The following is a 143,645-nucleotide window of genomic DNA, read 5'->3' as shown; positions in this document are numbered from 1 at the left end:
ATATTTCATCTAGGGCACTGCTATCCCCTAGTGGCAAGCTGGAAAAGTGACGTCTCCCTGCTGCTTTAAACCAGGAAATGATATAGAGAGGGGGCAGACTGAATGGCTAAGAGTTATTTACCCCTTATACATATATATATTTTCTGTCCCTCACGTGACTGCAGATGATCTTGGACATACAGAGCAGTCTGGATTATTGAAAAGAGAGGCAGATAGCTATGTAAAAAAGAATTTTTTAGTTTACCATCAGAGAGTCCCTGTAGCTTTTAGAATATGGGGTGGGTGGAGGCTGAATGCCTGGGTGGATATGATCTCCTCCTTGTCTATTAGAACCTGGATGTTATGCCATAAATCATCAGAATCAGATTTTCTCTAGGTCTACAAGAATTTCTCAGACTTGACCTTGATACACAGAGAACACTAGATAGGCAATTATTTTAGATAGAAATAAGGCCCGGCTTGACAAAGCCCTGGCTGGGATGATTTAATTGGTGTTGGTCCTGCTTTGAGCAGGGGGTTGGACTAGATGACCTCCTGAGGTCTCTTCCAATCCTGATATTCTATGATTTTATGATAAAGAGAATTAATGCTCTCTTTACAGTCAGAGATGAGATGACCACCATTTTTTTCTTTGTTGGAGAGTGGCGAGAATTTTATTAATTTGAATTTATCGGGATAGTGGGAAAAATTCTGAAAAGCACATAAGTGACTTGAGAGCCTAAAGCTCTTTGATTTTTTCAATGGTACATGGGCTCCTAAATCCCTAATGCGCATTTGAAAATTTTGTTCAATGACAATAATGTTATTTATCAAGCCTCCTGCCAAAGGGGTTGGCTGGTGTATATTAATTATTACTTTAATTTGTATTACAGTAGCACCCACAGGGCTCAAGTGAGATAATGGTCCCATTGTGCTAGGCACTGTACAAATGCATGAGAGAGTCAGTGACCCAGAGAGCTTACAATGTAATTAAATGCCCATTGAAATAAATAGACTCTTCCTATTGACTTCTGTTTTAATTGAATCTGGCCCTAAACAGACAAGACAATAAAGCGATTTTAAAATACAATTAAACACAGAGTACAAACAGAGATGTGACTGGCACAGGGCAAAAAGGGGAGGAGCCAAGTGTAGGCGATTATCCCTGTAGGGGGGCACCAGATGGGGCTCAGAGGTTGTTTGCACACTGCCTTTCAGAGGCACATGCTCCTGAGTAGCTCTGCAACTGGGTCTGATCAGACAAGAACCCCTCAGAACCATCACTCTGAGAGTCTGAACTGAGTTTTGATTAGTGGGCCCCCCACCTGCTCTAGTTTCTAGCTGGGTGGAGGCCACGTGAGAAAGCCTCTTCCCATGAGATCCCCAGGAAGGAGAGTTTTGAGAGGCTTGGGCTGAACATTCAACCAGTTGAGCACATACCAAAGCACTCATCCTCATGAGCTACACCCAGCCTGAGCGATGCTGTGGCTTTGGCTCTCTTTCCCCGCCAGGCCCTGACAGCTAATGTCCCAGCTGCCACTGCTTTCCCTGTCCTGAGGGAGAGATTCGAGGTCCACCAATGAAACGTAAAGCAAAAGCTGCTGGAGCGGCAGTTCCAGCCGACAAGCTGAACAGGGAGGGAAAGCGGGAGGCAGTCTGGCATCTGAGAGATTGCTTTTTTTAACTCTGAAGAGAAATTGGCCAAGCAGCACATGTGCCCTGAAGTGGTTTTGCTGCTTCAAGCTCATTTGCGGATGAAGGTTCCATTCTTTCAATCATCCATCTCCTGTTCCATACAAGTCCTGGTTTCCCTGGAAGTTTTGGTTCTGATGAGCACCTCAAACGCCCTCGTTTCTTCTTTTCCAATTGGCACCTTGGCTTTTTACTGTTAAAAACTGTGGGTTTTGAGCCTCTTCCCAGCCTCGTTTCAGAGTGGGGGGAGCAACTGGAAAAGTTGGGGCACTTATCTGCCTTACTGGGGAGCAAGAGCAGCCTGGAATTGGAACAGGAAGTTGATTCATTTCTGTATCGCCTGCACCTCTCCCTCTGAGTGATCCTGCCATACCCAGAGAGGAATTGTGTCCTACTGAACTCATACACCTACCTGCTCTGCACCATCTCTGACCCTGGACTGCCCAACAATGAATTGAGTCCTATTGCATCCTCTCTTTAACCTTGCCTGCCAAATAAATGTTCATGCCCTATTGCACTTTGGCACCAGCCTGGCACTGCTGTACCTCAGTATTTCTGGTCTGATGCCGCAGAGTTAGGTTCCACCTGGACACTTGGCAAGATGTAAGAGCAGCTTGCAGGAGACATCTGAATTTGATACCATCTCCTTTGCTCTGAACCCCAGTGAAGAACGAGAGGCTGAGCAGCTCAGTAATACAGAACAAGTGACAGTTTGATTTGTTCTGATGTTAGTGAGAAGCTTCTTGGACTGCGTAACAACACGTCCAGCAGCTCTCCAAACAGGCAGCATCCATACAAGCCTGGCATTAGGAGCTCCTGCGTTCTAATCCTGCCTCTGTCACTAACTCAATGTATAGCCTTGGCCACCTCACTTAATAGCTTTGTGCCTCAGTTTCCCATTTGTTAAATGGAATAATTATCCATATGGTCCTCATTGGTAGAGTCTGGATCCCTCTCAAAGTATAATGTGATTGGGACCCAGGCTTGGAAGAGGGAAGGATGGAAAGAGTTACATTGCTCTCTGATCACAATCTAATTTAAAGTTGCAGTAGTGCTATCTTCTTTAGAGTTAGCCAATGACCTATGAGGGAGGGAGGAAGGGAGGGAGGATCAGTGACTTGCCTGAAGTCACCCAGGAAATTTGTGGCTGAGTCAGGAACTGAACCACGTCTCCTGAGTCCAGGGCCTTAACCACAAGAGCGTCCTGCCTTATTCAGTGGGATGCTGAGATGGTATTTACTTCGCACTGATCAACCCACTGAGGGCCAGATCCTCAGCTGATGTAAATTGGCGCTGCTCTGCTGAAGTCAGTGGAGCTATGCTTATTTACAGCAGCTGAGGATCTGGCCCTGAAAGTTACAAAAGAAATAGCTGCCCCTGAACAGGTCTGAGCATATGTCCTGATGCCCCTGTGCTATGCATCTTGCAGAGAGGTGTCGCCTGTTAGGGATTATTCACATTCATTATTACCTGGCAGAGACAACAGTCAGGTACTGGAGCAGAGGCCGCCATGTGTTTGCTTAGAAATGCCCTAAGTTTTGGCTGCCTGCCGGTAAGAGATACCTCATGTTACACACAGACGCCTTAAGCAAACACAGAACACTCCACATACACACCCCACATGACAAACTCACAAAACGAACACACAGACAGGAATGAAAAATCGTGAACCCCAAGCAAAGGGAAACACTCAACATTTAAAATACACGAGACCAGATTTTCCCTTTACAATAAAAATGTGAGCAGGGCAAAAGAGGAGCAAAGCTAGAAAAAAGTAAATTGCATCCTGTCCTCCCATTAAGAATTTCAAATAGGGCAAGGCAGATGTTTCATAGAAGGAAAAGGCGACGTTTATTCAAATGCAGTAAAAGCAGCCTCATTTATGGCTCCTGGAGACTCAGCATGCAGCTGTTTGCCTATAACATAGCAATCATCTCAAACGGGAGCTCCCTCTTGCTGTGTCAAGGGAGCGGGCCTGGGAGCCAGCAGGAGCATTCACACAGGCAATATGAGAGTGGGACTGTGGTGCTGAATCCTGGCAGAGAGGATAACTTGTGACAAAGGCCAGTCTGAAGGGGATAAGAAGAGCGAGTGCTGTCACTGTACAGTAAGGGACTGATATTTGGACGTGCTGAGCAGCCACATCTCAAATGGAAGTCCCTGGGTGCTGAGGATATTTGTCCCCTCTGAAAATCAAGCCCTACGTGTAGAGAGAGTGCTGCATGCTTTATCTAATAGCGCTTCCCATCTCAATCCGGCCATAATCACACATACCTATTAGCTCCAGAACAGCGGTCTCGCAGATGCTGAAGTTGGAAAACAGTGAATTGTTTTGTACAATCAGTAGCGTCTGCCGCAGAGTTAAGCTAACAAGGCTTATCTCCATCATGAGCACCCAGCCCGTTCAAAGTCAGTCAGCTGGAAACCAGAGCTCCTCCATTCAATAACGTTAACCTGAACACCAAAGAGCTTACGGCCTAATGCGGAGGGGTTCAAGCAGGACCATATTGCCAACAGATGTTAAGCTTCATGGGGCAGAGGCTGTTTCTTCCTATGTGTTGAACAATGTCTAGCACAACAGGGTCTTGATCTGGATTAGAAATAAGTCAATATATATATTATCAATATGACATGCATATCTCTAGAATGGACTATTTTCAATTTGGCATCAGCCTATTCAGCAAATACATTGTCCCCCAAGGAGCAATAACCTCTCATTAGCGGCAGTATTAGACACAAAGAGGAGCAAAAGGAGAAATTTATATCCATTCTAGGCAAATACAGGGAACATGTCGAGTTCGGGATGTAGCCCTGGCTACACCTCCTGTTGGGAAAGCCACACACACTTTTCCATACCAAAAGTGAACTAGCCACTTGTAACTTTTGGTGTAACTTGCACCAATGGAATTCACAACACAGCCAGACAACACATGGAAATGTGCCACACCACATACCCACAAGTGCATACAGAGCACAGAGCCAAGCAAGGCCAGGTCTACACTGGAACCTTTTGCTGGTATAATCGCATCAGTTAGGGGTGGGCTTTTTTTAATGACATTTCAATACTTGCAAAAGCGCTAGTATAGATGCAGTTATACCGGCTAAAAAGTGCTTTTGCTGCTATAGCTTATTTCACTTGCCAAACCAGGATAAGCTATGCTGGCAAAAGCATTTTTTGCCAGTATACGTTGCATCTACACTAGGTGGTTCTGCAAAATAGCTATATGGGCAAATCGTCTCTAGTGCAGATTTGGACTGAGACATGTGGGAAGCACCATAGAGGGTTTGGTGCTGCTGGCGCAGAGATTGTGTTGTGTGGCTGGTGGTGGCCATCTCACCCCATACCCCAGAGACAGCAGGACCAGTGAGGGGAGAGAAAGCTTTGGTATTGGGGGCTGTGCCTTTAAGGGATGAGCTTCCTAGACAGAAACACCTGAGGTCACTCTCCCTCCATGAAAAACCTCTTTCAACCCAAATTGAGAGATCAAGCCCCCTCAACAGGAAAGACTCTCCTCTATTTTCAAGCCCCCCCCCCATCCGTACTTTAAGACGGTCATAGTAGTATGATGGATAAAGATGACCAGAAAAAAAATAGTTTTTTTTTAATTTCCTTTTTTTTCATCTCAGAAATATCAGGAACGTCAAGCCCCCTCTTCCTTAGTTTTGTGGGAGGACTTCTTGGGAGATTCACATGTGCTTACAAGCACTCAGCAGCTTAGCTTAGTGGTTACGTTAATTACGTGTACCACTCGGGCTAAGCAGGGTCTTCCAGGAAGTACATCAACTCATCTAGATATTTGCCTAGTTTTACAACAGGCTACAGAAAAAGTACTAGTTAAGTCAGTACAAACTAAAATGTCATACAGACAATGACTTGTTTATACTGCTCTACATATTATACACTGAAATGTAAGTACATTTATATTCCAGTTGATTTATTTTATAATTATATGGTAAAAGTTAGAAAGTAAGCAATTTTTCAGTGATAATGTGCTATGATACTTTTCTGTTTTTATGTATGATTTTGTAAGCAAGTAGTTTTTAAGTGATGTGAAACTTGGGGGTACGCAAGACAAATCAGACTCCAGTAATCTGGAAAGGCTGAGAGCCACTGGCTTAGCTGAAGGTGTTAACAAAGATGTACTTTCTCCAAAGTGTTCCTTGGGCATTGAAATTAGATTAATAAAACAGAACAGTCTGACGAAAAATCTTTCCCCATCCTAATTGCTCAGTCTCCTGTGATGTCATACTTTCACTAATTCTTCAGAAACTTCCAAGGTAGATAAGACCTGATTTTATAAAGTAAAAACGGATTTTTTTTTTTGATTTTTTTTTGTGAAAAATCTTTCAGAACGTCTAATCAAAAAAACAGAAGCCCAATCTTTGTTTCTTTTACAGGTTAAATTTAAGACGTGAAAGGGACAGGACTGGATCACCCAGTGGGTTTACTAACTCTCTAACAAGCTCAGATGTCACAGTGATGATCGTTGGACAGATAGATGGGTTAGATGTGCTCGCTCACCTGTCTAAGACAGAACCAGAGAGCTCTCCTCAGTTTTCCAGGCTGTAGGATCATTTCCCCCCAGTTTGGAGGCTGAGCCATACTGCTGTCAGGAATTATTTTTGTTTATGACAATAATGGGCCCAGTGCTGCTCTCATTTATAACAGTGTAAATCAGGAGTGAGCCCACGGCAGCCAATAGAATACACAGGTGTAAAGTCAGTGTGAGAGCAGAATCAGCTCCAGGGTAGTTAGTATGAATAAGAACAAAGGGCAAAGTTCTCTGCTGGTATAAATGGGTAAAACTCCATTGAAGTTAGGGGAGCTGCAACAATTAACAACAGCAGAGAACTTGGACCAAGATTTTGATGAGACACTCTCATAGACTCTCGGTTCTCTTCTCACACTGGTGTAAATAGTTCCTCTGGAAAAGTGTAAAAAAACACTGAGAGCAGAATCAGACCCTTTATAATCCTTGGTATTACTGTACGAGAGGCCCTGACCGAGACTCCATTGCAGTAGGTGCCATAGAAACACATAGCAAGAGACAGACAAAGGGTGGGAGGGGAAAATGAGGCACAGACAGGAGAAGTGACTTGCCCAAGGTCACATAGGTCAGTGGCAGAGCCAGGAACAGCAGCCAGGTCTCCAGAGCCTTAGCCTAGGGCCCCAGCCATTACATCACACTGCTTGGCTCAACCACAATTCCATCACATACAACCATAGCATTCGCCCACATTGGATCAGTGGGAGGGTTTGAACCATAGACTTCAGATCAGCCCTGTATTACTTAAGCCATCTTCCTTTCCTTCTTGCTCAAGGTGGAATCAGTACCTTCCTTGAACAGCTGAAAGATCTTCACAACGTAAAAATCATGATAATACGTAGCCCTTGTATACTAGCTTTTGTGTGAGGATCCCAAGAAAGGAATGCAGAGGATAGCCCAGCTTCAGCTACTTCAGAGCGGAGTCCAAAACCATACAGCACAAAATAAAACAATTACTGAAAAATACACACTAGAGAGGAAGAAGACACAGTGGTTTCAGATGCATCATTGCCCTGTGGCTCACAGCTTATGGAAAATGGAGAGCTTGGTACTCAATAAATGGTGAGAGGAGAAAACAACCCATCTGCTTGTTTGTGTGTTTTATTCAAAATGAATCACAGAGCCATGAGTTGCTGAGCCCTCCATTAATAACCCTGACAGCTCCTCTCCGTCTGTAATTGAAGCAGCTCCGATAATAAAGGTGTTACTCCAACAAGCTTCAAGCAAACCATCTTTCCTGATGTCTCATGGTGGATCTGACAACCCCCAGACACTGTGCATGGAGGAGTCGTGACTAGCAGCTTTTGTATTCCCTACAACACCCACTGCGGATGGTTTGATTCTTTCCTGTAGCGATAGGTGCAGAACCTCCATATAGTCCCACCTACAAAGCTCCCAACACTGGACTCTGAAGAACATTCCCTCCCAGGGCAGGAATTGTCTCCACATCCATGTTTTCCTGTGCTTCCTCACACTGCTCCTCACCTTCCCAGCTTGGGAGCCGTTTAGTCTCTAGAGCTGCCCAATGTTAGGTGTCCACAATGCTCTACCAATGGACTCCACCCCGGATATGGAAGGACCACATCTGCTGATGTTAGGGACCAATCTTGCAAGGTACCGAATGCCCTCAATTACTGTTCACTTCCCAGGGACAGGGAAGACCTGAGTTACATGTTTATTCATTACAGGTCTTTAGCCACAGTGCTCCAGAAATGGACCCAAAGCCTATAATGGAGAAACACCCCCTCAGCTCGGGTGAGAGAAGAGTCTGGTCTTCATATTAAGTCCCCGCAATTTCAGTTTCCTGTCTGGGCCACCACCTGGGACAACCTGCACATCTCAGTTGTGAGCTTTGTCACCAATTAGTCAGGCCACTGAGACTCAAACAAGTCATTCCACTTGTGGTTAGAAACAGACCAGTTACACCGATTTCCTTTCCTGAGGGTTTCCTTTGTCCCACTGACAAGAGCAATGGGTCTGTGACACACACATTCTCAATCATCTGAGACACATGAGCTCCCCAAGCCTGGAGTTCCTGTCTATGGATTGAGACACACCTTGTAGCTAAAGAAGAAACTGCTGCGTTCCACAGCAGCCGGACACTTATAAGCAATCACACTCAGAATCAACTAATGCTTCCCTACCTCCATCCTCTGTACTCCCGACAGGAATATAAACATCCACTGAAGGAACAGAGTGGGCCTTGTGTTATGAACAGTGTCTGATAAACACCATCTCAGTGTCACGGGAAGAGAGAATTGCTCACTTTATACACACATGGGAGGAGAAAGAAGCAGAACACTTTAGCAGAGGCAGGAACTCTCAGGGCTGGGTTGATTGCAGCCTTTCCAGCAAGAGGGTATTATTTAGCATGGAAGAGCTGGGCCGGGGAGGGGGAGGGGAAGAGATTGAGGAACGGTTTTAAAACCTCTCAAAATTCCTGCACACACAAAAGCACAGGTTTCAGAGTAGCAGATGTGTTAGTCTGTATCCGCAAAAAGAACAGGAGTACTTGTGGCACCTTAGAGACTAACACATTTATTTGAGCATAAGCTTTCGTGGGCTACAACCCACTTCTTCAGGAGATCCCAGCCTAGGTGAGGGAAGAAAAAGTTTTGGCACTGTGGATTTTCCTGGATCTTGAGCATTCCATACCCAATTCGAATGAGCAGTTATTGAAACGGAGAAGCCTTTGAGGGAGATTGCACGCTGTGCTACTGACAGTCAGTTAGAGCCTCAGAGCTCCCCCAGATCAAATTGCACCTATATGGCCTGTAGGGATATTAGATTAAAATTATTACATGTCCATTTCTCTGGAGAGGGATCAGGAAATGGTTGTACAGATGGATACACACACACAGCCTGAGGTCAGCAGCCCCAGCAGGACCCTTCTCTCACCTCAGCATCAGCTAATATGATCATTGGGCTTTAACCCTTTCTAGCCTCAGTGGCCACACACTGCCACACCCTGCAGCATACTCTGTCAGACCCTGCCTTCTCGTGCCTTTCAGTTTGCAAGTTTCTCTGGGCAGGGAAGATGTTCTTTACCTGGCACCCATAACCGTATGCAAAGCCTCGTGCCCACCCAGTTATGTGACAACCACCCCCATTTTTCCACACGCAAATGAGCTGCTCCTGGTGCGTTACTGCCCCTTCCACTGGACTGATCTCTCTAATCACGTTTTTTCTAATTAGCCAGCTCCCTGCAGCTTGAGAACAGGGCTGATCACTGCCCTCAGCCCTAAGAGCAGTAAAGGTTGAGGGGATGGGGAAGTGGAGGGGAGCAGCAGTGTCTACGAATCAGAGTCTTAGTGGGGAAAGCTACGCAACACGCGAGATCACCAGGACTCATGACCAAGCAAGGCACTGGCTTCATTGTCCCTTTATTGATTACAAAGCATCTAAAAATCTAGAGTGTCTTCAATATATAATCTCCTTTCTATGTACACTACGTATGGCTTAGGTTATTTCTCTGCGGGGTGGGGGTGAGTCAGTGATGATAGTCCAGCATGTAGTCCATAGTCCCCAAGCCCTTTTGACTCTCTGGTACCTGTACCTGCATTTTCTTGTTAGCCAGCTCCCCATGCGGAAGTGCCAAAGGTCTCTTCACCCCTTGTGGGGGTGAAATGAATCTATCGTCCTCTATTCCCCCATCTTCAGCCCACAGCCCATCCCTGGGCTCCGGGGGTTGGTAGCCCATCTCATTGGGATCCAGGGGGTCCTTGGATAATAGGATACAGATGGAGGGCACATTCTTGTGGACGGTCAGGTTCTCCACTTGGCCATTAGGCTGAGGGTCCTTGTTCTCCCAGACCTCCAGCAGGGTCTTGTAACGCACCTTGGTGACCTGGTGGAGGCCCCCCAGCTTCCTCTTCATGATCTCCACACAGGTGATGGTCTTGGTGACTGCCCGACCACAGCCACTGAAGACTATCTGCCGGGTGCCCTTCAGCTCCATCCTGGCCATAGCAAAGCCCATCAAATTCCTGATCTTGCTACCCTCCTTCACTTTCATCTCCACCACACCAGGGGGCAGGTCAGAGAAGGGCAGTGGGCTATCCTGCTCCGACGTCTTGACCTTCCTGAAGTTCTCCATCCTGGACTGGGCTACGGGGGGTATGGGTGTGGATTCCACCCCTTTGGCAGCCATTGCTTGCCCTTCCTGGAGGGAAAATGAGTCAGATCAGATGTCTAAATGCCAGCATCCATCCCAGAGACTATCCTTGGCTCCAAACTCCCTTTGCTCCAAGTCAGCAGAAAAAGGGGGCAAATTTAGTGCTGCTCTTCCATGATTCTGCCTCTTCTAACTGGCTACTCAGCGCTCTCCCTCCCCAGGTGAAGGACTTTCTGTCAAGCCCAGATAGTCCCCTCCTGGCTGTGCCGGAGAATCAGTCCCCAGAAGGATTAGAGCTGCAGAATTCTCCCCGGGTGGGAATTCCTGCCGGTGCCTCCTCTGCTCCCACTGCAGCACTCGCTTCTGCCGCTCTTTGCTTCATTCTGGACTTCAGCAGCCCCCAGAGCTGTTTTGTGTAATTAGCAGATCCTCCCCCTCCTCCCCCACGCTCTCCTCCTCCCTCTCTCCACACTCCTGATCAGCCTCCCAGTCCAGCCCGGAGCCCTCTGCTTCATCCCCCAGCTGCACTTCCCTCAGTCTCTGGCAAAAGGAGAGTCTGACTTTTCCCCAGTCCAGGAGCAGCTTGGGGAGGGAGAGGGAAAGCTACTCTTTCTCTTCATGATGCTTCCGGAGTCCTGCCCCCTTAAAGAGAAACTGGCCCCTTCTCATGGGCGATTTCTCCAGCTCAAGGACATTAACTGCTAACTGCAAATGTCAGCAAAGTACAGGCAGCTGCTGCGGCTCGTGCCTCTCCCTGCCTGGCTGGATCAGCTCCCACACTATGCATCCCCACAAGGGACACAGATCTCAGTGGCCCTTCCTTAAAATGTCCTGGTGACTGAGTTTTCCATTGACTTCTCAGATTCTCCATTGAAATGGGGTCGCCCTCAGCCAGTCCTTTTTAATGACCCATCCTGACTCAGACAACCAGGTGGCATTCATAACTATGCCTCTTACCATGCCCTGAGAGCAAACAGTTCTTTTGCACCCACAGGGTAACAGTGCAGCATATGGGGAAACTGAGGTACAACCAGGATTCAAAAAAATATTACAGGAAATTTCCAGTTTGTCACTGGGAGTCTCCTGTGAGGGGTGCAGGGAGCCCCATCCCTCAATCCCTGACCCCAGGTCAATGGGGAATCTCTTGAGAGATGTCCAGGAAGCCCCATCTGTTCCTCAGACCCTGCCCACGGATCAGCATAGGACATTTCATCCCTATGTAGGTTATAAAGCTTTTAGCACGATTCAATCTCCCTCTTCAGCCGCCAGAGCAGAGTATTTGGGGATAACTCAGCCCAGACCTCCTAGTCTCATTTATCCCTTTCCTAGAAACCTGGGGATGAATGCTAGGGCTGAGCTGGGCCCTGGCTGGAGCAACGTGGAGAGAAGATGAGCAAACATGGAAACAGTTCTCCTGCCATCGAAGGGAGTCTGAAAGGGGCTAGAGGGATGGGGTACCGAACAGGGCCGGTTCGAAAGAGCTGCCCCCGAAGACAGCAGCAGGACTTCGGCGGCAGCTCAATTGGCTGCCGGTGCCTTCGGTGGCACATCGGCGGAGAGTCCTTCTTCCGCGGCAGCGATTGAGCTGCCGTCGAAGACAGCGGCGGGACTTCAGCGACAGCTCTATTGGCTGCTGGTGCCTTCGGCGGCACGGTGGTGGAAGGTCCTTAGGGACGTTGTGGGACCCTCTTAGGGGCGCAGGGTCCGATTTGGGGGAATCGGGTGAATCGCTCTAAAGCCGGCCCTGATACTGAGGGTAGAGTTAGAACAGTGAGTGAATGCCCATAGTGCCCCGGAGTCCTGCTGAGGTCCAATGCTGCAGTCAAATGAACTCTGGACTGACTGAGCATGGAGTTCCAACCATGCCCCTCTAGAAGGAGATAGACTCATAGACTTTAAGGTCAGAAGGGACCATTATGATCATCTAGTTTGACCTCCTGCACAACGCAGGCCATAGAATCTCACCCACCCACTCCTGTAACAAACCCCTAACCTATGTCTGAGTTATTGAAGTCCTCAAATCATGGTTTAAAGACCTCAAGGTGCAGAGATAGGTCAGGATAAATGTCCCATTGGTGATTCAGAGCAGCATGGTGCATGAACACAGGGACTGAATCCTCTGCTCACTCCAGGAGATGTGTGGCCCATCCCCGCCTAGGGTCTCTTGGGAGGAAGTGAGCTCAGGTGAGCGGGCTGCCTAGGTCACTGTCTGAGTCCAGCAGTGGGGCAGTGTGTATGAGCCCTGAAATAAATGAGCATGAGGACCATATTACCCTCGATCTCTTCCCAGGAGGGAATGGCCCCTCTGTGCCAGGGCCCACTTTCCCTTTGACAGTAATGCTTTCCCACTGTAGCGATGACGGATGGGGAGCCTGCCATTTGGTGATGTTCTCATTCTGCTGCCTAACAGAGGGAGTGAATGAATGCAATAAAAGAGACATCAAGAAGGAGGAAAAGCAGCCTCGCCGGGAAGGCAAGGATCAATATCCAGTGGGAGGTGGCGTGAGGCTCCCAGCGCTCTGCAAGCAGAATTTGCATTGCTGCGCCCACTGGCACCCACATGCATGGGCGGTGGGTAAACCCCTGGCTTGAGGAGGCCCCACCCCTTCCGTGCCCACCAGATCTGAGCCCTCACTGTGGCCCCTGGCCCCTGCTCCAGGCTAGCGCCCCCAGTCCCTCCTGGCCCCAGAGCGCCGGGCAGCGTGGCCCCAGCCTCCCTGGGCTGCACCGCCCAGCCCAACTCCCGGCCAGCATGCCTCAGTCGCCCTGGGCTGCACCGCCTGGCCTGACCCCCAGTGGGACCCCTGGCCCCTGAAGGCGTCCGCCCCCTCCCCGGCCGAGCTGCCAGACCCAGCCTCAGCACCAGGTTTTTTGCCGCCCCAAGCAAAACAAAAAACAAAAACAAACAAACCAGAGTGCCGCCCCTTGAAAAGAGCTGCCCCAAGCACATGCTTGGAACGCTGGTGCTAGAGCCGGCCCTGCTCAGCACTGGGATGGCGGCACGGCCAGAGCAGCCCCAGCCCCAGCGCTGGGCAGGTACCATGGCTGGAGTGCCCCCAGCTCCAGCACTGGGCAGGCGGAACAGCCGGAGCATTCCCAGCCCCAACGCTGGGCAGGCATAAGTTAGAGAAGTTATGAGGTTGCTCTAACTTACATCTGAGGGATGGGGGGGACAACCCAGCCTGCTCTGGCACTATGGAGAGCACAAAGGTAGCTTTTGCCTACTTCCCTCTATCCCTGTGCTAAATGCAAGAGAGAACGGAGCTTCAGTCTTTGCTGACGGTGACAGAGGAGCCCAGATCTGCCTGGAAGTCATCAGGCTATTCCCCTCCTCCTGACCATGTGGTATGGAAGGGGAGGGACAATCCCCAAGGTGAATCTTCCCTGCCCTTTAGAGGAGAGAGGGAACGCCTCTGGTGGGGAGGACTCAGACACTTGGGTCCTCAGGAGAGAGAAGGAGGAAAGAGCCCCCATGGACTGCTAGTTCTTTTGCCCAGACATGGGGGAAGAGAGCAGCGAGCTCCCTGGCCCACTGGCTCCTTTCCCAACACTTCACAACAGAAAGGAGTGAAGATCCAGCAGGTGATCCCTGCTGACTCCCAGGGGATGTGGGATGGCTCCTGGAAGGTCAGTGCCAGGGATGAGGCAGGCAGTTATTTGGGATCATGTGCATTAAGGGCCCACAAATACCAGTGCCACCCTTGCCATGGGTACCCTACATGAAGAGTGAGGGCCTGATCCAGTGAGGGGCTGAGCTCTCATTGGAGCCAAGCAAGAAACAAGATGTAAACGAGCTCTCAAATAAATCACAATTATCTCCCTTTGCGAGCAGCACAAGTGGGCCTGGGCACCCAATTAAGCAAGTAATTACCCTGTCTGTGCAGCCAGGTGCTTAGCTAGCCAGCTATGCCACAGGACCTCCCAGCTGTCTCACTGTGCTCAGCCAAGGGCAGGCAGGCTCACCTCTATGCTGTGATTAACCCCCTCCCCACCCAGTGATGGAGGCTGCATGGCATGTGAGTGTCCCATGGCAAAGCCATTGGGTCATTTCCTATTCAAACACATGTGCTGCCCCAGTTCATTTGCTATTAGGAAATCCAGCCCACTGCCGGGGCTCAGTAAAGGGCCATCCTAAACCACCAAGTGGCACTGACTGCCTAGAAGGTAGGAGGCGATTCCCCTGCAGCTTACACCAGCTGATGTCACCTCTTAGCGGTCTGTGTGCAAAATCTCATGGACAGGTGCCCCCAGCACAGATCTAATGCTAAGGGACAAATATTCAGCTGGTTTCCTTACCTAGCTCAGCAATCTTTGCAAACACTTAGCCATGGATTTGCAAAAAAGCCATGGGAGTTCAGTTCCGAACTTCCATGGAATTTGAGTGGGAATTATGAACCTAACTCCGGTAGTTTTTTTTTGAAAGTCCCAGCTGTAGATTTTGCATGCACACTGGGTGACTAATTGCCTTGCTGCATGGGCACATGGATGAGAGCACGTGTTAGTCTCTCAGCAGGAACTCCAAGACCTGAATAGGCAATGGGGACTGGATTCCCCTCAGACCCTGTTCCAGCCTCTCCAGGTCTGTGCAGAAGCATGCACTGATGCTGCCTGTGCTGTACCATGCTATGGCTAAAGAGAGACTTCAGCCTCCAAAGCTGGCACCTTTCCCCACAGTAAATTCACTTCCACCTATGGAATAATCCCTAATGCATGTGCAGCCCTCTCCACTGCATCGCAGAGCTGAGACGCAGAGTTGTGAGTTGGAAAGACATCCTGAGTATTGACTTGCACTTGAGTTTGCTCTGCCTCTCGAGACCCATGGATTATTTTCATCTGGACTAAAAATCTACCTGATCTCATGTCAGCAAGGAGCCTGGATGAACCCAACTGTGCAGTTACAAGTGGTGTTCAGATCCAATCCATCCCAAAGACCAGTCCACATTCAGTGAGTGTCTGGGAAACCTGGACTGACAGTGTGCTTCAAACGAGATTCTGACAGTTGAGTCTTTGACCTGTTATAATATTATGGCCAAAGCCTGGAACCTGTGCCTGAGGACATGGGCTTCCCACAGTGCTGCAGAGGGAGGGAATTTTTCCCCACAAGAGTGTGGAGTGGGAACAGAATTGCTTGGTGGCTGCTCTCCATGGAGGTGGGAGAAGTGAGGGGCACCTTCCCAGTGAGGCTGTGTGATCTGGAGGACAGTGCACTGGTGTGGGAATCAGAGAGCTGTACTCCACTTTCCTACTGACCTGTTTTATGACTGTGGCTAATTCTCTGTCTCTCTAATTCCCCATCTGTAAAATGGAGTTAATGATACCTAGTAAATGGCTTTGAGATCTATAAGTGACATGTGCTAGCTAAGAGATGGCTGGTGGATCGGTACAGTTGTAAATGCACCACATCCTGTCGTGTTCTCTCCTGCCCAGTGAGTTCCATCCTGCTGAGTAGAATTGGGTTAGTCCCATTGTCTTAAAGATTGGCCCTTAATGATGTTATTTGTGTAAAGGTAGCACCTAGGCACCCCAGCTGAGATCAGAGCCCCATTGTGCTATGGGCTGCATATACACCCAGTATATGCATCTCAGTCTAAGTAGGCAAGACAGATAGAGCACAAATTGTCCCCATTGTACAGGTGGGGAATTGAGGCACAGAGAGACTAATTGACTTGGCCAAGGTCACGCAGGTAGTATGTAGCAGAGCTGAGAACGGAACCAGATCTCCTATGTCCCTGTCCAATGCCACGCTGTAGTGATCATGCACAGTAGCTACTTTTAAAACATGAATTCCTCATTCATATGATGAAAAACAATGTTGTTTTTCTCCCTTATATCTGATGAATGTTTGTGAAATTCTCAAGTAAGGCACAGAGCGGCTCTGCTCCTTTCTCAGTCAGGCTGGGATGAATTAAGCTTCTCACACAAATTGCTTCTTTTAAAAAGATGCATCTTCAGGCTAAAAGCCTAGGAAAACAAATGGGAAGGAATTTGGCAACTGTTCATGGAATGTATTGACACAGAATAAAGGGCCGGGAAGGCAGAGGCAGCTCTCATTAACTCAATGCATAAACTTTATGGCAGGCACAGAAGATGACAGATCTTGATAAGACATTAAACAGCTCCAGAAATGCATATTGCTTCAGCACAATGCTGTGCATCTCTCAAGAGCCTTGAGAATCAAGCTGTGCCCTGGTTGATACAGGATCAGGAGCAGAGAGACTGCCTGCTGTAGAGATTTTCTCATGGGTTTATATGTGCTGAAGTCAAGGGGACTCTACTCATTTACCCTAGCTGAGGATCTGGCCCCACATATATATTGGGACCAGATTATCTTTCTCTACCCATCCCACCGTTCCTGCACTTGAGCTGGGAACAATGGCAATTCATGGTGCTTGGGGGGAGGGCTGGACCGATACAAATAATAAACCCAACCCTTCTGAATCAGCCAGTGGAACTGGCTGAGTGCAGAGGGGAGTAGATGTTACCCCTTCTCCAAAGGTGGCGTGGCATGCATGTTCTGCCTGAGTTCTGAATGGCATCATGCACAATGCCTCAGAGTGGCATAGGGCTATCCAGTCCATGCCATATGGACCAGATCCCTAGGGATGCTATATGCTGACTCCCCACTTTTGAAATCAATGGCAGTAGTGGGTGCTCAGCATTTGTCTCCAAATTCATATTTATGCCTGCTAATGCCTGACATGATGCTAAGCAAAGCAGCCAGTCAAGGGCTTGATGGTCCAGTGCAGAATTCTGTACCTTTTCTCCAGTGGTTGGATGCATCCTGAAATCTCAGCGTGTTTCTATGGAGCCTGCCTCCACAGTGCTGCACTGATTGGGTATTTAAATCCAAGGCAGCATTTATTGTCTAATTGCCGCTTAACAAACTCTGCTTATTACAGCCTCCTAAATGGGGAAGATGAGGTGCAATCATGTTAAACAGTTTACGCATCACTAAAATTGATTGGTCGGGAGCTCCCCCCAAGGCAAGGGATGTCAGGGGGTGTTAATGACAGGGTCCTACTTCCTCTCTCTCTCTCTCTCTCTGCAGTGCTTAAAATGTAAATGAATTTCATTATTAGCAACTCCATCACTAATTACCATCCAAAGCCATTCATTACCCTGTCAGCTTATTTGTTGGAGGACAACAGAGTGGATCGTTTAGCCCATGTGAAGAAATAGCTGAAATTAGCTCATGCATAAAGAACAGAGAGTGGGAGATAGGATGTAGATGAGTTGGAGAAGAGGATGGGGGCTGCGGGTGGATGGGGAGGAGACAGGGAAAGACAGACTGACATTGGAGGGAAGAAAATCAGAGACAGATTAATTAGAAATACATTGGAAAAAGAGAGGTGAGATGAAAGGAGAGAGAATGGAGAAAGAGTAATAAATAATGGAGAAGTATGAGAGAGTGAGTGAATAAGAGAAGGTTGGAGGAAACAATGAGGCAGAGTAATTAAAAACAATAATACTTTGATCTGTCTGTCATAGGTTTTTCCCTAGTGCCCATCACTGTAGTATCTAAGCACCTTTTCTCCCCATGAAGATCTCAAAGCACCTTCTGAACTACCGTTGCTTATCATTACTGTTGAGTGGAGGTACTCAGCTCCACGCAGGTCATGGAAGAGCTTACCACTGAATAGAGAAGCAACAGACAACCATGCAGATACAGAAAGGTCTGGCTGAGCAGAAGGCGGATTCATTGCATAGCAAGGCAGTGGGATTTTTTAATACAGATATATAACATGACTCCCTGGGTAGTGGATTGACACTGATACTTTTTCCATGAAGCCTATGTTCAGAGGGGAGACTTGAAAGAGGGGAAGGAAGGATGCTGCAACACCAGGAGCCATGTTCTCCTGCCACAGGAGATAAGTGAGGGTCTGTGGGAGATCAGAGCCCATTAGTGGGAGGGAATTCCAACTGAAAAGGGCAGCGTGGAAGAAGGGACAGGAATGCAAAGGGGATGATTAGGTGAGAGATGTGGGCAGAGCGGGCAGGGGATTAGCAGGGGTGGGGAATTGAGATGTAGGTCACAGCCCAGTAGGATAGAACCTTGAAAGTGGTGAGGATCAGGAGTTTGAATTTGGTGTGGGCTGTGAGAGCGAGCTAGCAAAGGGGATCAAAGAGGGAGATGTAATGGGTGAGGGAGATGGTTTCCATACACCATCATAGTGGGGGGATTGGAGGGGAGGGTAGTGGGATTCAGGCAGGCTGCAGTAGTGATGTCAAGAGCTGACCCAGGGGAATCAGCTGTGTCAAAGATGAGGGGAAAAACAAGGAGGATGAGACTGGAAAAGAGGCTAAGTCCAGACCTGGTGGTTGGGGAGCGACCTTGGGAAGGGCAGTGTCAGTGAGGAAAGGAAGCCAATGGCAGGGGATCGGAGGCAAAATGAGAGAGACAATGGAGACAGTGAGAGCAGAGGCACATTCTAGAAGTCTGGAGGAAGGAAGGAAGAAGATGGTCCAGTAACTGGAGGGGTGGTTAGGGCTAAGGGGAAGTTTTTGAGGCTAAGGGGAGCCATAGTCTGTTGATGACTGAGGGCAAGGAACACTAGGTGAGGGAGGGAGCAGGGCCATCAGGGCCCACGAGATGTGGTCAAGGGGGCAGGGTGAAAGAAGGAGAGGCCCCTCAGAGTGGAGATTTGAGCACAGGAAGAGGGGTGCTGGGTGGGAGAGAGTGAAAGTTCCTGATAATGATGCTGATTTCCACTTCAAAACTGGTGATATTCTTGGGGAGAGGAGGATTTGCTGAGAGAGTCAAAGGTGGGGAAGAGATATTCAGAAATGTAGGCACAGGAATCAATTTGGGGGAGAAGCAGAGCTGCGTAGTGCAGAAGATGGATGAAGAGAATGAGGTGGGGATGGTGGAAATTGAGGTGGTGTCTGGATTTTCTCCAAAGTCTCAGCATTTCAGGAACAGGAGCAGAGGAAGCAGAGTGATAAAAGAGGGCTAGGGATTATTGGGATGGCCAGAATGGAGCAACCCGGGAAAGGAGGCAAGCCTGGACAAGAGGCTGGAGTTGACGGTGGAAGCAAAGGAGTGGAGGGATGTTACAGAGGGAGCTCTGTCAGGGATATAAATGGGTAGGAGGGGCGAGAAGGATTGTGGGCTCGGACCAGGGCAGGTGGGAGTGAATTTGGTAAACGAGGTGAGGTGGTGATTACAGGAAGGGAGCTCTGTGAGAGAGGGATGAGAAAGAATGGGAGAGCGAGAATGACCAGAGAAGTGAGTGGTGCCATCAAATCTAGAGCTATACCACAAATGAGGAGGTCAGGGAAGGGAAGTGAGAGGCAACAGAGTAGCAGGATGAAGTCATTGAGGATGAGGATGTGGGACTTGGATGAACAAAAGGGTAAAGGAGCTGAGGATGCAGTTGAAGCTGGACAAGGAATAAAGGGGACAGTCGATAAAACCCATTAAGTAAATCTCATGATACCTTGGTGAGGGGGCATCTCGTGGTGACTCCCCCACCCATAGCCAGGAAGGCAGCAGTTGCTTGACAGCACTCAGCACCATGAGCTTCAGGAGAGGAAGTGTATCCAGATGAAACTGTGGAATGCGAGCTCCTTAGAAAGCATTTGCTCAGGGCACTGAGGCTAACATCTCTACAACACACACACATATAATATATATAATAACTATACGTAAGCCTATACTCTTACAAACAGTGCCATGCCCTGCCTCATGATGACAAGAGGTCAGAACCTTGGGGAGTACATCCAAGCCAAGCCTGCCTGACAAAGTATCCCTTGACACCACATTGGTTCATTGGCTCAGAGGAGAGAGTGCCACCTGCTGATTCACTAACACCATTCCCTGCAGCCCCTGAATGCTCCTTATGCTCTGTCATCCAAATACTGATCTGGCCCAATTCTGCTTAGTCTCTGAGCACTGACAGTCCCACACAAGATGGCCTGGCTTGGAAAACACACTGGTTAAAGTAAGGAGGACCAGGAAGAGAGAGGGGACAGGGAAGAGGAACCATATTAATAACGGAGAGCTGGAGTGAGGAGAAAGTAAGGAGTGCAGAGTAACCTGAGATTTTGTCTGCCACATGCAGTCTATTTTCTTTCATCCGAGGTGACCTTGTTCTGGAGTAATTCGGAAAGTCAAAGCATACGATACAACAAGGTCACTCTCTCTGCCTCTCTCAATCTCTGTGTCACATCATCCCTTCTCGGGTCTCAGCCAGTCATCACATTGCAGTCTGGGCATGGGTTATCAAGCTGAACCATATGAGGCTTGATTCCTGCTGCATGAGCCACATGCTCCTTGTGTGAGGACATATTCCACATCCGATCCTGTTAGGTTGTATCTGTAATGTTCTGGGGAAATCTACTTCACAATCTTAACCAGGATTTTGTGCCACTATCTATGAAACCAGCCACCCCAAAATCCAAGCCAGGTCTTATACTGAGAGTTCAATGCGACAGGGAACAGGACTTTGAGAGTTTTGTCAGTGCTGGGTGGGTCCCCATGCAGGGTGGGCAAGATCAATAAAGCTGATTGGTTGTGTAGCTCAAAATAAGGCTCAGCGCTTTGATTCAAGGTGCTCCTAGTATTTCTCATGACATGCACTTCAGGTATAATTTCAAAGTATATAGAATCATGTCATTCACATGGACTCGGAAGAGGCTTTCTTTGGCCCTATGACATTTGTAATCAAATCTCATTCTCCAGAGCATCAGCTGATCAGAGGGCAGGAATGAATCCTTCCACCCATTTATAGTGCCACACAACTTGCTAGGTGCATTACTAGGGACATTTTGCCTTACTCAGAATCATCAGGCTTCGGCCAGTGCTGGGAACAGGATGCTGCAATGGATGGACATTGGTGTGATCCAGTGTGGTAAACCTTATGGGGCTGATCCTGAAAGGTGCACAGTGCCTCATGAGGTGCTAAATAAGTGTCCTTGACTCCTATTGACTCCAGCAGGAACTGACAACATGCTGATTTTTTCAAGTAGCACTCAGCACTTTGCTGGATCAGCCCTGTGCTCCTAAATGCATCTGCCCTGCTGGCAACAGAGAAGTGATGCTCAAGTGGCTGAATATTTGATAGTCCCATGTGTGGCACCGATCCAGTGTTTAGAGGTATCAGGGCTTGTCCAGACTAGTTGGAGTCCTCATCTGCTGGGAAGCACTTCAAGGCGAGTAAATAAACGTATGTGTTCTTCTCTCTGAGGAAAGAAACTCCATGTGATAATAATACACTCGTTAATCTTGCATGAAATTAAACTGCTTAATGCATGCAGAGGATATGAGCAGCGAAAGGGTTGTTAGGAAACCGTCTGAGACAAGGGAGTTGCCTCTGGGACCATACTGCTGTGGGGGCTCAGGAGCATTTCATTTCCAATTGGCTGCTATAAACCCAGGAAAAGAATCAATTTGTTTCAGGTTCAATTAAAACAGCCGCTTCCCTGACCTTGCTCTTCTGATCCCCTCTGGAAAAGCTATGGGGAGGCAGAAGGGATGAGAATACAGGGGCTCCCATGCAATCATCCTTCCAAATGGAAATGCCTAAGGAATGCCCTTCCCTGGTGCTTTACCATCAGTCTTCTTCACCCCCTTCCATTTCACACGGCATAATGGATACAGTCCATGCAGGAGGGGACACAGAGTGGCCATGGGGTCCCCAGGCAACAAATCCATCCAGAAGGGTTCAAGAGATTTTGGAAGAGTCCCCTTCGCCCTGCTAATAAAAAGAAAATTTAAACAGAGATGCCAGCAGTTCAAAGCTACTAACACACAGGCATCTAGGGCTCCATTCTGTAATCAGCAACACTAATGGCAATCTTGCTGTAATGACTGCTTCATCAGCGAGAAGTGATGCTACACGCAGGCCTAGGTATAGGAAAGAGTTCTTTATTAACTTGTGTGCTGAGTCTCAGAGTCTCTTTCAACCTGCAGAGTTGGCCTTAGGATAATTCTCAGTCCTTGGGCTCTCTAGCAAGCCTGACATCTCAACAGATTCATGTTCAGTACTTTTTGACTCTCCACTGAACCTGTCGGCTTGTAGTTGCCTCCTATGGTTTCATCAGAGAGCCAAAAAGCGGTGTCCCCAATTTTTTTTTTTACAGTGTTCCTACGCCCCCTCCCTGAGTGCGCGGTCACCGCTCCACTTCTCCTGTCTCCCAGGCTTGCGGTGCCAATCAGCTGTTTCGCGCCGCAAGCCTGGGTGGGGAGGAGAATTAGAGCGGGGGCAGCGTGCTCGGGGAGGAGGCGGAGCAGAGGTGAACTGGGGTGGGGAGCTGCCGCATGGCTCCCTGGGCCGTGGGGGTGGGGAGCTGCCACGGGAGTGCCTCAGGGCGGGGGGAGCTGCCGCAGGGCTCCCCGCCCCAGCTCACCTCTGCTACGCCCCCTCCCCAAGCACGCCGTCACTGCTCCACTTCTCCCGCCTCCCAGGCTTGCGGCATCAATCAGCTGTTTGGCGCCGCAAGCCTGGGAGGGGAGGAGAATTAGAGCGAGGGCAGCGTGCTTGGGGAGGAAGCGGAACAAAGGTGAACGGGGGTGGGGAGCTGCCGCATGGCTCCCCAGGGGGGGAGCTGCCATGGGGGGGTGCCTCAGGGCAGAATGTGGGGGGGAGCTGCCACGGGGGGGGTGCCTCAGGGCGGGGGGGGCAGGGAGCTGCCGCAGGGCTGGGGGGGGGGGGCCGCAAGGTGGAAGTTTCGCCTAGGGCACGAAACTTCCTTGCACCAGCCCTGGATGCAGCAGGCAGGCAGAGCTGTAGGAAAGTGATCTTGTGCTCCCTATCTGTCTGTCTGTCTCCACCTATTGTCTCTTAGATTGTAAGCTCTTTGGGACAGGGGCCTTTTTTTGTTCTGTATTTGTACACAACCTAGCAGAATGCAGTCCTAGGCCATGACTGTGGCTCCTAGGCCCTACTGCATTACAAACAAAACAATAATACTTAATAAATAATTAGTAATTAACAAGCATGTTGAGACACAGTTTGAGGCAGCAGCCTTGCTCTGGTTTGCATTCCTCAGCCCCAGGTGTTATGCCAAACCAGGACCCTCCTGAAATCTCACCCTCCTTCTTCAGTTCGACTCATTATACTGTAATGACTGCGACCTTCCCATCTGATCCTCCCTGCCTCTCCCCCTCACTTTTAAAGTAATCTTTCCTCAACCCTTCTCCTGCTGTAGTCACTGAGAGTTAAGCACGTGTTTAAAGTCAAGTATGTGCTTAAGTGCTTTGCTGAATGAGGGCCATGGAAAGTCCACTAGCCCATACTGATTTATACTACATTTGAAATATAAATTAATAATTGTTAATTATAAGCCACATAAAACAACTCAAGACTTCCTAATTCTCATTCCCATTCAGTAGATTACCCCTCTCTCTGCTCAATGATGAATACAGAACTAATAATTCTGGAGGGATTTTCAAAGGCACCAATGGGAGTTAGGCACCCAATTGCCATTGACTTTCAGTGGCATTTAGACCCCTAACTGCCTTTTGGTCTTCCTCCATTTTGAGTTTCTTTAATATCTTTCATCTGAAGGTCTCAGAGCACTTCACAGAAAGTAATAAATTAAGGCTTATGACCCTCCTGTGAGGTAGTCCCAATTTTTACATTGCAGGTTGGGAAACTGAGACACGCAGAAAGAGGAAGTAGCTCTGCCAAGTCCATGGCAAAGCCAGGAGTAGAACCAGTCCTGTACAATGTTTCTGCCTAAAGCACCCTGGAATCTTCACCAATAATTCTGACATGCACGGTTCACTACATTTGTATTTGTATCGCCCTTTTAAATGGGTCCTTGATTCCCAGTAGTCCAGTAACTGCAAGTAATACCACTGAGCATGACTGCTCATTGTGCAATGGAAGCAGGTTACTTCAGTTGTATGGGCTTATGTTTCAATTAGCCAGTTGATCTATGCCAGGCCATCTCCAGCATGAGCGGAAAATAGCAGAGCTCAAGCTAATCCTTATTTAGAGAGTATGTGTGTGACAGAGAGAATGAAAGCGAGCAAGAGAGAGGGCAATTCTTCTTTACACTATCCCCTTTACACTACTCCCACAGTGTGAAAGGGCTTGACAGTAGAGCTGGTCAGAACATTTTATCAAAACAGTTTTGCATCGGAAAATGCCGTGTAGTAAAAATTGACATTTTCCACAAAATTGTATCAATTTGGGCAAAAATATTTTTAAAAAATTGAAAAAAAGTTTTGAAAATGCTGAAACGGCCTTTTTGACATTTTAGGAATGAAGTTTCAATTTTTCATTTCGAAACAACTTTTCATTTCAAAAAGTATTTTATAATAAAATAAGTAAAAAGGGTTGAAACTGCAACGAAACATTTCAAATTCACGGAAGAGAAACATTTTGATTGGCCCAAAACTAATTTTTTTCAGATTTTTGTTTCACAAAATAATTCAAAATTTTGCCTTTTCATCCTGAATTAGGAGGAATGTCAATGGCCTCAACAAAGTTCTTCATCAGACCCAGCTTGATGTGTAAGGGTGGTAACAAAATCTTCCTTGATTCAACAAGTGGTGGATGCTGAACACTTTTCCTCCCAGGCTCCAATGACTGTCGGAGTGGCCAATCTTTCTTGATGTAGTGGGAATCTCTTGCACGACTATCCCATTCGCAGAGAAAACAGCAGTACTTTGTGTATCCAGTCTGCAGACCAAGCAAGAGAGCAACAACCTTCAAATCACCACAAAGCTGCCACTGATGTTGGTCATAGTTTATGCACCTCAAAATTGTTTCATGTTGTCATAGGTTTCCTTCATATGGACTGCATGACCAACTGGAATTGATGGCAAAACATTGCCATTATGCAGTAAAACAGCTTTAAGACTTGTCTTCGATGAATCAATGAACAGTTTCCACTCATCTGGATCGTGAACGATGTTGAGGGCTGCCATCACACCATCGATGTTGTTGCAGGCTACAAGATCACCTTCCATGAAGAAGAATGGGACAAGATCCTTTTGATGGTCACGGAACATGGAAACCCTAACATCACCTGTCAGGAGATTCCACTGTGGTAGTCTGGAGCCCAACAGCTCTGCCTTACTCTTGGGTAGTTCCAAATCCCTGACAAGGTCATTCAGTTCACCTTGTGTTATGAGGTGTGGTTCAGAGGAGGAGGATGGGAGAAAATGTGGGTCCTGTGACATTCATGGTTCAGGACCAGAAGTTTCATCCTCTTCCTCTTCCTCGTCTGACTCAAGTGAGAATGATTCTGGTGCATCAGGAACCGGCAGTCCTTCTCCGTGGGGTACTGGGCGTATAGCTGATGGAATGTTTGGATAATGCACAGTCCACTTTTTCTTCTTTGACACACCTTTCCCAACTGGAGGCACCATGCAGAAGTAACAATTGCTGGTATGATCTGTTGGCTCTCTCCAAATCATTGGAACTGCAAAAGGCATAGATTTCCTTTTCCTGTTCAACCACTGGTGAAGATTTGTTGCACAAGTGTTGCAGCATATGTGTGGGGCCCACCTCTTGTCCTGATCTCCAATTTTGCAGCCAAAATAAAGGTGATAGGCTTTCTTAACCATAGTGGTTATACTGCGCTTTTGTGATGCAAAAGTCACTTCACCACAAACATAGCAGAGGTTATCTGCACTGTTCACACAAGTACGAGGCATCTCTGCTCACTTTGGCTAAACAGAAATGTGTCCCTTTGTAAAATCAAACACTGACAAATAAGAGAGCACGACACTGTATGATTTCTAGAGCTGATATAGGGGCAATTTGTTCAGCAGAGTGATATATAATGTAAGCTTCGTTATGATTGCATCATCCATGACTTCTAGGAATAACATGATGCAATTCATAGCATGTATGATGCAATACCAGCTTCAGATTGCATCATTCATTGTTTTGCCTAAAAAGCAAGTACTGTCCAAACCCAGTCATAGATTTATTCATAGATCCAGTCAAAGATGTATTTTAGTCATTTCTGGTTTAAATTGAGATCCCTTCCCTTTATAACTCACTTATCCTCCGCCATTCCCAAGTCAAGGGTCGTATATACTGACCCAATAGCATATCTTGAAAACTAGAGCCAATCAACAATTTTAAGCATCATTTTCGTTCTCAGTGACCCAGAATTAGTAAAGTTTGACTACATTTATTTCAGAAGCATTTTGGCTGTAGAGCAGTGTTATCTGTGTTGTTTTGTTATCCAGCCAATCCCCAATGCTGCCATCTTCTTGGATATAGTTTTGTAGACATGATCATTTCTCGAACTGTTGCTAATGTCATATGTGTTGCTTGCCTTGCACCAGAGATTAACCAGAATTTGGCTGTGTTTCTCTGGCCAGTTAGAACATCATTGTACTGCTGTCCATGGCTAATACATGTCAGCATTGATTGTGTTTCCAGTTGAGCAGCCCACACGGAAATGAAGGGTTAAATGCTGAGCAGCTACATTTGAACCAGGAGGTTGCTTCTGATTCCTGGGAAGTGAGTGGCAAGTTTTGGAATTCAAGGGCTGGGAAGCACAGCCCCAGGGGCTTGTGGGAGACTTCTGGCAAACTCTTCAGATCTGATTTTGGAGACCTGGCCTTGAGCCGTGATCACACTGCAAAATGCCTGGGCTTTGAGTCATGTTACAGAGAGACTTGGGCTCTGACCTACCCCTAGCAGGGTCTGTGGTCCTGAGTACAGAGGCAACTGGCCTAAGTCAAACTAATTTCTGTCTGGACAGAAGGGAGGTTTAGGCTTAAACCTGAGTAGATCCCAGGGTTAGTGTGCTGTTTAGACATACCCTGAGAGGTTGGGCTGGATGTGACAGGCTTCCACAAAGGAAGGGATCCTCCCATCATTGGCTGTACAGCTGCTCCTGCACCCACTGCTGATGCTACAGCTCCTACATCATGGGAAACAATGATTTGTGGATCTGTGTAAGGGTGGATCCACCATTTCTTTTCTGATCCACCTTCTGTGTCTCCCTACCCCGTATCCTACTGCATGACAGCACAGAGAGAACCCAGGGGATGCTGCACACCCTGTACAGGATCTCCAAATCCTGCCTCTCACCCCAGTGTTATGTTTCCATTGGGCATACAGAAGGGAGTGGAATTGACCCCTTTATTAATCACTGCAAATATTACAAACTGATGGGAAAGTACCCAATGGGACAAAGAGCATTTCTAGAATTAGGGAAGCTGCCAGAGTTACAATGGGTAAGCCCCCTGTATCAAGTTGGGGTCCCAGATAGAGGGCACCCCCCTACACCATCCTGTGGTTACATACAGACAGGGCCGGCTCCAGGGTTTTTGCCGCCCCAAGTGGCGGGAAAAAAAAGAAGAAGCCGCAATCGCGATTGGCGGCAGCTCCACCGCGCTGCTTTCTTCTTCGGCGGCAGGTCCTTTTCTCCACCCCCGAAGAGCCCGACATGCTGCCCCTTCCTCTTGGCCGCTCCAAGCACTTGCTTGATGGGCTGGTGCCTGGAGCTGGCCCTGCATACAGAGTAGCACTGGGGAGAACCCAGGCTACAGCTTAAGACCCTACACTGATGGAAAGAGAGAGTGCTCAAGCACTTCCTTTTTACTATCCATCACTTTGCCTATATGCCAGACATCATCAGTCTACAATATATTTCTTCTAGACTAAGGATCCCACCAACGTATTGATTTGTCAGTGTGGATTCCATATTGTCAGCCTTTGATCAGACCTATGCCTTTGCTTCTCTGAGAGGGGATAGCATTTTAACAACTTTTCCAACACCCTGGTGGGCAACTTTTCCTTTGTGTGTGTGTGTGTGTGTGTGTGTTCTCCTGACCTGATCCTCCTTGCTTATTACTAGGGTGTGACAGGGTTCACTCACCTTGAGAGGTGCCTTCTTGTGGCCACCTCTGGGGATTAGCTCCACTCAGGTCTGACGCCCCCTTCCTTGCATCGTGATCCCACTCTCTCCAGGAATCAGGATGCTCATTCTTCATGACTCAGCCCTCTGGCCAGGTCACTATAGTCCTCCCCTTCCAAAGTAACAAGACCAGCTGTGTGGTTGGCATCTCCAGTGCTCCTGGGCCACTTCCCAGTGGCTGGTATGGGAACCCAGGTCCACCCTCTACTCTGGGTTGCCTATACAAGCAGCTAACGTCTGCACAGACCTATCCCTTACTGCTGTTTCCCTGGGCTTCTACCTACCTAGCCTTCTCAGAATTCCTTTCCCCACAATTTCTCTGGGGTTGATCCTTCTTCTAGGGCTAGAACTCCGGGCTCATTCTCCCTCCTGGGTTTTCACCTCCCGCTCCTCTCGGCTCCCAGAGAGTGACTGCAGACTCTTTCTATGCAAACTTCCTGGTTTTACAATCCAGCCTATTCCAGCCCATCAGACCTCTTATTCAGTTAAATCTGTCTCTCCCTCCAGTGCAGCCAGGTACCCTAATTGGTCCCACAGGCCCACATTAACCCTTTCAGGCCCTGTGTGGGGTACACACCTTATCTCATGTCTACATGCGTCTGACAAAGTGGGTATTCACCCACAAAAGCTTATGCTCCAATACGTCTGTTAGTCTATAAGGTGCTATAGGACTTTTTGTCACCTTATCACATAGGGCTTCTGTTTTGAGGGGTTTATTAATTTAATTGTTCAGGATTTATTTTGAACATTTTAAAAATTCTATATAGATGTCCAAAAATTGAGAGTTTAGGGGGCTTTCTCTTTGTATATACATGTAGTACTGTTTCAAACAGCACTGCATTAAAGCAAACTAGGGAACCTTTAGTGTGCACAAGGAGGGTCTACACAGACCAATTAATGCGCAACACATTAGTGCAGTTTAGAAATCACCCCCCCTATAATGCTCATTACTGCTCCATGTAAACATGCCCTTAGGTACAAATAGGGTGACCAGATGTCCTGATTTTATAGGGACAGTCCCGATTTTGGGGTGTTTTTCTTATATAGACTCCTATTGCCCCCCACCCCCTGTCCTGATTTTTCACACTTGCTGTCTGGTCACCCTAGGTACAAAGCAGGGAGCAGGGACATTACCTACGTAAACAAACTGCATTGGAAAGAGGTGACATTAACATGAATTGACTAAACATTTCTGGTGTTTATTGGATAAACACTGATTTCATTTTTCTGTATCTGGTGGGGGGTTAATTGGTGTTTGTTGGTTAAAACCTACAGTCAGAAGCCCTACTTATTATATATAAGCTTGGTAGGATTCTATATTATATTGTCCTTAAAAGTAAAATTCTCCATACACACAGAAATAAACTAAATAAAACATCCATCAATTGTAATCAAACAGGGCAAGGACACTGTGGGGATGGGAGTGGTCTCTGCTCTGCCCAGTTAGTGTGGCCTTCCCCTCACTTAGTACCCATAGGGATCTGGTATTCCAGGGCCCCTCTGATGTGTAGGGAGCCCCCTGCAGCCTCACTGTGAAACTGAAAATTTAAATAGATAAACATTTTTAAAAATGCTTAAAAGTCAACATTGATATTATCCATCAAAATTACAACAAAATAAAAATGTAATTCTGCCAAGCCTAATTATATACTAATACTAATAATAATTTACAGTAGTACCTCTCATCTGCTGGGAACTTTCTAAACACTCAGGAAAGAAAGTCCTGGAGACACTTACACAATTTAAGGACAAACAGACAGAAATTAGGGGAAATGGAACGGGAACAACAATAGGCAAATTATATACAATTTATATATATGTCAACTTGATTCACTATAGGCAGCATAGCAGAAGTGAGTCTTTAAAAGGTGTTTACGTGCAAACAGGGTACTGCCTTGAGGGTGAACTTGTGGGGAAGTTGAACTGTGCTTGGGGGACATATGGAGGAAGATGCAGAAGTAACTATGAGAAGCTGATAAATAGGCAGGCAAGGCTGAGGCACTGGCAAACAGAAGTGGTGAGGGCCAACTCTAAGGCCAGGTCTATACTACAGACCTTTATCGGTATAACTATGTCCCCCAGGGGTGTGAATAGTCCATACCCCTGAGCAACATAGTTATACTGACTTAACCCCTTGTGTAGACAGCGCAATGTCAATGGGAGAGCTTTTCCCACTGACATAGCTACCGCCTCTCGGGCAAGTGGATTAACTACGCCGATGGGAGAAGCTCTCCTGTCGGCATAGTAGCATCTTCACTAAAGCGCTGCAGTGGTGCAGCTGCAGCGCTGTATGTGTAGACAAGCCCTTAGGCCATGTCTACACTAGAGAGCTTATAGCAGCACAGCTGCACCGATGCAGCTGCACCACTGTAAGATTGCTTGTGTAGCCGGTCTATGCCGATGGGAGAGAACTCTCCTGTTGGCATAATAAAACCACCCCTATGAGCAGTGGTAGCTATGACTGCGGGAGAAGCTCATCAGTTCTTCTGTCGGTGTAACTTGTGTCACTCAGGGGTATGTTTTTTCACATCCCTGAACAACATAAGTTATACCGACAAAAGTGGTAATGTAGACATGGCCTTAGAGATTTGTCAATAGTGATGGCAGGAAAAGGAAAGGATGGATCTTGAAGATGCTAAGAAGCAAGAAGTGGCAGGATTGGGATATGGTCTGGCTGTGTGGGACAAGATAAAGCCGGGGAGTCAAAAACAACTCCAAGATTGAGTGTTTGAGTGATGGAGTGAATGATGGTGATGTCAACAGAGGAAGAGAAGGGGAAAAGAGGAGAAGGTTTGGGAGAAAAGAAAAAGATTTCCATTTAAGCCATGTTCAATTAAGATGATGACAAAGCATCCAAGAGGCACATAGGAATGGATGGAAGGAGACAGTTTAGTGGTGTAATGCAAGATTTTCAAATCATCAACATAGAGATGATTTTTAATATCACTCTGCTGTGAAGTGCTGGATTGAAACCCCAGGACAAGCTCTATGCACCACTAGCAGCATCAAGGCAAGCTTCCCAGGTGGCCATATCAATGTATCTCAACTTCCAACAGAGGCCAGTTTTGATGCATATTAATAAGGCAATATGAAAGAAGCATGCACTGCTGCTGCCCACAATGTAACAGAGCTGAAGTTTTCAAGGCTGCCAGTTCAGTGCCAGAACTAAATTCACTCGAGATAGATAAGGAAAGGAATTTACCTAAAATGGAAGGGAACATCATTCCTTGGCCCAGCTGTTGTGAGCTAATGTCCATCTGCTTTCAGAACATCTTTTTCTGTAAAACCCGTCAACAGATGGAAATTTGGGGGAAATAGCTTTGCAGAAATGGCTATATTAAAACTCTAGATGGAAGACCTGAGAAAAGATCAGTGTATCAGGCAGAAACAGATGGACAGATGAATGGAAGTGGGGAGAGAGAGGGATGGAGGCAGAGAGACAGGTAGAAAAAGAATAACTAGCAGAGAAAGACAGAGATAAAAACACAGATAGAGACAGGAAATGAAGAAGAGAGGGGGAAGGAGCTGTTTCCTAGGTATGTGAACTAACAAATGGATCTTTAAGATGATACTCTGTGTAATCAGGTAAAATCAACAGATAAGTTTGGTATATACTTATGATGGTTAACTCCCTTCCAGAAGATGGAAACATCCAGTCATTTGTATATGCCACAAGGCCTTACTCTATTGTGTGAGTCTTGTATCACTGTGTTTCATTTTACCAGGATGTCAAAGAATGTGAGGATCTTTCATGTTTGCAAATGCTTTTCATTTTCAACAGAGTATACTCTAACTTGTATTCACAGGAGAGAACATTGAGTATGGTGTGCAGAAAGTGTCAGAGCACCCTCTTGAGGTCTGAGTAAGACATTACATTAACTAGAGAGAGAAAAGTAAGTGAAGTAATATCTTTTATTGGACCAACTTCTGTTGTTTCTCTCACCACCAGAAGTTGGTCCAATAAAAGATATTACCTCACCCACCTTGTCTTTCTAATATCCTGGGACCAAAATGGCAATAACACTTCATAATGCATTAACTAGTCAGTAAGCTAGAGTCCTCATGCAAGGTATCATGGTTTTCAATAGATGATTTAAAATATGTTCTTGGGTTTTTAAAAAAATGTTTCTGTCTCTCTCTTTAATTATTCTGCATGTGGGACCTGATTCAAAATGATTAGACTTTCATTGACTTTAATGGGCGTTGGACCAGACCTTTAGAACTTGAGTTGTTAAAGCTAAAGGCAGTGTGTCTAGTGGTTAGATGACTGGGTCCTTTGCTTTGCCACTGAGTCACTATGTGACTTTGGGCAGTTCAGTTATCCTCTCTGTTCCTCAGCTTCCCCATCTGTGAAATGAAAATAATGATCTTTTACCCACCTTCACTAAAAATAATGACTTTTGTCCCAGGTTGGGATCCTTGGATGAAAGGAACTATGAAAATACAATATATTAATTAATTAATGTTTCTCAAACTGTGAATTGCAACCAGACTGATTATTGATTTTCCCATATTTTTAAATGGGAGGGGCTCTCAGGGCGTTCCCAATAGGAAAAGGGGGCTGTGGTATCGCAAAGGATGAGATGCATTGAAGTTAATTAACATCAAACAACAATATTAATAGTTATTATTACTTAGTGCTGTTTCCGTATTATCATTGACTGACATTTATGGGGAGCATTAAAACAGACATTTTGTTCCATTACACCCTTCCTTGTCTCTGTCTGCAATATTTTGAGAGGTGGATCCATCTGTCTCTCTCCTGATTATATTCTGGTCTTGGCAGACATACATTTCTGACTCTCTTGAGCAGTTACTTTTGATCTACTGAAAAACACTGTGTTTCTTTAGTGAACAGGGCTGGAGGCTGAAGGTCTCTGTTTAGATTGTCAGCTCTTTGAGGCAGGGAACATCTTTTTTGTTCTATGTTCACACAGAATCTGGCACAATAGGATCCTCATCCGTAACTGGGGCTTCTATGTGATGCCTCAATACAAATAATAAATAATAATAATACACCTCTATCCCGTGTGACAGATCCAGACCAGTGGGTACAGGAGTCTGGTAGAGGGCAAATATACTGGTCACTGGATGAGTAGTTTTCTCTTCCCTGAGTGACCAGAGCAGGGGCTGCACTAGAGTAATCAGGAACCTGCTAGAACCAGTTAAGGCAGGCTGGCTAATTAGGACACCTGGAGCCAATTAAGAAGAAGCTGCTAGAATCAATTAAGGCAGGCTAATCAGGGCACCTGGGTTTTAAAAGGAGCTCACTTCAGTTTGTGGTGTGAGTGTGAGGAGCTGGGAGCAAGAGGCGTAAGGAGCTGAGAGTGAGAGGGTGTGTGCTGCTGGAGGACTGAGGAGAACAAGCGTTATCAGACACCAGGAGGAAGGTCCTGTGGTGAGAATAAGGAAGGTGTTTGGAGGAGGCCATGGGGAAGTAGCCCAGGGAGTTGTAGCTGTCATGCAGCTGTTACAGGAGGCACTGTAGACAGCTGCAGTCCACAGGGCCCTGGGCTGGAACCCGGAGTAGAGAGCGGGCCCGGGTTCCCCCCAAACCTCCCAATTGACCTGGACTGTGGGTTCTTCCAGAGGGGAAGGTCTCTAGGCTGTTCCCCAACCCACATGGTGAATCTCTGAGGCAAGAAAATCTGCCAATAATCGCAGGCCCCACCAAGATAGAGGAGGAACTTTGTCACACCCAATATAATGTGACCTGATATAACACAAATTTGGATATAACGCGGTAAAGCAGTGCTCGGGGGGTGGGGGGGGAGGGGCGGCGGGGCTGCGCACTCTGGCGGATCAAAGCAAGTTTGATATAACGTGGTTTCACCTATAATGCAGTAAGATTTTTTGGCTCCTGAGGACAACGTTATATCAGGGTAGAGGTGTATGTACAGAATGGCTATACCATTGTTAGTGTCAGTGCAAGCTTCCTCCATTCATGTATGCACATACCCCTGAAGGGTTCATCTCCAGTGCTGAGAGGAGAGCTCAGCCGCCATGCCTCAGAGAATCCTTGGCTGCATTGCTGAGACTGCAAAAATGGACCCCAATCTGTACCAGTTGTGCTGGTGGTTTTGTGATGTGCCTACTTGTCCACTAGGAACTATGATGAGACTGCCAAACTAAAGTCACATTACAGAGCCTGTATTACTGAGGAGCTTTCACATATGACCTGCTGTGTGGGCATGGCTTGCCCTTTTGAGGCCATCTTGTAGCTGTTGCCCAAGAATCCCAGCACTTTTGGGAGACAGTCAGTGCACAAGCTGTCTGTCCTTTCTTTTCCATCTCTGCTGATAAAACCCTGGGCTTCTTTTGCATCAGCTACTGCAATCTTCTTCCTGGTCTCTCTGCATTTCACCTCTCCCAACTCCAATCAATCCAAAACACTGATGCTAAAGTTATCATTTTTCCTGCAGCTTCAATCAAGGCAAACTCTTCTCCCCTCCCCCTCAAATCCCTTCATTGGCTTTCCACTTTTTTCTGCATCACATTCAATTTCCTCCTCCTCACCATCAAGTCTGCAAAACTTGACTCCTATCTTGACTCACGAGTCTGTGGCCTGTTTGTATGATTTGATGATCTGGTAGCACTCATACCACAGACATTGGTGTATAATAAACACTAGATAGATTAGACAGATACATCTCTATTCTAATGCCATGCTATATCCCATTTATTTCTGAATTCACCTTTATGCTCTTTGCATCCTCTCCAATTCCTAGTTCATACCTCTGGAATGATCATAATTTGGCCCTAAGCATTTAAGAAAAATATACAGCACAAGATTAAAGGCACCAAAAGTAGGTAGACTACTGCAGTTAATCCTGACCCTAGTTTGCAGTATCATTCATGTCTATTACAACATACTTTTAAATGGATTGGATAGAATTCAAACTTTTACTTGGCTGCCCAAGTATCTTGAATCCCAGATTTGAACAAAGAGGAATCAATAACTGAAAAGATTCCTGCTAAATCTAGTTAAACAAGCTGTGAGAGCTAAGCAACTTGAAATTCAATAGAAGGAAAGCTCATGGGAAACTGATTGGGATTCTGTGCTAGCAGAACTACGTTCCAAAAGACAAAATGCCAAAACATTTGAAAAAAATCTCCAATGGCATGGTGGAGAGAGGCCACAATAGGGACTCACTACAGTGCCGCGTGAAAGTTAAGGAGCTCAGACAAGCCTACCAGAAAACCAAAGAAGCAAATGGAAGGTCCGGGGCAGAGCCGCAGACATGCCGCTTCTACGCTGAGGTGCATGCAATTCTCGGGGGGGGGGGGGGTCGCCACCACTACCCCACCTCTAACCGCGGATTCCGAGCAAGGGGTAATCTCAGCCATGCCTGAGGATTCTGCGGACGGGGAAGATGATGAGGAGGAGGATGACGACGAGCTTGCGGAGAGCACACAGCACTCCGTTCTCCCCAACAGCCAGGATCTTTTTCTCAGCCTGACTGAAGTACCCTCCCAACCCCCAGACAATGAGGCCATGGAAGGGATCTCCGCAGAGTGTACCTTTGTAAATACAAAACATGGTTTAAAAGCAAGCGTTTTTTAATGATTAATTTGCCCTGAGGACTTGGGATGCATTCGCGGCCAGTACAACTACTGGAAAAGTCTGTTAACATGTCTGGGGATGGAGCAGAAATCCTCCAGGGACATCTCCATGAAGCTCTCCTGGAGGTACTCCAAAAGCCTTTCCACAAGGTTTCTGAGCAGTGCAACCTTATTCCGTCCTCCATGGTAGGATACTTGACCGCGCCATGCTAGTACCAAGTAATCTGGTATCATTGCATGACAAAGCCTGGCAGCGTATGGTCCTGGTGTTTGCTGGCATTCAAGCAACATCCGTTCTTTATCTTGCTGTGTTATCCTCAGGAGAGTGATATCGTTCATGGTAACCTGGTTGAAATAAGGGAATTTAATTAAGGGGACAGAGGTGGCCGTTCCTACTGGGCTGTTTGCCTGTGGCTGAAAAGAAATCCTTCCCCGCAGTTAGCCAAGCAGGGGCGGGGGGGGGGGGGGGGGAGAGGATCATTGGCACTGAGCTTTTCGCATTTGGCTAGCAGGGATCTTCCCTGATACCAGCCATGCAGTGGGGGGAGGGGTAAAGTGATGGGGGGGGGGTTAGTTTGGTTTCTGCAGGGATCTTCCCTGATACCAGCCACGCGGTGGGGGGGAGGGATAAAGCAATCATCCCAGAGAATTGGATGGGGGGGGGTTAGTTTGGTTTCTGCTGCTGCACGTTAACAGGAAAACTGCAGCACTCAACAGGCTTCGCTTGGTATGTGGGAAAGCAGGGCACTGCTTTTCTGAAGGCTACAGAAGCCGAAAGACAATGGCTTACCATGGCTGCATGCAAGCCAAATTCTGTTGCCTGGTCCTGCATCTGTGATCTCTAACACCAAAGCTGCAGGCATTCAATATTAAGATGCAAAATGCGACCTTGTACCGAAATCACATGTGCTATATAATGGGAATAGTGTTGTTCACCGTGAAAGAGTATAAGCATTGTTCTGTAAAATGTATCTTTTAAAATACTTCTCTCCCTTTTTTTCCTTCCTCCCGCAGCTGCAAATTTTTCAAGCCTCCCTCCTCCATCCCGAAGGCTATCTCAGATAAGGCGGCGAAAAAAAAGGACACGATGCGAAATGTTCTATGAAATCATGGAATCCACCCGCAATGAAAGAGCTCATCTGAATAAGTGGAAGGACACGGTATCAAAGTACAGGAAAGATGCCAGTGAACGTGAAGCCATGAGGGGCGCTCGAGATGAGAGGTGGCAGGTTGCAATGCTGGGGCTGCTGCGTGATCAAACTGACATGCTCTGGAGTCTGGTGGAGCTTCAGGAATGGCAGCAGGATCACAGAATGCCGCTGCAGCCGCTGTATAACCTCCCTCCCCCCTAACCATGTTCCATAGCCTCCTTACCCAGACGTGTAAGAACACGGGGGGGGGGGAAGGGCTCCGTGCACCCTCCCACTCCACCCCAGTGGACAGCCCAAGCAAAAGGCTGTCATTACTTTGAACTTTTTTAGTGGCCTTTTCCTTCCCTCCTATCCTCCTCCCAAACCCCACCCGGGCTACCTTGTCAGTTCTCTCCCTATGTTTATAATCAATTAATAAAGAATACATGATTTTTAAATGATAGTGACTTACTTTCCTTTGAAAGCAAGCTGTGATCGAAGGGGGGGAGGGTGGTTTGCTTACAGGGAATAAGTCAATCAAGGGGGCAGCTTTTCAACAAACAGAACTTTCACACCGTAGTCTGGCCAGTCATGAAACTGGTTTTCAAAGCTTCTCTGATGCGCAGCACTTCCTGGTGTGCTCTTCTAATTGCCCTGGTGTCTGGCTGCACATAATCAGCGGCCAGGCGATTTGCCTCAGCCTCCCACCCTGCCATAAAGGTCTCCCCCTTACTCTCACAGAGATTGTGGAGCACACAGCAAGCAGCAATAACAATGGGAATATTGGTTTGACTGAGGTCTGAGCAAGTCAGTAACGTGCGCCAGCGACCCTTTAAACGTCCAAATGCACATTCTACCACCATTCTGCACTTGCTCAGCCTGTAGTTGAACAGCTCCTGACTACTGTCCAGGCTACCTGTGTATGGCTTCATGAGCCATGGCATTAAGGGATAGGCTGGGTCCCCAAGGATAACTATAGGCATTTCAACATCCCCAACGGTTATTTTCTGGTCTGGGAAGTAAATCCCTTGCTGCAGCTGTTTAAACAGATTAGTGTTCCTGAAGACGTGAGCGTCAAGAACCCTTCCCAGCCATCCCACGTTGATGTTGGTGAAACATCCCTTGTGATCCACCAGGGCTTGCAGCACCACTGAAAAGTACAACTTGTGGTTTATGTACTGGCTACCCTGGTGACCCGTGCAAAGATAGGGATATGGGTTCCATCTATCGCCCCACCACAGTTAGGGAATCCCATTGCAGCAAAGCCATCCACTATGACCTGCATATTTCCCAGAGTCACTACCTTTGGTAGCAGCAGCTCAGTGATTGCTTTGGCTACTTGCATCACAGCAGCCCCCACAGTAGATTTGCCCACTCCAAATTGATTCCCGACTGACCGGTAGCTGTCTGGCATTGCAAGCTTCCACAGGGCTATCGCCACTCGCTTCTCAACTGTGAGGGCTGCTCTCATCTTGGTATTCTGGCGCTTCAGGGCAGGGGAAAGCAACTCACAAAGTTCCATGAAAGTACCCTTACGCATGCGAAAGTTTCGCAGCCACTGGGAATTGTCCCAGACCTGCAACACTATGTGGTCCCACCAGTCTGTGCTTCCCGGGCCCAGAATCAGCATTTCACGGCTATAACCTGCCCCATTAACAGCATGATCTCCAAAGCGCCGGGGCCCGTAGTTTGATAGAATTCCATATCCATGTCCTCATCACTCTCATCACTTGGTTTTGCAGGCTCTGGTTCAGCATAAACTGCACGATAACGCGCAAGGTGTTTACAATGTTCATGACTGCTGTCTTGAGCTGAGCGGGCTCCATGCTTGCCGCGGTATGGCGTCTGCACTGTTCACCCAGGAAAGAAGCGCGAAAAGGTTGTCTGCCATTGCTTTCCCAGAGGGATGGTGAGGATGTACCCAGAACTACCAGCAACAATGTTTTTGGCCCTATCATGCATTGGGATCTCAACCCAGAATTCCAATGGGTAGAGGAGACTGCGGGAACTATGGGATAGCTATGGGATAGCTAACCACAGTGCAACGCTCTGGAAGTCGACGCTAGCCTCGGTACATGGACGCACACCGCCGAATTAATGTGCTTAGTGTGGCTGCATACACTCAACTTTATACAATTAGTTGCCAAAAACCGAATTCTGTAAATTTGGATTAATCCCGTAGTGTAGACATACCCTTGGCTATGGGTGGTGTTTTCTTCCAGGGAGCTCACAATGCAACTAGGCTGCTTCAGTATTTGGATATCAGTCAAGGATTCATTACTAGAATTGGTCTGATAATTGCTGAGCTGGGTGTGTGCAAACATAGGTTTATTAGCATCTGGAGCAGAGATTCCCATGATGCAGTGGTTCCCCGCTTTTTCTGGTCCTAGAGTTCATTGCGGTTCTCTGTTCTCCATTCTGTATGCAAATTGAGATGTCTTCCTTTCCCATCTTTCATGCAGATGAGGCTAGGGGAGTTGTCTCTGCTCCCCATTCTATACACTAATGGAGATGTCTTAATCTTGTCACCCTTGTCAGGAGGGGTCTAGGTGTGTCTCCCAACACCCTTCACTGCTCTCTGCAAGTTTTTTTTCCCCCCTCTGTTGGGTTTTGGTTTAAGCAGAGGCTGGTGGGGAGTGTCTTTCATGAGTCAGGCTGTATACTGCACCCTGGTTCCCCAAGAACACAGAGGTGTCTGCTATCATAACTCAACAACAGCTACTCTACACTTTCTGTAACAAACTCCCATTAACTTCAGTGGGAGCAGAAGTGGGCACCAACAGAGCTGCAAATGGCTTATCTTTTTCTACTAGGTAAAGCAAGAGCTTTCTCTGTTCCAGTAGTTCCCCTTAGGGAACTGATGGGCAGGATCCCCGGGAAGCTAATATGTGGGGGCAAGGAGTCCAGGAGAACTGGCTGTATTTTAAAGAAGCCTTATTGAGGGCGCAGGAACAAACCATCCCTGAAAGAATAGCAAATATGGCAGGCAACCAGCTTGGCTTAACAGTGAAATCTTCAGTGAGCTTAAACTCAAAAAGGAAGCTTACAAGAAGTGGAAGTTTGGACAGATGACTAGGGAGGAGTATAAAAATATTGCTAGGGCTTGCGGGGGTTTAATCAGCAAGGCCATGGCACAACTGGAGTTGCAGCTAGCAAGGGATGTGAAGGGTAACAAGAAGGGTTTCTACAGGTAGGTTAGCAACAAGAAGAAGATCAGGTAAAGTGTGTGACCCTTACTGAACGGGGGAGGCAACATAGAAACAGATGATGTGGAAAAAGATGAAGTACCCAATGCTTTTTTTGCCTCGGTCTTCACAGACAAGGTCAGCTCCCAGACTACTGCACTGGGCAACACAGTATGAGGAGGAGGTGAGCAGCCCTCAATAGTGAAAGAACAGGTTAAGGACTATTTGGAAAAGCTGGAGGTGCACAAGTCCATGGGTCCAGATCTAATGCATCCAAGGGTGCTGAGGGAGTTGGCTGATGTGATTGCAGAGCCATTGGCCATTATCTTTGAAAACTCGTGGCGATCCAGGGAGGTCCCGGACGATTGAAAAAAGGCAAATATAGTGCCCATATTTTAAAAAGGGAAGAAAGAGAACCCAGAGAACTACAGACTGGTCACCCTCACTTCAGTCCCCGGCAAAATCATGGAACAGGTACTCAAGGAATCCATTTTGAAGCACTTGGAGGAGAGGAAGGTGATCAGGAACAGTCAACATGGATTTACCAAGGGCAAGTCATGTCTGACCAACCTGATTGCCTTCTATGATGAGATAATTGGCTCTGTGGATATGGGGAAAGCTGTGGATGTGATATATCTTGACTTTAGCAAAGCTTTTGATATGGTCTTCCACAGTATGCTTGCCAGCAAGTTAAAAAAGTATGGAATGGATGAATGGACTACAAGGTGGATAGAAAGCTGGCTAGATTGTCGGGCTCAATGGGTAGAGATCAACGGCTCAATGTCTAGTTGGCAGCTGGTATCAAGCGGAGTGCCCAAGGGGTCAGTCCTGGGGCTGGTTTTGTTTAACATCTTTATTAATGATCTGGATGATGGGATTAATTGCACCTTCAGCAAGTTCGCAGATGACAATAAGCTGGGAGGAGTGGTAGATACGCTGGAGGGTAGGGATAGGGTCCAGAGTGACCTAGACAAATTGGAGGATTGGGCCAAAAGAAATCTGATGAGGTTCAAAAAGGACAAGTGCAGAGTCCTACACTTAGGAAGGAAGAGTCCCATGCACTGCTACAGGCTGGGGACCGACTGGCTAAGCAGCAGTTCTGCAGAAAAGGATCTGGGGATTACAGTGGACAAGAAGCTGGATATGAGTCAGCAGTGTGCCCTCTTTGCCAAGAAGGCCAACGGCATATTGGGCCCTATTAGTAGGAGCATTGCCAGCAGATCGAGGGAAGTGATTATTCCCCTCTATTCGACACTGGTGAGGCCACACCTGGAGTATTGCGTCCAGTTTTGGTCCCCTCCCTCCCCCACTACTGAAGGGATGTGGACAAATTAGAGAGAGTCCAGCGGAGGGCAACGAAAATGATTAGGGGGCTGGGGCACATGACTTACAAGGACAGGCTGAGGGAACTGGGGTTATTTAGTCTGCAGAAGAGAAGAGTGAGGGGGGATTTGATAGCAGCCTTCAACTACCTGAAGGGGGGTTCCAAAGAGGATGGAGGTAGGCTGTTCTCAGTGGTGGCAGATGACAGAACAAGAAGCAATGGTCTCAAGTTGCAGTGGGGGAGGTCTAGGTTGGATATTAGGAAACACTATTTCACTAGGAGGGTGGTAAAGCACTGGAATGGATTACCTAGGGAGGTGGTGGAATCTCCATCCTTAGAGGTTTTTAAGGCCCGGCTTTGACAAAGTCTTGGCTGGGATGATTTAGTTGGTGTTGGTTTTGCTTTGAGCAGGGGATTGGACTAGGTGACCTCCTGAGGTCTCTTCCAACCCTAATATTCTATGGTAACTGCACTGAAATTACTCCATATTAACATTAGTGTAACTGAGAACAACAGTGAATTGTAAAATGAACTGGAATCCTGTATTCAGCTGAAGAGGTCGCTGTTATCTTGTGCTCCTACCCCACTCCATCCCTCTGTTTGTTGTATCCACCTGTTGCCTCTTGTCACATAGTTAGACTGTAAATTCTTTAGGGCAGGGACCATGTTTTCATTATATATGTGTATAGCACCTTGAAAAATGGGACACCAATCCTGATTGGAACATCTAGAAATAATAATAACAACAACTACAGACCCAGGCTGGAATCTGGCCAGGATAGAGATTAACACTGGATTTGCAAAAAGTGCAATGGGATCTTTAATGATCACAAATGGTCAGATCTTCACTTCTATATTTCATGTGAAAGGAAGAAAAATCAACAACACTGTGGCTCATAACACCAGGGTAGGGTATTATTTTGGTACTGATTCAGAAGGAAGAGCACCATGTCCTGAATCACCAGCACAACTTCTTGTGGCATCCTGTTTTTTCTTTCACAGTTTCTCACTAAACTGATCTCACCTGACCTATCTTGAGCAAAATGGTAGGCAGTATGCACCATTGCCTGTATTGGTGGAGATGTGTCTCCCATGGTGTGCTATTATCCAACTGTAAAGTCCTTGTTGACTATGTCTATTTCTTCAGTAGGTTATCTTCACTGTGTCCTGCTAATAAAACAAGCAAAAAGAAGGCAGGAATGATCTGTGCAGATTGTCACAATGACTACTTTGTGTGTCATGCCTACTATTTTTATCTCTGCCTAGGAATTGCACTGCTGTCAGAAGAAGTGAGTTAAACTATTATGCTGCTGCATATGTCCAATGGAAGCACTCCATAAAGTCACTGAATATGTGTGTGTGTGTGTGTGTGGGTTGTCATAGTTCCTATTGTCTGAGCAGTTTCTCTCTGTTTGATTAAACACAATAACAACAACAACAAAAAAGCAACAGCAATTAACATGAATGGTGCAAACACTACATGTTACATTCGTGTTGCTGTAGTGTTTGAGGACTCTAAATACATATTGCAATAATTTTGATAGTTCTTGTATTATTAATAATAATACATTGATTTTCTATGGTACCTTTCATCTGAAAATCTTAAAAACCATTTATAAATGTGATGGAATTAAGCTTCACAATCCCCGTGAAGTATCAGGGGGTAGCCGTGTTAGTCTGTATCTACAAAAACAACAAGGAGTCTGGTGGCACCTTAAAGACTAACAGATTTATTTGGGCATAAGCTTTCGTGGGTAAAAACCTCACTTCTTCGGATGCATAGAGTGAAAGTTACAGATGCAGGCATTATATACTGACACATGGAGAGCAGGGAGTTACTTCGCAAGTGGAGAACCAGTGTTGACAGGGCCAATTCAATCAGGGTGGATGTAGTCCACTCCCAATAATGGATGAGGAGATGTCAATTCCAGGAGAGGAAAAGCTGCTTCTGTAATGAGCCAGCCACTCCCAGTCCCTATTCAAGCCCAGATTACTCAAGTAATCTCTCAGTCTTCTTTTTGATAAACTGAACAGACTGAAAGATACTGGAAAATCCTGTAGTAGTATAATTTTGGGGCCTTCAGCCTGCCCTGCCCATCTCAAAGTCTGCCACCTCCAGACCAGTGGGCCCTTCTGTGCTCCCTGCACCTCCTAGGGCCAGCCCCCCCCCCCCACCTCCCTCAGACTCTGGTCCCTCCTTCCCCTCTCAGAGTCCGGTACCCCTTCTCTCCTGGAGCCTGGTCCCCCCTCCCCCCGGAGCCTGGGGCACCCCACCCCCCTCAGAGACTGGTCACCCTTCCCCCTTGGAGCCTGGGGCACCCGACCCCCCTCAGAGCCTGGTCCCCCCTCCCCCCTGGAGCATCTGACCCCCCTCAGAGCCTGGTCCCCCCTCCCCCCTGGAGCCTGGGGCACCTGACCCCCCTCAGAGCCTGGTACCCCTCCCCCCTGGAGCCTGGGGCACCCGACCCCCCTCAGAGCCTGGTCCCCCCTCCCCCCTGGAGCCTGGGGCATCCGACCCCCCTCAGAGCCTGGTCCCCCCTCCCCCCTGGAGCCTGGGGCACCCGACCCCCCTCAGAGCCTGGTCCCCCCTCCCCCCTGGAGCCTGGGGCATCCGACCCCCCTCAGAGCCTGGTTCCCCTCCCCCCTGGAGCCTGGGGCACCCGACCCCCCTCAGAGCCTGGTACCCCTCCCCCCTGGAGCCTGGGGCACCCGACCCCCCTCAGAGCCTGGTACCCCTCCCCCCTGGAGCCTGGGGCACCCGACCCCCCTCAGAGCCTGGTCCCCCCTCCCCCCTGGAGCCTGGGGCATCCGACCCCCCTCAGAGCCTGGTCCCCCCCTCCCCCCTGGAGCCTGGGGCACCCGACCCCCCTCAGAGCCTGGTCCCCCCTCCCCCCCGGAGCCTGGGGCACCCGACCCCCCTCAGAGCCTGGTCCCCCCTCCCCCCTGGAGCCTGGGGCACCCCACCCCCCTCACAGACCGGTACCTCCTCCCCCTCAGAACTTGGTCCCTCCTGCCCCCGTCAGAGCCCGGTACCCCTCGTGTCCCTAGCGCCGGGGGACCCCTCCCGCCTCAGAGATTAGAGCCTGGTCCCCAGTGTCCCCTCCCCGTCGCGCTGGGCCCCGCCGGAACCAGCCCGGGCTGTGAGGAGCGGACCCCGCGCCGCCATCGGGCCCAGCACTTTGGACAGCGTCCGCTAGGCTGCTCCGGCTCTCGCGAGAGTTGCGGGCACCGCCCAGGGGGACAGCGAGGGGGCGGAGCCAGGCGCGAGCCGCGGTCGCTGCGGCAGGAGGCGGGGGCTGTGGGGCGCGGAACCGGAGCTGCCTGCCCGGGACGGGGAAGGGCTGCGGGGCCTGACGCTCTGCACTGCACGGGCGCTGCAGGGAGGTGAGTCCCGCGGGCTCTGTCAGCCTCGCAGTGACGGCAGCCGCGCCCGGCGAGCATTGCGGGGCTGGGGGCTGCCCGTGTCCCGCTGCCAGTGTGCGCCTGTGCCAAGGGCCCTGCACCCCCCCCCCCCGTGTGTGCGCCTGTGCCAAGGCGCCTTGCGCCCCACCCCACCCGTGGGTGCGCGGCCGTGCCCAGAAGGGGCCTTTCGCCCTCGTCCGTGGGTGCGCGGCCGTGCCAAGGCGTCTTGCGCCCCCCCACCCGTGGGTGTGTGCCCGTGCCCAGAAGGGGCCTTGCGTCCCTACCACCCGTGGGTGCGTGGCCGTGCCAAGGCGTCTTGCCCCCCCCCCCCCCGCCCGTAGGTGCGCTCCTGTGCCCAGAAGGGGCCTTGCGCCCGTGGGTGCACGCCCATGCCTAGAAGGGGCCTTGCGCCCCCCCCCCCATGGGTGCACGCCCGTGCCCAGAAGGGGCCTTGCACCCTCCCACCCGTAGGTATGCACGTGCCTTGAGGAGGCCTTGCACTCCCCAACCCGTGGGTGTGCACGTGCCAAAGGGCCTTTGCACCCCGCTCCTTCCTGAGTGTGCATGTGTGCCCAGAGGGGGCCCTGCCCCGCCAATTTGTGTGTGCGCTCGTGCCCAGAAGGGGCTTTGCACCCCCATAGCCCATGTGCATTCAGGCACTCAGAAGGGGCCGTGCAGCCCCCAGTTCGTGCGGGCGCATGCCTGCCCATGTGCCGCCCCTGTTCCCCTCCCCCCCGGTGTATGTATACACCAGCATGCATGCGAACGGGCCGTCCATCTCCCCTGTGTGCGCGCACATTCAACAGGGTCTCCCCCACCTTGTGTGTGTGTGCATGCAAAGGGGATCCCCACCACTTCTCTTGTGCATGTGTGCAAATGGTCTTTTCATTAACATTTTGTTCATTTGCACATTTGTGCAAATGAACAAAAATACCCTTGCAGGTGTGCGTATGCAAAGGAGCCTTCTGTCCCCCTCTGTGGGTGTGTTTGCGTTTGCAAAGGAGCCTTCCACCAGCTAATATCTCTCTCACTGAGTGTGCAGGGATTTTTTTTTGGAAGGCCTGATTGCCTTCTGCAAGGTGACATAATCAGTGGAATACACAACTGGCTTGTTTATTAACATGCAGTGAGTAACTGTCATGTGTATTGCAATGAAAGATGGGCCCAAGCAGAGAAAACCTACTTCCCTGATATTGTGGGGTGTTTTGAAATTGGAACTTGGATTTGAATTTTGTCCAGGGCCCCCATCTTTATAATGTGCTGAACCAAAATCCTAGATTTGAATGCCTTAGCATGCTGGGGCATTGGCTAACCAGATGCAAGTCTTGTGTCTTGATCCCAGCTCCAATTACAGTGCAAGAGAAAATTCCTTCCTAAAGTGGTAGGCGGGTGAATTAATGCTGCCCAGTTGAAATACACTGGGGCCTTGTGCCTACTGCGTGTGGGAGGTGGGTTAATAACCCAGTGACTTTCACCACAGACCTCCCTATTACAGGAGAGAGAGGAGTTGAGTATTCCAGTGAAATCCCCACCACAGTCCCCATCTGAAGATGAGTGGCAGGGTTGTGGGAGAAGATATTGTACCTGCTTATTTTTATGGTCCTTTTTCTCACTTGTATGTTTTTCTCTATCAAGGGGAAAGTGTGAATTAGTGTAAACCCTATTACCACCCAGTGTGTCACATTTTAGGGAGCTGGAGGTGTTAGTCATTTCAGATAAATGTTAAGGATAGATTCAGAGAGTGCTTTTCCATGTATAGCATTGGCTATACAGAAAAACCGGGCCCTGATGTTGGAAATGTGGAGCCCGCATGCAGCTGATTTGCAGGCAGTAGTGGAAATTTCACTGCATAAAGAGAAAATATCCATTACTTTTTTTATGAAGGCCAAATGGTGGTCCAATTAAAGTCAATGGCAAAATATCCATTGTCTCCAGTAGGGCTAGGATTTGGTCCGAAATATGTGTCGTGTATTTGTTTTACTTTTCATCACTCGTAGTTAACCTATTGGACCTTGTCTGTGCAAATGATTTTCTTACTGGAGGGCTAGATAGGCCCCGTTGGTAAAAGTGACCCTCTCTGGTCTGCACTTGCACTTCTACCACAAGTAATAACAGAGGAACTGGAACATTCAGCAAGCTGACTGTCTGAGCATGAACTTAATAGCTGTACTAGATGTGCAGGTGAGGGGGACAGTAGGCTGGGTTCAGACGGTTGTGTTGGGTGACTTTGTTTATGTGAAAGTGACTTTGCGTCAGTTTAAGCCCCATACGTGGGTTTGATCACTAAAGGGGCTTTACAGATTTATGTGCTAGGGTTTTTGTAAATGTGTTTGCTAATTTTCTGAGCATCCGTGATTGGGCACTTAACTTGAGCACCCTTAGGGCACAATCTTGGAGCTGATTCTTTGGAATTGCTGAGCAGCGCCAACTCCCATTGTCTGCAAGTGGAGCTATGTGTGCTCAACTATTTTAAAAATCAGGCCCAGTGTGTCTCCTGTTTGGGCACATGCTGTTAGAGGCCTCAGCTGCTCATCTTGGCAGAAATGCCAAGGCAGTGTGTGTTATCCCCAATGCCAGACCTTATTCTGCATCCTCCTGGGTGCCAAAAGCACCAGCTATCAGGACCTCACTTTCCCCTGGCACATTCTGTGATGCTCTTCTCTGTTTTCTATGCAAAAATCTCATCACTCTCATAACCGCATTGGTTATTGGGGCACCATCATTGATGAGCAATCAACCAGTTGTCTCCATCCCTGATGATTGTGTGTCAGTGCTTGAGTCTCCGTGAAGTCCATTCCTGTCCACTTTTTTATGTTGTCAATCCATTTCTTCTTCTGTCTACCTCTTTTTCTCTTCTTGTAGATGCAAAAATCGACAGCATGGTAAAAATTGAAAACATGGAGATGGTATCCAATTGAGCTTCTTATCCAAATACTATGGGAGCTGTGGTAGTGACTTGTTTATTTCCATACTTAATTCAATGAAACCAGCAACGAAGCTGCCTTGCTGCAAAATTTAGGTCCAGCTTGCCATTGGTACAGGGACTTAATAATAAGGTGCTATTTGTACATATCTATTTATGGTTTTTTTTATAGTATCTAAGCACTATCACTTTAAAGCTCACCAAGGAGATACACTGGGAGAGCTTCAGACAGAGACCTACAAGATGAACATATGCCCCTCATGGTTAGTAAAATCAAACAGGTACTAGGTCTGTTGAGAATAATGCCTCCCTGTGAGAGGGCATGGTGTCAGTTTAACTCGAGTGGTAGTTAGGCCTCTGCTACAATTAAGAATCTCGCTAGTGCAGCTTTGGTATCACCAGGAGTCCCTTAGATTTCCTTGATCCCTCTAAATCTTGCTTTTGGTTTGGGTAGTGTGATATGCAATTGACACTACTGTAGCCTAGTTGGTGAGCAAACTCTGCCTAGTGATGGACAAAGGGTAGGTGTTTATCTTGCTTCTTTTAGATCTGTCAGCAGCCTTTGGGACCATCATTTGAGGTTTGGTTTAGCCTGAAAGCCAGGATTGGGTGGATGGTACTACTCTTGAGTGCTTCCGGTTTTCCTCTCTGGAAGGATCCCAGAAGGTGTTTTGAAGCAATGGCTTACCTGTCTTGTGGGCTCGTGTGCAGGCTTAAGAGTATGTACGCACCCATTCAAGAGTATGTACGCACCCATTTCTTCTCGGTGTACATATGAGGATGTTGTGGGAGCTAGACCATTTGAGCTGTGATGCAGTTAGTTCAGAGCTCTACAGCTTCAGGAGTCACATGCTCCATGTGGCTACTGACCTATTTGGCAACCTTGGTGCATATATTAAACTGGAGTTCTGACAAATGTTCTTCCTTCTGGGTGCAATTCATGGTGCTGATACTGATTTCTAATACTCTATGTGTGCCCCTAGCCCTATCAATCTAAAAATCCCTGGAGCTTAATTTCCTGTGAGACTCTCTCCTTCCCTATGCACAGCAGTAGTAGCTGAGGTCACTATGGGTCCTTGAGCAGTCAGCCCATATCTTTAAATGCCTGGGGACATGGCTTTCTAAGTGGATGGCCCTTGACTCTAGAATTCTCATTCCTTCTCCTCCTTCCCCACCTACTCCTCCAGTTGATCTAACCAAACCCAAGTCTGCTGACCTTCAGGGCCTAGTGTAAGGCATTTGAGATTATTTATTCATTTATTTTGCAGTGTATTGTTTTTTAAACTCTGCATGTGCACAGAACTGATCTGTACTTGGTGCACTTTATAAATTAAAAACGTTCACAAGCACTTTAATTTCTGAATGCAAGTAAGTTGTAGATCAGGGGTCTCAAACACGCGGGCTGCATGTGGCCCGTGGAGTTATTTCCTGTGGCCCGCCATAGGCGCCGACTCCACCGGCAGCCAAGCTCTCCTCACCCCCCCCACCCCCCCCGAGCGCACTGCGTCCCTGCTCGTCCGCCTAACTCCCAGTGCTTCCCAATGCCAACCAGCTGTTTGGCGGCGCTTAGGACTTTCCAGAAGGGAGGTGGGAGGAGCGGGGACATCGACACAGTGCAGTGTAGCCACCGCGGTAAGTGGATCTAACTACATCGACTTCAGTTACATTATTCACGTGACTGAAGTTGCATAAGTTAGATCGATTTACCGCACAGTGGAAACCAGGCCTAAGCCTCTCCCTGCCCCACATTGCTGAATCTTCTTTTACTGTTCTGGCTGCAGCCAGCACTTTAGTTCGAACACGTGTTTTAGGCCTTTGTAGCCAGTGGGCTACTCTAATGGCTTTCCCAGGGGTGGACAATAGATCTGGATATATGTATAAATACTGTAGAGATGCGTGTCTAATATATATAAAAGCTCCTTCATTTTCAGTTTAACCCATTTTTTATCCCTAATAATCCTGGGTTTTACAAAAAGTATTATGATTTTTTCTGATTTTTCATCCTACTTTTGTATCATTCAAATATATAAAAAATAACTTGTTTTATTAGGAAAACATGAGATATATGTATTACGATAATGCATTAGTCTGTGTGTGTATGCAAAGCTGCCTGTTAAAGCAAGGCTATGTATTAGTCTAGAAGATAAACACAATAAACAAACAGGTATGCACACAAGCTCTGAATGCGTGCACATCTGAACATACTGATGAATCTCACGCCCACCACGTACACATTTCAGGCTGTTAGCAGATAATGGTTTAAAGATCTGACACACTAAAATGGGAAAAAAAACTAAAATCTGTATTAGAATACGTTTCAGATCACAAGGAAATATTCAAAAGTTTAAAAAAAAACAAAAACCGGAGAAAAGGATGCAGTTGAGTATGTGCACTGCAAATGGTGAGGCCCAGTTATTAAATGTAAATATTTATAGGCTAAGTCTGCAACAGTTAACTGTTTATTCAAGTGAAAAGTTTTATTTGGGGATTAGCGATATATTGTTTTCTTAAACTAAGAGGTGGCATTGTGTTTTGAATTCTGTTTTAGTTCTGCAGCAAACCACATTGAATTCTGTTAATCAAAGTATTGATCTACCGAATACTCCCCCCCCAGTTCTTCCATCGACCAAAATAAACCCCAGTATTTACCCAGAAAAATTAATATTTTTTGCACCAATTTCTGCCTGTTTTAATAATAAACACCGATAAATTCCCAGGAAAAATAAAATAAAATAAAAACTGAAAACGAAGGGATATATATAGCATAAACAATGGGAAATTCAACCATGCCTTATTATAGCATTGTCCTTGGGAGCCAGTTATTTCTGTAAAGGGGTGATTTGCCGTACCAGGGGTGATTTTCATGCTGATTGAAGGTAGCTGGGATCTTTCTGTCTGAGGATCATCCCATGGAATGTTGCAGTGAAGCCAGCTGTTTTTTTTTTTTTTTTTTTGGTTGGGTTTTTTTGGGGGTGTGTGCGGGGGGGGGGGGGGGGAAGAGGCAGGAAAGGATTCAATTTACTCCCTTAATTTGGGAAGGATATACATTGGAGAAATGCCAAGAGACTACATGGATTTCCCCAGGCTTGAATCAGTGGGGTGGTGGAGAGGGATTATGGTGTTAGGACATTTGCACTTCCGGTAACAGAGTAAATCCTGGGAAGTGGTTGAATGTAGAGGAAACATTATTCCCTGTTGTTCTCGGTGTCTGTTTCCTTAGTGTCATTACTGTCTCTTGATTTCTTCCAGTTTTGGCAGAGGTGCAAGCTGTTCTCTAATTTAGCTGCGGAGTAGAGACGGACAGACACCATGGCAGGTAAGGAAAAATCTCTGCTGGATCTTGTAGAACTGGATTTTCTATTAAAGGGCTCAGTGCTTTAATGAAGGTAACATATTGGTCTTTGCAACCAAGTTTACCTTCAGTGGGGTCATATGTGTCACAAAGGGTATAATTTGGCATGCACACTCTTTATTCCTGGTGATTGTGTGTGGAAAGAAAGAGCCCAGCTGGACTGTCGGCGCCCAAGCTGAGTTGCAAGGCTGGCAATAAGGGGAAATCATCTTTTTTTACTTATAAACTGAGCAAATCTTAGCTGGAAATCAGTGAGACACAAACGTGTAACCCCACTAGGCTACTTTCAGAGTCACTGCTCAGGTTAGATCAGTGCTTTAACCAATCAGCAACATCAGATCAGTTTGGAGGAACAGAGACTTGCGTTGGGCTCTGTTCAGTGATACATATTTTATCTCTTGTCACAGAAAAGGTGAACAATTTTCCTCCACTCCCAAGATTCATCCCCTTGAAGCCATGTTTCTACCAGGATTTTGATGATGACATTCCACCACAGCATCGAACCTTGGCCAAGCGCCTTTACTACCTCTGGATGTGTGAGTCATCCCTGGGGCAGGCAGCCTGTGTCTGCAGGAGAGGAAGGGATCAAATGGGTCGAGAGAAAAATGCTCATGCCTGCTTCTCTGAATGCTCTTCCCTAGAAGTGTTAGTGTAAAGAACAAAGTGGCACTAAGGGAAACATCATCCTGCCCCCAAGTCTAGGGACTTTTTGTCTCTTGCATATTTCTGAAGAGGTTTAAACTAGTGATGGGATCTGGATCCTGACATTCAGCTCCAAATCTCAGCTTCTCCATATTTGGGGAGTGGGGTTCTGGGTTGAGCCATTATAAAGAGGCCCCAGTCACAGAGTTTAGGTTCCAATTGGGATCTGATTTTCTGGAAGGCTTGAGCTCATCTCTAGCTTTAACTCTGCTGGAGCCAGCCCTAGAACTCATCTCAGGGTGTCCTCTCCCACCCTCTAGGTGATCACGTGCACTTCACAAACTAGAGACCGCTCATGAACTCTGCTCCCTCACAGAGCCTGCCCTAAGGTGGAACAGATTAGCCAATGAGTTTCTCTTTGCTGAAGGATTTACTGCTCTGATTTTCTCCCTGTCAGGCTCCCTCAGCCAGAGGGCTTGTCACTTGGGAAATGTAGGCCCCACCAGCACACTTCCAAGTATTTAATTGCAGCGATATCTGTGCTTGGGCTCTCCCTTCCCTGCCAAAAAACCCATGCAAGGTTTCTGCAAATCCTACCAGGGTCCTCCTGAATCAGGAATCTGAGCCAGATTGAGGTGGAAGACGTGGAGCTGTCCTCCAGCCCTGTGTTTTTAGGTCACTACTCCCCCGTTTCCCAGTTTGCAAATTCCACATCCAGCCCAAAGCCGCATGGCTGCCTCTGAAGCTGAAATGCCACTTTAAATTACTGAGTACAGGGCCTCTGATGTAGTGAGCGGTCGCTTTCGCCCAGCCCAAAAGTGTAATCTCTGCAGTACCCTGCTCCCCAGGGTGCAGGCGCTTGAGGCTTTCCTCAGAGCCAAACCTCACCTGCCCCTTCTGCAGCTGCTGAGTGATGTGCTCTCCCCCAAGCTGTGGTCCCTTGGGTAGTTCCTAATACCACTGATGCAACTAGCTGGCTGCTGGAATCGATTTCCCTTGCATAGGGACCATCTACTAGTTTGACCTGTGGGCAAGTAAAGCAGACAGAGTGGCAGGCTTCCCTGTGAGGGGAAGAGGATAGGTTTTACACCCCCTTTGGGCTGCTCTTCCTTCAGGTGTATTTTTCCCCCTTCTGAAGCCTGGTGTGGAGCTTGCCATCTCTTTGCTCCGGGTATCCTGACCCCAAGGGCATTCAGTGTAGCAAGAGTGCACAGTTCATGTAACTTTACTAAACAGAGTGCAGCTAAGTGAGTAAATTTCCCCAGGATATACACTTGCTTAGGAAATCCAGCCAGTGCTGAGAGTCAGTGTCACAACTGCCCGAGCAAATTGGGGTATGTGGGGAAAGTTTAATCAGAAATACACTTCTGAGAAATCACCACTGCATTTGGCATGATTTGGCCCCTTTACTGGCTAGCCCAGAGGAGAAGCCAAGGATTGAATGGCCCTTGGAAACTAAACTTGTTCCCAGAGGAGATCCCTCCAGGTTGAGGTTACAGCACTCCCGGTGGAGAAGCTTGCATGGCTACTCCACCTGACCTGTGCCTTAATCGAGGACTTCTGTGTAGCAGTGACAGTCCTAGTGACTGAAGTCACTACCCTTTTTTAAAATGAGATGGAAGATTGTTTCACCAGTGTCCAGGGCCGTCCCGACCCATACGCAAAGTACGCAGCTGCGTAGGGCACCAGAAAATTCGGGGCATCAAATTTCCTGGTGCCCTGTGCCGCTGTGTGCTGCTCCAACCCTTGCCCCACCTCTTCCCCATGGCCCCTGCCTCTTCCCACCCTTCTCTGCTCCACCCTCACTCCCCTGAGGACTGAAGCAGGGTCGGGCCTGCACTCACTGGCGGAGGGAAGTGCAGCAACCCAGCCCCAGCTGCGCCGCCAGTGACTGCTGGGGGGTGGTTCCCCATGTCCCCCCAAACCAGCCCCACCCACCCCCCACGGGGGGGGGGGGGGGCTGCGTAGGGCCCCAGAATATCTAGGGACGGCCCTGCCCATGTCCCTCCCCTCCCCACATTCTGTTTCTGAAGCTTTACTGGTGAGTTTGCTGCTATGTAAACCAGGACAGTGCAGATGTTTTTTTTAGGTAGAAGTTCTGAGATGGGGTAGGATGGAAGCAGGGAGAGGAGGAGCTGTTAATGAACATTTCCATCCTCCTCCTTGGCAGCGGGGGAGGGGGGGATGCTGCTGGGTGAATGGATGGCACATACAGGGTCTGTGGGAGCAGGCGCCGGGCACCCTCTGCCTTTAAGATGACCTCTGTTCCTTATCAGGTGTTCTCTCTGAACACTGAAAGCAAAATGGAGTGTTGCATTGAAGCAACCTTCCCTGGGGGGTGGTGTGTGCTCCAAGTGCAGGTTAGAAGGAGCTGAATCAGCACCAAAGGGACTGGGTGTTTATGCTTTTAACTCATGCATCTGTCTCCTCCAATGGACTTCCCACCCTGCTGACTTGCCCAGTTTTCAGCATTGGTTCTGTGTGCTGCTAGGAGTCTGGAGCTGCGCTAGCTTTCCCCTTCCTCATTCAGGGAGGCTGTTGTGGTGACACTGACAAATTATTCTGTTAAATGTATTTTGTTGGGTGCCAGGAGGGAGGTGTACAATCACTTTGACGCCCCATCCCTGATTTGGCTGCACTCATTACACTTGTATTTAATAGGCCCCTTTTTGTTCTTGAGCCTTGAAAAGCAAAAGCACAAACACCACATCTCTGTTGAACTTGCTGAGATTGTTTCTATTAACTTGCTGTCCAAGGAGACCCTTTAGGTAAGCCTGTCCCCTGGGGAGAAGACATGTCAGAAAGGAGTCCAAAACGTCCCCTGAAGGGGAAAAAGCGGGGGTGGGGGTGAGGTCAGGTCTCAAACAGTGATGGGACATCCTTGAGTGCTGCATGATGTAGTGCACATGTGGATGCCCTGCTCGTCAGATCGCTGGGTTGGCTGAACATTTTAATCTCGTACAGCGAAGCATCCCAGCTGGCTGCTCCATTACATTGCTTGGTGGACATTAATTCTGATTGGAACAAAGATTCATCCTGAAGTTCTGAGGCACAGAAGTGCAGATGACAGATTCTCCTCTGCATTGTCTAGTCTCTGGTAGGCTTCCCTTCATTGTAGTAGGCCTGTATCACTTAGTCTCCTAGTATCTTATTGGAGAAATATTTTTCCTGTTGAACTGATCTGGACATGCCATAGACCAGTCAGGAACTTGTGACTTCAGTTCTCAGAATCGGTCAGTTGGTGTCCAATGGCTCAAGCAGATTTGTCATGAGAAAGGCAGCTTGGCTACTTGGTCCAACTTGCCTGGGAGCGCACTCCCTTTAGTGAAGCCATTGCTGGTGGCAAGTGAGGAGCTTCCTTTAGTTTTCTCACTTCCATCCTTTGGTGGCAAGAGAGAAATTAATTGTGTTTCAGTTACTCTCACTCATAGATGATTGTACCTTTCCGCCGCCCCCAAACTCTCACCTCCTGTAATGGGTGACATATGCAGGGGAGCCACAATTGGGCCATGATTCGTTGATGCCAGCCTGCTCCGGCTAGCTTGGAACCATTGCCCCAGGGAGCCTGGTGGGCATGGAAAGACTAATTGTGAAAATTATAGAGGGGAGAAGGATGATAAAAACTGAAGATAAAACTCCACCCTTGGATTAAACCTGCCTGAACATTTCTGAACCCCATGGACGTAGCCACCTGAAGGGTCCCTTCGGTCACAGCTTACTTTCTTGCCGTGTGCTACTTTGCTCCCTCTGTGTGTCTGTGTGTATATATGTTTGCAGTGAACAGCATCACCTTGGCAGTGAATCTGATTGGCTGCCTCGCATGGCTGATTGGAGGCGGTGGAGCTGTTAATTTTGGACTGGCAATTCTCTGGCTCCTTCTCTTTACACCCTGCTCCTATGTCTGCTGGTTTAGACCTATTTACAAAGCCTTCAAGTAAGTGGTCAGAGCTGGGCACAGCTTCTCACTGTCTTTCCCCTTTCTTCTCATGACTAACCAATGCTTAGACTGGCTCACCTCTATTTGGGAATCCCTCCCTTCCCTTCCTACCTTTAACTTTACTTTCCTACCTTGAAATCTTGGATGTTCAGGATTAAGATCTCAGCTCCCCATAAAAACTAATATATCAAATATATATTTTCCCTCTGAGTGGGGTTCTTGACAGTGAGTCATGGGAGATTGGGAAGTGTATGTGAACAGAAAACTTTGAATGCTGTGATCTATCACATGGTAACTTGGACAAGAGTCCACAGGTACAGTGCATAATGAATGAATACATTCCAGCTGTTCCTGTCCAAGTTGACAGACTCTGTGCTTTTGCTGCAGAATGTGGAGGCTCCTGAAGAGAGATGCCTTGGGTATCAGAGAAACTCTGACAGCCCTTCTCTGATACTAGAACTGGAAATGGGAAAATAGGTCAATATTTAGATGAGTTGCAAGTGCTTCTTCCTAACATCACAGCCCCCTCGTTCCAGCTAAGAACTACAGGGTACCAGCAATTTTACAGCACGCTTCTCTGACTCTAGAATCCTCTACATTGAGTCAATAACCAAAGTGTTCTACAGTCCCAAGAGATAGAGGAGGGAGAGCAGCTAAACATCTCCTCCTCTGGCTCTGATTTAGCAATGTACTTAAGCGTCCGCTTAATTTTAAGCATATGATTTGTCTCAGTGAAGTCAACAGAATGTAGGAACGTGCTTGTGTATCTTGCTGAATCAGGGCCTTTAATTCTAAGGTTCATGCTTTGACTTTCAAGTCTCATTGGGCCATGACGCAAAAGCATGAGGGAAGAGGTATTAGAAGTTGAGGTTCTTACAAATTCCTTTTTCCTGACACTAGAAGCTCAGATTCATTCTCAGGAAACCCGAAGACAGATCCTCAGCTGGTGTAAAGCTGCAAAGGTCCATTGAAGTCAATAGAACGATGGCAGTTTACATTAGTTGTTGGGCATCCAACTATCCCATTACCTCAAGAAATGTGGCTCTGTGGACCTCTCTTTGTTCTAGACAACACACTAGCTCCAGAAACTCAGTTCTCTGCAGCCCCAGCTTGCGGGAGAGATCTGATTTTTATTTTGGGGGGTGAATATTTTCTTTCTACTAGAGACTCCTTTTACAAACCTTTTGGGGGTGGATAGCATGTATTTGTGTTGGTTATGTGTGCAAATTAGAGCAATCCATGCATCACCAAATGTAAAGTACACCATTCTACCAGTCCCCTGCCGTTTGCTGAATGCTTCATTAGTTCCCTACTTGAGAGCAGGGTGGACTGATTTAAATCAAGGCGATTTTAAATCACCAAGTGGAATGCCTTGAGTTAAATAATTGATTTTAATCAACTTTTCCATTTGCACTTCAGTCATTTTCTGAAGAGAGGTGCATTCTCATTGGTTAGTATAACCATTAAAGCATGTTCACTTACAACTAAATAGAGCCTTTACATTAGTTTCGGTACGTCTTTTTTGTTACCTAGAAGGGTATGCTATAACTATATACATGTATTTAAGCAGTTATATAGCTTAATATTTTCAGATTTATTCATTGTATATTTTAGTATCTTAGAAACTGGTGAACAGTATATTGTATATTTGTCAGATAATTTACTTTTTGTTTATGATTTGTGTCAAGCTGCATTGTGATGGTAACTGGAATTGAATGTAACACTCGGAACAGCATATAAAATTAATTTTTATTAAACAAAACAAGCCCTTAATACAGTACATGACCTTTGTGCCATATTTATAAAGCTTGACCTCAGAAGCTATATGTTTTCCCCCTGATTCTTTCTTAATACAGAAAAACAGCCTTTAGCTCAGTTTTTGATACAGGTTTATGGATTTAGCTTAGTTGTTTTTTATTTAAATGTTTTAAGAGCTTATAATAATTTTAGGCCTTAACCGATTTCTTTAAACAGGTTTATTTTTAATTTAAATAACAAAATAAAAACATTAAATTAAAAGAATTGATTTTTTTGTCCACCCTGCTTGCGAGGAGGAAGGATGGTCCAGTGGATAGGGCACTGCACATGGACTCAGGAGAGCTGGGTTCAATTCCCCAGTCAGACACAGATTGGTGTGACTTTGTCCATTTCCTAGCTGCAAATTGGGAATAATACTTCACTGCTTCACAGGGGTGTTGAGGATAAAATCTGCTAACTATGAGGTGCTCTAATAATATGGTAATTAGGACTATGTAAGTAGCTAAATAGGGTACGTCTACACAGGGATAAAAGACCTGCAGCAGGCCCAGGTCAACTGATTCAGGCTCATTGAGCTCAGGCTGTGGGGTTAAAAATCGCTGTGTGGATGTTAGGGCTCCAGCTGGAGCCCCAGCTCTGGGACCGTCCACTCCTTGCAGGATCCCAGAGCTCTGGCTCCAGCCTGAACCCAAATGCCTACACAGCAGATTTTTCAGCCCAGGAGCCCCACAAGTCCGAGTCAGGCCAGTCACAGATTTTTTTATCCCTGTGTAGACATAGCCATAGAGCCTTGGAGAAGCTCTGCTCTCTGACACCTGTTTGCCCAGCTTGAGCCCCTCATTTTCATTTCTCCTTCCTTATGCTGTGATGTCCCTATCCTGACTATTCTTTGAGGGCAGCTCTTGTTCACACTGGACCATCCGTTCCCATTCTCATCCACCGCATCATGGCAAAAAAAATCTCTGCTGGAATGAAAGGGATTGTTTAGCTGAGCTGGTGGCAGAGATATTGGGTGTTCAGGGGGACGAGAGCTTCCTTGCTGCCATTTGGAGTGCAGCTTGAGTACCGATTGAGACACGGGTAGCAGTGGGGAGGAGGAGGATGATAAATTGTTTCTCTTGTAGGACAGACAGTTCTTTCAGCTTCATGGCTTTCTTCTTCACCTTCATGGCCCAGCTGGTGATCAGCATTATCCAGGCGGTGGGGATCCCTGGCTGGGGAGTCTGGTAAGGAATTTGTCACGTTCAACCTTTCTTCTCTTCAGGTGCTAGGCACAGCTGACTCCTGTTAGGATGGAGGAAGAAAAAAATTCCAGAGTCCCCTGGCTCATCAAGTGGACATCAAGTGGGTGGAAGTGGGAGTATGGAAGGAGTGCATTAGTGGAGTGGGAGGAGAAGGGTGATGAAGGATGTGATGTGGTGGAGAAAGGAGGTAGAATATAAGAACGACCATACTGGATCAGACCAAAGGTCCATCTAGCCCAGTATCCTGTCTTCTGACAGTGGACAATGCCAGGTGCCCCAGAGGGAATGAACAGAACAGGTAACATCCAGTGATCTGTTTCTTGTCGCCCATTCCCAGCTTCTGACAAACAGAGGCTAGGGACACCATCCCTGCCCATCCTGGCTAATAGCCATTGATGGACCTATCCTCCATGAACTTATCTAGTTCTTTTAGGAGGCATTGGGGAGGCCCTTAGGGTGCTTGTTGGTTTCAGGAATGGCTTAGCATTATCTTTTGTCAGCCAGGGAAAGGGTCATCCAAGATACTGAAGGGTTTGGGAGAAGAATCATTTTAGAGTGAGGTTTGCCACTTGCAGCATACAAAGCCAATGGGGAAAAAAACCATAGCTACTGGATATGCATGGCTGCAACAATGCCGTTGTTTAACCAGAACCCTTTTCATCTCCCTGCAGTGGCTGGATTGCAGCAATATCCTTCTTTGGGACCAACGTGGGTGCAGCTGTGGTGATGCTTATCCCCACCATCATGTTTACAGTCGTGGCAATCTTCTCCTTCATTGCCCTCAGTATGGTATGATTGCTGGATTAGAGACCAGAAATTGTGACATTTTCTGGGTGGTCTTCTGGGGAGGAGATCCAAGCTGGGAGAGGGGGGGCGGGGAGCTGCCGCAGGGCTTGGGGGCGGGGGAGCAAGGTGGAAGTTTCGCCAAGGGCGCGAAACTTCCTTGCACCGGCCCTGGGTGTCTGATGAAATGCAACTTTCCGTCTATCCTGTTTCCTGCCTTAGGAATATGGATATAGAGGGGACTGAATCAGGGTTTTGGAGCTGTGCTCCGGCTCTGCTCCAGCTCCAGGCAAAATCCTGCAGCTCCACTGCTCTGGAGCTGCTCCATGCTCCAGCTCCGCTCCAAAGCCCTGGGCTGAATGACTCTGGGGAAGACTTGTAATAGGGTAGGTTGTCTGTACTAATCTATAGTGACCAATCAATGATTGATTGGTGGCATATGTGCGTTGAGTTGATGGTTCACTGGAAACAGTAGTGAGACAGTTGTCCACATCATGAACTACCATCCCAACAGGTCAATTTGCTTCTCTTGTTGGCAGTCTAGGTAGAGCACAAAAACTAAATGGAGATGGAGGATGAACTGCTTTCACCCATCAGAGCGGGTCCCATTAGGTCAGGGTTGAGCCTCTTTGGTCAGAATTGTTGCACTGCCACGGTTGTTGTATGGAGCATCCCAGTCTCCAGGGCTGTCATTCCAACATCTGTCGGTTTCGGTCCTGATTCTGAGGGGTTGAGCACCTGTAACTGCCCATGAAGTCAATGGGAGCTGCAAGTGCTCAGCACCTCTCGGGATCGGACACTTTGCCTTAGGTTCTGTCAGGCTAGCCAGATAATTAAAAAAATAGTTGGGGGCTCGCCTCTGTGAATCAGTGATCTCTTTTCTCTCTACCTCTGCCCCACACAGGTGCATAAATTTTACCGGGGCAGCGGAGGGAGTTTCAGCAAAGCGCAAGAAGAGTGGACCACGGGAGCTTGGAAGAACCCGCATGTACAACAGGCAGCGCACAATGCGGCAGTCGGTGCTGCACAAGGGGCCACGATGCAGCATGAAACACCGTATTCTGCCACCCCTAACTACACCTATTCCAATGAGATGTGAGCAGAAGACTCTGTCCTGAGGGGTGGGGGAGAGGGAGAATACTGCTGAGCCAAGTCTGTGTAAGCATTTCAACAAGGGAAGTGTAAGATACTTGATTTTTCCCTCTACTCTAGAACAGGGTATTTTTTTTTTTTTTTTCTGATTCTCTTTTCTCATTTTGAAGAAGCTGTGAGTTGACCTGCAGGACACTTGTGCTGTGCAGTAGTAACTGTGTGCTTGTGTTCCCCCGTGAAGTAATGTACGGTGGTGATTTTTAAATTACTGTGGTGATAGGTGTATGTTTATAACATCAGCCAAAAAAAAAACCCAACAAGCTCACTAAAATGTCAAGAGCAAAACTGAAGATCCCTGACAACTTGGGAGTTCCAGTGGCTAATACTTCCAGTTGCTAATGTGTGGTTAGTAGTGGCAGCCTCTAGCGAGGACTGGTACCAGTTTATCCAATCCCAGGAATTTTCCTTTTTCTTGTAGCAGGTTACTAGCTGATTTAGCGCTTAAATTCTCTGAAGCCAGTCCATATCCTCCCTCCTAGGTTCAGAGAAAACAGGTTCTCCTAACACATGGTGTTGTAATAATTTATTCTTTGATGTATTGTGAGGAAGACAGTATTGGTGTGTAACTGTACAGCAAGGGCCCCAAGGCAATGTTGGGAATTTGCCCTGTTGAATTGTAGCAGACCTTCCCATTAGTGTGAAACTTTGGTACATTCCAGAAGCTCCGGACTGAGTTCCATGCTCTGAGCCATATATTTTTAAGGTGTTCCGGTGGGGAAAAGTGATTGTAAAATTGGCACGGTGTTTTTCAACAGATCTACTCTTCGGCATAGTAAGGGCCAATCTTGTTACTAGACACATTGCTTCAATGGTATTGCTTATGTTGTAAATAGTGTGAACAGTATTTGGCCCTACAAATTATCTGCTGCTGGTTTTAGGCTCCTTTGAAAACCAGAGCCTAAGGGAATGAAGTGCCCAACTTCCCTTGAAATTCAGTGGGATCAGGCTTGCTTGCAAATCCCAACCTTAATGTCCAAGAAGTGTTTACTCCTGTTGGCCCTGAAAACCCCATACAGCTAGGGGAGAGCGAGTTGGATTTAGACGTCATGCACTTTGTCAGTGCAGTGGCCAACTAAATTTGCACTGCACATTTGCTGATACAAAATGCAGAAGAAAACAACAACTTCAATTTCAGATCCTGGTTGGAATTTACGGCCCTGGCGGTTAAAAGAAAATGGATGTTACTGGGAAGGAATAGGGGTGAAATATGCTTATTTTTAGAGAGAGACATTTTAGACTTTGAATGCACTTTAAGTAGGGAGGCCAGATTTTCTCCAAACCATAATCAGAAATTAGTTCAAATTTAATCTAATCTGGCCCCTTTGATCAAGTATCTCCTTTCTTCCCTGATCAATGCTCCCCAAAGTCTTAAACATGTAGCAGGCAAATGGTGGTCCTGTAATTTAGTAACCCAACATTCCACAGCTTATTAGTTTTCTAGTTGCCCTGCTTTTCAGGCCATCAAAACCCCATCTCTTAGCTGCCTAATAATGTCTGTATATGAAATATATATGCAAGAATTATGCCAATATGAATGATTTTTTTTCCAGCAAAGCCAACCAAGAATAAAGAAGTTTCCTTTTTAAGGATGCAACTTAAATAATTCTGCAGCAGCCAGTTGTCTTTTGACAAGGCTGTGAAATAAAGGTATGATAAAAATGTATATATCTTATGGAGGAAAGGAAGCCTTCACTGAGCCTATTATATACTTAATCAGATTTAAAATATTGTGCAATTAATTATAGCTAGTCTAAAATGTATTCTACCAAACCTTGTGGTCTGTTAGTCCCCTGGTTGAGAATGTACAAATTAACAGTGATTATTTCGCCTTCTGTATTTATTGTAAGAAAGACAAGCTATTAAAACAAGCAGTAACACAAACATACAGCTTTAGCCAACTCTCCTCTCTATTACATCCCCAAAATCTATGAATGTGACTGATTCTCAGTAAAATGACACTGAATGCATCAGCATGGCTGCCACTGATGACAGAACCTGTGCCGAATACGGTACCTTGATTTAATTATTTGTACTTAACCTGTGACTGCTGGCCGAGTGATGCCAAGAGTTTAGATACTGCTCTAACTCTGGAGTAATGCCAATGAAATCAAAGGATTTACAGCAGATTCTCACCAGTATGAGATAATAATCTGCTCTGGCCCAATGATGGTATGTGCATTGGTAGAGTCAGCATTTCCAATGGCAAATGGGATGCCAATGTAGCTTTTTGGCTGGCAGGTAGGGTGAGGGGGGGGTGTTGCTTCAAAACAGCAACAGCTCATTGGCCATAAAGTATTCACACAGTTAAATTCCACATAAATCTGCAACCCCCATTTTCTATCTTTTTGTCTGGAGTTTCCTCACTCTGTCTTGAGTTTTATGTTCTACATGTGTCCAGCCAATTCCGAACGGCAGGGCCATGAAGATATGATTATGTCACAGTGATCATCACTGGCACAGAACTGTGAATTTTGCCATTTATATGGACCTAGCTGCCTCGGATTAACGGTTCATTAGCTTTGATCTAGACCTGTTTCAAAGAGCACTATATCAAAGCAAACAGCAGCAGGGTCCACAAAGTTGCTATGACCATAGTGTGAAATGATCTGTTTTTACTGTGATTGTGCTGTGAATTGCGCATAATTTTACTGTGACAAAATCTTAAGCCATAGTGATGCATCATAGGCCCAACTTCCATTCTGAGAGGCACAGGCATTTTGTTATCTTGCAAACAGTGGCATTTAGATTCCTTGACCACACAATTGGGAGTGTTTCATGCTGATTAAAAATATGAATATTGTTAAGGAAATCACACAATGTTCTTTCCAACTGTATCTACTAAATGAAAAACAAAACATTAGAATGTTTGCACTGTCCATTTGTCTATGCCTCATGAGTGCGTTGTGTCCAACCTTATTGTGCACTAATTTATGTATGCTAAGATTTTAACTCTAGTATAAAGCCCCTAGTACTTAATATAGGTCTTTCCAGAGACCTATCATTGCTCTAAAGACTGTATTATATAGAAAATATTTCACTCTTTTGCTCTCCAACACTCGTCCCTCAGCTAATCTCCACCATCTGCTCATTGGCTACCTGTAGTAAACCTCTCGCCTCTTGTGTAGATCTAATAAAAACTGGTTAATCCTGCATGGATTAGACTGCAGTGTAGATTGGTGCTTTGAAAGCTCACTGATGCCTGGTGCTCTGCTCTTATCTTCTCACAGCTCTATTCCTTTCCCCTTTCTCTTATTTTCCCCCCCCCCCAGCAGCAAATTTCTTGCTGGCCTCAAAGTCATATTAAAACACAACAATAAATGGAATCCTTGTTAGAATAAATAGAATAATTTTCTGAGGACTTGAAAACCTACTTCAGCAAACTGCACAAGTTCTTTAAATGGTGAGGTGTGCTCATTAATATTTCTGGTCCTCTTCATCCTCGTGCCCTGGAAACAACTTTCAGAAGCCAACACTCTTAAGTGCACAGATATGCACTGTGGCACTATAAAAAAAATATTTCACTGAATTGAGACACTCACAAGCTAACTTATTATAGCTATTTCCTCACTTTGCTAAAATGGAGCTTTTTTCCTAATTCTGGCTGGAAAGAATTTGCTAAATTAGTTTGGAGTTTCAGCTGGTCAGAGTGAAGGACCTGCTGCTGTACTGAAGCAGATATTCTAAGATTAACGACACTAAAGCACCATGGTTATGCCATCCCCATTTACGGAACTGACTCAGGCCCACCTTTGTAACACAAAGATAAAATAATAAATCTCACAGCCTGGGAGTAAAGTGCCAGGCATAGAATGAGAAAAGGGACATGGGGCTCCATAACGGCATGACAAATCTCTTCAAATTCTAAGAGAGAGCCATTTGGGCTCTGGATAAGAATCTGGCTCAGTGTTCGAACTAGAGATGGGCTGAGAAGGGTCGGTGCTTGGTTCTGAGTCAGGTGAAGGTTGAAGACTGAAATCCAGCAATCTCCTCTCAGGAGAATTCCATCATCTTTGGATTACACCAAGCCAAACAAGATCCTGGAGAATAAAAGGTCCCTTTGCTCTTTGGATTCAACCCAGATCCAGAATTAGAGGGGTGGGTGTAGATCTGTGGATTCAAATCCAACCTAGCATCTCCCAAAACTCCTGGATGTATGATTCCAGCTCAGTCCTGTCTCTAGTTGGAACATTGCACACCACACGTAACTTTTAATTTGTTCGTGGAGGCAAAGGGTGGTTGTGAGCGTAGCCTACTCTGTGACATAAATAGTCCTAATGTGAAGTGGTCTGGGATCAAATAATGTGCTTTCTGAGAAGGAAAGAGAAGGTTCTGTGGGAAATTTGCACTGAATCATGGTGCGTTCCACTTCTGTAAAAAAAAACAGTAGAGAATGCTCCGCCGTGACAGGTTCTAGTCGGAGCTCAGCTGGACAGTAGAGAAGGGAAGAACCTTTGTGATCAGTGTGTGTTTCAGCATAGTTCAGGGTAGTGATGGTGCCATATTATCCTTTCAATGTATCAGAGGATTTTTTTAAAACGTAAAACAAATTGGATGGATGGTTTTATTAAATATTTGGACCACTTGTGACTATTCAGAAAGCTGCTGTTTCCTTGAGTCATTCCGTGTCTGTCCCTGATAAATCAGTGTCATTCTGGAGAATAACAATAAAAAATTCTCTAAAGCAAGGTGTGAAAATGTCGTTCGTTGCTCTTTATAAGTGAGTTCTGTGCGGGTAAAAGGTGTGGCTTGACGTTCCTTCAGACTGAAGTCTCCTCTTTATCCAGAGGACCGTTACAGCACAGGAAGCAGCAGTGCAAGCTTTCCTACACTTTAATTTGGAGAGGCCAACCCGATGATGTTCACTGTCTGTTAATAGCAGTCCAACAGCCTGCCAGATATGGGGTTGACATGTAAAGGGGGTACCTATACATTAGGAGCTGGAAGGAGACCACAAAGACCTTTCGCAATGACAAAAATGATCCATCTGCAGGTGATGACATTTGGTTACTGCCAGTGTCATTCCAGTTGAGACCAGTGACCAAGCACTCAAAGGCTCTATATCACATCACCACTGCCTCATGAACATTTTGCTTTTAAATTTGCAATGGAGATGCATAAAGTTGTGGAGTGGCAAGAGCTAAAGGGAGATTAAATCTCATGCTTAAAGCAATCTAACTGTTGGAGCTCGCCTGCTCCACATATGCCTACTAACAAATGGATATAAACTGGCTATCAACAAGTTTAGGCTTGAAACTAGATGAAGGTTTCTAACCATCAAAGGAGTGAAGTTCTGGAACAGCCTCCCAAGAGGAGCAGTGGGGGCAAAAAACCTAACTGGCTTCAAGACTGAACTTGATAGTTTATGGAACAGATGAGACTGCCTACAATGGTATGTAGCTGATCTGCTATGGCTAGCAGCAAATATGTCCAATGGCTGGGGATGGAACACTAGATGGGGATGGCTCTGAGTTACTACATAGAATTCTTTCCCAGGGGTCTGGCTGCTGGGTCTTGCACACATGCTCAGGGTGTAACCAGTTGCCATATTTGGGGTTGGGAAGAACTTTTCCCCCATGTCAGATTGGCAGAGACCCTGGGGGGGTTTCGCCTTCCTCTGCAGCATGGGACACTGGTCACCTGCAGGTTTAAACTAGTGTAAATGGTGGATTCTCAGTAACTTGAAAGTTTTCAAATCATGATTAGAGGACTTCAGTAACTCAGCCAGAGGTTAGGGGTCTATTTACAGGTGTGGGTGGGTGAGGTTCTGTGGCCTGCAATGTGCAAGAGGTCAGACTAGATGATCATGATGGTCCCTTCTGGCATTAAAGTCTATGATTCTTATGCCATCATCTGGCTCTGGCCAGTGTTGGAGATAGGATATCAGACCAGATGGACCACTGGTCTGATCCAGTATGGCAAGTCCTATGTTCCTGTTTTCAAATGGCTCACAATTTGAGCAACCCACTCATCTTGCTCCTGCTTTTTCCTGTGTAATATTGTCTCTGGGTTTTGAAGGCCAGCTGTATTTTCAATTAGCTGAGAGCTTTATACGTTGATTGTGGCATAGAGAATATATAATACATCAACTCGCTCTGAATTTTGCTGTCTTCCACTTGTACTGCTTGTACTTGTAGCCTCTGCTACTCGTGCAGTTAAAGCAGCGTTGGCTCCCTCACAACATCACTGGCAGCTAGGACAAAAAATTTCCTCCATTGGTTTCATGTTAGTGGCTGCTGCCCACCCAATACCATTCAGTTCCTCACAGCAATCCCACATCACTGTCCACTGGGCCTAGTGCTATCTCCTTTTCTACTAAATTTCTAATAAATTTGTTAGTCTCTAAGGTGCCACAAGTACTCCTGTTCTTTTTCTACTGAGTGCACAGCCTGTGCCTGCTACGACTGCAGAAGCATGAGATTTAGCCTCGCTGTGCCAAACTGGGTTCCTGCAATACTCAGGTAGGAGTTGTCTTGAGCTTTATGATTTTTTAGGGATGTCAGATACTGCAGCTCCCATTCTCAGTGCTCTCTAATGGATTCTGCTTCCAACTCTCTCATGCATCCAGCCCACAGTCAAACAAACAAACACTGGGAAAGAGACAGGATCTCCCTCCACCCCATGAGGCTCCAGTGTCTGTATGTAGGCGTCTGTGTTCTCATCACCATCTGCATAAAAACTGATCATCATAAAGCATCCACCTATAACAAATAATATGTCTGTGAAAAGCCATGCTGAGTCTGGAACAGTCAACAATGCCTGGCAATTGCCAGCACGTTAGAGGTGACTTCAGGAATGCATAGGCTTTTACCAGGATTTCTGCATCCCTCAGGATCTCCCACTTTACTCTCTAATGCTGATCACCATGGAGTACTCATTTTGTAGCTTCCATCTTTCTGGCTGAGAGGGACTGGATGGAGCTCCTTCTACTACTCTTCAATACCCATCCATTCTAGGGGGTCTCTTGACAGCCACTCCTTCTGCCTCCACCACTAGTTAAACATGCTGCCTTGTAGCTCTCCCAGTTCATACTGGCCTAAGCAATGGGATTAGGTCTTGCAGTGATAAGGGCTAACTTGCTTGCCTTGGACTAGTTTGAGTGTAACATTTTCACAATGTTCACTTACTAGCAGGGGCACCATTTAGGCAGGGCGGGGGGGCTCTAACCCCCTCTGAGTTTCATACCTGAGGTCTGCTCACAGCGCACACCCTAGCACTAGATGGAACTCTTCACTGCAACATAGCTTGCTTGTGATATGTGATGAGTTCTGTGCTGCTCCCAACTTCTGCCTTTGGGGCAGGGAATTTGTTTATAAACAGAGGGAGGGTGATTAAGATAACAAAAGGCTTGTTATTAAAGTAAATTAAGGATTGTTAGATGATTCTGAAAGCAGTGCCAGGCACTCAAGTTAAAAGATAGAAAACAAAGGGTAGGAATAAATGGTGTGAATGGAGAGGTAAATAGTGGTGTCCCCCAGCTGTCTGTACTAGGACCAATGCTGCTCAACATTCATAAATGATCTGGAAAAAGGGGTACACCGTGAGGTGGCAAAATTTGCAGAAGATACAAAATTACTCAACATAGTTAAGTCCAAAGCAAATTGCACAGAGTTACAAAGAGATTGCACAAAACTGGGTGACTGGGCAACAAAATGGCAGATGAAATTCAATGTTGATTGATAAATGCAAAGTAATGCATATGGCAAAATATAATCCCAACTATACATACAAAATGATGGGGTCTAAATTAGCTGTTACCCATCAAGAGAGAGAGAGTTAAAACTGGCCCTGCACAGAGCCTCTGGGGGCACCCTAGTCCCAAGGGCAGGGCAAGAGCCAGCTGGGAGGCAGTGGAGGGGCTGTGCCAGATCCACTGCTGTAGAATGGGATGGCCACCCCCAAAAGGAGCTGAGGCCTTGGGGGAGAAGTAGCTTACTTCTTGCCTGAACCCCATTGTGGAAGCAGGATTGGGGGGTGGGCCCAGCACAAACTCCTGAGGAGCACGGAGAGGAGCTGGCTGGTCCTTCCAGGATGGTGGAGGGGTGGTGACAGATGACTCACACTTACAGTCCTGGGAGAGGTGGAGTAAAGGCTCTCAGGCCTCCCTCCCTGAAATGGTCATCACAGGCTGGATCACTGGCCCCTCAGACTGGGATCCGGTTTCTAGCAGAGCCACACATGCCCAGGTGAGGTGGAACTCATGATGCACCTATGAGAAGTGAGGTGGATCACTTTAGACCCTAGTCATGATCAACTGATCCCCTTAAGAATACGGGACCATCTCTTCTTGAGGATCCAGTTTACAAAGGAGCCTGTTACTGGGGAGAGAGATTTTCCTGTCCCTTTGAAGCCAATGTGCAAACCCCTAAATGGGAGATGAGAGGTCCAGAGCCCCAGAAGATAGAGTCTTGATTTGGCTTTCTATCTTCCTCAGTCCTGCTAAGAGCCCCCTGCTGCCCATGTCCCCATCCCCACACAGGAACACAGAGCCTTGACACCTCCAGGACAGAGACTACCTGCAAGACTGCCCTGATTTCTATTAATAGTCCATCGGATTCAAGTCTGTGTTTTATTATTATTAGCATTCACTATGTATTTTTATTATGAGCATTAATATTAGAATTGACTATTTACTATTATCATTCAATATTCATCATTATTATTAGCATTTACCATAGATTGTAATTAGCATTTGCTCTTTATTCTTAGCCGTAACTGCTTATTAGTTATTTTTAATTATATTATTCCTTTCAGGGTATTCTGAGCCCTATTTTTTCTCTTTATTATAAATTATTTATTATACTTTACTACTTTTAGGGTGAGCTGGATGCAGTTGGGGTGATTGGGAAGCAGAGAATGAGGAGCTATTGTGTTATTACTAATGTTTTCTCTGAATTTTACCAACTTCAGAGCTGGTGGGTCATTTTTTCCGCTGTGTGTCTGTTCCAGGACAAAGGAACAGCTTCCTGGAGGAGCAGACACTGAGGACCATGTGTCTGTTGGTGTGAGAGATGAATGTCCAGCAATGACACAGTGAACCTAGGCGTGGGATTGCTGCTCACAGATGGGCCTCTCCTATGTGGTAGTTCACTGTGGGCTTGGGAGTGTGAACTGAACCTTTCAATATCGGTAACAGTTCCTGTATGTAGAGAAAGTGGGCATATTTCCATTATTTGAATTGTGTTCGTACCCACAGGTCTGTCAGGATCAGGCCCCAGGATTGCATTGGGGACTGCTCAAACGCAGATGATTACACAGTCCTTGTGAAGAAGAGGTGGCAAGAATCTGGCTGTGCCCATGTTACATCTGGGGAAGCTAATGACGCTTGTTTCTTGTGTCTAATCCTGAAAAGATGTCAGTAACAATGGAATAACTGTGGGCTGCTTTGTAGTATGGTGTGAAATGCACAGTTGGACCTCATTGTTGCCTTGTGCACTGGGGACTTCATAAGGACAATTACTGTGGTTGTGGCCAGGGTGATTTTCCCCCCATCCACTTGCAGGGGGAAGTGGAGATGTTTGGATCCAAATCCAAAGTTTAAGGGTGCTCAGGTCCAGGACTTTGGTTGGGGACCACTTCTACCCAACACCCCACCTCTTATGAGGAAGCGTCTTTCACCAAATATTCCTCTCGGCAAAGAGGGGTCAGACTGCCCTGCTCATCAACAGATTGGGTCTGGAGGAAGCACTGGTTTCCCAGTGGCCTCTGGTGAGTCACCTTGCCTACTGCCTCCCTGCCCAGTCCTCCTGGGCACTGCTAGCTAGCTCTCTACTTGTCACCCCTCAGCCACCTGTCCCCCTCTCCTCCAAGCCTGCTGGAGCAGAGGGAGCTCTTAGCAGCAGGGCTCTGCAGGGAAGAACTCTTGGAGGCCAAGCTCAGGTCTGTGACAGAAACTGAAGCTGCCATAGCATCAGAGCACCCAACACTGCTCCATTGGGTAACTCCCCCTTTAGGAGAAAGAGGGGCTTAAGCCCTACCATTTTCAGGTGGGATGAGACCCTGCAGGACTAATGGGGACCCTATGGTGCTTCCATGCGCCATGCTGCTGCAATCTGCCCCCACTGCCAGGTGCATCCCCAGGCCCAGGGTAGGGTCCTGCCCTGCTCTTTGTAGGGTTGTTAATTTCGGTTGGCCATATTCCTGGTGCTTTCATCACAGGAGAGAATCTTTAATTAAAGATTAATCTTTAATTCCTGAGCCTCCCGGACGATCCTGGAGCGTTGGCCACCCTAGTTCTCTGCCGCAGGGTTTGGAGCAGTGCTGAGCCCTCCTAGGGAGCATTTCGCGGCCACCGTCCGAGCTGGGGGAGCTGGCCCGGGACCTGGAGGCGCAGCAGGGAGCGGCCCAGGGCCCATCGGGTTGGGCTGCAACCGGCAGAGGAGCAGGGGTGCGGGCGGGGGAGAACGATCCAGGCATGGGACGGGCGGGCTCCATTACGTCACAGCCAGAGCGCGTGCACAGCGGGAGCCCAGAGCCGGACGCTCCTGCGCGTGGCCAGAGCGCGGGGCGGAGCTGGGTGCAGAGTGGAGGTACGGGGGCAAGAGCCACTATGGTTTCCTCAAAAAGCAACAGAGGGTCCTGTGGCACCTTTGAGACTAACAGAAGTATTGGGAGCATAAGCTTTCGTGGGTAAGAACCTCACTTCTTCAGATGCAAGTGAGTATGGTTTCCTCGTCGTGTCACCCCTGGTGATGTCAAGCGGGACCCCCGTGACGTCACTGCTTTGGGGGCGGAAAGGCCTCCCGCGTGGCATGCAGCCCCTCTCCTCGGTAGGACTCAGCTACCTGGGGGCTGGGGCTGTCAGGGGCTCAGGTAGGGAAGAGGAGGTGGGACGCTTCGGGCTGAGGAGAGAACTACATCTCCCACCATGCTCTGCTCGCGCGGCCGCTTCCGGTGCAGGCAGCACTTCCGGCAGTGCGGGGCCGAGCGCAACCGCCTGGGTGAGCGGATCGAGGTTCGGGGCGTGAGGGCTATCCGCGGCCCCAGCTATTTACCCCGCTCTCATGGGTCTGTCCGGCAGTGCCCCAGTAACTCGGGGGGCTGGCTGGTGTCGGGCTGCCGCGGGTACAGGAGGGTGTGGGGGAGGGGGCTCACGGGCATTCGGCGCCTCTGCCGTGTAAAAGCGGGAGCAGCGACGTGTCCGCCTCCACGCGCGCGCGGCACCCTGCGGGGTGACAGCCCTTCCCCCAACTTCTGCCACGATCTAGGTGATATCAAAACAACCTCCTCAGCGCCCGGGCCACATGCGCACCCCAACACACTCTTTGGAGAGGTGCTGGGTGCAGGGCTAAAAGCGGAGCCCTGTGCTTTACTGCTGCTGCCCACTGGCGTCTACCAGCAGCAGTAATCACCGATGTGCAGGACGCTGAATGTTCTGGCGTGATCTCCTGGTAAGAAGCTGTGTTTAAAGGGATGTAGTGTGAACGCTACAGGCGCCCATAAAACTTACAAAGCACCACTTGAAGCAGAATACTATTAGACTGCAAGTTCTTCAGGGTTCAGTCTATACTTTCCTGTGCTGTTTGAGGAGCACGTTGTGGACACTATCAGAATACAAGTAATATATAACTATAATACACACATGCTGCCCTTTTGCACACTCTGTTTTCTCCATTTTCTTTCTGTTCCACATGTGACTGTACTGTAATGTGTTTGCAGTGTACACACCACACGGATAAACAGATGAATGGACACATTTTAAGAGGGATGGGAAAGATTATTGGAAAAGGGCACAATTCTTTTCTGTTACACCAATGTAATTCCGTTGATGTGTATGGGGTGTCATTGATGGAAGTGAAAGCAGAATTTGGCCCAATGTTTTTACATTGCTAAACATGGATATAACGAGAGGTTGTTTTAAATTCTGCCGTGGCAAATTTTACTGCTGAATTCAGCCCTGTTGAGAAGAAAGGGTAGATGAAATCAGCAGTGGATTCATCAGTAACATGAACACTGTTGTTCTGTAACTGGTAGTTTAATAACATGGAGGGGGATACAAAGGAAAATTATTTATGCTTGTAATTTCTTAAACAGCTACTGACATCTAATAAAAATAACTTCGAAGAGCACTATGTTTAGACCCAGTTCTGCTTCGCTTTCATATTTTATTTCTCTACTTTGAAGATACTCCCATCTTTAAAAAATAAAAATGCTCTAGTATAATAACATTATGGTCCCTAACATTGCAGAAACTCCTATTACATGTTGTATTGTGGAAACTTACGTCCTGATCCTGCAATGAACTCTGCATAGGCCAACCTCTACACCCATGTAGAGTGCTATTAAAGTCACTGGATCACTGCATGGGTTCAGCCTTCCATGGAGCTCATTGCAGGATTAGGGCCTTCCTGTAGAATGTTGTTGTTTCTTTAATGCATTTTTCACATAGATATTTGTTTAGCAATTTCTGTTCCTGCTCTTGTTTCTTAGCATTTCCTAACCTTTGACTGATTGAATTTGTGATTTTAATATTCTTTAAGGTAGTTTTTTGAATCTATAATTTCCTAGGTATAACACCCTCCTTCCCCCAAAATTCCATTTTATGGAACCATATTGAATCCCCCACCTGCATAGGGCATCAGCACGGGTTAAACACAAGATTTTTAGACTCTACTGCTTGAACTAAAGGGTTACCAGATAGTGTTAGTAGATTGCTGTCCTCTATGTGAACCTACAGCTAGAGGGGAATATGACACATTTTCCAGTGTCTTGAACAGTTATTTGCTAAATAGCAGTGGAATGTTGGGATTCGATTGTCATCAGACGTCACCAGTGTGGTGCTCTGCTTTATCCAATGTTGATAACAGTTGGCTGCGTGCGTGTGTTCCCTCTGTGTGCTGCCCCGGCTCTGCAGATCGCTGACACAGCAGACCCCGAGAGAACCCCCAATGACCACAGACTCCGATAAGGTACGAAGGCACCTGACCAGGTTTATTGTCAAACGAAGCACCATAATAGTTTACCGCAGACTCTAGTCTATAGGACATACTACGAATATGTGCTCCTTGACAATGGACCAGCTCAGTCAGTGGTGGGACCCTCCACTGCCCCCTAGGCCAGACAAAGATATCCACTCAGAGGTGCATTCTTATTCACAGATATAAACAAGTTACACATTACTGCAGATGCATTGAGGTACAACCCCTCTATATGTTAGGGTACTGCCTCTCTCCTGGTACATGTTGGTACGAACAAACAAGTCTATCCATCATATTATCCTTTTGACCCTGTCTTTAGGATGGGTCAGCCTTTTCCCCATTATCTCTGTGGAATGTGTTCGTACCGGGATGTTCTGGTGCCATCCTGGCACATGTATGCATGCAATTAGCAGCCTTCTTCTTGCCAACTTCTGTCAGCAGGGCCTGCCTCTGACTCACAGCTTAACTTTGCTTTATGTTAGCAAAGTCTTGACCATTACTTTAGTTTAGACCTTAGGTCTCATACTGGGCCTCTGATACAAGGGTTTATGTTTCAGGGCCTCATCTTACTACGTTCCCACACTTTTTGTCTTTTTATGGGGAGGATGTTTGCCCATCGTCCCGGAAAAGCATAAAGTTTGGACTAAAGATAACTCAGTGGGCTAAACGCTTTTATGTGGTTACCTTATTTTACCATTCATACACTCATGCCCCACCTGTCTTTAGTCTGCACATTCCCTCGTACAACTGATGGACAGATTTTATTTTCCGATTGATTGTAGTCCCTTATGGTGGGCCTGGGAATGTTAGGCCTGGGACCATGACTGAGGAATGTAGTATTATGATTGAGCCTTAGAGGCACTCCCAAATAATTAATATATATGAATTATATGGATATGGCATATATATTTGTAGCGTATATGGGTATATATGTGTAGTATGTATATGTAGATTTCATAGATTCTAGGACTGGAAGGGACCTCGAGAGGTCATCAAGTCCAGTCCCCTGCCCGCATGGCAGGACCAAACACTGTCTAGACCATCCCTGATAGACATTTATCTAACCTACTCTTAAATATCTCCAGAGATGGAGATTCCGCAACCTCCCTAGGCAATTTATTCCAGTGTTTAACCACCCTGACAGTTAGGAACGTTTTCCTAATATCCAACCTAGACCTCCCTTGCTGCAGTTTAAACCCATTGCTTCTTGTTCTATCTTTAGAGGCTAAGATGAACAAGTTTTCTCCCTCCTCCTTATGACACCCTTTTAGATACCTGAAGACTGCTATCATGTCCCCTCTCAGTCTTCTCTTTTCCAAACTAAACAAACCCAATTCTTTCAGCCTTCCTTCGTAGGTCATGTTCTCAAGACCTTTAATCATTCTTGTTGCTCTTCTCTGGACCCTCTCCAATTTCTCCACATCTTTCTTGAAATGCGGTGTCCAGAACTGGACACAATACTCCAGCTGAGGCCTAACCAGAGCAGAGTAGAGCAGAGGGGAAGAATGACTTCTCGTATCTTGCTCACAACACACCTGTTAATACATCCCAGAATCATGTTTGCTTTTTTTGCAACAGCATCACACTGTTGACTCATATTTAGCTTGTGGTCCACTATAATCCCTAGATCCCTTTCTGCCGTACTCCTTCCTAGACAGTCTCTTCCCATTCTGTATGTGTGAAACTGATTTTTCCTTCCTAAGTGGAGCACTTCGCATTTGTCTTTGTTAAACTTCATCCTGTTTACCTCAGACCATTTCTCCAATTTGTCCAGATCATTTTGAATTATGACCCTGTCCTCCAAAGCAGTTGCAATGCCTCCCAGTTTGGTATCATCCGCAAACTTAATAAGCATACTTTCTATGCCAATATCTAAGTCGTTAATGAAGATATTGAACAGAGCCGGTCCCAAAACAGACCCACCTTATAGCCAAGCATAACCATGTTTTTCCAATCTGGTGTTGTACTCTAGCCCTTTTACTTTGGTGCCATAGATAGAAACACATTCCTATTAGGGCAATTGCAGTTATCACCTGTATCATCATTAGTAATAGGCTGAGTGTTTTGAAATACTTGGATAGGCATTGTTATAGTATATTCCACAGTATTATGTATATGAGAAGTAAAACAGAAATTTGGAGTAGTGAGACTACAAATGAGGCCGTTATATATAAATGTCTTGTAATTAGTTACTGGCCGGTACTGTGCATTCATGTTATGGGTTACCCTTAGTGCTGGTTGTCACTCTTTGGTAAGCTTTGCTGGGCAGGAAACAGGAATGGCTAGATGCTCTGTTCCATGGATTGCATTGCCCCATGATACACCAGTAGATGATGTAGATCCAGTTGTTTTTATGTAACCTACTGAATGGACAGTAACCAGTTTATCAAATAGTGCTGTGTCAGGATTTGGTATTGGTACCCAGACACTGAACAAAATTGTTTTGAATAACATGTGCCTCAGTTAGGATGCAGTGTTACTGATCCCAAATTGTGACCAGTACTAACGGGGAATTTATATACCTAATTTGTAATTTCTGTATAACAATTTTTTTTAACCAATTTGTTTCTCCTTGCCTTCATGTTGTTTGCTGTCATTAGTTTGTTGCTTTTTACCTGTGTGTTGGCTAAACAGTTTAGCAAGGTTATGCACATTGTAAATGTTGCACAGCAATAATACAATACAGCAATAATACAGTACAACGATAATACAGTAGTACAGCAACAATACAGTTGTTTTTACACAGTAACCAAGTTGAAATTAAATGACAGTTTATCCTGGTCCAGCTAGTTGTTTTTAGCTGATTGTTAACTTAATTGTCCATATATGGTAGATAGAGGTGTGTTTGACCAGTCTCTGATTTATAAAGCACTTCACTTTTCTTTTCTTGATCCTTGGGGGTTTCTTCACTGTGTACTGATATCTTCGGGTGTCTTCAGGGTGTCTTTGGTCTGTGGGATGCAACTTAAACTACTTTTGTTAGTTAACATAGTAAAGTTTTTTGTTTTGTTTTTGTTTTCAGTCACCCAAACTTAATACAAAGTTTAACTTAGTTTGTTTACAATGTAATAGGGACAATGTAATAGGGACCAAGTCTTTTATAACACAAGCTATGCTTTTGCAATTGTTGTATAAACATTCATTTTCATTTGAGGTGCATTACTAATATTTTATACTAATGTAATGCTTAACTGCTAAAATAAATGCTTACAATCTTCTGTGAAAAGGTGTATTGCTTTTTTCCCCTGAACATTCTGTGTTAGCAAAAGAGTTAATAACATAATTTTTACCAACCTTTTTAGAGTTAGTTTGCTTGTGATACCAATTTCACTCTTGTTAACTGTTTAGAACAGCGGTGGCCAACTTGTGGCTCCGGAGCCACATGCAGCTCTTCAGAAGCTAATATGCAGCTCCTTGTATAAGCACCGACTCCAGGGCTGGTGCTACAGGCGCCAACTTTCCAATGTGCGGGGGGGGGGGGGGGCTCACTGCTCAACCCCTGGCTCTGCCACAGGCCCTGCCCCCACTCCACCCCTTCCCACCCCCTCCCCTGAACCTGCAATGCCCTCGCTCCTCCCCCCCCCCCCCGCATGCCATGAAATAGCTGATCGGGAGAGAGGGGAGGTGCTGATCGGTGGGGCTGCTGGTGGGTGGGAGGCACCGGGAGTGGGGTGGGGGAGCTGATGGGGGGCTGCTGACATATTACTGTGGCTCTTTGGCAATGTACATTGGTAAATTCTGGCTCCTTCTCAGGCTGAGGTTGGCCACCCCTGGTTTAGAAGCACAAACTTTAACAACCACTGCTTCCCATTAACATAACATGACAAAAGAAAAGCATATAAAATTAAACCAAAATAAATTTTAAATACAGGTCCATGCAAATACTTTGAGGGTATTAAACATTCAGGATGCTTTGTTGTGTTTGAGAGCCAAAAGAGGAAACCTGTTGAAAACGTGGAAACCTGTTGAAATTGTTTGGTTAACTTTATGCATAAATTGTTATTTTTAAACATTTTTGCTATCACATTCTTATAACTATATTTAAAAGTGCAAACAAATTTATAAAAACCCAAACAAGAAATTGACATTTTGTTAATATTATCTTTACCTTAATGTTGGGGTTTCCTCTTACATTTTTTTCTTTGAATAACAAATTAAAAAAACTTAAAAAACAAAACAAAACTGTGATTAGTAAAAGAGAATTCTTTTTGTTTGCAATTGCATTATTTGTTGAGGCAGAAATATATGTACATATATTTGTAACTGAAACTTTTTTGAACTTTGCACACAAAAATTGGTGTTAATAATATTACGATTATACCCCAACCATGATCTTAAAATAGTGTGGTACCACATATACATATATTTTTAAAAGAGTATAAAATTGACTTTTGTTGCAACAAAATAAAAATAAAAAATAGTCATGCGACACACACAACTTACAACGCAGGACAACACACATGACATACAGGACAAACTTAAAATTAAAAACAAATAGTACCAAAATTCTATTCATAACTATACAAAATAAGACAAACAAAAATAAAAAATATAAAGGGTTAAACATTTGAATAAATAAGTTATTATCTTATTTAAAACTTTTAACAAAAATTGATAAAAATGTATTAATATTTGCCAAATTTATTGTATTAATTTGGTAACAAGGAATTTTGAGTTACTTATATTTAACATTATTTTAAATCTCTGCTATATGGAAATAAGAAAAGTCCATATGTCAAATATTAGTGAGTGGTTAGGATTAGAAGCAGGGTGTGCATTTCTGTTGCTTGGCAACAATATCTTCAAGAAAGTTAGGAAAAATTCTAGCTGTTGCATTCCTAAAGGGTTAAAATAATTAATTTACTGGATTTATTTAAAGTAAAGATTTTTATCTTGTTTTCTTTTTGTTTCTTGCTTTGTTCTGTTTTCAATTGCTTTATCTTTTGGAGGTTTCTGTAAAAACTATAACTTTTAACTTTTAACACAGAGAAAGAGTGGACGGGAGAAGAGGCAGGGAAAAAGGGGTGTGTGTGTCAAGAGCTACCTAGTAAGGTAGTGAGAATTGAGCCAAAAGAGATTAACTCTTAAGGTACAGGCAGCAGCAGCAGCAAGTTTAGCAAACTGATAAAGGATATAAAGAAAACATACTGGTATGTAAAAATATTTGAGAAAGAAGGTTATATTTTTAGCTGAGTGCGGAGTGTGGTTCCGTGGGTAAAAGCAGTTGGGAAACTGGGTTTTTATCCTGGCTCTGAGATGATAGTGGGGGTAATTATCTGCTCTTGTAAAACCTGAATTTATTCCCCCGGTGTCTGTTTTTGTCTGCATGCCAAACAGATTGCAGGAGTGACCTTTTTTTCCTGCAGTTAACTGTGTTTGGGCAACTCCATATGTTAATGCATCAATTTAGGTGTTAACCTGCTCAATTTTAGTTTTTGACTTTGAAATTCCTTTCTTTCACTCCCCTGTGATTGAGTCGCAGCTCCTGTCTTGTAGTGTGCTCTGTGAACCGTTCCATTTTTTCCTTCATTTGATTTACCAATTCAGTGAAAGTATTGTGTGCTACTTTTTCCATCTGTGCACTTACTTGTCCCATTTTGACAGGCACCAGTCTAGGTCCTGGTTTAGGTTGTACCAGAACCTGGCTTTTATCATAAGGTAGTGGCTGCACTGCAGTGGACCCCGTTTCATCTTTTAATTTTGCTAGGGCCACCTTTTTCCATTTCTGTCCCCATTCTGCAGGCACAGGGTAGCTACCTGAAGCCTGCTGTTTACCACCAATATTTATAACAGGACGGCACATGTATTTTTTTGTAGGTTCCTTGCAGCTGTTTCCAGTGTTTTATTCTGTTCCTGTGCTGGTTGTCTCTGGGCTGCTTGCCACCCTGCAAGGGGGGTGGGAGCATTCCAGGCTCTGCGTAGCTTCTTTTGATTCTTTTAACTCTTTAGTTGTTACTGTTTCTTGCCCCGCCAATTTCGTGGCATGCTGTTTTAACCATTTAATAGCCATGGTTATAGTTTGCAATATTTTACATTTTAAGGCTACAGTCTCTGCCCTAGCTTTAAAAATTACATTACATGTTTCTTCCCCATTATACTTTTTAAACTCTCTGGGGAATTGTAGGGAGGAGTTAAGGGGGTTCCGTAGCTCGTGGTTCTCTGTCATGTTAGATAGCAATTCCTACAGCGGACAGCTCGCTTACTCACCAGATCAGCTGTCGGGGTCACCAATGTCGTCAGATGCCACCGGTGTGGTGCTCTGCTCTGTTCAATGATGATAACAGTCGGCTGCGTGCATGTGTTCCCTTTGTGTGCTGCCCCGGCTCTGCAGATCGCTGACATAGCACGCCCAAGAGAACCCCCAATGACCACAGGCTCTGATAAGGTCTGAAGGCACCCGGCCAGGTTTATTGCCAAACAAAGGACAGTTATAGTTCCCACAGACTCTACCGGACATACTACGAATACGTGCCACCTGAATACTACATTCCTCAGTCATGGTCCCAGACCTAACATTCCCAGGCCCACTATAAGGGACTACAGTCAATTGGAAAATAAAATCTGTTCATCAGTCGTACGAGGGAATGTGCAGACTAAAGACAGATCAGGCATGAGTATATGGATGGCAAAATAAGGTAACCATATAACAGTGTTTAGCCTACTGGGTTATCTTTAGTCCATACATTATGCTTTTCCGGGACAATGGGTAAACATCCACCCCATAAAAAGACAAAAAGTGTGGGAGTGTAGTAAGATGAGGCCCTGAAACATAAACCCTTGTATCAGAGGCCTGGTATGAGGCCTGAGGCCTGAACTAAAGTAATGGTCAAGACTTTGCTAACATAAAGCAAAGTTAAGCTGTGAGTCAGAGGCAGGCCCTGCTGACAGAAGTTGGCAAGAAGAAGGCTGCTAATTGCATGCATACATGTGCCAGGATGGCACCAGAACATCCTGGTACGAACACATTCCACAGAGATAATGGGGAACAGGCTGACCCATCCTAAAGACAGGGTCAAAAGGATAATATGATGGATAGACTTGTTTGTTCGAACCAACATGTACCAGGAGAGAGGCAGCACCCTAACGCGTAGAGGGGTTGTACCTCAATGGGTCAGGAGTGATGTGTAACTTGTTTGTACCTGTGTATAAGAACGCATCCCTGAGTGGATATCTTTGTCTGGCCTAGGGGGCAGTGGAGAGTCCACCACTGACTGAGCTGGTCCATTATCAGGGGGCACATATTCGTAGTATGTCCTGTAGAGTCTGCAGGAAACTATTACTGTGCTTCGTTTGACAATAAACCTGGCCGGGTGTCTTCATACCTTATCAGAGTCTGTAGTCATTGTGGGTTCTCTCGGGGCCTGCTGTGTCAGCGATCTGCAGAGCCGGGGCAGCACACAGAGGGAACATATGCACGCAGCCGACTGTTATCATCATTGAACAGAGCAGAGCACCACACCGGTGGCATCTGACGACATCAATATTGTTGGATTGCATTCTTGTCTGTGGAGATGAGAGAGGTCTAATGGGTACAGAAAGCACAGCCAAGCACATAGATTGGCACATTTATTATGAAAGTAACATGGCTAACTGAACGAGGCGTACTTGTGGCACCTTAGAGACTAACAAATTTATTTGAGCATAAGCTTAGCCCACGAAAGCTTATGCTCAGATAAATTTGTTAGTCTCTAAGGTGCTACAAGGACTCCTCGTTCTTTTTGCTGATACAGACTAACACGGCTACCACTCTGAAACCTGTCACCATGGCTAACCGAGATGTTGGTCAGATGTTAGACACACATGGGACTGTAATGTGTCTCTAAAATGCACCTCCAAATGGGAGTTAGGTGCCTAAATAACTTTGAGGATCTGGACAAGGGTTTTATTCCCAGCTCTTCCTGAAGTGGCCTTGTGAAACCTCTCATTTTCCCCATCTGTAAAATGGGGGGAGTTATACTTATCTGCCTTCTAAATTAGGGGAATGAGGCCTTGCTCAATAATAAGGGCTGTGAGGAACGTGGAATTATCAACACCAATTAATGGAAGAGCTGAGACAAGAACTCATGGGCCCTTCTGGCTCTGTTTAGTATGCCTTCCCATAGGCCAAAGGGACAGCAGCTTTTGCTGTTGCAGTGTTCTGTTGGGAACTCAAGGTCTGTGAGGCTAGGGAGCATGCTAAATGCAGATGAAATCTTCAGAGATTTTAGCTGCAAGCCTCTCTAAACTGTGCTGAACATATGTAAAACTCTGACCTTATTCTGAAGAACAGGGTTTTTTTAAACAAAAATCAGCTTGAGGCAAAGACCAAGCATTCCAGCCCAAATGATTGAAGTCTGGCAAGGTTATAAAGACTTGAAAACAGTAGATTAAAGTGGAAGGGATATGGTAACCTTAACTACAGATGTCACTACTAACTCCACGTATAATAGGGGCTTAGCACTTTGAGCATTTGGAAAATAATATATAATTCAAACATTTGGATTAAATAAACCAAACGCATCCAGCAAATCTTGTATATAATTGTAACTAAAGTTTTGCAATCTGCTACATTTCCAAACCACATGCATAAAGGGCCTTATCTAAAGTCGATGGAAAGACTCCCATTGACTTCAGTTGATCTGGATCAGAACCAGAAATCCCTAGCATTTTACATTTAGTCTGGGAAGTTGTATATCACATTGTCCCCCAGCTTCCACCACTAGCTTTATATATTTATTTAAAAACATTACAAACATGGTGTTTAGTGTGGTATAAATACCTAGATCAGGGGTAGACAACCTATGGCACATGTGCCAAAGGCGGCACACGAGCTGATTTTCAGTGCCACTCACGCTGCCCGGGTCCTGGCCACCAGTCCGGGGGGGGGTGTCTGCATTTTAATTTAATTTTAAATTAAGCTTCTTAAACATTTTAAAAACCTTATTTACTTTACATACAACAATAGTTTAGTTATATTACTATATACTATATAGACTTATAGAAAGAGACCTTCTAAAAACGTTAAAATGTATTACTGACACGTGAAACCTTAAATTGAGTGAATAAATGAAGACTCGGCACACCACTTCTGAAAGGTTGCCGACCCCTGGTCTACAGTATAATGGCATTGCTATGGTGCTGTGGCTATGACATCATAACCCTGTAATGTAAATGCAATTTATGCTAACGGAAGGGTTTTTTTCATCGGACAAGGAATACCACTTCTCCAAGTGATGGTAGCTAGGTTGATGGAAGCATTCTTCTGTTGGCATAGCTGAACCCGTGTGGGGGTTAGGTTGGCATAGTTTCGCACCCCTCAGTAATGTGGCTATGTCAACCTAAAATTTTAAGTGTAGACCAAGCCAGACAAAGGGTGGGAGAAAGGAAATATTATTCTCCCCATTTTATAGATCAGAAGTACAGGGAGTCTAAGTGTCTTGCCCAGTGTCACACAGGTTGTCTGTTGCAGAACTGGGCATTGACTCAGACCTGAATCCCAGTCTTGTGCCTTAAACATAAGTTCATACATCAGTTATTTCAGGAAGTGTAATTGCTTGTGGTAACTCCAATCTGCTTCTGCTGTGATGCACAAGATATTAACACTCTTGACTGGCATTGGTTAGGCAAGTGGCAAGATGTGACTTCTGCTTTTCTGCTAAACTGTGTTCGCTTCATGGCTATCTCATCCTCTACTTTGCTGGTCTGTTTTGCCCACCTATTACATCAGGGGGCCTAATCTCTGACTGAGTTCTTGGTACTCCTATGAAGCAAATGATGATGATGATAACTCTTGTATGAGATCCAAGGTGCATACATGTGACTGATTTATTAAAAAACAACAACATGCATTCATTACTCCTATTAGACACTGAACGTATCCATCTCGACTGAGTCACATGCCTTTTCCATATTAAGTGAGAACAGCAGACTCTAAATCCTGTACCAATTTGGACAAATGAAGTAGCCTCTTTACATTTATTTCTGTTGACCTTCCAGAACAAAGCCTGACATGTCCTGAAGCATGAATCTAGGCTGTCTATTTTCAAGTCTTTTAGCTAAAAACTTATTGTTATTTAATGGTGAAGATTCTGCAAGGTACTGAGTATACTGACCCCAAGCCGTGGGGGCCAGAGACTACTCATGTACTTAAAGTTAAGCAAGTGGTTAAGGGTTTTTCTGGATCAGGGTCAGATTGCTCATCACCTCGCAGGATCGAGCCTAAAACTGGGTGACCTGATTTAGGATCTACTAGGATCCTTCCACTTTTCAGTAATGTTGATAATTTTGCTTCCCTTAATAACACTGGAAGGGATCCCTTCCATTGTGCCTCTCTGTTAATTGACAATAATATGGGATTCCTCTTAAGATTTTGAAATGTTACCTCAAGACCACCTGTTTTACCTCCTGGTATCCTGTAAGTACTTTTGCTAGCTCACTTTCACCAATTGGGCTATTCCGGATGTGGAAAGGATCCCATTTACTTCAATGAGAGTTCCTGACTCTGAGGATTTGCATGTTGCAAATGTACTCCACACTACAGAATCTGACTCTTTAGCTCATGCTGTAGCAACATATCCATTTAGCTCTGGATCAATTTCTGGAGTCATCCAAAATGGCAGCCATCATTCATATAACCTTGATCACAAGCAGTCACTTCTGGTGAATGCACGTTGAGTGCTTTGAGCCATAATACCTAATCTTTTTTAAACTGTTAAGTTAATTTCACAGTTAACCCTGATGTGGCCTTTAGAATAATAGGTAACTGCGGAGGAGCAGAATGTTATGGTGACCCTCCCACCTGATTACTGAAAGAAGTGTGACACTTCTTGGATCAGTTTATATTGTTCTGAACTGAAGAGTGTTTTGAGGCCACTTACTGATATTCTGTATAGGGAAGCAAATCAGCAATTTCTCTGCACGTCTATCATTAGGTAAATCCAGCTCAAAGTTTGAAGACTGTTTCTCCTTGTTTGTAGATTTGATTGTCGCCAAGGTGCATAATGGAGCCCTTAACCCTTTCAGAGCCACAGCCTTCCCCACAAAACAGCTTGCCCACACCACAAAAGTACCACCATGTCCTGGTGGGTGTTACTGGAAGTGTGGCTGCCCTGAAGTTGCCTATTCTTGTCTCGGAATTGCTGGAGATTCCTGGGGTGAGTAACGTATGCTCCAGTGAGTTAGAAGAGAAACTGTAAATATGATATCTTCCTGTTTCCTTTTTATCCTCTCTTAGTGGAGATCAGATTAGGTCAGTTAGAATTTTAAAGCTGATTCTAGATGCTGGTCCTGGGGTCTAAAAATTAGGCTGAGCATTTTTCTGTCTCTTTCACCATGATCAGTAATAAAGATTCTCACAATAAGAGTTTATCTGACCGTTTTGTTGATATCACACAATACATGATGGAAACCAGCTTTGTCTCTCATCATTATGTGGGCTTTACAGGGCTCACCGATGTAAAAATGTAGATGTCAGTAAAGTCAGCAAACCTGAATTTACGAGATACATATAGTAAAAAGTGCCATGTGCTCTTTGAAACTCCAAATTTGTAGTTCAGATTGTGCAATATAAGTAGTCTCAGTAGTTGAGACATAGAACTTAAAAGTTGGATGCTAGTGTAAAACGGAAGAGGACAAGCTATAAAAATATAAAAGCATCTGTATGCACATTTTAAAATTTTTATCATTGCCTAGAGTAACCAGTTTATCCAGCAGATGGCAGTATTAGCCAGGAGTGAATAGACTTACATTCCAAAAAAAAGGGAACTATAATAGCTTTTGCTTTAAAGTAAAAGGAAAATTCAGAATGCTCTCACATTTTGGAACCAACCCAATTATCGTGGTTCATTGAAAAAAAAAAAAAGAGAGAGAATTTGTGGCACCATCTTTCTTAAACATAGGCCAAATACATAATGCATTTATATTGCTTGTTGGGTTGCTAGATGGCCTGGTTTAATATCCTTTGGATGATTCATATGTTTGGGATTCCTTCACTCCAGAGCTCAAGGTACCCCATGAGATTTGGACATAGGAGACGATATTTTGGAAATTGTGAAACTGATTGGTGGTGGCAATAGCAAATCTGGAAAGGCTGTTGAAGGTACACAGAGTTGTCAGGGTAGCAGTGCTGTATCTTGTCAGCTGTTGGAAAGAAAGTTCAGCTGGCATGTTGGGGGGCCTTAGTTAAGCTTTTCAGTTCCAGTAACTGAAAGAGGTTTAAGGTTCCAGACCAGATTGGGAGGGGGATGGGGGTGGGAATGGACAGAAGAAAGTGATGCAGAGACAGGAAGAGGTCATGTCAGAACCTTAGGTTATGTGCTGCTACGTGTATGGAATGTAGGTTATGCAGGGATTGTCCATTCCCCCAGCCCTCATCCCCAGCTTTCTGGATTTCCATCTTAGCAACAGGAGATGCCTGAATCATAGATCCCGCAGCATACTTTCTCTCTCTCTCCTCACCCCCATCCTGTACTGGTATCTGAAGGATTTCCCTCCACTCTGTAGGTGACAGGAAGAGAGAAAACTACCCATTCTGTAGGAGTCTAGATCAAAGCACATCCCTTCTCTGTGAATATTTTGATCATAAACAAACTTTTCAGCAAGCTGGATCCAAATTTGATAGCAAGGCTCCTGGATTCTGTGATCCTCCTGTGCAGGAGTCTGCAGATTTTGTGGCAGCTTCATTTAAATTTAAAAATAGAGGTTTTTACTGAATGAAATATAAAGAATCCATTCAGTCTAGGAGCCCCGGTTATTTATTTTGGCAATAAATTCAATTTATCTTCTACTGTCTGGACAATTTCAGGGCCTGAGCCAAAGTCAAATAAAGTCAATGGGAGTCTTTCCAGTTACTCTAAAACAGGCCCTCAGTTTTAACTTGCTGCAGATTTTTGTGCTGACAACAGAGAACTGTCTTACGACAGTTGTCAGAGGAACTTGGGTAGAAAACAGCTGAAGTTTTTGGATCATTAGGAGATGTGCTGAGAGGTTTAGGGTTGTAGGATAAGCATGTTAGATAGAAGTTTGTGCTAAAACGATCAGCAGTGAAATAGTTGACAATTTAAATATCAATGTTGTAATCATTAGGTTTCAGATTCAACCATTCATTGAGATGAATGAGGTAGTTAATACATCTTATAGCCATCAGGTTAGGCTCTCTGCAGACTCAGGAAGTTAACAGTGCATCAGTTAAAATTTTAAAGGTTTTCTTCATAAACATGGCTGTTGAAGCAGAAAAAAAGTGCTGTTTTATCCAGGCCAGTGGAAAATTCTGATGGTCACTTATGTATTTGCTCAGGGTTACTAATACAAGTCAAATCACTGCTTTCTTGACTCTTTAAAATGGCACTCACATAAATGTGGGCAAAAATCAGGCTGGCAGAGCATTGGCTAGTGGTCTCTGTGTAGAGACAGCAAAGCAGGAGATCCAAGCTTAGCCCTAGATGAAGTCTTGCACTCCACTAGCCTCTGGGTATTTGCTGAGTCTCCTCATGTAAAACACACAACTTGTGACTCCAGCACGCTTCTTTTACCAGGTGACGTGTACATCAGCTTGTATCAGCAGTTAAACAGAGGAGTCACATGCTCATTTTCTATTTTAGCTATTATAGAGGCAAACAGAGGCTGTTACTGGTATATAGAAAGGAAAGAATACTGATCTCTTTCCAACTTAGGTGGAGGGACATGAAAGTCCCACTTAGGATGAGTAAGCAAGGAGCCCATCCCTGCAGAAAAGAATTTTACAGTGGGAATAATTAATCATTGGAATGTGTTAAATTCTCTATCACTTGGAGTTTTTAAATCATGACTGAATGTCTTTTGTAGCCCGCCTGCTTGCTTGCTTGATTATATCCTTTCTTATGGGTTTGTTGATAATAGCTTTATAGCTTTATAACTTTGTATTAGAGTATTTTTTTGCAGTAACGGAAGAAACCTATAGGCCACATCCTGTATGATGAGCTAAAGCAAGTTAGTGTACATATGTTTGTGACCTTTGGCATAGAGAAGTTGCCAAGCGATTGTGCTCTATAAATTTCACAGGTACACCACAAAGAACATGGAAATAACCACCAAGCTGATTCAGGCCAGAAATAACAGATGTGACAATGAACACCCCGATTTGATGTGGGTGAAGAAATTGGACATGGAAGGTTGGGCACATAAGAGGGCAAACCACCATAATTAGGGTTAGGTTAGTTTTTTCTTGGGTCTTTTTTGGCTTAGTTTTCTGGCTTTCTAGCTCTCTAGCTTCCCCTAAATTTTTCACCTTCCACTCAAGCATTGAGGAACCTGGACCATCGGACTCTTTTGGCATGCCAGAAATGAGGCTGGTCCTTTGTCTCTTACCACCAGGTTCTCAAGGAAGGATGAGAGTATGTTAATCTAGGAAGTTTTATAGTAAAGGATACCACATGTACCTCCAAAAGAGTACTATTTCCTTTTTAATTCTGGTTGATTACTTTCCATTTGATTACTTTTCCACTTACGTCAGTAAAAGTCTCTACGGCTGTATTGTGTTCTCAGCATAAATGTCCTTGTCATACATCCTGCGGGGTTCTTGCAAGACTCTATGTAACCTGATTTCGGGACAAGAACCATATCTTCTGATCAGATCAATTGGCAAGCCTTTTAACTTATATAAATAATAATATTAATCCCCTAAAATCAAGCAACACAACTGTTATGAAGGCAAACAGAGGCTGTTACAGATATATAGAAAGGAAAGAATACTGATTTCTTTCCAACTTAGGTAAAGGGACATGAAAGTCCCACTTAAGATGAGTAAGCAAGGAGTCCATCGCTACAGAAAAGAATTTAACAGTGGGAATAGTTAAACACTGGAACAGCTTACCCAGGAATGTGTTACATTCTCCATCACTTGGAGTTTTAAAATCATGATTGAATGTCTTTTGAAAAGATGCACCCTAGCTTAACCACAAAATATTGGGTTCAATGCACGAATCACTGGGTGCACTTCTCTGGCCTGTGCTATACAGGAGGTCAAACTAGATGATCAGAATGGTCACTTTTGGCCTTAAAATCTGTGAAAGAAATGGCAGAAAGAGAGTGGTTTTTAAGTGCCTTGGCTACAGTTATGTTTGTGTTTCGAAGGGCTTGTCTACACTATAAAAGTTTGCTGCCTTATCTGTACCGGTATAGTTAATGCAGCAAAAAACTCTGGTTGTGTACACAATTATATCAGTATGAAAATTCTTATATCACTATATAGCTTATTTTGGTTCAGGAACTGAAATAAACTATATTGCTATAAGGCACCTTTATATCGGTATAACTGCATATACACTAGAGCTCTTACTGGTATAACTAAATGGGCAATAATAATAATAATTAATATATCACACCCCTAACCAGTGTAGGCTTTGTGTACACTAGAAAGTTTAGTTATAGCTATACTGGCAAACCCTCTAAGGCTCTGTCTACACAGTGCACCTTAGAGTGACAGCTGTGCTGCAACAGCAGTGCCGCTGTAAGGTGTGCAGTGTAGCCACTCTTCATTAGCCAGAAAAAAAAGCTCTCCTGCCGACAAAATAAAACCACCTCCAATGAGGGGCGGTAGCTTTGTCGTTGGGAGAGCGTCTCCTGCTGATAAAGTGCTGTCTACACCAACGCTTTTTGTCAGTAAAATTTTTGTCGGTCAGGAGTGTTTTGTTTTTTTCCCCCCCACACCCCTGACTGACGAAAGTTTTACTGCTGAAAGTGCAGTGTAGACATAGCCTTAGTGTAGTTGCAGCTTATAGCAGCAAAACAGTGCTTTTGCTGGTATAGTCTATACCAGTTACTGAACAAGGAGAATTGCACCCAGTGATTCCTGCATTTAACCCAATATTTTGTGGTTAAGCTAGGGCTTTTATTAATATAGAAATGTCATCCAATATTAGTATTCTGGCTGAAGTCTATAGTATAGATCTGACCACAATTATGCTAGCACGCTCCAAAAGATTCCTAGTGCATGTTAACATTGGGACTACATCAACACACGCTAAGAACCTTTTAGAGTGTGTCAGCCAGGTCTACATGGGGCAGTTTCAGCACAACATTTTAGAATGCTCTACAATTTCCACCCCTTCGGTGCACATTGACACACCTTGTAGACAAACCTAAAGAATGCAATTGCTGTATAAAATCAGCATTTAAATAGGCTGTGTAGGCTCTGAGGTAAACACCTCATTGAGGCAAATAGGGTAGCAGATAGTGCAGTTAGCACCTTTGCTGCTGCTGTTTGGCTGGAAACAGTTTTGTGCAAAGTGAGGTTAATGGGGAAACTGTGGTTGTTGCTCTGAAAATGATTTTGACACTGGAAAGGGCCAGAAATGTGTGTGATTTCAAATGAAAGCTATGGCAAATGAGCAGACATTGCAGAAAGAGCATAATGTCCCAGAGTATGATGCAGAATAACTGGATAGTGCCCTGCTGTGAAGAACAAGCAACCACAGAACCCAGCCTGGAGGAGGAAGAGCTGAAAGACATGCACTCAGATAGTGCTGGCTGACTCCAGCTAGCCTCTTGCTTGTTAGATTGCAGTTCATAGGTACGTGCCCCAACTATGCTTTGACATTCCCGCTTTCAAAGCCACATAAACTAAACTGGAAAAAAGCACTTTTATTCCAGAATAAGACTGTCAATCCAGTATGATGTACTGCTACACCTGTATCAGTATAAATATACCCGCATAGTATATACATGTAAATTTCTATATGTAGACCAGCCCTCCTTAGATTCTGAAATAAACAGTAAAGTGATCAAAGACCCTGAAGTTTGGGGGCTGGAATTTTCCACTGCCCCAGGTCATCCTAGGTAACAAGGGTGGAGGAAGATGAGCCTAGAATTGTCATTGCTAGGAAGATAAAACAGACTGAAAAGATAAAACAGACTATAAAACAGTCACTGTTTGGGAGATACGTTAACCTGTTCCCAAGCCTCAACTGCTGCTGTTGGAAATGGTCAGCAGCTTTTGGTGACAACAGAAGCGTATAGCAGCTAGCATGATGAGCACACTTAGAAAGCCCATAATCAAGTCTATTACTATGGATGTGCCTACACAAAGGTTTTCTTCAAATTCTCCCATCACTGGTGGAAATAATGGCAGGAAGTGCTAGCATATACTGGCCATCATCAGTAAAGAACAAAGTCTTTTGTCCTCTTTAATGTTCCACTCTAGTCCATCTACTGTTGATGGGCCTTCCTTGTTGGCCACTTTCTGTTGGAGATAAGCACTTTACACTAGTTAATGTCTCTCTCCCGTCTGGTGATTTACACAGAGGGTTACAGTGAAAACACTCAAATATTACCTTGTGATATGGGATACAGATATGATAAATGAGATTAATACATGCAGCAACTTACAAGCATTCCATAAAATCTAAACACTAAATGCATTCTTATTCTAGTACCTATTTTAACAATACTAACACACAGGTGAGCCTGACTGATTTCAACCATATATTTGTAAGTATTCAGTTGAGGCATGGGGATCTTGGCATGAGCTGGTACCTGGTATGCCAGCATCACACTCCATAATAGGTAGTAAGTGTGCATCCTCATTGGTAGTAGGACAACAGCCAGAGAATTTGAGAAAAGCCTCCTTGTAGTTAAAACCATTGAGTTACACCCATAATCTCGCATGGTAGACAGACTGTTTGCATGGAGTTTAATTGCAAATGCAGCAGATGTAGTTATTCATAGATGGATGAACAAAAATCCTGCCAGACAGAAATAGCCCTGGGAAACAAAAGGTTTTCTTATGGTGTCTTCTTGTCCACGGCCATGAGGTGCTCTGGTTAATAGGGCCTTCCAGAGCCAGGCACTTTCACACCCTCTTTCCATACACATCTCATGATCAAACAAGGATCTTATATGGAGCTTTGTTTTTCCTGGCAGCCCTCTTTTCTAAACCACGCCTCTTTTTTGTCTGTTTTGGTCATCTTCACTGGCCCAACTGCTGGTTGGTTATTTGCATATGCTAGGAACCAAATGACTAAGGCCCAGCCTGTTCATGTGAAGAACAGAAATGAGTATCTGGCTTGCATTGCACCTGTTGGTGCCTGACCTTTCAGCAGTGACTGGAAGTGGTTATGCAAATATGAATAGTAGGGTGAAGTCTTGGTGTGAGGGCCTGATATAAAACTCTTTGCCACCCAAGTCCTCCTTCCCTTGCCTGGCTCGGGGCTTTTATGTTATATACTGTAATTGTTTGTCTCTCCTCCTCCTTTTCTCTCGTTAGCTGAAAGTGCGTGTGGTAACAACCGAGAGGGCAAAACATTTCTACAACCCCCAGGAGATTCCTGTAACCCTCTACAGTGATACTGAGGAATGGCAGGTCAGTATCCCTCTTCTACCCGATCTGATCCTTTCTCTATGGTTGTTGGGGACACCTAATTCCCATGCCAGCTTCACTTTTTATATAGGATTTGTTTGTTCATTCAGTTGACCTAGTCTTCCAGAAATGGCCAATAGCGGATACTTCAGAGCAAGGCAAAACCCTCTCCCTCCATAATGCACTTGGTCATTTGTGCAGATGCTGGATTTGGGGTAGTCAAAGAATTCCTTCCTGGTCCACTGCAAGTGATCAGTTTTTCAGCATGAGGCTGATGGACTGATTTCATTCACTTTTACAGAGCCTTTGAATCCAAGTACGAAGTATTAAAAACATGCCAATAATATGATGTTGCCCTCTCTGGATGGTGGTGAAGATGGTATTTATTATTATTACAGTGGTGTTTAGTGGTCCCAACCAATATCATAGCCTCATTGTGGTAGGCACTGTACAAACACATAATAGACAGGCACTGTCCTAGAGCTTACAGTCTAAATAAACAGGAAATACTAAGTGTGGAAGAAAGGAAAGATTGTTAATGGGTAGAGCCACAACCTGGCCCAGTTCCCCTCTCTGGACAGACACCAGTATGTTGTGAGAAGACCCAACCACTGGATCCCATGTGCTTCTAAGACTGCTGGGTCTAGGTAAGGACTGGTCACTTCCTGTATCTGGGTCTCTCAGACACACTCCCTCTACACTATAGGTCGAATTGTGCCAGTGCAATTTTCTGGCATGGTTAGGGAACATCTGTATGTTGTCACATTTTTTGTTTGTGATGACCTAGGACTGTAGCACAGTTCCCAAATTACATGGTCTCAACTACACTAGAAACCAAGTATTAAAACAAAGGTTGCCCTCACTATGCCAGAGAACCACGTGACACCCAGATGGACGAGGGAGGGAGTGTAGGGTAAGAGGTGGTCTCTGACCACTCAGGACTTAAGAGCTATCCCCATCTCCCTGAATAGCAGCCGGAAGTGAGTAGGAAGCCACTAAAGAGCTGTGGGTGAAGATGTTAGGCAATCATTATGCCTTGCCCAACTTAGAGGGCAGCAGCTTGATTACCCCTATCATTATCTTAGCTTGCAAATCTACAGACATTATTAATAGTCATAAAATTATCCAGCCCTGTTTAAAATCTACCTTCAGCATATGACTCAATAACCTCCAGCACCACTGAATTTCCCAGGCTTATTATACATCATATGGACTGTAATAGAAGTTCTAGATTCCCAGCCTCAGATCCGATGCCTGGGCACCAGGAGAAAAAGTTCATCTGTGCCCAGTTTCATTGCGGAGTTCTATCTCATTCACAACTTTAGTGTTTTGCTGTTTTGGATGGGTCCCTCCCATTCATTTTCCTCTTGTAATTTAATATTAGTTAGGATTCCTGATTGGAGACTTTGGCACTGAACAGCCTTTCTTCTTAATCCTGGATCATAACATGAAATCCAGCCAATCAAAACAGATGGCCTGTGTGGTGAAAAATAGTTCCAAATTATATTTCTGGCAGCTGGAGGCAGCAGTTTGTGCTGCATGAATGAGTTGCTCTGTCCTATTCTTTATCATCTTATGATTAGGGTTGCGAGACAGAGACCTGGGTTCTATTCCTGGCTCTGCCACTGACACATTCTTGTTACCTTGGGTGAGTCACTTTACCTCTCTGTGCCTGTGGTGGTTTAGCGGTGGGGGATCCTCCCCATCCGGGTCCGTGGGAGGGCACTCTGCCTCACCACGTGTCTGTTCGTCGCCTACCATGGGGCATTAGCGAAGTGACAACAGTCTACCACTCGAGTCTATAGCTCAGGCCTGTGGTAAGGGCCCAGCAACGAAACACAGGTAGGGAGGCCAGGCCCTTAGTCATAAGAACGGCCATACTGGGTCAGACCAAAGGTCCATCAAGCCCAGTATCCTGTCCTCTGACAATGGCCAATGGCAGGTGCCCCAAAGGGAATGAATAGACAAGTTATCATCAAGTGATCCATCCCCTGTCACCCAATCCCAGCTTCTGGCAAACAGAGGCTAGGGACACCATTTCTGCCCATCCTGGCTAATAGCCATTGATGGACCTATCTTCCATGAATCTATCTAGCTCCCTTTTGAACCTTGTTATGGTATTGGCCTTCATAACACCCTCTGGCAAGGAGTTCCAGAGGTTGACAGTACATTGCGTGAAAAAATACTTCCTTGTGTTTTGTTTTAAACCTGCTACCTATTAATTTAATTTGGTGGCCCCTTGTTCTTGTATTATGAGAAGGAATAAATAACACTTCCTTATTTACTTTCTCTATATCGCTCATGATTTTATAGACCCCATCATATCCCCCCTTAGTCGATTCTTTTCCAAGCTGAAAAGTCCCAGTCTCATTAATCTCTCTTCATACGGAAGCCGTTCTATACCCCTAATAATTTTTGTTGCCCTTTTCTGAACCTTTTCCAATTCCAGTATATCTTTTTTGAGATGGGGCGACCACATCTGCATGCAGTATTCAAGGTGTGGATGTAGCATGGATTTATATAGAGTGAATATGATATTTTCTGTTTTATTATCTATCCCTTTCTTGATGATTCCCAACATTCTGTTCGCTTTTTTGACTGCCGCTTCACATTGAGTGGATGATTTCAGAGAACTATCCACAATGACTCCAAGGTCTCTTTCTTGAGTGGTAACAGCTAATTTAGACCCCATCATTGTATATGTATAATTAGGATTATGTTTTCTAATTTGCATTACTTTGCATTTATCAACATTAAATTTCATCTGCCATTTTGTTGTCCAGTCACCCAGTTTTGTGAGATCCTTCTGTAGCTCTTCGCTGTCTGCCTGGGACTTAACTATCTTGAGTAGTTTTGTACCGTTTGCTAATTTTGCCACCTCACTGTTTGCCCCTTTTTCCAGATCGTTTATGAATATGTTAAATGGGACTGGGCCCAGTACGGATCCCTGGGGGACACCCCTATTTATCTCTCTCCATTCTGAAAACTGACCATTTATTCCTACCCTTTGTTTCCTATCTTTTAATCAGTTACCAATCCATGAGAGAACCTTCCCTCTTATCCCATGACTGCTTATTTTGCTTAAAAGCCTTTAGTAAGGCACCTTGTCAAAGGCTTTCTGAAAATGTAAATACACTATATCCACTGGATCTCCATTGTCCGCATACTTTTTGACCCCCTCAAAGAATTCTAATAGATTGGTGAGGCATGATTTCCTTTACAAAAAACATTTGACTATTTCCCAACAAATTATGTTCATCTATGTGTCTGACACTTTTGTTCTTTACGATAGTTTCAACCAGTTTGCCCGGTACTGAAGTGAGCCTTACTGGCCTGTAGTTTCCAGGGTCACCTCTGGAGCCCTTTTTAAAAATTGGCATCACATTAGCTATCCTCCAGTCATTTGGTACAGAAGCTGATTTAAATGATAGGTTACAGATGACAGTTAGTAGTCCTGCAATTTCACATTTGAGTTCCTTCAGAACTCTTGGATGAATACCATCAGGTCCTGGAGACTTATTACTGTTTAGTTTATCAATTTGTTCTAAAACTTCCTCTAATGACACCTCAATTTGGGACAGTTCCTCAGATCTGTCACCCAAAAAGAATGGCTCAGGTTTGGCTCAGTCAGGGCGGGGCAATGAGAGTCTATAGCTTAGGCTTCTGTTCAGGGTCAAGCAGTAAGGGGTTCAGGCATCCTAGCTCCGTCGGATTCCTGACAAGCACTGGCCTCTTAGCCTAGAGAGGGGGAGACTGCCACCCCAGGACGCAGGCCCACCCACCCCACTGCATCCCGGCCCAGGGCCCTAACAGTGGCAGAAGGGGCTGCCACTGGGTCAGCTGGGATCCTGACCGCAACACGCTGACTGGGTCTATGGCAACAACGAACCGGCTGTCCCAGGACCACTTCCTAACTGCTCCTCGGGGTGTACTTGGGTCTGTAGAGGATTGTCCAGATCGTCAGGGTAGAAGGCCTGTGGTAGTCCTGGCAACTCCTCTGTGGTGTGGTCTGGTCAGCATGCGGCTCTGGCCAGTCCTCAACTCCCCATGGGCCTGCAGCAGTCTCCCAGTTTGGGAGCAAGCAAGAGGCATCTTGCTCCTCTGGTGGCTGCAGCCCAACTGAGTGCCCAGACCCACCTTTTATACTTCCTGTCCTGCCCACTGACTTCTGGCGGGAGGGGTGAGCATGCTCTGGTTCCGCCCACTAGGGCTCAGTGAGGGGCTCCTCCCCCTCCGGGTCTGTGGGAGGCCACTCCACCTCACTACAGTACCCCAGTTTCTCCTTCTGTAAAATGCTTTCCTATATCCCACATGCAATTTTCTACACTGAGGTTGTTTGTACTATGTAGCCATACCAATGTAGTTGCACTGGTGCAAACCCTAGTGATGTAGGTGTCTTGCACCAATCTAAAATGTGGCTTGCACTAGCATAATCTGAACTGGTGCGTGTCACTTTTGACACCAGTGCCCTGTGTCTACATTAGGTGTTTGTTGTGACAACGGTGCAAAACTTTCCAGTATAGACAGGTCCTTAGTTCATTAATGTTTGCAAGGTGCTCTGAGACATCTTCAGATAGAAGCTGCTAGAGAAGGGTCAAGTCATATAATGAAGGATTCAGGGAAGGGTCAAGTTAGATAATGTGGACGGAAGTCCCATTTCAGGACCTCGACTCTTCTGAGGTGTCTACACTGCAGCTGGGAGTGAGCTTTCCAGCCCGGTTAGACAAACTCATGCTAGTGGGGCTTAAGGTAGCACGCTAATAATAGCTGTGTGGATGTGGCAGCTCCTGCAGAGGCTTGGGCTGGGTTTGAGCTGGAGCGTCTAGCCTGAGTCTCTGTCAGAGCCGCAACATCCACGCAGCTATTCTTAGCATGCTAGCTCAAGTCTCGCTAGTGTGAGTCTGTCTACCTTTGCTGGGAGGCTTGCACCCAGCTGCGGTGTAGAACTAACCGTAGTGAGTTAGTGCAGTAGTGTGAGAGAGGGGTGTTTTATCAAAAGTACAGTACTTTAGAGGAGATGTTAAACCAAGGCCTTGTCTACACTGGCAAGTTTCTGCGCAGTAAAGCAGCTTTCTGCGGTGTAACTCCCGAGGTGTACGCACTGCCAAGCCACTTAGTGCGCAGAAACTGCGCAGTTGCAGTGCTTTTAAAAAAACCCACCCCAACGAGAGGCATACAGCTTCCTGTGACGAGGCTACAACACCACGGTGCCAGTGTAGACACCCTGGCCGATTACAGTGCTGCGATTGGCCTCCGGGGGGTGTCCCACAATGCCTGTTCTTGCCTCTTTGGCCATCAGTTTGAGCTCTACTCCCCTGCCCTCAGGTGACCAACTGTGATCCCACCCCTTAAATTCCTTGGGAATTTTGGAAGTCCCCTTCCTGTTTGCTTGGTGATGTGCACAGTGGTCTCAGTGCATCTTTCCAGGTGACTATGCCTGCTCCAGGCACCAGGCGATCTTCCGCTTGGAGCAATGCTGAGCTGCTGGAACCCATCAACATTTGGGGAGAGGAGGCTGTCCAGTCCCAGCTGCGCTCCAGCTGTAGGAATTATGATACTTATGGACAGATTTCACGATGAACGATAGAAAGGGGCAATGACTGGGACACGTTGCAGTGCAGGGTCAAAGTGAAGGACTGCAGAATGCCTACCACAAGGCGCGGGAGGCAAACCACCACTCCGGTGCTGTGCCCATGAGCTGCTGGTTCTACAAAGAGCTGGACATGATACTCGGTGGCAACTCCACCTCCACTGTGAAGGCCACTGTGGATACTTCGGTGGCTTGTGTGCCAGTCGAGAGTGGACCGAGCCAGGAGGAGGAAATCTTGGATGAGGATGTGGAGTGGGGCGGGGGGACCCAGAGGCAGAGGATGACTCGGAGGTCAGAGATTCATGCAGCCAGGAGCTCTTCTCTACCCTGGAGGCGGCTAGCCAGTCACAGCTATTGGAGCTTGGTGGAGTGCAAACAGGAGAGGAGGCCCCTGGTAAGTGGCTTTGATTTTGGGAATCGCTGGAGCGAGTTGTGGGCAGGAGGGTTGCTGAAAGCAGGCTTGTGTCTGTATGATGCGTGTACCACCACATGCCTTGTCTGAGTGGCAGAATAGGGTGTTGATTGACTCCCGCACTTCACAGGAATCTCCCTCAGAGATCTCCAGGAAATTCTCATGGAGATACAGGGCAATCCTCTGCCACAGGTTCTTTGACAGAGCTGCTTTGTTTCTTGCCTCATTAAGGGTAACTTTTCCGCGCCGCTCTGCTGTCACTGGGGCGGGACCATTGCTGCACACTGGCGAGCCGCATAAGGGCAGGGTGGAAGCCACAGTCTTGGAGAAGACCCTCCCTTGATTCCCTGCTCACCCTCAGCAGCGAGATATCTTCCATAATGAACACAGCTTGTGGAAAATGTGGGGATAGGAATTGCCACACGCTTCTCCAATGACAGGGCAGTTCTCATTCTCATGTCCTTGCACCACAGGGCTGGGGCGAGCTCATCACACAGTCCCATGAATGTGGCTTTCCTCATCCGGAAGTTCTGCAGTCACTGTTTGTCATCCCAGACGTGCATCACAATGTGATCCCACCACTCAGTGCCTGTGGCATTCATGGATGTGCTGACCACAGTGGAACGCCGCTTTTGGGCTCAGGAAACAAGCAATCTCGTGTTGTAGCTACTACACGTGGCGAGATCAATGTCATCTTGCCTTTGTAGTTTAAGGAATAACTCCACTACCACTCGGGATGTGTTAGTGAGAGCGAGCAGCATATTGGTTAACAGTGCAGGATCCATTCCTGCAGACTGAAGAGGCAGAGCACGCAGTACACAGACCGTTGAAAGATGGTGCCAAATGCAGACAGAAGCCCAGGGATTGCTGGGATGCAAAGCAATGCATCCCGGGGCATTGGGAGAGGACCCAGGATGCCCCGGTACCCCCTCTGCCTTCCCATAACTCTTAGCGGCAGAAGAGGAAGAGATGATCTGTGGGATAGCTGCCCAGACTGCACCATTCTGAATACCGCTGCAAGTGCCACAAGTGTGAACACGCTATTGTGCAGGCAGCTGACAGTGTGAACACACAACAGCGCTTTCCCTTCAGCGAGGGATAGCTCAGTGGTTTGAGCATTGGCCTGCTAAACCCAGGGTTATGAGTTCAATCCTTAAGGGGGCCATTTAGGGATCTGGGGCAAAAATCTGTCAGGGATGGTACTTGGTCCTGCTGTGAAGGCAGGAGACTGGACTCGATGACCTTTCCAGTCCTACACTTTTATGATTCTATGAAATTGATTCCCGACTGACTGGTAGCTGTCTGGCGTTGCAAGCTTCCAGAGGGCTATTGCCACTCACTTGTGAACTGCGAGGGCTGCTCTCATCTTGGTATTCTTGCGCTTCAGGGCAGGGGAAAGCAAGTCACAAAGTTCCATGAAAGTGCCCTTATGCATGCGAAAGTTTCGCAGCCACTGGGAATCATCCCAGACCTGCAACACTATGCGGTCCCACCAGTCTGTGCTTGTTTCCCAGGCCCAGAATCCGCGTTCCATAGCATGAACTTGCCCCATTACCACCATGATGTCCAAATTGCCAGGGCCCGTGCTTTGAGAGAAGTCTGTGTCCATGTCCTCATCACTCTCGTCACCGCGCTGCCATCGTCTCCTCACCCACTTTTGCAGGTTCTGGTTCTGCACATACTGCATGATAATGCGCGAGGTGTTTACAGTGCTCATAATTGCCGCTGTGATCTGAGTGGGCTGCATGCTTGCTGTGGTATGGCGTCTGCAGGAGAGCAGAGTGGCAGCGGAAGCGTGACGATGGTTTGTGGCCCTACTACAACGTCTGCTGCCAGAGCAGGAGAGCAGAGTGGCAGCGGAAGCAGTTGTTCGATGACGATGGTTTGCAGCTCTGTTGTACTGTCTGCTGTCAGAGCAGGAGAGCAGAGTGGCAGCGGAAGCGTGACAATGGTTTGCAGCCCTACTGCACCGTCTGCTGCCAGCAGCCCCCAGGACATAACAGCGGCTGCTGAGCTGAGCGGGCTGCGTGCTTGCCGTGGTATGTCGTCTGCATGGAAAAAAGGTGCAAAACGATTGTCTGCCGTTGCTCTCACGGAGGGAGGGGCGACTGACGACATGTATCCAAAACCACCCGCGACAATGTTTTTGCCCCATCAGGCAGTGGGAGCTCAACTCAGAATTCCAATGGGTGGCGGAGACTGCGGGAACTGTGGGATAGCTACGCACAGTGCAATGCTCCGAAAGTCGACGCTAGCCTCGGTACTGTGGACGCACTCTGTCGACTTAATGCGCTTAGTGGGGACACACACAATCGACTGTATAAAATCGCTTCCTAAAAAATCGACTTCTATAAATTCGACCTAATTTCATAGTGTAGACATACCCTGAATGAGTACAAGAAGACCTGCTCATCGCCATGTGAGCAGTTCTCTGTTTTTGCACCCACGAGCATATGTTGCTTTCCTTCATAGAAAGGCATGTTAGTGGGAATGAACAGAAAGTTTTCCAGTCATTTCAGAGATCATTGTGGTGCATTGGCAGAGCTCTGTTGGGGACCAGGTCTGGAATAGCAGGGGGGCTGCTGGTCAGAATTGAGGTGCATTGGCTGTGCCGTATGGGCTTGCAGTACTGAAATACCAGGGAATGCTGCAGATCAGGATTAAGATACATTGGCAGAGCTGGGCAAGGGGTGTTGCAGGTCAGGATTGAGGTGCATTGACAGAGCTGTGTGAGGGTATGTCTACACTACGAAATTAGGTCGAATTTATAGAAGTTAATTGTTTAGAAATAGTTTTTATAAAGTCGATTGTGTGTGTCCCCACACAAAATGCTCTAAGTGTGCATTAAGTTGGCGGACTGCATCCACCGTACCGAGGCTAGCGTTGACTTCTGGAGCGTTGCGCTGTGGGTAGCTATCCCACAGTTCCTGCAGTCTCCGCCGCCCATTGGAATTCTGGGTTGAGATCCCAATGCCTAAAAACAGTGTCGCGGGTGATTCTGGATACATGTCGTCAGGCCCCCAGTCCCTCCCTCTGTGAAGGCAACGGCAGACAATCGTTTCGCGCCTTTTTTCAGCCCAGACGCCATAGCACTGGGATCATGGAGCCCACTCAGATCACCGTGGCAATTATGAGCACTATAACCAATAGGCGCATTATCCTGGAGTATATGCAGAACCAGAACCTGCCAAAGCAAAACCAGGTGAGGAGGCGACGGCAGCGCAGTGACGAGAGTGATGAGGAAATAGACATGGACATAGACTTCTCACAAACTACAGGCCCCTGCAATGTGCACATCATGGTGTTAATGGGGCAGGTTCATGCTGTGGAATGCCAATTCTGGGCCCGGGAAACAAACACAGACTGGTGGGACCGCATAGTGTTGAAGGTCTGGGATGATTCCCAGTGGCTGCAAAACTTTCACATGTGTACGGGCACTTTCATGGAACTTTGTGAGTTGCTTTCCCCTGCCCTGAAGTGCCAGAATACCAAGATGAGAGCAGCCCTCACAGTTGAGAAGCGAGTGGCGATAGCCCTGTGGAAGCTTGCAACGCCAGATAGCTACCGGTCAGTCGGGCATCAGTTTGGAGTGGGCAAATCTACTGTGGGGGCTGCTGTGAGCCAAGTAGCCAACGCAATCAAAGAGCTGCTGATATCAAGGGTAGTGACTCTGGGAAATGGGCAGGTCATAGTGGATGGCTTTGCTGCAATGGGATTCCCTAACTGTGGTGGGGCGATAGATGGAACCCCTATCCCTATCTTGTCACTGGAGCACCAAGCCAGCGAGTACATAAACCGAAAGGGGTACTTTTCAATGCTGCTGCAAGCACTGGTGGATAACAAGGGACGTTTGACCAACGTCAACGTGGGATTGCCGGGAAACGTACATGACGCTCGCGTCTTCAGGAACTCTGGTCTGTTTCAAAAGCTGCAGGAAGGGACTTTCTTCCCAGACCAGAAAATAACCGTTGGGGATATTGAAATGCCTATTGTTATCCTTGGGGACCCAGCCTACCCCTTAATGCCATGGCTCATGAAGCCGTACACAGGCAGCCTGGACAGTAGTCAGGACCTGTTCAACTATAGGCTGAGCAAGTGCAGAATGGTGGTAGAATGTGCGTTTGGACGTTTAAAAGTGCGCTGGCGCAGTTTACTGACTCAGATAGACCTCAGCGAAACTAATATTCCCATTGTTGTTATTGCTTGCTGTGCATGCCACAATATCTGTGAGAGTAAGGGGGAGACATTTATGGCGGGGTGAGAGGTTGAGGCAAATCGCCTGTCCGCTGAGTACACGCAGCCAGACACCAGGGCGGTTAGCAGAGCACAGCAGGGGGCGGTGCGCATCAGAGAAGCTTTGAAAACCAGTTTCATGACTGGCCAGGCTAGGGTGTGAAAGTTCTGTTTGTTTCTCCTTGATGAACCCCCTCCCCCCTGGTTCACTCTGTAAGCTAGACACCCTCCCCCCCCCCTTCGATCACCGCTTGTAGAGGCAATAAAGTCATTGTTACTTCACATTCATGCATTCTTTATTAATTCATCACACAAATAGGGGGATAACTGCCAAGGTAGCCCAGGAGGGGTGAGGGAGGAGGGAAGCGCCAGGTGGGGTGGGGGAGGACGGAAGGACTAGGACACACTGCACTTTAAAACTTATTGAAGGCCAGCCTTCTGTTGCTTGGGCAATCCTCTGGGGTGGAGTGACTGGGTGGCCGGAGGCCCCCCTTCCGCGTTCTTGGGCGTCTGGGTGAGGAGGCTATGGAACTTGGGGAGGAGGGCTGTTGGTTACACAGGGGCTGTAGTGGTGGTCTGTGCTCCTGCTGCCTTTCCTGCAGCTCAACCATATGCTGGAGCATATCAGTTTGATGCTCCAGCAGCCGGAGCATCGACTCTTGCCTTCTGTCACAAGCTGACGTCACTTACTCTCTTCAGCCCGCCATTCAGCCCGCCACCTCTCTTCACGTTCATATTGTGCTTTCCTGCTCTCTGACATTGTCTGCCTCCACGCATTCTGCTGTGCTCTGTCAGCATGGGAGGACATCTGGAGTTCCGAGAACATCTCATCCCGAGTGCGTTTTTTCGCCTTCTAATCTTTGCTAGCCTCTGTGAAGGAGAAGCATTTGCAGCTGGTGGGGGAAAAGGGAGATTGATAGTTAAAAAGATACATTTTAGATAACAATAGGATCACTCTTTCCCTTTAAACCTTGCTGTTCACATTACACAGCACATGTGCTTTTGTTACAAGGTCGCATTTTGCCTCTTATTTATATTGAGGGCCTGCCGGTTTGGTGTGAGAGATCACTCACGCAGTGCCAGGCAACAGAATTCGGCTTGCAGGCAGCCATGGTAAGCCACAGTCTTTTGGCTTTTTTAACCTTCTTAACATGTGGGAATGGTTTAAAACACCAGCGCCCTCATTTCCCATACCAAGCGTCCATTGGGTTGACCATTTAAAATTGGTTTTCAATTTAAAAGGAGAGACTGCGGTTTGCAGGTTAGCGTGCAGCACAAACCCAAATACCCCCCCCCCACACACACACACGCAATTCTCTGGGATGATCACTTCACCCCTCCCCCCACCGCGTGGCTAACAGCTGGGAACATTTCTGTTCTGTTACACAGCCAAACAGCCGAGCAGGAATGGGCACCTCTGAATGTCCCCTTAATAAAAGCACCCTATTTCAACCAGGTGACCGTGAATGATATCACTCTCCTGAGGATAACACAGAGATAAGGAACGTATGTTGTCTGAATGCCAGCAAACACCGGGACCATACGCTGCCATGCTTTGTTATGCAATGATTCCAGACTATGTGCTACTGGCCTGGCCTGGCGTGGTAAAGTGGCCTACCATGGCTGACGGAATAAGGCTGCACTGCCCAGAAACCTTTTGCAAAGGCTTTGGGAGTACATCCAGGAGAGCTTTATGGAGATGTCCCTGGAGGATTTCCGCTCCATCCCCAGACACGTTAACAGACTTTTCCAGTAGCTGTACTGGCCGCGAATGCCAGGGCAAATGAATCATTAAACACGCTTGCTTTTTAACCTTGTATAATATTTACAAAGGTACACTCACCAGAGGTCCCTTGTCTGCCTTCAGGGTCCGGGAGCACGCCTTGGGTGGGTTCGGGGGTTACTGGCTCCAGGTCCAGGGTGAAAAACGTATCCTGGCTGTTGGGGAAACCGGTTTCTCCGCTTCCTTGCTGTGAGTTATCTTCAAACTCTTCATCATCATCTTCCTCGTCCCCAAAACCCGCTTCCATGTTGCGTGATTCTCCATTGATGGAGTCAAAGCACGGGGTTGGAGTAGTGGTGGCTGCACCCCCTACCATGTCATGCAGCTTAGTGTAGAAGCAGCATGTCTGCGGCTCTGCTCCGGACCTTCCGTTTGCCTCTCTGGTTTTGTGGTAGGTTTGCCGTAGCTCCTTAATTTTCATGCGGCACTGCTGTGCGTCCCTGTTATGGCCTCTGTCCTTCATGCCCTTTGAGACTTTTTCTAATGTTTTGGCATTTCGTTTACTGCTACGGAGTTCAGCTAGCACGGATTCGTCTCCCCATATTGTGAGCAGATCCCCTACCTCCCGTTCGGTCCATACTGGAGCTCTTTTGCAATCCTGGGACTACATCATGGTCACCTCTGCTGATGAGATCTGCACTCACCTGCACCTTGCCATGCTGGCCAAACAGGAAATGAGGTTTAAAAGTTTGTGGGCCTTTTCCTGTCTACCTGGCCAGTGCATCTGAGTTGAGAGCGCTGTCCAGAGCGGTCACAATGGAGCACTCTGGGATAGCTCCTGGAGGCCAATACCGTTGAATTGCGTCCACACAACCCCAGAATTGACCCGGCAAGGCCAATTTCAGCGCTAATCCCCTCGTCGGAGGTGGAGTAAAGAAATCGATTTAAAGAGCCCCTTTAAGTCGAAAAAAAGGGCTTCGTCGTGTGGACGGGTCCAGGCTTAAATCGAGGTAACGTTGCTAAATTCGACCTACAATCGTAGTGTAGACCAGGGCTGAGAGGAGCCTGCGTAGCTCCTGCTTGCATTGTACCTGGCTCCAGAAGAGTTAAATACAAAAAGTTATTTTAAAAAGAAGGCGAGACTCTTTAATGTACTTAAAAACTAAAAAGAGAGTGAAGAGCCCTACTTTGGGAAGGGTGGGGAGCACTAGTTATTCCGGATGCTGCCTCTCTGTTGTGGTTGTGTGTGACTCATAGAGTGAGCAGTTTGTGGCCCTGATGCACACCTCTCAGTGGCCTGTGGTTGTGCCTGGCCTCTGGAGGTAAGACATCTCATCTCATTTGCTGCTTCTCTTGACATTTTACCAGCTCAGATGCTCCATCAAGGTCAGAGTGACAGACATAGCAATTTCCTGCAATATCCAGGACAAACCTGATTGGATTAAGTTAAACCTTTTTGAATTAAGTTTAAGTATGTTTACAGTCTATTGTATTTAAAATGTGAAGTTTGTGTTATTGTGGGTTTGTATGTAACGTCTTCTGGGGGAGACCTGGCTAGTGTAAACCTTGGGAAGTGTTATGAGCTTCAGAGGAATATTTTAAGCAATGTTCCAGACAAACAAATATAAGTGGGGTTCTAGAAAATACCTGCAGATTGGTAAATGCAAATGACCACTTCCAGCTATGTAGAGACCCAGCCTTTTGAAGCTTCATCCCGAGGAGGGGACCATTGTCTGGCTACTTAGGTATTCATGGTCTCTGCAGATCAAAGACCAAACTGTGTAAAGGGGTGACTCTCGGATTCAGGGTGAGCTTGTTCTGAGCTAACAGTTGATATGAACTTGTGTCACGGAGTGTGGGGAAGTCAGGGCCCTGCACCCCTCTTCCTGCGATTCACCATGACTGTCAGCCAGCCAGTAAAACAGAAGGTTTATTAGATGACAGGAACACAGTCCCAAGCAGAGCTTGTAGGTACAACCAGGACCCCTCAGTCAAGTCCTTCTGGGGGTGGGGTTTAGGGAGCTTAGACCCCAGCTTTGGGGTTCCCTGCGTTTCTCCTCCCAACCCAAAACTGAAAGCAAAAACCCCCTCTACCCGTCTCTCTCCCCCTTCCCCCAGCTCCTCCCCTCCCTTTGTCCAGTTTCCTGGGCAAAGGTGTCACATGGCAGCACCCCCCTCCTGGCTCAGGTTACAAGCTCAGGTAACCCTCAAGTAAAATCATCCCCTGCGATCCCATCCCTAATACAGACAGTCCCAGTTAAACTAGACCACATTCCTGAGTCAGTCCGCCCCGCTCTCTACTGTGTCACAACTTGTGACCACAGAAAACCCCCATGGTGGAGTTTGAAGGACCAATCACATGTCGGAGCCCTTGCTGGAATTGAGGTGATCTCCGGTAAGCTGATTAGTATGCCACACGTGTAGTTTCTTTTACTTTTTTAATATCTTTTCTCTGTAGTGCTTTCACCTTAAGAATAAATGTGCTTGCTTAGGACAAGCTGTTCTGTAATTTATACCTATCGGCAATTACACTGTTTATTGCCTCTGAGGCAAAGCAGGCTAGCTTAGGCAGTCTGACTTGCTGGGGAACTCACAGTGTAGGAAGAGAGCTGTGCAGTCTGGAAAAAACCCGGTTAGGAGGGAGAGAGACATGTGTCTCCATCCAAGAGAGGTGGTGGCTGGGGATCTGGAAGCCTGAGAGTGGGTTTCCTTTGCTCAATCATAGAGGGGGAATACAGGGGCAGTTGCACTGAACTGTGACCTATACACCTTCCCCCAGATACTTCCTAGGAACCCCACCTAACTTTGTTTGTTTAAAATAGTCCTTTGAAGTTCACAACACTTCCCAAGGTTTACAAGTCTTCACCCTAGTGAATCCCACAATAATACATACATTTTGTGTTTTTAATACAGTGGGCTCCAAAGATACTTAAACTTAATTCAATAAGGTTTAACTTAATTCAGCAAGGTTTGCCCAGGATATTGCAGGAAATCACCATGTCTGTCACAAAGGGAATTTCCAGGGCAGCATAAACCTTCTGGATAAACCAGAATGATCAGAGTTACAAAGGATGGAGCGAGAAAGGCCTAGCTGGCCTCATCTAGTCTATTCTATGGGGTTTTGACCGGGGTTGTTCAATGCAGCGTAGTCACCAGGGTAAAATTTTCAGGAAGCTTTTCTAACGGTTCCTGAGATTCACAGATGCCCTGTGGTGAATGGGATGGGGAAGCCTGTGCTGGCATGCAGGGTGATGTAGATATCTGACATGTAGATTGAGTGATCTCTGAAGCAGAGTCTATTTCCTTGATGTTTGTCTGTACAGTGCCTAGCACAATGGGGCTCTGATCTTTGATTGGAGTTTCTAGGTGCTACCACAATATAAATAGTAACTATAGGAAGAGTGAAGCAAGAGAAGGGTTAAATATGAAGCAGCAGCAGCACTGCTGTCTCAGAGCCCCATTATGATTGGGCTTTGCTCCGTGTGGATGTTACTCTTTCCCCGTGGTTTGACATGGCATTTATGCATGTGGGGTTGGTACAGTGCCAAGTGCTCTGTGTATGAGTTAGTGTCTCAGGAGGGTTCAGTGATCCAGCCTCTTCTGTTGTCTGCAGCTGTGGAAAGGGCGTACAGACCCAGTCCTCCACATCGACCTGAGGCGCTGGGCCGACCTGATGCTAGTGGCTCCTCTTGATGCAAATACACTGGCAAAAATAGCAAATGGCATCTGTGACAACTTACTGGTGAGTTACTGTCCGCATCTGGGCCATTAGTTGCCCTGAATACTGGCTGAGGACATCTTTCACGCTCTTTTTCCTCATCCCTCTATTTTTTCCACTGTGCCTCTATTCTGTTTTCCTTTTCATGCAAGCTCTTTGGGGCAGGCACTATGTTGTTCTGTGTTTGTATAGTGCCTAGTGAAATGGAGCCTGGATCCATGACTAAGGCTTCTAGGCATTAAAATATTACTACTACTACTACTACTAATAAATAATGCCTGCTCTTTCCCCCAGCTCCCTCCTTATACCTCTCTCTCTCTTCCTCTTCACATCCTTCTTCATCTCCCTGGCTCTTCTCTCATGGTGTTCACCCGCCATCCCTTTTCCTATATTTCCTCCTCCTCCTTTTCCTGATGCATGATTCTTCTTCCTCTCCTGCACCTTAGAGCCTCTCCATCTCTCCGTCTCTCTCTATCACACACCCACTTTCTCACTCTCCAGTTCCTTTTCCTTTCTGTGTTTTAGATGCAGTCTAGAAAGACACCTGTGAGATCAGATAAGTTTGTTTACTTCCTGCTAGTCCTCACTCCCTCACCTAAAAGCATAACATGGACATCCACCCACCCACACTCACAGATTTATCTTCCAGTTTCAGCCAGAGGTCTTTTTGGGGGCAATGCTGTTTTCTGGTACCTCAAGTAGGTTGGGGTGGGTGGAAGAAGGGAGTCAGCTCCTGTATTTGGGTAAGACAGACTACCCAAGAGCCCCCTGTACACCCAAGTGCTTTGGGACCAGAGATTGGTGCTCTTTAGATAGGGAAGGTCACCGAATTTTAGACACCTAAGGAATCTTCAAAGAGAATGCAAATCTGCACATACAGCGCTGGTGTAAACCAGTTCAGTGCCCCTCAAAAATGAGTTGAGGGTGGGTTGGGATGTAGGCACATAAAATCTCAAAAGGAAATTTGTGTGGACAGGTGCCATTCAGGTCAAGAAACTCTGAATGGCTGAACCCCAGTGCTAAGGAAAACCACAGTGCTTGTAAATGAGTAAAATACAGCTGGAGTGACAGGCTTCACCTATGAGTGTCTAGAATGTCTCTGGAAGTGTCGGCTTAGCAGGAGGAGCATTACACGGCCCAGGGGACAGATCCCATCTGTCAGTGACACACAAGATTACAACTCTACAACTGCTAGCCTTTTTTGGCAGGGAAATAAAATAACATAGATGTATGAAACAGGCCATTAAAGGTTTCATTTGGAAGCTTGGAGGGGATCAGACCTAACAGAATTAGATTTTGCCTGTACTGGAGAAAGTTCACATCATACGGTACAAAACAACAGGTAAAAGGTTTACTGAACACAAGATGACTACAGCTAGGGTGACCAGACGTCCCGATTTTATCGGGACTGTCCCGATATTTCCTTGTTTGTCCCGCGTCCTGACCGATGTGCGGTCGGGACACTGGACAAACAAGGAAATGCTCCGGAACCTGGAGCCCGGAAATGCTCACGGTCCCCCTCCCCCCCGCCCCAACTCCGCCCCCTCTACCCCCCATTGGCTCCCTCCCCGAATCCCCGCCTCTTCCCCAGGCTCACCATTCCTCCTCCCTCCACAAGCATTGGAGGGAGGCCCCGGAGACGCAGGGGGAGCGTGGGGCCGGGGTGGTGAGAGTCCGGCCTGGCCCTGAGCAGGCAGGACTCAGTCGGGCGGTATGGAGAGTAGGAGGGCAGCCCGCGGCTGTTCTCCCCCCCGGCAGCGGGACTCGGGAGCAGCCGCTGCTGCAGCTCCCTCTGCCGCGGGGGGAGGAAGCGGCCGATGGACAAGCTCGGCGGCTGCAGCTCTGGCACCCGGGCCTGAACCCCCCGAGCCTGTTCCCCTGCAGGACCCGAGCGGGCCAGGGGAGCTGGGGCCTGCTGCTCCCACTCCGGGGCCGCTGTGGGGTAGCACCAGCTGGGCAGCAGCCCAGACGCGACTGGCCACGGGCTGGGCGCAGTGTGTGCGCTGCTGGGTCCCCGCAGCAGGCCCGGGCTCGGGGGGTTCGGGCCCAGGCGCCAGAGCCGCAGCCACCGAGCTTTGCCATGGGCCGCTTCCTCCCCCCGTGGCAGTAGGAGCTGCAGCAGCGGCTGCTCCCGAGTCCCGCGGCCCGGGGGGAGAACAGCCGCTGCCTGGCCCCGCGAGCCGCCCCCACTACTCTCCCTACCGCCCGACTGAGTCCTGCCTGCTTGGGGCCAGGCCGGACTCTCACTCGGCCAGGCCGGACTCTCACTCACCCTGGCCCCACGCTTCCCCTTCGTCTCCTGGGCCTCCCTCCAGCGCTTGTGGAGGAAGGGTGGTTGGTTTTTTTGCCCCATCCCCCTCCACCCCGATATTTGACTTGGGTGATCTGATCACCCTAACTACAGCTGAGATACTATTCCAAGGACAAATGCAAGTTGTTCTTCGAGTAGTGTCCCTACGAGTGCTCCACTGTAGGTGTATCTGTGCCCTTGCACCTCAAATCGGCAATTTTAGGTAGCAGTGTCTATTCAGCCCATACGTGTGTTCTCCCTCCCTCATGGTCTGCCTCAACCCTATCTAACACTGTGCGGGCGAACCCCCCTCAGTTCCTTCTCAACTGTCTTTGGCCTCGAATGGAGCGACCAGTTGTTCCTTCCTTATCTGCATCATTAGTATTGATTCAAAGACTATCCAAATGGGTCTCGAGTTGCATTAATTATTGTTATCAAGGGCTCACCCTGTTGCCTGCGTCCTTAATCCATATGCATTCTGCAAGGTTAATTTCTACGTTGGTTGCATTCCTTAAGGATGTTCCTATCTCGGAAATCTGCAGAGCAGCGACTTGGGCCTCTGCCCATGCTTTCGCAGAATATTATGCTATCACTGGAGATTCAGCCTCTGATTCCATCTTCGACTCCACACTACTTTCTATAGTAACAGACGCCACTCCGAAGCCTTGGCCGTCCATGGGGGATACTGCTGTAAAGTCACCTGCAGTGGAGCACCCATAGGGGCACTACTTGAAGAAGAAGTGGTAGTTACTCACTTTGTGCAGTAACAATGGTTCTTTGAGATGTGTCCCCCTGTTGGTGCTCCACAACCCGCCTTCCTTTCCTCTAGCGTTCTCCATAAGGGGATTTGCGGTAGAGAAGGACCTGAGGGGGTTCGCCTGCGCAGTACTAGATAGCCTCTAGGCCAGGGGTGTCAAACTCAATTGCACAGGGGGCCAAAACTCAAAACTCGCGGGCCGAACAGTATAACCATTTATTTAACAGACTAAATATTTATGTTTTTTAACCATTAATATGAACCAAAATACAGGATATCATTCCAAAATAAATACATTTCAACTTAAAATATTTTGCTCTTCATAAAAAAATATCCTGTCAATACAATACATTCAAAATCTGTACATGCTGGAATATTAAAAAATCTGAAAATATAAATAAAAAATTGAATTTAAAGCAAAAGTATAATCGTAACAAATCATAACATTCCATTTTCTTGTCCTATTTAGTCAGAGCCTGATACTTGGAGTCTTTTCTTTGCAACAAGTTCGTTTATGTTTGGGGTTAGGTTCTGTGTTGTGAAGATTCTCAGGATCGATTGCAGGTGTTCATCAGTGAGGCGACTCCTGTGTGACGTTTTGTTAATTTTCATCACAGAGAACAGCTGCTCGCACAGATATGTGCTGCCAAACATGGACAGGATTCGAGCCGCATGTTGGCGGAGCTGCGGCATCGCTTCAGGAATGAAGCGAGTGAACTGTGCTGGCCCCGCAGTGTCGTACTTTGCCTTCAGTGTCCCGTTACATTGCAGTTCTATCAGCTCCATCTGCATTTCTACAGGTGCGGTTTCCACATCGACTGCAAATGGGTTGCGAAGCAGCTCGAAGTTACTTTTCTGTGCCTCAAAGTCACTGAAGCGCCGTGCGAACTCAGTGCGCAGCGCGCTGAGTTTTTCAGCAAAGGTGGCATTTGGGAAAACTGTGGCACTTTCTTGGTTCCGTATTACTTGGCAACAGGGAAAGTGAGACAAGTTGCATTGGTGCATTTGTGTCTCCCATAAGCGCAGCTTCACTTGAAATGCCTTCACTGCATCATGCATATCGGTTATTATGTGCTCCCGTCCCTGGAGTTGAAGGTTTAAAGCGCTAAGATGCGATGTTATGTCAGCCAGGAACGCCAACTCACATTTCCACTTTTCATCCCGCAGAACTGTGCAGTCTTTCCCCTTACTGTCCATGAACTGGCAGATTTCCTCTCGCAGCTCAAAGTGTCTTTTGAGAACTTTTTCCCGACTTAGCCACCGGACCTCCGTATGATATGGCATATCGCCAAACTCGCTATCTATTTCCCGCAGAAAAGACTGGAATTGGCGGTGATTTAAACCGTGGGCTCTGATAAAGTTGACGGTTTGTGTTACAGTGTTCATCACATGATCCATTTTTAGGACTTTAGCACTCAGCGATTCCTGGTGTATGATGCAGTGATACACTGTCAACTCACCGGCACAGTTCTCCTCCCGCATCTTTGAGCGCATCCTTCCCACCAGTCCATTTTTTTCACCACACATAGCAGGTGCGCCATCTGTTGTAAGTCCAACGAGTTTTTCCCACGGCAGTTTCATGTCGGTTACACTTTGAAATACATTTCCAAAGATGTCTTCTCCTTTCGTTGTCCCGTGCATCGATTTAATGTCCAGTATTTCCTCTGTTATGCACAAATTGGAATCCACACCACGGATAAATATCGCCAGCTGTGCAGTGTCAGTCGCGTCAGTAGTTTCATCCACGGCAAGGGAGTATGCAACAAAATCTTTTGCTCTTTCAATCAACTGTGTTTTCAAATCAGTCGCCATCTCACAAACCCGATTAGCAACAGTGTTTCTGCTGAGGCTTACATTTGCAAACGCTCGCGTTTTATCTGGACAAAGGACGTCGCACACTTTCATCATACAATTCTTTACGAATTCCCCCTCGGTAAACGGCCGTCCTGATTTGGCGATCTCTTCGGCCACAATGAAACTTGCTTTCACAGCAGCTTCACTTTGTGATTTTGCTTTGGTGAAAAACGTCTGCTGGGATGTCAAATTCTTCTTCAACTCCTCTACCTTTTGTAGCTTCTGTCCTGCGCTCAGGTTTTTGAATTTGTTCTCATGTTTCGTCTCGTAGTGCCGTCTTAGGTTATACTCCTTCATTACAGCGATATTACTCCCGCAAAGGAGACACACTGGTTTACCTGCAATTTCAGTAAACATATACTCATTCTCCCACCGGCTTTGAAAGCCTCGGTTTTCAGAATCAATTTTTCTCTTGGCCATTGTTGGGGTCTAGCTTTGATTTGAGATTAGCGTTGTATACATCAACAGACCGCGAACTTGAACCGCGGCTTGCCGTTGGCGGCAATTGCACTGCATCATGGGATTTGTAGTGTGTGTTATTGGGGCGTCATATCACAGGGCCATTAAAAACAGATATATAAAACGATTTCGCGGGCCGGATATAATTGTATGGCGGGCCGGATGTGGCCCGCGGGCCTTGAGTTTGACACATGTGCTCTAGGCAGACCACGAGGAAGGGAGGGCATATGTGTGGGTTGAATGGACACTGCTACCTAAAATCTCCGATTAGAGGAGCAGGGGCGCAGATACACCTATAGTGGACCAACCTTGGGACACACATCTCGAAGAACCATCGTTACTGCACAAGGTGAGTAACTTCCTCTTGTCCTTTTTTGTCTTTAGAATGCTGTAGCAAACTCTATCTGCCTATCTGACAAGATAATATCTTGCTGGTTCAAGAAGCCAGACAGAGAACTGACTGCGCCCTCTATTAACGATCTGCAAACTCTGTCACTGTAGATTCTGATGTAATATTTAGGAGCTGTTTGATGGCTGGGAAGCTGAGGGCTTGTTTTGAAATAGGCCAGACATGTTTCTTCTACTTGATGCTAGTTATATCCATGGAAGATGGGATGCTTCTTTTGATGGCAAAAGTGGCATATCCAGTCGACACGGCACTTAGGCAAAATGACTGTACACCTGACTTCCCTCAAATACGGTCTAGAGAATTCTATAGTAGGGTTTGTGGTCATCCTTAGCTTTACTGTGGAGGTGCAGGCCAAAGAGACTGTTGGCTGGATCTGAGTGGGCTGCTCACTTGACTCAAGAAAAGATGGGACTTGCCCTCTTTGTAGCCCTGCCCCCTTTTCCCTATTAGAAATGAGGCTGCTGCAATCTTATGCCATTTAGTGCCAATTCGTTGCAGCCCGGAAGCTGCTGACAAGTTTCCTGTGTGGCTGGGCAAAGTTTGGGTACCCCAGCCCTAATGGTCTTTGGCTTGGCAAAGGGCTTCTGCAGCAGTGTGATAGGAGATGCAAATAGGAAAGGCAACAAACACGCTAGGGTTGGATCTCTTGTTGTCTTTTTTTTACAGACCTGTGTCATCCGCGCATGGGATATGACCAAACCCCTGCTGTTCTGCCCTGCTATGAACACAGCCATGTGGGAGCATCCTATTACAACTCAGCAGGTGGAGCAACTAAAGGACTTTGGCTACACAGAGATCCCTTGTGTGGTGAAGAAGCTGGTGTGTGGGGATGAAGGTCAGTCTTTAGCATGGCTTCTGGCTACTTTCCTATGTGCTTTCTCCCATGATGATCATGGAAATGTTACACTGATGGTGAGACAATCTTCTCACCCTGTGAACTTCAGTGTGCTGCGCTGAGGTGAACAAGTACAGTTTGTGCTGTAACCCTCCATTGCCAAAGTTTACAGAAATGTGTTGCAATTGGGTCTCAGACCAGCCTTGAAGAAAATATTTCTTTTCTTGCCAATTTTCAAAATCCATGCAGACACTGTGAAATGCTAGGAATCCAAAGCAGAATCAGGAGTTGGAATTTGGGGTTAGGGGCTTAACTTACCTTCAATAACTCAAATCAACCTAAGATTTGTAAAGTAAATATTGCCAACTAGTAATCCATGATAAGCACACGAGAGAGAGGAAGGATGGGCCAGTGGTTAGCATGCTATCCTGGGACTTGAGAGACCCAGATTCAATTCTCTGCTCTGCCACAGATTTTCTGTTTGACCTTGGTCTAGTCTCTCTGTGCCCCAGTGGGGATAATAGAGGAGAATAGTACTTCCCTGTCTCACAGGGGAATTGTGAAGGGATAGATACATTAAAAAATGGAGGCACTCAGATACTATATAGTAATGAGGGCCATATATGGATAGAGAAGGAAAGCTGTTTCTTTGGCATGTTTTACGAATGTGTAATCAAGTTATTCATAAAAGCAGATCAGCTGTAGCACCTATATAGAATCCTGTTTGAACAAGCACATCTGTGTTAATATTTTAATAACTCTGCTGTATAGTTTGATACCAAGCTCTATGGTGTGCATTGACACAGTGCATAGAAATCTGTCTGGAAAATAAGACATGTTTAAAAATAGTCTTTGTGGTTGCTGAGTAGGGGTTGGCTTTCACACCTTCTGATCTCTCAAGTAAATAATGTCAAGTATCAGAGGGGTAGCCATGTTAGTCTGAATCTGTAAAAAACAGAGAGTCCTGTGGCACCTTTAAGACTAACAGATGTATTGGAGCATAAGCTTTCATGGGTGAATACCCACTTCGTCAGATCCAATACATCTGTTAGTCTTAAAGGTGCCACAGGATTCTCTGTTGCAATTAAATAATGTGCATCTCTAAAAGAGAGGCCTTTTGGAACTGAATACTAATATACATTTATGGCTGGATAAACACATTTGTAAGTTATTTAAATCAGTAAAAACACACTGGGCCATAACCGTTCTGCTAGGGTTCTTATAGCTCGTCACATCAAATTTCTCACATGTTCATGATTACCATAAATGGAAACATCCAAATGAGGTCAAACCACACAATAGACTGGCAAAATGGGAAAAGCCATCTGGATCAACATGCCTTCCCTTTTTTGTCTTTTCCTTTATCTATTTACCTAAGATCCACTATTACCATGTGTGGTGGGGTGTCTGCCCCACCCCCATGCTAGAGGGGGCTGCAGCAGGCCAGTGCGCCTGCGCAGACTGGCAGCCAATAAGAAAAGGGCTTACTGGGGGCCACTGAGAGCCAAGATTGGAGACAGCCAATCATGGCTCAGCTTGGCCCTATTTAAAGGCTGCCCAAGAAGGGCGCAGACAGTCTGGCGCAGACCTTCAACAGGGGAAGGTCTGTCTCCAGAGCTGGCAGACTAGCACCGTGGACAGCGCAGTGCTGGCCAGGCTCGGGAAGCAGAAGGGAGCTCTAGCCCGTAGCCTGCCAGGCTGCAGGCCCTGAAGGGAAGGGCCTAGCGGGTGGAAGGGGCCACAGGGGAAGCGGCCCAGGGAAGTGGACAGACAAGGGGAGAGAAGGAGGACAGCAAGGCTGCCACCAGAGAGTCCCTGGGCTGGGACCCAGAGTAGAGGGCGAGCCTGGGTCCCTCCTTTCCCTTCTTGCAGTACACCCAGCCATCGGCCGTGGGGAGCAGCCATCATGGACTACACCAGATCCCTGACAGGAGGGATTAGACTTTGGGGGTGTGGTTGGACATAGTGGCTGGGGCGTAGAAAGACTGCTGATCACCTCCCCCCCGGAAGGGGGTGAGGATGGACTAGGGGGCACTGCTGAAGGGCAGTGGCCTGAAATGGATGTTGCCGAGTGGGGAGCAACACGGTCCAGACACCAGCAGAGAACAGATGACGGACAGGACACTACCAGCAGAGGGCGCTCCACTGGACTGAGCTAATTCCTGAGACGACCAGTGGGAGGCGCTGCTGTGGTGGGTCCCAACCCTGTCACACCATGGTATCTGAGCACCTCGCAATCTTTTATGTATTTATCCTCACACATCCCTGTGAGATGGGACAGTGCTATTATCCATAATGTAGCGGTGGGGAACTGAGGCACAGAGAGGATCCGTGACTTACCCAAGGTCACACAGGAAGTCTGTGGCAGAGCAGGGAATTGAAGCCAGGTCACCCAAGTGAGCACCCTAGCCACTGGACCATCCTTCCTGTATATCCCTCACCATTGATATCTTACATCCATCAATCACTTCCATCTCCAGAAACAGTTGTGATTTTTAGGTCTTGTCCACATTGAAGTTTGCTCTGATCCCAGCGGTTGATGCCAGCAAGGTTCAAACCCATAGAGTAGCAAAAGAAAGCTGCAATTTGGACCAGTCAGTGTTTTGCCTGTCTATTCTACAGGTTTGTGTTGGTGCAGTTACACTGATAACAGGCCACTGATGACTGGAATCGGGGCAAAACCTCAGTATTCGCAAGCGCGTCTGCACACAGTCTTTGCTTGAATTACTTTCCCTTGTAATTTCTTTCCCCTAGTAGACCCAAGAAGTCTCTAACTATGTCTACACCCGAATTTTTGGATCTGTAATTCCCAACAGATTCCGCTCCCTCAATGGATGCTGTAATCAGTGCCGACGAGAAGGGGGGGAAGCCGGTAAAAATTACTGGGGCCCGGCGGTCTGGAAGGGGGCCCGGGGCCCAGCTTCCCTGGCTCCCCCCCTCCCCCCTCGTCGGCCCTGTTTAGCCGGTCCGCCCTTGCTGGGGGGCCCGAAAATTTTTTTTCACCGGGGCCCGAACCCGCTCTCGGTGGCCCTGCCTGTAATATAAACAAAACTCAGATGAGCTGACGTGTTTTTATCACTGTATTGCTTAATCTTTCTGGGACAGTAAGACAGATTGGCCTGCAGCAGCTGGCTCAGGCAAAGTACTTCTTAATGCTTACGCTTTTCATCCTGCTTAACCAGTATTCTGTGTCATGAGCTCTCAGTAGAGCCTATCTAGCTAAGCTTTTCCTAGTGGTGAAACTGAAGAGTGTTTCTCTTCTGTTTCATGATTATTTTATTTATTTTCTTATTTTGTTTGTGATTATCTCTCAGAGGTGCGTAGGTTTTGTGTTGGGGTGGATTTCACCCTTTATGAATAATTTGTGGGTTCAGGACATACTGCTTACCAAGATTTTGCACAGCTAAACAGTCCAGATATGACTTGCCAAAGGTGAAATGGAAGTAGCTGGGAAAACGCAGACAGGTCTTGGAAATGTTATTTATGGATCATTAAGATGAATGGCTCTGTATGCAGAACTGTAAGGAGCAGAGGTGTTGATAGTGGAAGGCACAATTTAAAGGTTTGGGGGGGGGACCTGACCGCCCCATGCATTGGCTCTGCTGCCCACCCATCGTCCCTTTGCATGCTCTCCTCCTTCTGCCGCCTCCTGCAGCGCTCTCTCTTGTTGTCCCCACCCCCAGCCCTGCTGCTCCTCCATAAATTGCCAGCGGGATGTATCCCGCTCCCAGCAGCTCTATGCGGAAAACCAGCCCCTGGTGGGAGCACTCAGAACACCTGCAGCCTGCCCGGCGGACTCCTTCCTTCCCCTCTGCCTCTGGCCAGGACAGCACCCCGGGAAAGCCCAAGACCCTCACGCACAGGGCGTAGCCCAGGAGGAGACGAGCCCTGCATGTGCCAAAGCTGTCCACAGCCCTGTGCAGCACTGGCATGGGGGAGCCTCTCTGCCCCTCAGATAAGCACTGGAGTGGGGGCTGGGGAGTGATTTCCAGCCTGTTCCCGCCCTGGACTTGCAGGCTCCCCAGCAGCCCAGTGGGCAGGGGCTTAGAGCCCTCTTTTCCCCTCCATCACCCTGCTCGGCCTGGGCCCTGGCCCCGGCCCCAGGGAGCATGGGGCTGCTCTGTCCAATAGGCTTTGTGCCCAAAGCAGTAGCCACATGTGGCGCCGCTCCTCCTGCAGGGGGCATCCTCCCTTGCTGAGCCACCTCTGGCTGGGCTTCGCGGCTGCTGAAGCCCCTGCAGCGCCCAGCACCTGCAGCTGGTTCAGGGAAGGTGGGGATGGATCTGCTGGTTCCCCCCTAGCCCAGCTTCCTGCTGCCAGGCACCAGCAACAGCCCTGCCCTGCCTGCTGCCACCACCTGCTCCAGTGGCCTTGCCCAGTCCCAGTGTGCTGCAGACTCAGATGCTCCTGCTGAGCCCTTTGGACTGCGATGACTCTGCCCTGCAAGCCCCTCAGTGCTGGTGGATGCCTGGCTGGAAATGGAAGGCAGAAATCTGGGGGGGCACATGACCCCGTGTGCCCTCCTCCCACACGTTGCCTCTGGTAAGGAGGCAATCCAAGAGGATGTCTCTTGTCCATATCTGTTGGGTGCTGTTCCACCTGTTCAGGGTTAGACAGCATGGAGATTAACACACAAGCCTGCCTATTCCTTATCTACAATGCAATCCACCAGTGAGAGTTCACCTGTTCGGAATTATGGGTCTGAAATATCCTAGTGTAGAACGAAGGTTCTTTCTGCTTTTTAGGAAAATAGTTCCTTTGTTCTTTCAAAACCATCATTCACCAACAGGTGCTGACAATTATGGGGCCTTCCTAAAACAAGTCTAAGGTAACTAATTTCTAATTAGGAACTAGGTAACTAACTAGCAATTAGGTAATTAGATTTTAAATTAGAAATAAGGCACACTTTTTAACAGTGAAAGTGATTAACCTTTGGAACAAATTACTAAGCAAAGTGATGGATTCTCCACCTTTGAAGTCTTCACATGAAGACTGAATGCCTTTCTGGAAGATATGCTTTTGTCAAACACAAGTTACTGCTTTAAATTCAGGAGTAGCTGGATGAAATTCTATGACCTGTGTTTAACAGGAGGTCAGACTAGATTATCTAATGATCCCTTGAGGCCTGAAAATTTATGAAATGTATGAATCTATGAAAAAAGACTTCAGGAGTGAAAGCAACATCTCCACTGAAAGATTTAGTGCACATCTGGCAAGTAACCAATCCCAAAGGAAGAGTTTTTACATTTTGTTCTTGTTACATTTCCAAGAATTAGTTCAGGATGCAAGCCAAAACAAAGTCAGGACAATTTTCACTTGAAAATAGTCTTAATTTCATTGTGTATTGAAAGCGTACAAAAATACAAAGTGTTCATGGTTTTGACATAGAAAAAAATGACTATTTTGCATAAATTTCACACAAAAATAAAGTTTCTGGGTTTCAAAATGAGAAGTGAAATGAAAAAAATTATCTCACATTAATGTGTTTTGGTCATTTCCACTCAATATTTGTAATCAGCCAATTGGCATTTAACCAGGATACATAATCTACATAGACCCTGGAGAACCGATGAGGCTCTGTGGCTAGTTCATGGGTATTTTTCACCTGCCCATATGGAACACAGTTGCTTTCTGATATTCAGGCCACTATGGGAATCACAAGGGCCATTCATGAGGATCCATAGTTTGTGGCAGTGTCTGGCCCCTTGGATTTTGGCAGTCGGAGCTGATCTTCACACTAGGGGCTGGTCTACGCTGGGGGGGGGGGGGGATCGATCCAAGATAGGCAACTTCAGCTACGCGAATACCGTAGCTGAAGTCGAAGTATCTTGGATCGAATTACCTGGGGTCCACATGGCGCGGGATCGACTGTCGCGGCTCCCCCGTTGACTGCGCTACCGCTGCTCGCTCTGGTGGAGTTCCAGAGTCGACGGTAGGCGCGTTCGGGGATCGATATATCGCATCTTAACGAGACGCGATATATCGATCCCGGATAAATCGATTGCTACCCGCTGATAGTGAAGACGTACCCTAGGCTTGTTCTGTCCTGCCAACATTTCTGGTATAACTTGCTGCAATGCGCTGCTTAGAAAATGCACTGGCACATTGCACTGCTGTGTGTATGGGAAGGAACAAGGCCAAATTTCAGCAGGACTTGTGGTATGTCAATGCTCAGCAGTTGTGCAGCCTCCTTGGGACCTGAGTTTTACTGTGTGTGTGACCTTGCTCTCCAGGTCGAGGTGCCATGGCAGAAGTATGGACCATTGTGGAGAAGGTGAAGGCGATCCTTTCAGAGCGGGACTTGCTGACACAGAGCTGATTCCTTGATGTAAATCACATTTGCCCCCCTTCTTGACAATTTTTCAGTGTGAGGATGAAAGCAACGGGGAGCTGAGATGGCATGTGCCTCCAAGAACACTGCCATAAGCTGAAAGAATAAGATGTTTGGGTTCCAGTGCCATCAGCTGCTCTGACATTAAAACCTCTTACATCATTAGAGATCTTCCAAAACTGAAGTCAGGTTTCTGTATATGATTATTTGGGGGCCCTCTGCCATACCTTAAACACAGTTCACATACAAACATCTGTATAGAGAGGGACTTGTATCATACTAGGCCTCTCGATCCTGAGTATTTTATATGGAATAGTTTTTGAAACATTGAAAAGAGGATTTCTAAGTTGCTCTAGGTCCAGCATCAAGAGGAGTCAGAGAAGAGAACGGTGTAAAACAATGGTGGGCAACCTGTGGCCCGCGGGCCGCACACGGCCTGTCAGGGTAATCTGCTGGCGGCTGTGAGACGGTTTGTTTACATCAACAGTCTGCAGGCACAGTCGCCCGCAGTTCCCAGTGGCCACGGTTTGCTGTTCCTGCCCAATAGGAGCTGCGGGAAGCAGTGGCCCTCGCCGTTTCTTACAGCTTCCATTGTCCGGGAACGGCGAACTGCGCCGGCCACCGCTTCCCGCAGCTTCCATTGGCTGTGAACGGTGAACTGCGGCCACTGGGAGCTGCGGGTGGCCGTGCCTGTGGGGGGCCGTGCCTGCGGACGGTCTATATAAACAAACTGTCTTGTGGTCCACCAGCGGATTACCCTGACGGGCCGCAGGTTGCCTACCGTTGGTGTAAAAACATTTGTTATGGGAATGATCCCAGCCTCTCCCACTAAAAGTCACTGTAGTGAATGTTGTAAGAGCACTGGTTTTGGAAAGCTCTTACAGAAGCTGCTCTAGTCTTCACCTTTTCAGCAGTTGTTGTTTTTTAACATCACAGGAGAAAAAAATACATTGAAAGAGAGCACCCAAGGCCTTGTATTGACCTTTGCCCTTTTGTATCCATTGATGTGTGGAGATGCAGACGTCAAACATAAACCAAAATGAACTTTTGGCTCTGCCCAACGGTGTGCTGCAGGTCTTAGAATCAACACGTTTGGCCACTCTGGAAAGCCTGGAGAAGCTGTTCCCAAGAGACTTTAACACTCCTTTTGAAATTGAAAATTAACTGCATGATGTGAGGAAGTTGGGAAATCCTGACCATGGACACCAGCCGTTAGACCTGCGAGGGCCCCACAGTTCATCCTCCTCCTTTGAAATGCAATCCTTCTACCTGAAAGGGACCGGAGTGGACTGGGGAGGGTGCTGCAGTCAGCAGACCACAGGGTTTGTTTACAGATACTAGAGTTTATTTTTAACAAGTCACAATCAAATATAAGGCCTTCTCTACATAACCTACATATTAGGCAACCTTTGAGCTCCTTAGCACGAAAGGTTATCATGGAGTGTTTAGTTTCCTTATCGATGCTACACAAATAAAAAGGCTTCTGAACTTTCCCACTTTGGCTTCTTTACTGATGTAGAGCGTGCCCCATGGGGGCCCAGAATTGCTGGGGATAAGGACAGAAGGGAGTCTAATGTCACAGCCTTAAGAGTAGCAGGGATGTTTGGCTGGGTGATACTCTTCCACAGTAGCAGTAAGAATCCTCGTTTTATAGAGGTGGCCCGGTGGTTGTCCTCTGTCTGGCCTCCAGCACTGACCTAGCTCTAGCAGTGCTATATTGTGAGGGTGACTGACTTGTGGGGTTTCCCCATGTTTGTGGGAAAAGTCTCTTAATATTAGTCTATGAGAATAGCTTTGTGATGCTGACGCAGGGCCTGATCCAAAGCCCATTGACATCACTAGAAAAGAATTCCATTGACTTGACTGGACTTTGGATCAGGCCCTCACTGAGTGACTACAGAATCTTTGAGGAGAGAATGTGTTCTGCTGGTGGTTATAATGGAATGGGAATTGGGACTCTTGGGTTCTATTCCTGGTTGTGCGACTGATTTGCTCTGTGGGATTGGAAAAATCACTTACCCTCTCTGTGCTGCAGTTGCCTCATCTGTAAAAAAAACAACACAAAACTATCTTGTGAGGCTAATATACTTGCAAAGCACTTACAGATCATTGAATAAAAGGAATTTTACAATTTCAGAGCCAAAAGAGAGAATCCAGTGGAGATTATGTCAATGAAGTTGTATAGATATATATTAAAGTAGAACTTGATCCATAGCATGAGGAAATATGAGCAGACAGTGAGATGACCACTTAAGGAAGTAAAAGAGAACTGCTTGAAAAATAAAGGATGGAGCTTTTTCTTAAAGGACCCCACTCTGTTTTACCTGTGGTACAATATCAGACATTAGTGTGCCATTGTGTGATCCTTTGCATAATCACTACTTGGAAACCTGAGGGAACACTTCTTAGGCCTAGTCTACACTATGAGTTTAGGTCGAATTTAGCAGCGTTAAATCGAATTAAGCCTGGACACGTCCACATGACGAAGCCATTTTTTTCGACTTAAAGGGCCCTTTAAACCGGTTTCTTTACTCCACCTCTGAGGGGATTAGTGCTAAAATCAGCCTTTGTGGGTCGGATTTGGGGTAGTGTGGACGGAATTCGACGTTATTGGCCTTCGGGAGCTATCCCACAGTGCTTCATTGTGACCGCTCTGGACAGCACTCTCAACTCAGATGCACTGACTAGGTAGACAGGAAAAGCCCCGCGAACTTTTGAATTTCATTTCCTGTTTGCCCAGCGTGGAGAGCACAGGTGACCACGCAGAGCTCATCAGCACAGGTAACCATGATGGAGTCCCAGGATCGCAAAAGAGCTCCAGCATGGACAGAACGGGAGGTACGGGATCTGCTCGCCATATGGGGAGACAAATCAGTGCTAGCTGAACTCCGTAGCAGTAAACGAAATGGCAAAATATTAGAAAAAGTCTCAAAGGCCATGAAGGACAGAGGCCATGACAGGGACGCATAGCAGTGCCGCGTGAAAATTAAGGAGCTAAGGCAAGCCTACCACAAAGCTAGAGAGGCAAACGGAAGGTCCGTGGCAGAACCACAAACATCCCGCTTCTACGCGGAGCTGCATGCCATGCTAGGGGGTGCAGCCACCACTGCCCCAAATGTGTGCTTTGACTCCATCAATGGAGAATCACGCAACAGGGAAGCGGGTTCAGGGTACGAGGAAGATGATGATGAAGACAATGAAGATAGCTCACAGCAAGGAAGCGGAGAAACCAGTTTCCCCAACAGCCAGGATATGTTTATCACCCTGGACCTGGAACCAGTAACCCCCAAACTCACCCAAGGCGTGCTCCCAGACCCTGAGGGCACACAGGAGACCTCTGGTGAGTGTACCTTTGTAAATATTACACATGGTTTAAAAGCAAGCATGTTTAATGATTAATTTGCCATGGCAATCGCGGCCAGTACAGCTACTGGAAAAGTCTGTTAACATGTATGGGGATGGAGCGGAAATCCTCCAGGGACACCTCCAGAAAGCTCTCCTTCATGTACTCCAAAAGCCTTTGCAAAAGGTTTCTGGGGAGGGCTGCCTTATCCCATCCGCCATGGTAGGACACTTTACCACGCCAGGCCAGTAGCACATAGTCTGGATTCATTGCATAACAAAGCATGGTAGCGTATGGTCCCGGTGTTTGCTGGCATGCAGACAACATCCATTCCTTATCTCTCTTTGTTATCCTCAGGAGAGTGATATCATTCACGATCACCTGGTTGAAATGGGGTGATTTTATTAAGGGGACATTCAGAGGTGCCCGTTCCTGCTCGGCTGAACAGAAATGTTCCCCACTGTTAGCCACGCGGTGGGGGGGAGGGGTGAAGTGATCATCCCAGAGAATTGGGTGTGTGTGTGTGTGTGGGGGGGGGTAGTTGGGTTTGTGCTGCATGTTAATCCGGAAACCGCAGCCCCTCCTTTTACATTGCAAACCCATTTTAAATGGCCAACCCAACGGGTGCTTGGTATGGAAAATGAGGGCGCTACTGTTTGAAACCATTCCCAAATGTTAAGAAGGTTAAAAAAGCCAAAAGACTGTGGCTTACCATGGCTGCCTGCAAGCCGAAATCTGTTGCCTGGCACTGCGTGAGTGATCTCTCACACCAAACCGGCAGGCCTCAATATAAGAGGAAAAATGCAACCTTGTAACGAAAGCACATGTGCTGTGTAATGTGAACAGCAAAATTTAACGTGAAAGAGTGTACCCATTGTTCTCTAAAATGTCTCTTTTTAACCACCTCTCCCTTCTCCTCCACCAGCTGCAAATGTTTCTCCTTCACAAAGGCTAGTGAAGATTAGAAGGAGAAAACGGCAGACTCGGGATGATATGTTCTTGGACCTCCAGATGTCCTCCCACGCTGACAGAGCACAGCAGAATGCATGGAGGCAGTCAATGTCAGAGTGCAAAAAAGCACAATATGAATGAGAGGAGAGGTGGCGGGCTGAAAAGAGCAAGTGGCGGGCTGAAGACGATAGGTGGCATCAGCTTGCTGACCGAAAGCAAGAGTCGATGCTCCGGCTGCTGGAGCATCAAACTGACATGCTCCAGCATATGGTTGAGCTGCAGGAAAGGCAGCAGGAGCAGAGACCGCTGCTACAGCCCCTGTGTAACCAACAGCCCTCCTCCCCAAGTTCCATAGCCTAGTTACCCAGATGCCCAATAACGCGATGGGGGGGCCTCCGGCCCCCCAGTCACTTCACCCCAGATGATTGCACAAGCATCAGAAGGCTGGCCTTCAATAAGTGTTAAGGTTTTAAACTGCAGTGTGTCCTTTTCCTTCCCTCCTCCCCCACCCCTCCGGGGCTACCTTGGCAGTTATCCCCCTAGTTGTGTGATGAATTAATAAAGAATGCATGAATGTGAAGTAACAATGACTTTATTGCCTCTGCAAGCGGTGCTCGAAGGGAGGAGGGGAGGGTGGTTAGTTTACAGGGAAGTAGAGTGAACCGGGGGCGGGGGGGGTGTGACGGCGGAGGGTTCATCAAGCAGAAACAAACAGAAGTTTCACACCATAGCCTGGCCAGTCACAAAACTGGTTTTCAAAGCTTCTCTGATGCGCACCGCGCCCTGCTGTGCTCTTCTAACCGCCCTGGTGTCTGGCTGCGCGTAATCAGCGGCCAGGCAATTTGCCTCAACCTCCCACCGCGCCATAAATGTCTCCCCCTTACTCTCACAGATATTGTGGAGCGCACAGCATGCAGCAATAACAATTGGAATATTGGCTTCGCTGAGGTCTATCCGAGTCAATAAACTGCACCAGCGTGCTTTTAAACGTCCAAATCCACATTCTACTACCATTCGGCACTTGCTCAGCCTATAGTTGAACAGGTCCTGACTACTGTCCAGGCTGCCTGTGTACGGCTTCATGAGCCATGGCATTAAGGGGTAGGCTGGGTCCCCAAGGATAATGATAGGCATATCAACATCCCCAATGGTTATTTTCTGGTCCAGGAAGAAAGTCCCTTCCTCCAGCTTTTGAAACAGACCAGAGTTCCTGAAGACGCGAGCATCATGTACCTTTCCCGGCCAACCCATGTTGATTTTAGTGAAACGTCCCCTGTGATCCACCAGGGCTTGCAGCAGCATTGAAAAGTACCCCTTGCGGTTTATGTACTCAGTGGCTTGGTGATCTGGTGACAAGATAGGGATATGGGTTCCGTCTGTCGCCCCACCACAGTTTGGGAATCCCATTGCAGCAAAGCCATCCACTATGACCTGCACGTTTCCCAGAGTCACTACCCTTGATATCAGCAGCTCTTTGATTGCGTTGGCTACTTGGATCACAGCAGCCCCCACAGTAGATTTGCCCACTCCAAATTGATTCCCGTTGCAAGCTTCCACAGGGCTATCGCCACTCGCTTCTCAACTGTGAGGGCTGCTCTCATCCTGGTATTCTGGCGCTTCAGGGCAGGGGAAAGCAAGTCACAAAGTTCCATGAAAGTGCCCTTATGCATGTGAAAGTTTCGCAGCCACTGGGAATCGTCCCACACCTGCAACACGATGCGGTCCCACCAGTCTGTGCTTGTTTCCCGGGCCCAGAATCGGCGTTCCATGCCATGAACCTGCCCCAGTAACACCATGATTTGCACATTGCTGGGGCCTGTACTTTGTGAGAAGTCTATGTCCATGTCAATTTCCTCATCACTCTCGTCGCCGTGCTGCAGTCGCCTCCTCGCCTGGTTTTGCTTTGGCATGTTCTGGCTCTGCATATACTCCAGGACAATGCGCATGGTGTTCATAGTGCTCATAATTGCCGCGGTGATCTGAGTGGGCTCCATGATCCTAGTGCTATGGCGTCTGGGCTGAAAAAAGGCGCGAAACTATTGGCTGACGGAGAGAGGGAGGGGCGAGTGACGACATAGCTTACAGGGAATTAAAATCAACAAAGGTGGCTGTGCATCAGGGAGAAACACAAACAACTGTCACACAGAATGGCCCCCCCAAAGATTGAACTCAAAACCCTGGGTTTAGCAGGCCATTGATTTCACGGAGGGAGAGGGAAGCAAATTAATACAGAACAAATCTGGTCCATCTATTTTTTACATCTTAAGCTGGCAGCAGACAGTGCAGCATGATTGATAGCCATCGGCATCTTCTGGGTGCTTGGCAGAAAATGCTGTATTACGACTGCTAGTCATCATTGTCAAGACGGTTCAATAGGACTGCCGGCAGGACTGAGCCTCCAGGAGACATAACGACTGCCTCTGACTGAACTCACTGAGGAGTACAAAGACGACGGATATAATACACCATCCACTGCCAAAAGGCAAGGAGCTGCTGCTGTGTAGCAATGCAGCCCTACGTCTGCCAGCACCCAGATAGCCATTGATGGCTACCAGTCATACTGCACCGTCTACTGCCAAAAGGCAATTAGCTGCTGCTGTGTAGCAATGCAGTACCACGTCTGCCGGCACCCAGATGACATATGCTGACGGTGAGTTGAGCTGAGCGGGCTCCATGCTTGCCGAGGTATGTTGTCTGCACAGGTAACCCAGGTAAAAAGGCGCAAATCGATTGTCTGCCGTTGCTCTGACGGAGGGGGAGGGGCCTGACGACATGTACCCAGAACCCCCTGCGACACTGTATTTGCATCATCAGGCATTGGGATCTCAACCCAGAAGTCCAATGGGCGGCGGAGACTGTGGGAGCTGTGGGATAGCTACCCACAGTGCAACGCTCCGGAAGTCGACGCTAGCCTCGGTACTGTGGACGCGGTCCGCCAACTTAATGCACTTAGAGCATTTTATGTGGGGACACACACAATCGACTGTATAAAACCGATTTCTATAAAACCGGCTTCTATAAATTCGACCTAATTTCGTAGTGTAGACATACCCATAGAGTAGCTTCTTATTGGATATGGGTCATGGTGTCATCATGGGTTAGTTTAAACTTCATTGAAACTAGTGGGTGTAACAGCTACTCTTCATTTGAGATAAATGTAAGAAAGTTCAACTCTTTTATGGAACCACATAGCTGAAACAATAGCTACCTCCATCCAAAACACAGGAACATGTGACTACTCTGCACATGGGGGCAGAGGGGTTTTGCTGGGTATTGTTTTGTGAACTTTTGTCTGTGGAAGAGAGGCTGGAAGACCAGAGAAGGCAACAAGGAAGCATCAGACACAACAACAGAAGCACCGGCAGCGTAGATCTGAGGAAAAACCTAAGAGTGCTTTTGGGCTGAGTTGTGGCTAGAAAGGGGCTTGAAGCTTTGATCAAAGAAACTGTGTCCTGCTGTTTGATTCTTGCTGTGCTCAAACAAACAGGACTTCATACGTACTTTGTAAATAAACAGAGTTGCATCAAAGACACCTGCTCTATCATCAGTTTTTCCCCGCTAACTGAAACAGCCTGCAGGACCCTGAATTTTGGCTAACCACTTGGGTGTAAAAGGGGTAACAGTATGTTAGGCATCAAATGAGGGATATCTCATAAAGGTGATCTTTGAAACAGAGAAGAAGGAAAACTGGACTTTGCCCTTTTTTTTGCTGCTTTCAGATGTATAGCAGACCTGAAATGTTGGGGGGGAGGGGGTTTGTTTTGGTTTTTTGACATCATAAATTTTGGCCTTATCTACCCTATATTTCTTGAAAATCTCCATGGATGACTGGAGGATTAGTATGATTGTGACCTCACAGACGGCATGCAAGTGGAACCCAATTAACTGACTGTGTTGTTTGTTCACATTTTGTTTAGAATTCTTTTTTGGGGGGGAAGGGTGAGGGGGGAGTAGCACGTGTTTAACTCAAATGCCTGAATAAGTAATTGGAACTAAAGCGCTTTTTGTTAAAGACTCAGTGCCCATACCCCCTGCTTTTAAGGGCTGAGAAAACTCAGGATCCATATCTAGGGCCTTTATCTATAGTAGGATTTGGAAGGCTAGCTAACATATCTGAACAGACTAGTGCAAACGAGGCAGTGTGCCTTTAACATGTTAGTTATACTGGCTGAATTAAAGCCTAGAAACTCATCCAGTTTAATTCATGTTAAAGGGTGTGTCTTCATCGCAGGGTTAACTCAAGTTATCTACACTCGAGTTACTTCTCTAGAGTTAGCCTAGTTTGAGTGAGGCTATGGGCTTGTCTACAATTGAAATGCTACAGCAGAACAGCTGCAGGGTTTCACTATGGACACTACTCCACTGATGGGAAGGGTTCTCCTGTTGGCTTAGGTAGTCCACTCCCCTGAGAGGCTGTAGCTAGCTAGGTCTACATAGGGACTTAGGTCAGCTTAACTACATTGTTCAGGGATGTGGAATTTTCACACCCCTGAGTGATGTAGCTTGGTCAACCTCACTTTTTAGTGTTGACCTGGCCTAAGAGTGACCTGGCCACACAGTGAAATAACACTTGAGTTGCTGCATCCACACTGGTGCTACAGTCACTTGTATGGGGTATTAAGCTTTCTGGGTGCACATTCCATGGTTCTTTGTGCTGCACTAATCTGCTTCTGCTGCTCTGTGAGTTCTTTCCTAGTACGTTGTGGGAGAACTTTTCTGTTCTTTCTGGGCACATGGAAGAAATTGTGGGAATGCCTTGGAGGCAATCAAATGGAGCTAGCTTGTGTCCACACTACCGAGTGGTGATGTTAGGAGCCTACAAATTGTGCCATCTCAGGCTCTAGCCTTCCTCAGGTCAGCCCACTCCAGATAAAAGCACCATCACGAGGGAATGAAGGGTTTTCATGTGTGGACTGGACACAAGCTAGGGACAACACTGAAGTTATAACTTGAGGTAAATTTCCAGTGAAAACAAGCCCACAGGTGCAGTACTTTGTCGACATGAGGCTGTTAGCACATTTTAGCAAATGCCTTCTAAAGCCTACTCTAGCAAGGCCTAAAACCTCCAAAGACACCTCCAGCAAACTTCAGGGAATACACAATGTGATATTTCTGATATTACTAAAGTGAAAAAACAAGCAAGTCAAAAATAAATCTCCCATATTCACACTCTTTTATTACAATATGAACAATTAAAAAACAAAACACAAACCCAATTCTTTGTCCTTTGCAGATCATTTATTTTATATATATATATAAAGGATTGATCTGTCTGCCCATCCGTCACCATGGTATCTGGTTACCAGGCATGAATATGATCCTAAATATTTTTCCTCTGCTGTCTTTTATAGGTATTTATAGGGTGTCTGTCATCATAGTAAATGCAGTGAAATATCGTTAAGAGCCCTGATTCCAGACGTTTGTGTGCACGGGCTCCGGGGTTGATTTGAGGTGGGTGGTGGGGTTCACACTTTTGCAGCTGTTAGGCTGGTGACGCCTTTCTGCAAGCCAGGGAAGTGGTGTGGCTTACATCTTCAAAAGCTCTTTGCAACAGGAAGTGAGGTGCTTTTCTTTTTGAAGAGAGCAGATTTTGCAGAGTTCAGCAGCAGGAACTTCAGCAAGAAGCAGAGAGATCTCAACATCACAGGGGATGCGCAAAGGCTTTCCCTGCAGCTCTGAGTGGGCTGCGACTTTAGGAAGAAGCACTGATGGTGACAGATTATGGGTGGCGATTAAGAATAACACCTGTCCATAGACATATAGTCTTTAGCTGTAACATGTCTGACAAAGGCAAAGCTGAATGTAATTAACCAGCAATGTACTTGTATTTATTATCTGTACTGCACTGAATTTTGAGAAATGGGAACATCCAACCCTTATGGCCAGATGTAACATCCCAAAGGACTGTATTATATTACAATGCGGCCACACATGGAAGTAACAGATTCCTTTTGCTTACTGCTGCTTCTCGCCCATTGTTTATTTTACAATGACCCATCATTGTGGTAGAGCGGCAAAAAACAAAACACGCATCATATAGAATGGTTTAGATAGAGGATTCCAAGAACAGTGTCCCAATATAGCCCTATAATGACATAGGATCATTGAAATCAAAGGGGGGTAATGCTGGCACTGACATCTTAAATGATATTTTATAAAGGGGATTGTAATAAAGCAGTCTGCTCCCGTAAGGGCCAGGAGGCCTTGGGCCAGCCAGCCATTTTCAGCTAGCCCTCCCCCACTACATCTGGAATGCATGTTGGATTTAAAAGGAGGAAAGACAAGCAGTTGGAGGCTGGCTGTAGATGAGAGCAGTTAAGCTGAATTGGGGAGAGTAACAGGAGTGGAGCTAGCTCCTTTGGTGGGCCCTGAGCCAAGGGCGAGGCGCCAGGCAGGCAGTCTTATGGACTGCTGTTGCTGAAGAGTGATGGAGAGTTGTAGAGGAGCCTGAGAAGGGTGAGATGCTCAAGCCCAGAGAGTGGCAGAAGATGCTTCAATGATATTTGATTTTGTTTGTAGTTTTAATTCTTCTGAGGGGCTCCCGGGATGGGAGAAACCTTCGGGTCTGCTACCCTGAAAAGAAGACTGTGACTCCATTGAGTTTCTGCATAATTTTTAAAGACTTTGCTGCCGGCCCAGATGAACCCAAAGCAAGGGCCTTTGAAAAGGCCAGCTGAGAGAAGCCAGCTTAGGGTCTGACCAGTTACTTAAATACACTAGAAGGGTTTAAATTTTTTTAGTGACTTGGCCAGAGGGAATGGGAGTGACCAACCCATGCGGGAAAAGCCAAGGAAACCACTCCAGAAGAGGGAACTGAGGGAAGGAGTGCTTCCATTGCCACAGTTGACCAAGAAGGGGTGCAATGGGGCGACATGGCTGTGACAAAGATGAAGAGTTATTTAAAGAAACAGTAGAACAGTACGGGGAAGATCACAGAGTGATAGCGAGTTTATAGTGATGGAATTGTGTAAAGATGACCAAATGTAAGAGGTGATTCTCCTATATTGACAGACCCACAGGAAGTACTACAACAACATAGGATACAATTTCTTTGAAGATGCTTTGCTGAAGGACATAGCGAAAAATAATTCAGGGTTGTTCGTGGTGTTCACAGAGCAGCTGCAGATGGTGGAGCACTGCTTCTGGGCCCATGAAATGAACATTGACTGGTGGGATTGCATCATAATGCAGGTTTGGATGATGAGCAGTGGCGGCAAAATTTCTGGATGCTAAAGCCCACATTCCTGGATTTTTGGGCCGAGCTCCCTCCAGCGCATGGACACACGAATGAGAATTGCATTGACAGTGAAGAAGTGAGTGGCAATTTCACTCTGGAAGCTCACAATGTCGAATTGCTACTGGTCAGTGGGAAATCATATGGGAGTTGGAAAATCCACAGTGGGGGCCATTGTCATGCAAGTGTGTAGGGCCATTAGCTGTCTTCTGCTACACAGGACTGTGACTCTTGGCAATGTGCAAGAAATAGCGGATGAGTTTGCAGTAATGGGGTTCCCGAACTGCAGGGGAGGAAGGGAATCCCTTTTTTGGCATCAACCCTCCTTGCCCCAGAGCACTCAACGGAAAAGGTAACTCTTCTGTGGTTATGCAAGCATTTGCGGATCACTGTAACGCTTCACCAATATCAATGTGGGCTGGTCAGGGAAGGTGCATGACACTCAGATCTTTAAGAACACAGGACTGTTCAGAAAGCTGCAAGCCGGGACATTCTTTCCTATTGGCAATATTGAAATGTGGCTGCCAATAGTGATTCTGGGGGACCCAGCCTACCCCTTGCTCTCCTGGCTCCATACACTGGCCACCTCTACAGCACCAAGGAAAGATTCAGCTATCAGCTTAGCAGGTGCAGAATGACAGCTGAATGTGCTTTTGGTAGGCTGAAGGGACACTGGCATTGTTTACTCACTCTCAGTGAGAAAAATGTCCCAATGGCTATAGCTGCCTGTTGTCTCCTGTATAATATCTGTGAGGCAAAGGAGGAAAAGCTGCCTCCAAAGTGAAGGTTAGAGATGGAGTGGCTCTCTGCTGACTTAGAACACTCGGACGCAAGGGCTATTACAGGACCCCAACGTGGAGCTATGTGGTTGAGGGAGACTCTGAAAGAGCACTTTAACAGTCAGCCTCAGTAGTGTTTGCTGCTGGAATTTGGGTTTTCTGCTAAGGATTGGGTAGTGCTTGCTGTACATTTATAAATATGACTAGGTGTTGTCCAGAAGCAATGAGTTCTGTGATGGTTGGTGTACGTTTACAAGTACTGTTTTCTTTAAACACCGTTCTGCGATATTTGTTGGAACTAATAAAGGTAATTTGATTCTCCAAAAATAGAACTTTAATTGGTAGGAAAAAATACTGCAGCAAATGTGCAAAAAAATCCACAGGCAATGTTATATGAATTTTTAACATAACTTAATGAGGTGCAAATTTAAAATTAGAAAGGAAGGAAACATTTATGTCCATTTGAATGCACAAATGTAGTCTGTTGTGGGTATACATACACCAATTGTAGTTGTCACAGGTCAGTGTTATATGAAGCTGTGGTTTTCCTTGCTGTCTTCCAGCGTGGAATGGTATGGGTACAGGTTGCCCCATTATGCCACATAGTATGTTTAGAGGGTTTAGGCATTCTCCAAGAACTGCAAAGAGTGGAGAGTCCTGGATTTTTGGACCTGTAAATCAACCAGGATCTGAAGCATTTGGGTTTGCTGCTTGAGAAGACCCATTGTGTCCTGGTGCACTTCCCTCTTCTTTTCCTGATGAAACACCTGGGCTTTTTTCCTATCTTCTGTGTCTTTCTACATGCTGTCGGTCATATGGGCCCTCCAAATCTGTTGGTCATGGTCTGATGCTTGGCTTGTAGGACCTTGCGGAACATGTCCTCAGTCATCCTCTTCTCTCGCCTCATCAGGATAGTCTTTCTGCGGGTGTGGAAGAGGCACCCTGAAGGTCACTACACCAGAAGCTCCTGATAAAAACAGACAGATACTGTGATTTACAGTCACAATGGAAAGGGAAAGAAAAGTTTCAAAACTCCCTCTCCTTATTCCCATCAACAATGTTAATACGACTTGCTTATTGACACCAGCTTTGGAGCACCTCAGCACAGCACCACTCTTGACCCCAGCCATGGTGAGTGATTTTCTGTTGCATGAAGTTATAAAATTTTCATCCCTATTCCATGGGTCTAAGCATAAACCAATGGCACTGACTATTGGCACTAGTTTCAACAGGAGGTGGTGATTTTAGCTGATAGCTCACTACGAAGGATAACAAAGGTACAGAGAACACAGCTGCTGGCATCCTGAAACTACACGGGCCCATATGCCACTAGCCTGTTTACTGCAATGTCACCAATCTTAGGGCTGGTCCACACTAACCCCCCACTTCGAACTAAGATATGCAACTTCAGCTACGTAAGTATCTTAGTTTGAACTTACCGCAGGTCCACACGTGGCAGGCAGGCTCCCCTGTTGACTCCGCGTACTCCTCTCACGGAGCAGGAGTACCGGCGTCGACGGTGAGCACTTCCGGGATTGATCCCAGAAGATCGATTGCTTACCGCCGGACCCGGAGGTAAGTATAGACGTACCCTAACTCATCGCGAAGTGGTGTGGGAAAGTGTCTTACCGGAGAGGAAGAAATAAGTCAGCCATCCCTAGAAACTTTTTGGAGAGGATTGCACAGTATCTCCTTTCATGGCGATCTTTCAGGAGGATAAACGTTATATTTTTATGCATATAAAAAGTGCTCCAGATGGACCCCACCCTGCCTAACCCAACAGGGGAAAGGAAAGCAGGTGCCAACTCTACCTCTCTTGGTTGTACCTCCACCTCTTCTTGTACAACTAAAACAATGAAAAGTTGATACCTTTGTCTTGTTAACTTGGGGATGGGCCAGGCGCCATCTTTAAATTAAAACACTCTAAGGAAAAATGTATGCGCACTTTCGAGTTCTCTTCTCCTTCATCAGGCTGATATGTGCTTGCCTAGCGGGACTGGCTAGACTGTGGCAGAGACTCAAACAGATCCTGGCACATGGCATGATTAGAGTTCCCTGCAGTGTTTCCCCCACCCCCCTCACTGTTCACAACAGGGGTCTCTATCTCAGGTTCCTCTGAAGTATCCCTAGTGGTCGGTGGGGTGTTCTTGGAGTCTCTGCCAAGTATGGCATACAGTTCCTTGTAGAAGCAGCAGGTCTGTGGCTCAGCACCAGATCTATTGTTGCACACCCCGCCTTGTGGTATCCCTGGTGAAGTTCCTGGACTTTCACACGACACTGCTGCTCATACCTGTCATACCTCTTTGCCTGTATCTCCATGCAGTCTGCCGGTAGGTGTCCATATTTCCACAGCTGGGCTGTAGTTGTGCTTGTACAGCCTCTTCTCCCTGCAGGTCTAGGAGCTCCAATAGTTCCTGTTAACTCCAGGCAGGAGTGTGTCTAGTGGAGCTGGCATGGTTGCCATACCACAAGAGTGAGCTGCTAGGTGTGCCTGCCAAGGAGGGCAGTCAGGAAAAGGCATTTCAAAATGTGGGGAGAGGGTTGCTTCTGGCCTCTGTCTCCTGGGCAGTGGAGTTTAGAATTGTGATCAGAGCGGTCACTGTCGTAGAGAATGGGGCATTGTGGGACAGCTGCTGGAGGATTGTGAGGGTTGACACAGGTCATGCATTGTCTATGCTTGCACTGTCAGGTTGCAAGTTGATCTCAGTTGGTCAACCATGGCTCTATGCCATTTGGGGAAGTGGTTGCATTGCCATAATGGGGCAGTTAAATCAGCCTGAAACAAATTTGTGCATAGACACATGCACAAATAGATGGATGCAAAGTGATTTACATGGAACTAACTTTGTAGTGTAGACCAGGCCCTAGAGTAAAAAGCGCCTCTGAAAACATTTTAAAGTTCTCCAATCCCTTTTTCTCACTTGCTCTGCAGAGCAGGGCTATTCTCTCACCCTGCCTTGGGGCATGTCTACACTTGCCATTTAAAGCGGAAAAAGTCCCTTTTGTGCACAAAAACCATGGGAGTGTCTACATTTGCCAATGACTTTTTGCAGCGAAACTCAGACATTTCACTGCAAAAAGAAAACCACCTCCACGAGAGGCGTACAGCTCTTACCAGTGATGCTTTTGCGGTGATGTGCAAGTGAAGACACGTTCTTCCTGTTTACACAGCTTTTAGGATATCCCACGGTGACCACTCTATGTGACCACTCTAGCCAGCAGCTCTGCTGCTTTGATGCGAGGTAAACAGACCTCCACCCCTCCCCCTGTAAAGCCCTGGGAACTTTAAAACTCCCCTTCCTGTTTTCTTGGCAAGTGCTCACTTGTCACCTGGCCAGGTGACAATGGTTGCTCCCCGGAGCAAACGATCCCCTGCTTGGAGCAATGCTGAGCTACTGGAGCTGATCAGTGTTTGGGGAGAGGAGGCTGTGCTGTGTCCCAGGATGGCCCACAATCAACACCCCCTTCCCACAAGACCCATCGTCAAACTGGAGAGAGCTGCACTGTGGGATAGCTGCCCTAGAGCGCTGCTCTCATCCGCGATGGAAGTACTGCTAATGTAAACACTCTCCAATGCTTGAGGAATTAAGTGAGTACACAAACCAGCACTTTACTTTCACCAGTTCCCTATCACCAGTTAAACTTACAGCGCAAAAACTCTGCAGGTGTAGACACACCCTTGGTCGGAAGGATTCTCTCTGTCCCTTCATCCTTAGAAGATGAACAAATGACCCTTCAGACTGTTTTTACCAATGTTGTGTACAACACCTAACACACAAATGGGGCCCTGTTCTGCATGGAGCCTTTGCCACAATATAAATAGTAATACTGTTGTGCTGAAAGGTGTTAATGGCTGCCATCAGGTTTGAAACACAATCACAGACCTTGTTAAAACCTATGTGTGTACCAAACACTGTTAGGGCATGGCTACACTTGCAGATGCTTTGAGTTAAACCAGCCTTCGGAGAGCTCAGTCTGTCCACACTGACAGCTGCAAGCTCAGTGGCATGGCCACATTTGTGGCATTGGGAGTATTGCATTTTGGGCAGCTATCCCACAGGGCACCTCTTCCCATTCTGGAGCTATGGCTTGTGGGAAGGGGGTGGGGAGTGCAGGGCATTCTGAGTCCTGTCCCAACACCCTGTGATGCATCGGTTCGCATCCCAGCAATCCCTCCGCTTCCGTCCACATTTGGCGCCATCTTTCAATGTTTTTTGTGCTGCTTGCTCTATCTTCCCTTTCAGTCTGCAGGAATGGAGCCCGAACTGCTGAGCAATATGCTGACGAGTCTCGCCAGCACGTCACGTTTGGCAGTCGAGTTACTCCTTAAGATCCAAACCTACAGTGAGGACTCCGACAATATCGACTCGAGTAATGCATACGATACTAGCTTGCTTGTGGCATTCATGGACATGCTCACCACCATGGAACGGCGCTTTTGGGCTTGGGAAACAAGCTCTGAGTGGTGGGATCACATCGTCATGCAAGTCTGGGATGACGAGCAGTGGCTGCTGAATTTTCGGATGAGAAAAGACACTTTCATGGGACTGTGTAAGGAGCTCGCCCTCACCCTGCAGCTCAAGGACACGAGATTGAGAGCTGCCCTGATGGTGGAGAAGCGGATGTGTAGCGGGGCGGCCTGGCTCCCAGGCGCCCCTGGAAGGGACGAGCCAGAACAGCTGCCAGAGTGGGCGGAGCCACCGCCGCCTGTCTCCACCCCCCGGAAGTCAAGGGGCGGGACAGAAAGTATAAAGGCCAAGCCACAGCCCTCAATAGCTGGCCGGCAGCAGGAGAGGACAGACGCTGGTGCCCGAGCTCCCGCGGGCCTGAGCCGGCCGAGAGCCCGGTATCCTGAGGAGGACTGGCCGAGCCTGCCGAGAGCCCGGTATCCTGAGGAGCGGTCTGAGCTTCCCCCCGCCGAGGGCCCAGAAGGAGTGACAAACCTACCCGGTGCTCGGGGCCCGGAGGAGCCCATGATCTGGGACACAGCAGACGAGACTCAGGATGAACAGGTACCCATGGAGGAGGAGATGGGAAGTGGCCCGGGGATGGCAGACCCTGAACCCATGTCAGTGTGTTGCGGTCAGGATCCCCACTGACTGTGCGGCAGACGGACTGCTGCGGATAGGGCCCTGGGCTGGAACACAGTGGAGTGGGTGGGCCTGTGTTCCCCCCCTGCCACCCCGCGCCGGGTGGCAGTCTCTCCTCCTCCTCCTTGTCTACAGGGCCTGGGCCTCTGACAGACTATTTGTTTGCTGCCCCGCCCTGACCTAGGGCCTGGGCTACCACAAACTGACCCAGCCCCTGCTACAAGGCCTGGGCCGCTGATTGACTATTGGTTTGCTGCCCCGCCCTCATCTAGGGCCGGGGCTGTTACTTGTGTGCTCACTCCCTGCACAAGGGCCCGAGCCCTGAACTGGTAATTGGGTGCTCACTCCCTGCACAAGGGCCTGAGCCCTGAACTGTTAATTGTGTGCTCAATCCCTGCCTAAGGGCCTGAGCCCTGAACTGTTAATTGTGTGCTCAGTCCCTGCCTAAGGGCCTGAGCCCTAAACTGTTATTAGCTTTGTAGCGGGGCGGCCTGGCTCCCAGGCGCCCCAGGAAGGGACGAGCCCCACCCCGGAACTACTACAGGATGGCTATTGCAATCTGGAAGCTGGCAACTCCAGACAGCTACCAGTCGGTCGCTAACCAGTTTGGAGTGGGAAAGTCGACTGTTGGAATCGTGTTGATGCAAGTTTGCAGGGCCATTAATCGCATCCTGCTCAGAAGAACCATGACTCTGGGTAACGTGCATGACATTGTGGCTGGCTTTGCACAAATGGATTTCCCTAACTGTGGAGGAACAATAGATGGGACGCATATTCCAATTCTGGCACCAGCCCACATAGCCTCCGAGAACGTTAATGGGAAGAGGTATTTCTCTATGGTTCTCCAGGCGCTTGTGGATCACCGTGGGCATTTCATTGACATTAATGCAGGTTGGCCCGGAAAGGTGCATGACTCATGCATCTATCAGAACACTGGCCTGTTCAGGAAGCTGTAAGCCGGGACATTTTTCCCAGACCAGAAGATCACCGTAGGTGAAGTCGAGATGCCCCTTGTGATTCTTGGAGACCCTACTTACCCTTTAATGCCATGGCTCATGAAACCCTGCACAGGGAGCCTTGACAGCAGCAAGGAGTGGTTCAACAATAGGCTGAGCCAGTGCAGAATGACTGTGGAGTGTGCTTTTGGCCATTTAAAGGGCCGCTGGTGCTCTCTGTGTGGCAGTGGTTTTCAAACTGGTGCCGCCGCTTGTTCAGGGAAAGCCCCTGGCAGGCCGGTCTGGTTTGTTTACCTGCCGGGTCCGCAGGTTCAGCCGATCGCGGCTCCCACTGGCCACATTCCACTACAGGCCAATGGGAGCTGCGGGAAGTGGTGGCCAGCAAATCCCTTGTCCCGCACCGCTTCCCGCAGCCCCATTGGCCTGGAGCCGCGATCGGCCGAACCTGCGGACCCGGCAGGTAAACAAACCGGCCCGGTCCGCCAGGGGCTTTCCCTGAACAAGCGGCGGCCCCAGTTTGAGAACCACTGCTGTATGGGAAGCTGGACCTGGCCTATGACAGCATCCCCGCGGTTATATCCGCATGCTGTACCCTCCATAACATTTGTGAAGGGAAGGGTGAAAGCTTCACTCAGTCATGGACCTCGGAGGTTCAACACCTGGAGGCTGAATTTGAACAGCCAGAGAGCAGGGCTATTAGAGGGGCGCAGCGTGCGGCTGCAAGGATTAGGGAATGCCTTGAGGGAGCAATTTGAGGCTGAAAGCCACCAGTAATGTCTGGTGCCCTCAGGGCTGGTGTAACCACTAGGCGAACTAGGCAGTGACCTAGGGTGGCAAGTGGTTGGGGGTGCCCAGGGCTGTCCTTAGGCATAGGCAGCTGGGTAGGGCACCTGAAAATTTGGGGCACCACTAGGTCTTAGTGTCCACCCTACTGATTTTCCTATCCCTGTTCTGACCCTTCCTGCAGGCTCCGAGTCTTCCTGGGAAGGGGATCTAGTAGTTAAAAGAGAAAAAGCCCTCCAGCCTGCCAGACCTATTAGCACAACACTGAAACTGTTAAAGAGCCATTCAAGGGGTAATGAAGACATTTAACAGGCATTTGCCAACCCTCAGGTATCTACTGTCAGTTTCTGAATGTACTGACAAAAACAGTTGCGCATGACTGTAATATTTACTCAGAACATGTCAGTCTACAGGACCTTAGTTTAAAATTTGCTTTAAAAATATTTCATTAGTGAGTTGGTGAAGATTATAAAATCACATCTCTAAAAAATCCTTGCAGAGATTTTTAGATGCACAATCATCTTTAGCCTTAAATGCTTGGATCTTCAGATATATGTTTTTTTAAATAAATTCTTCAAAAGACCACCTTTATCTAAAATACAAATTTTAATTACTATGGTAAAAAAACTTACTTCCAAAGTCTTCCTGTCCTTTCTGGCCATCCATTTCTCCCGTCAACCCCCACTGAAGGAAGCAACAGCCCTTTGCTTCAGATAGCTGGACAAAGAGCTTCCCTCCCTTTACTTCTGACTATCTGATGAACTAGTTTTAAGCAAAATCAGTACCTTAGTTAGATATAAAATCCTTTGTTCTGCCTAAAATCTTTGGAAACATATTTTTTAAAGTTGGTGACATTTCATAAACATGTGTATTGTTATGGAGATCACACACAGTAAATTAGTGTTCCCTTTTTCTAAAATCAATGAACATTGTTATGAACACACTAAACCTCTGTGACTGATTAATTTAAAATAATGTCTGTTTCAGTGAGTTAAATATGTAGTAATCTGGAATGAGTACATTTAAGAGTATATTTAAAATATAAAATCAGTGTAGAAATACTGATTAAGAAAATGTAAATCAGAGAAGAGCTGCATCACGTATTCCATAATATTTAATGTTGTATTCAGCAAGACAGCTGACTCGCCCTTACTACAAAGTTTTTGCAAATAAATGTCTGACAAACTTCAGGGCATATCAAAAAACCTGTGCCTGACATTTTTTATACCCAAGTTTAGTGCTTTTAATTAGGTACCTTCTACATGTCCATTCTGGGAGAGGGAGAGGGTACAGGGGTCTCTGTGGGGAAATGTGACTCTCCGCCACCATGAGGCAGGCCAGGCATCTTGCTATTCTTTCTGCCTTGTTCTTCCGCCCCCGCCGGGCTGCAAGCTCAGGCTGCCATCGGGCATAGGGTCACCAGTTTAATAATACTGCATAGGGCCCCATAAATCCTAAGGAGGATCCTGGGGGGCGCCAAAAACGGTGCCCTGGCTCAGCAAGGAGGAGCTGCCTTCCGGAGGCACCGGAGAGCCAGAGTGTCCTGCTTTCAGCGGCGACAAGCCCCAGACATGGAGGAACTGGCGCAGCGCAGGGGGGCAGGAGCCCTGCAAAGGCGGCAGCGCTGCTAGCAGGGAGCAGCCGCACCCCCTGCCCCTCCTGCCCAGGCTGCGGCCTGGTGTCTCCCCGGGGGGCTCCTGCAGGCTGCAACAGATGCATGCAGGCAGAGGCCCCCGTGCGCCCCCCAGCTCCACCCTCGCCACACTCGGGCTCTGCGGCTCCTGGGCATATGAGCCGCCGCCGGGGCGCGGGGCCCTGAGCCTGCTCTAGGAGGGGCAGAGGCAGCAGCGGCTCACACTCCCGGGAGCTGCAGAGCCACAGTGTGGTGACGGAGGAGCTGGGGGGGCGCACAGGGGCCTCTGCCCACGTGCATCTGCTGCAGGAGCCCCCAGAAGGTAGCTCCTCCCTGCCGAGCTGCTGCAGCGGCCCAAGACCGGCAAAGCCAGTGAGTGGACTCGGGGTGGAGGCCGCCGGGGTGGGGTGGGCTGGGCTCATGGGGGGGCTGTGCACCCTCCAGGGGAGTTCAGGGGGTGAGTAGGGGGGAACCTGGTCTGGGGAGCAGCCCCTGGGCACAGCTGGCCCCTGGGCTCTATAAAGGCTTGTTGGGATTTGCCCCTCAATGAATCGATGTTACGCGGGGGACACAAGATGGAAGTTTCACTAAGGGCGCAAAATATCCTTGCACCGGCCCTGGGTGCCCTGCACGGGAGTGAAGTGCAGTGGTTCCAATGTTAGGAATCTGAGTTTGCTACGCTGGTTTGCAGTGCCTGTTGCTTTCCTGGGCTAAGGTATCTTTTACTTTATGCAATAATAAAGAATGTTTTCAAAGCCAAAAAATCCATTTATTGAAAAGAAAAACAACTGCTTGGGAAACAGAAAGGGCAAGGGGGTGGGGTGGGGAATGGTACAATCACAGATTTGTGTATGTCCTGTCTGGAGTGCTGTGCAATGAGTGCTGCACTTCAGGATGGCTATACTGCATGGTGATGGGGGCAGGGCCAGCTCCAGGCACCAGCTTCTCAAGCAGGTGCTTGGGGCGGCCGGTCGGGAGAGGGGCGGCAGGTCCAGGTATTCGGCGGCAATTTGGCGGACGGTCCCTCACTCCGGCTCGGAGTGAAGGACCTCCCGCCGAATTGCCGCCGCAGATCGCGATCGCGGCCGCGGCTTTTTTTTTTTTTTTTTTTTTTTTTTGGTTTGGTTTTGGCTGCTTGGGGCGGCCAAAACCCTGGAGCCGGCCCTGGATGGGGGTTGAGTGCAGTAGGTAAGGGTCGTAGTTTTCAGGGCTGGGTGGTGAAGCTACAGGTGTTGGAGGCAGCTGGTGGCGATAAGAACCCGGATGTTGGGGAAAGTGGGTTGGAGGTGACATGGGGGCACAAGGGAAAGAGTTTTGGTACAAGGGCTGTAGGGGGGAGTGGAGGGGTGATAACACAGACAACTGAGAACTCAAGGTTGCATCTATAAAGGCAAAATGCAACACTTAACAGAGGCTGCTCTGTCTGGTGTGAACAATGCTATGATTCCCCTGGACTTAAGGAGGGCAAGCACAGTCTACACTATAGCATAATTTGCCTGTCCCAAAGCGAGCGCCCATAATCCACGGGAGCCCCAAAATGATGAGTAAGCACAGGGTCAAGGGGGACTGATTGTTTCATGGCTGTACTGTTCTCTGGGTTTCTGTGCCTTGGGGAGAGCCAACAGCTGCAGGGGGCCCCTATACTGAACACTGTCCCCACATTTTCCACAGGAGTTCGTCCTGGAAGATATCTCGCTGCTGAGGGTGACCTGGGAAGCAAGGGAGGGTCTTCTAGTACAATGCAGCTTCTTCCTGGCCCATATGCAGCTTGCCTGTGTGCAGCAATAGTCCCCTCGTGGCACAGTGGCGCAGACATGTTAGCCTGACTGGGACAAGGACCACAGTGGCTCTCCCAAGAAACCTGCACAAGCGCATTGCCCAAGTTCTGGCTGAGACCTTTGAAGAGATCACTGAGGCCGATTATCGTGATGTGAGAAAGCACATCAATGCCCTATTCTGCATCTAGGCATGCATGCAGCCCTGACCCTCCTCGCCCAAAGAGCCCAAACCGAATAATTTCCTTCCCAAAATAAAAGCCGCTTACCAGGAACCTCCTCTGGTGTTTGTCCTTCCCCAAGCACCGGCCGCCACCACTGGCTACCTTCCTCCTGGCTTGAGAACAGCTCCTGGCTGCATGCATCAAGGGATTCTGGGGTGTCTTCCTCCGCCTCAGCACCCTCGCTCCCGTTTTGCTCCTCCTCCTCCTGCCTTGTTGAACTGGGCTCTGAAGTGTCCATGGTGGTACTCGGAGTGGAGGTGGGGTCGCCCCCAAGTATCGCGTCCAGCTCTTTGTAGAAAGGGTAGGTCGCAGGGGCAGCACTGGAGCGGCAGTTTGCCTCGCAGGCTTTGTGGTAGGCATTCCGCAGCTCCTTCACTTTAACCCTGCACTGCAGTGCGTCCTGGTCATGGCCCCTTTCCATCATGTCCCTTGATATCTGCCTGAAGGTATCGTAATTCCTATGGCTGGAGCGCAGCTAGG

General features: G+C 47.1%; 3 protein-coding genes across 14 annotated transcripts; 2 read left to right on the top strand and 1 right to left on the bottom strand.

Annotated features, from left to right (window-relative positions):
• Positions 1-9,585: 9,585 nt before the first annotated feature.
• Positions 9,586-10,796, bottom strand: RPP25 (ribonuclease P and MRP subunit p25). The gene has a single exon (XM_005311598.4). It carries the CDS (start codon positions 10,366-10,368, stop codon positions 9,709-9,711), a length of 660 nt encoding a protein of 219 aa, XP_005311655.1. The 5' UTR covers positions 10,369-10,796; the 3' UTR covers positions 9,586-9,708.
• A 33,807-nt stretch (positions 10,797-44,603) lies between these two features.
• On the top strand, positions 44,604-62,443 carry SCAMP5 (secretory carrier membrane protein 5). Of its 2 annotated transcripts, XM_065559612.1 has the most exons (9): positions 44,613-44,753; positions 47,867-47,957; positions 50,944-51,010; positions 51,454-51,582; positions 55,466-55,622; positions 58,508-58,609; positions 59,299-59,416; positions 60,315-60,505; positions 62,113-62,443. In XM_065559612.1, the coding sequence occupies exons 3-9, from the start codon at positions 51,004-51,006 to the stop codon at positions 62,129-62,131; spliced, it is 723 nt and encodes a 240-aa protein (XP_065415684.1). In that variant the 5' UTR covers positions 44,613-44,753; positions 47,867-47,957; positions 50,944-51,003; the 3' UTR covers positions 62,132-62,443. The 2 variants fall into 2 exon arrangements, with proteins under 2 accessions (XP_065415682.1, XP_065415684.1); XM_065559610.1 differs by lacking the exon at positions 47,867-47,957 and having other exon boundaries at positions 44,604-44,753.
• Positions 62,444-71,295: 8,852 nt separating this feature from the next.
• On the top strand, positions 71,296-121,890 carry PPCDC (phosphopantothenoylcysteine decarboxylase). Of its 11 annotated transcripts, none has more exons than XM_065559605.1 (6): positions 71,296-71,499; positions 91,694-91,789; positions 107,358-107,486; positions 113,898-114,066; positions 120,300-120,394; positions 121,334-121,890. In XM_065559605.1, exons 1-5 carry the CDS (start codon positions 71,311-71,313, stop codon positions 120,383-120,385), a joined length of 669 nt encoding a protein of 222 aa, XP_065415677.1. In that variant the 5' UTR covers positions 71,296-71,310; the 3' UTR covers positions 120,386-120,394; positions 121,334-121,890. The 11 variants fall into 11 exon arrangements, with proteins under 11 accessions (XP_065415677.1, XP_065415676.1, XP_042717982.1 ...); XM_042862048.2 differs by lacking the exon at positions 120,300-120,394 and adding an exon at positions 84,432-84,608 and having other exon boundaries at positions 71,412-71,499; positions 121,334-121,589; XM_065559609.1 differs by lacking the exon at positions 107,358-107,486 and adding an exon at positions 84,432-84,608 and having other exon boundaries at positions 71,476-71,949.
• Positions 121,891-143,645: the final 21,755 nt, after the last annotated feature.

Source organism: Chrysemys picta, chromosome 10 (assembly GCF_011386835.1).
Source record: "Chrysemys picta bellii isolate R12L10 chromosome 10, ASM1138683v2, whole genome shotgun sequence".
Taxonomy (NCBI): domain Eukaryota; kingdom Metazoa; phylum Chordata; order Testudines; family Emydidae; genus Chrysemys; species Chrysemys picta.
Note: the sequence above shows the minus strand (reverse complement) of the source record. Positions and strands in the feature narration are given on the sequence as shown.

Coding starts and splice junctions, on each gene's coding strand:
- RPP25 (XM_005311598.4), bottom strand. CDS start 10,368: ATGGCTGCCAAAGGGGTGGAATCCACACCCATACCCCCCGTAGCCCAG.
- SCAMP5 (XM_065559610.1), top strand. Junction 58,610..59,298: donor ATCCCTGGCTGGGGAGTCTG/GTAAGGAATTTG, acceptor ATCTCCCTGCAG/TGGCTGGATTGCAGCAATAT. Junction 59,417..60,314: donor CCTTCATTGCCCTCAGTATG/GTATGATTGCTG, acceptor TGCCCCACACAG/GTGCATAAATTTTACCGGGG.
- PPCDC (XM_065559605.1), top strand. CDS start 71,311: ATGCAGCCCCTCTCCTCGGTAGGACTCAGCTACCTGGGGGCTGGGGCT. Junction 107,487..113,897: donor GCATCTGTGACAACTTACTG/GTGAGTTACTGT, acceptor TTTTTTTTACAG/ACCTGTGTCATCCGCGCATG. Junction 114,067..120,299: donor GCTGGTGTGTGGGGATGAAG/GTCAGTCTTTAG, acceptor CTTGCTCTCCAG/GTCGAGGTGCCATGGCAGAA.